Source organism: Megalops cyprinoides, chromosome 10 (genome assembly GCF_013368585.1).
Source record: "Megalops cyprinoides isolate fMegCyp1 chromosome 10, fMegCyp1.pri, whole genome shotgun sequence".
NCBI classification, from domain to species: domain Eukaryota; kingdom Metazoa; phylum Chordata; class Actinopteri; order Elopiformes; family Megalopidae; genus Megalops; species Megalops cyprinoides.
The window spans coordinates 18,772,030-18,877,867 of NC_050592.1; the positions used below are offsets into that span (position 1 = coordinate 18,772,030).

General features: G+C 41.4%; 3 protein-coding genes across 5 annotated transcripts; all 3 read left to right on the forward strand.

Moving 5' to 3' along the window:
• Positions 1 to 7,382: 7,382 nt before the first annotated feature.
• LOC118784606 (fatty acid-binding protein, adipocyte-like) lies at positions 7,383 to 9,119 on the forward strand. The gene is made up of 4 exons (XM_036538927.1): positions 7,383 to 7,461; positions 8,101 to 8,276; positions 8,369 to 8,470; positions 8,955 to 9,119. Exons 1-4 carry the CDS (start codon positions 7,389 to 7,391, stop codon positions 9,006 to 9,008), a joined length of 405 nt encoding a protein of 134 aa, XP_036394820.1. The 5' UTR covers positions 7,383 to 7,388; the 3' UTR covers positions 9,009 to 9,119.
• An 11,208-nt stretch (positions 9,120 to 20,327) lies between these two features.
• Positions 20,328 to 25,695, forward strand: fam8a1b (family with sequence similarity 8 member A1b). The gene is made up of 5 exons (XM_036538742.1): positions 20,328 to 20,826; positions 21,255 to 21,375; positions 22,308 to 22,431; positions 23,629 to 23,768; positions 24,425 to 25,695. The coding sequence occupies exons 1-5, from the start codon at positions 20,328 to 20,330 to the stop codon at positions 24,567 to 24,569; spliced, it is 1,029 nt and encodes a 342-aa protein (XP_036394635.1). The 3' UTR covers positions 24,570 to 25,695.
• Positions 25,696 to 37,944: 12,249 nt separating this feature from the next.
• Positions 37,945 to 103,774, forward strand: LOC118784855 (ataxin-1-like). 3 transcript variants are annotated; one of them, XM_036539304.1, is made up of 5 exons: positions 37,945 to 38,035; positions 46,662 to 46,752; positions 75,291 to 75,393; positions 97,533 to 99,631; positions 100,395 to 103,774. In XM_036539304.1, the coding sequence occupies exons 4-5, from the start codon at positions 97,832 to 97,834 to the stop codon at positions 100,959 to 100,961; spliced, it is 2,367 nt and encodes a 788-aa protein (XP_036395197.1). In that variant the 5' UTR covers positions 37,945 to 38,035; positions 46,662 to 46,752; positions 75,291 to 75,393; positions 97,533 to 97,831; the 3' UTR covers positions 100,962 to 103,774. The 3 variants fall into 3 exon arrangements, with proteins under 3 accessions (XP_036395197.1, XP_036395199.1, XP_036395198.1); XM_036539306.1 differs by lacking the exons at positions 37,945 to 38,035; positions 46,662 to 46,752; positions 75,291 to 75,393 and adding an exon at positions 91,245 to 91,539 and having other exon boundaries at positions 97,426 to 99,631; XM_036539305.1 differs by lacking the exons at positions 37,945 to 38,035; positions 46,662 to 46,752; positions 75,291 to 75,393 and adding an exon at positions 91,245 to 91,539.
• The last annotated feature ends 2,064 nt before the right edge of the window (positions 103,775 to 105,838 follow it).

A 105,838-nucleotide genomic window follows, 5' to 3' on the forward strand; every position in this document is an offset into this window, starting at 1 on the left:
ATGACATTTTCCACCTCCGGTGAGCAGTACCTAATAGATGGAAGGTAACGTCAGCTTCATGCAAACAATGGCACGAGAATGAAGAAGGGAGTCGGGATTGAAGAAAGTAGGTGGAGAAAATGGAGCGAAGCGAAAAATATGAAGTCTCCTCCATTTTTCACCCCTGATTCCTACAAAGGCAATCGGGGTTGCGTTTGAATGGAGCTGCTTATAAAACGTGCAGAAGTAAATTATGCATGCACTGTATGGGAAACAAATTATTGAAAGCGTACCATATGTTTACAGTGAAGATAGATTTAGCTGGTTTAGGTGCTTGACCCATTATTCTACACCTAATTCTACACCTTATTCTTTCTGCTTTATCATGTCAACCATCGATCAGAAGTTATGTGAAATGTGAAACGAAATACACAAGTGGTTAATATGTGTTCACTGTGTGGCCTATTATATGATAACAGGTGTGGACAATGTATTAGTTTAAGCTGTAGTCCTCTGGGCCACTCAGAACATGTTATAGTCCATACATTTTATAGCATTACATTACATTACACTATATACATTATATTCATTTAGCAGACGGTATTATCCAGAATGAGCACAAGAGAACAGAAGTGTATCCATTCAAGTTAAATAAGGATAACAACCCTCCCAGACCAGTTAGTGTGAGCACATCACTGTTCAAGCACTACCACAGGTTAACTTGTGCAAATCTGAATGTAGACAACCTCAAAGTCAAGGGGAGCCAAGTACATACACTACCATACATCACACAGTCACTAGATCACAGTATCCATAGCCTTAAAGACATTAAAATTGAAATGGGAAGACACGAAACAGAGTGAATCTGGCAGAGTGGAACTGCAGAGCAGATTTTTCTAGACTGAATCTGGAACGATTATCTTCTGCAGACCTGACAGAACTGAAAAAGATACAAGATACCTACAGTGCCTTTAGCCGCATAGCTGTCAGCCCTGGGAATGAGTATGCTGCACAAAAGAAATATTGTGTAAGAAAAGAATACTTAAATAAACAATATTAATTTGTAACTGAGCAATAGAAATTAATCATATTGTGGTTAAAATGAAGAAAATCCAGCGGTCCTTTGTTTATTCTTAGGTTTAGGTGTGTTCTAATTTGTGTGGCTATACCTTTATTACTGAAAGCAGCTGCTTCAACTTACAGCTGAGGCTGGGGGTCAGTGGTTTCCATGAGAGAGTTTCTGAGCATACTCACAGCAGGCTGCGTGGGGCTATGGGGCTTGGTAGGGCATGAGTAATGTCTCCTCCCCCACTCCAGAGGCTCTAAGGGATTTCAGTGGTGTAGTGATTTAAACAAGGTTTAAACACCTGCTAAGGTCATTACAAATGGCCCATGGATTATACCAATGTGTCTCTACACAATCACATATAGAGAGAGATTATTGGAGGGGGTGCATACATATGGTGTTTGCATACATTTGTTTGGGTTACATAACCTGTAGTTTGGAAATGTGGGATCAGACAAAGGGAAATATGCACACCTTCATCTGATAGATGCAGGCGCTTCAGTTTAGGTGTAACTCTGAATAGGGCTCCCAGGCCTGCTGAATCTGTGCTTATGGTCTGTGGCAGTACGAAACCATGCACTCAGGTCCATACATACTTGCAAGTCAAGACGTATACCCTCTTACTTTTTCCACATTTGAAAGTATTAATGATCACAGGCAGATAAATAATGGAGCACAGTATTAATATGCAGTTTTACCATAGAGCTGTGCTGAAAGTAGACTGCCCAGTATGAGGGGACTATATCGAAGCAAATTTTTAATAATTAATCACAATTTCTGTCAATGAAAGTAATTAAACATTCACTGGAAGTAGTTAAACCTCCTCAACATGATGCTTCAATGTTTTTCTACTAAAAAATAAAATAAAAAAAGAATGACTCGCTGCTAAATGTTTGATCAGCCAACAGACCCAGCTGAGAATTTCTGCACATTTCTCTGCAAGAGATCTCTTGATGTCTCTATCTCAGAGCCCAACAAAAGCACATGGTTTCACTTTGTTCACAGTGGCAGTGTTCCTCAAAGTGTTGGCCATTGGTCCCTCACCTTCTTAAACATTAACAGACACAGTGTCCATAAGCTACCTGTCAAAATGCATTGTTCCCAGTTTTTCTTTTTTTCTTTTTCTTGTCAACCCACTGCAGAGAATCACCCTATGTGGATTTCTCTGTGCCTCAGGGGAAGAGGACAGTGGTACCATCAGCAGCAATGGTCCAGCCTGACCCATTACTCCTCCCCATGTCATAGTATGGCACAGCGGCTTCACTGCCTCAGTGGCACCAGGAGGAAATGAGATGAAACACGTGAGTTTGGCTCGCTAGCGTCACTAAATCCACCCTCAGGGCTCAAACCCAAGGGTGTGTGAAAAAGAGAATACCTTCCATGAAGAGGCGTGTGTTTCTCATTTTCATACAGGTGAAGAAATACCTGTTAGTTACTGGCTCAGATATTTTTTTTAGAAGAGGAGGTAAGAGGGAAAGAGAACAAATAGCTTTGAAGAAGAAACCTCTGTTTTTGGGTTCCCAGTGCTTGCTACAAATGAGACCACACAGGTGACAGAGCAGATGCACTGTTCCTGCCAATTAAGGTTATGGCCTTGAAGCCTACATGTAACCATTGCAGATGAGCTATTAGTGATATAAATGACTCCTGATTCCCCTCCATCTGACACAGACCTCTAAATAATCTACTGCCTTCACTGCCTGTCCTCGTCTTTGATTGCAGACACTTGAAGTACATCTCCATTATGAACTATTACAGAACCAGTTAACCACCAGTTCTTAATTTCCTTTGTTTGTTCTGTCATCAAGTAATGCAAATTATTCAATCAGACTTCCAAATCAAGAACAAAAACACATTGGACATTTACCTCGACAGGTTGCTAAGATGTGACACGAAAGTTGCAGTTACCCTCAGAGGCAATTGCATCAATCTCTACTTTACCACACAGTGCACACTGTTGAGCTTGTCACTACGATCATTTGCAGTCAGTTGTTGTCTTGCCGTCAAGTCTTGCCCAGAAAAAGGAAATGATGTTCATCCCAAGGCATTGCATGGACAACTCATTGTCTTTCCCCATTTCACTGTATACCAAAAGACGTCACAAGTTAATGGATTGATTCCCATCTTCACTGTTCCATTACTTCACACCTAGTCAGGAGACTGGAATCAGGGCACAGGGGTCAAGGGGGGTGAGTGAGGCCAATTCACCCAGTTGAATGATTGATGGTTTACTATCAATCATGATTACTAAAAACATTCTCCAGACACTATCACACACACTGCCAAATGGGCCTGGATTTTGTTGCCTACAATTTGAAATAATCTAGAGCTGCAGATCAACCATAAATGATGAAGATATAACTAGATAGAAAATAGCAGATAAGCTGCTACACTATTAGCACTGTATGACACTCCTCTACTAAATACCTTGCTGGTGCACTTCCCTTACAAGCCATGTATCAGGGCTCACAATATGGTTAAGCAAGGCCAAACAATCAAAAGCAGCAGGCAATTTGCCTGTCTAATCAGTGCTCATTTGCCTGAGGGTCATTTGTGTGCCTCCTGTTGGTAAAACAATGTATGAATAAATAGTACACACATGGGTTTAAACAATGCTATAGCTAATTTCACATGTTCAGAATAAAACATAATTATTACTTTTTATTTGTTTTTTGTGGTAAATAATAAATTCAGAAAAGGTAAGTGCATAGGTCTACTTCAAATATTTCAGGTCCACAATCAATAGCAACCGGAAAACCAAACTAACAGGTTTAACAGCTAAAAGTGGGTGATTTTATAGCACCAGGATTGTTGTTTTTTGTTGGTCATTTCTTAATTATCAAAGAGCCAACAGGAAGTCCGTGGTATGCTGCAATTAGCTTGCAAGCTGCTGGTAAAATAGAATTTTATTTAAGGGAGTACAATAGTACAGTGATGGCTTCAGCTCTCTGTCGCCATCCTGTGGCATTGTTGGTTGCCTCTCTATGGTGTTTCGCATTTAACAAAGTACAATGTGCTACTGCATTGCATTGTACTGCATTGTACAATGCTACTGCATATGAAGTATTTACAAAACTGCATCCTGTACACCTAAAGCCCAATCCCTCAGTGAAAAGCTAGTCAACTAAAACAAAATTTAAATTAAATTAGAGTTGATAATCCCAAATCATTGCAGAGGAGGAGTTATTGCTATGTACGCCTTGTTTTCCACTGTAAACAATGAAATCATTAACATGCACAAAGCAAGTTATTTTTTCCTGATTCTTTAAGATGTCTTTAAATGTTTCTGCATGGTTTGTGTGTCTCTGTTCACCCTAAGGAAAATGGCTTACGCCATTCAAGGTTCAGGTAGTACACTTAGAACATGGTTCAAAATGCTCAGTTGTGCATGCAAATACTTGACACATATTGTAAAAAGCAATATCAAATACCATATTAATTTTTTTATAAAGTCCTACTTTAAGGAGGTTAACTCATGGAGATCTCTAAATCTGATACATGCAGCCATTTAATTGACCTATTTATGAATATATTAATATGCATTAAATGTTACATTTGATTAGTGGTCAAAAACAGTGCACATCTGTTTTAAACAAAAATCTTCATCTTTACCTCACAATCTGTAGTGAAATGCCACACTAACAGAGCAAGGTCCAATACAAACATCAACATATATTAACCACAAATGAATTACAGGCCAGTTCAATTATCAGTTCATACAGTGTAGTTTTGTCTCCTGAAATGCAAAATAATTGTTAATGATAACTAGGTTTAAGAGAGTGATCAGAAGATATTTATGCAAGTGTGCGAGTATGTGCGTGCATCTATGTGTGGGCTGGGCAAGTGCAAGGTGTTTCAGGTGACTACTATTGAACAGAACTAGAGCTTCTGGTTGTAGGTGAAGGGGATCTCTCTTTCTCTCCTAGTCAGCAATTTAACAAAAAATAGGTGAGAGGTTAGAGAGTAAAGACTGCCCTTGTGAATCTCTGGGAGTAAACAGCAAAGAGAACACAGGTCCATTCCATCACACCATGTGTGTTCAAAATGTTTCTTATCTATGCAAACTTGGCTTTTGGCACAGAAGTGCCTGTTTTATTCAAGCAGTCTGGTTCTGCTTTTAAGCCTGCACTTGTGCTGAGAAGTGATAACACCTTAATTACCTCTCTAGCTACAATTATTGGACAAAAAAGCAGCTTGGTGGATCTAGCATTACCCCAGGCCACTTTGTGAGAATAAAGACAAACACTGGGAAGCTAACATACAAACCCTGCTATGTTCACATACTGAAGGAAACATTACTAAAAACATCTGCATTGGACTTTTTACCAATAACTGTAAGATGATTTTTCTGATTTACAATTATGCTGAATTTGTGAGCAAGAATATGCCTGTTGAAGATATGCAGGTAGTGCCTAAAAAGGTGGAAACACCAATATGAATCCTCTAAATAGGAGGCTGGGCCACCACATGCTGCTAAAACAGCTTGTATTATCCATTGCATAGAATCTACCGTCTGGAATTCTGCAGGAGGGCTGTGGCACCATTCTTCCATGCAAATGTCAATCAGCGCATTCCTTGTTGATGGAGGGTGAAAATGCTGTCTCAGACATCATTCCAGGATCTCCTATAGATGCTCCGTTGGGTTCAGATCTAATGAGTAAGAAGGCTGTGCCATATGGATAACATCAGTCATGCTGGTCAAATCATTCAGAGACCACACATTCTCTAGGCACATTGTAATCCTGGAACCATTCACTGGTAGAACTAAATACTCAGGCCTGTAGGCTTCTTTAGGAATGTACTACCACACATGCAGTTGTCTGTTTGTCCAGAACATGGTGCATGATGAACAATCTGATCATATCACATTTCGTCACTGCTCAGAACAGCATCACGTACTACATCACGTACTACATCTTAGCACCAGCACTGTCACAAACATGCACTGCCAGATGCAATGGTCTAGCGTAGTGGTTTGTGCGCTGCTGCTCAACAATGGTCTCCTGCTTTGCAGAGTTTCTCAACAGACTGTTCTTGATGAAACCGCCTGCTTAGCTTTGCACCTCGAACTGATTCATGGACATCACAACCCAGGTGCATGTGCTTCCAGCCACCTTTACCCTCTGTTGTCTTTCTCTCAGAGCTCCATGCCAACATCACTTTACTGATGAAACATCAGTAAGTGGAGCTGTTTTCATCACTGAAGCTCCTGCCAAACATGGACCAACAAAGTCTCTGAGGTCTTGTGTTTTAACTGTGCTAGCTATAATTATGGGCAACACTCCATGGATATTTGTGCACAACCTTGAGCATGCGGAGTAATTGCCTAATTAACATAAAAAACACACGTGTGTGGAAGCACCTGCTTTCAGTATACATTGTGTCCCTCATTTAACCAAGTGTTTCCACTTTTGGCCACTGCCTGTGGCTATAGTTGGACTGCTTATGCGGTATTAATTTTTATATCCTGTCTCCGTTTGGGGGAGCCACTGACACAGTCACGACAAATCAAATTTCATTGGAACAACATTATACGGACATGGGGCAGAATATTAAGAAAGGATTTAAGGCTACTCTTGAAGTTAGATCGACTTAACAGCCTATTTCAAGTATTAGATCGTTTGCCAGTAGGTATTACTGAAGGAACATACTTCTTGCTTAAATTTTTATGTCAAAACATTTTGCTAGATTTATCTCTGATTTTCCGAGTCCAAGCTTTAAAGTCATATAGTCATGGCTATAAATCAGAGAAAAATACATTTTATTTTCAAACAAAAACTTCTGCACGGGTGCTGCCCGTTAGGTCAGGCTTTCAGATACAGCTATAATCAAAAAAGGGACATAAACCTGCAAGGTATTCAGAGTCTCCAGCATTTTCTTTCTGTAAATTTCATGTAAACCGATAAGTACAGCGTCTCTGAGAATGCATGCTGAAAACCCTTTATCTCCAGAGCATGACGGAGCACCGAAAATGCATGCTGAAAACCCTTTATCTCCAGAGCATGACTGAGCACGGTCATTATTAACGGTTTCATCAATCACTGCAGTAACTGCCACTACCCCCAACCTCCCTACCCGCCTCAGTGCTGAGTTTTTGTCTACTGTTCTGCGTTAATTTAACATCTCGCCTTTTCCTCTGCCAGCCTTCCGCTCCAATGGAATCACTCGCTTTTGACGTTGGATCTCATGACTGGTCTGCGAGGAGAAGCACGTGCGGGAGGAGCTTCTTTAAATATGGGAAAGAGCAGTGGCCAGTTTCTTGCGAGACTGTGTGCTGGTGTTAATTGGAGTGGCACAGAGAGGCGCGGTTCGTTTGATTGTAAACCAAAATTAAACCGTCAAAATGGTTGAGGCATTTCTAGGAACGTGGAAAATGACCGCTAGTGAAAATTTCGATGACTACATGAGGGCTTTGGGTGAGATGAAAATTGTGGATTTTAGCTTTGCTAGAAAAGCTGTTCACCTCAGTTTTGCTGGCACCATTAATCTAGTTAAATTAGCTACCACTTTATCCAACCTGTAGGTAATAAATAGCGTGCTAATGGTGTGCAGCTAATGTTTTACGACTTCTGGACAAAGTTGTCTTCATAGCTGACAAGTATGATCATTTTAATCATCTAGTTGACTAACCAGCGAACGAGTTTTCTCGATAAGGTTAAGATGATTGTGCTATTTATCTTGTTTTCGGGTAGTTGGCTGCTATACTCAGTATTTGCATGTTGGTAACGTTTGCCATCAGTCAAAATCAGATTGTTCTGACATTGTCAACTGCGCGCGTTTGCTTCCTTGCTGAAAGGCTAGTGAATAGTAACATTAACTAGCTAGCAAGGCGATTGTATTGCTTGCTAGTTAAATTACTGTAGTTCACTAGCTAGTCAGCACTAGCTAGCGACACAAGGGCTCCCCTTCGATCACTAATATTGTCTGACCAATTAACATGGTTAAGTTAGCTAGCCAAATTAGAACGACGCTGATGGATCTGATTGCTGCTGACTTGATAAGTTGACAATATCCAGATGGGTAGATAGTATAACGTCTTGTTTTGGGCATTGCAGGTGTGGGTTTTGCCACTCGGCAGATGGGCAATATGGCTAAACCAAGCCTGGTGATCAGCGTGGACGACCAGGGAGTGATCTCTATGAAATCGCAAAGCACGTTCAAAACCACCGAAATCAAATTCAAACTGAACGAGGAATTCGATGAAACCACGGCGGACGACAGAAAAACCAAGGTGGGTGTCTGATCTCATGGTTGTCTTTCCTGCGGTAAACCTTGAATGCTGAAACGATTTTGACGTAACTACTGTTTGTATCCACTTTCCAGACCGTGATTACCGTGGAAAACGGCAAGCTTATCCAAAAACAGAGATGGGATGGTAAAAGCACAACACTAGAGAGGAGTGTGGAGGATGGAAAGTTGACAGCGGTAAGAAACTGATACAAATTTTGGGCGGAGGACCCCAAACCTCATTCAGTCCCATTAAACTCGTCGTATATAATGGTTTTAAAAATATAATGGTTTAGCCAGATCCTTAAATTGTTAAAATGTTATGTTAGGTAGCGAATAGTAACACCGATTTTCGTAAAGGTATACTCAGGTTCCCAGTGATGACATGAGAAGCCAGGTGGGAGGAAAAAAAACTACCAGTGTAATGTACCGCAGTCTAGCTTATGGCAACTACCATTTCTTTGAGTGACATTTTCTGTTGTGTGACAGATTTCGTAGTATTACTGCTAGCATTTTACTTGGTTCTAATGTGTAACAAATAATGCAAAATATTTAAAGTTCAGTTGAGTGTTAATGAACACCATTGCAATATTGCCACACTTGTTTAGTGTTTAGCCAGTACATTGTGGTTTGTGACAAAGATGTACTTAAGTCACTCACTTTTTTCCCCTCCCCCTTGCAGAGATGCATTATGGGTGAAGTTGTGGCTGTGAGGACATATACGAAGGAAGCTTAAAGAACTTCGGCCCCCATGGAGGCTGCATTTGAAGACAGGCAAAAATGCTGTTATGTTTTTGTTCTGTAACACCCAAACCAAACTTGTGACATGCACTGTATTTTGACAGCTTATGCATTCAGTATGAGCTGCTGTGGTGCTCTGAATAAAAAAAAAAAAAAAAAAAAAATCAATGTTGATTTGACTTGTGTGTAATGCAGGATAGTACTGTACATATTACGTGTATTGGGAATGGAAGCCATTTCCTATCAATTCTGATCATTAATGTCTACCACAGTTTGCTGTCAGTAATCCGTGATGGGATAGAAATGAGGCCACTTGAATTGAGTCTTGTGCTAGAGCCCCATATCTTTTCTCTAGATGTAACCCAGAAACAGGTAATGCTGTTTCTTTGAACTGACTGTAGTGTGCTGGAACAGTGTTTTTTTTTTTTTTTTTTTTTGGTTCCTTCAAACAAGTTGATCATTGGTAGCACATTGCAGCTTAAACTCAGTTTAGGGATCATGATGGTTCATTTTCCAATTACTGTAAAGACAAGCCTACAGAACTAGTGGAGTGCACGAAGATCCCTGTAGATGCTTGCTGTTAATACCAATTTAAGACCAGCAAGAGTAATGTCACTAGGATATTTGGTAGTCATTGGAAAGGGTTGTATGTTTGGCTTCAATTCATATACTTGTAATCCTATAAAGGTTAACCTGATTTGTTTTATCAAGTGAAATGTATCACCCTTTGTATGGGAATGGAGTGGTGTGTGAAGCTCAGCAACTATATTTGTCAATGTGTAATTAGAATTATGCTAATCATTTTGTGGAGGGAGGGGTGTCAAGCTTTTAGTCAGGAAATATGGTCTTAAAGTTATGTGAACTTTGATTTCTGCAAGAATTTTAGTCTACGTCTGGCTTTTGCCCCCCCAAGCAAATGTACAGTTCTGACCCAGATGTAACTTTCATATATGTACCCAAAATCAAATGCTGCCCCATCATTTGCACCGTTTTAACCTTGAAGTTTAGAGAATGTTTGGTTTACAAACATTAGTTGAACGCAACTACTGGATTAAATGCACGATTTCAGGTCAACCAGTTGGCAGCACTGCTGTGCGATATCAAGTGTGTTCTGTTTGCCCTTGTGTCACCTGCCTTTGGCATGGGAGTTTCACATTCAAGCCTGCTGCGCCCAATGCCAATGCCAGCCTTATGCACGTTTGTAAACCTTGACCTAAAGGGTAGCTGAATGCAACATTTTCATGCTCTTAGAATCCAGACATGTATCTAGGCTCATGTTTGAGAGATAGTGGCTATGTAATGAATATGGCATGCACAGCTGTTGAATTTAAACAGTTCTGCAGACAGGAAAGCATGTTCCGTGGAATGCGATTTGAGCACATAGATTCAATTTGGAACTTATACAAAACTCTCCCACAGATATGTCATGGAACACCATGTCTGCTTGTAAACATATTTCATTTCTGAAGCTTTATATAGTCATGGGAAATTCACAATTTACGCACTGGACTGTCATTTCAGCCTCTGCTGCATTTTTCCAAAATTCACGTGGAAGAAAACAAGGCTTTTCTTTCAAAATGAATTCAGCTGCATATGTATGTGACTTTCATGCTTTTCATATCTTGCATGGTTTTTATAACATTTTCCTATGTTGAAATACAGGCAATTCACAACCCCATAATGACATTGTGGTTCTTCTAATTGAACGCCAATTAATTTTTAATGATTTTGTAGAGGTATTCAGGTTGTATTTAATTATTTGAAAGGTGTCCACTTCATTACACAACTTTGTAAAACAACAAACTGTTCAAGGTCAGACAGCATATGTATTTCTCATGTCCTCCATATTTTAAAAGACATGGGAATTGCAGTCTTAGGTCAAAAGGTTATTGCAGACCCTATCCCAGAGAGACCATTTCTGAGACATGAACAGAATCGGACACTTACAGTCACTAACTATGAAAACAGCTGGATCTGAGACAGGTGGAATTGTTGGCCAAGTTCTGCGGCGATAACATCCTGTCACAGAGCACAATTCACTTGTAAGGAAGTATTCAGGTCAACAGCAACGCAAATATACTTGCACAAATGTCTGCATTGAGAGGGTTTATTTCAGATACATCTTTCAGACATGCACTTTCATTAGAAAATATTTTTTGCAAAGATATTCTAGAAAATACGGCAACTGCTGTGACAATTCACAATGGGGCAATTTATTCCACGTTGGATCAAGTTCAGGACATTTACTTTTTGTGTGCTACATGGAAAGAGGGAGAGTCCGTGCTTTCAAAAGGATAGGAAAAAAGGCTTTTCAAACAGCAGGGGGTTCCAAAGAATCCTTCGCACTGGTTTAATAACCAGGAAACTACAAAGCAAGAAAAACAATTGTTAGACAAATATCAAAACAATTGTCTTTAGGGTGGAAAGGGTAAGTCAAGTAACTGTCGTAAAATCAATAAAATCCACATTAAATTATTAGTGATTAAATACAGGGACATACAAGCATCTCTCTATTCCCTGTAAAAACATACAGGGAATAGAGAGATGCTTGTATTTTTCCTGTTCATGTTTCCACTCAGCATATATCAATGAATGTGTCTGCCTGTTGTAAGCGTAATATCTTAAATATCTTTAACAAATGCTACATTTTACATGTCATGGTCTTTAACTTTTAATCATATGGGAACCCATGCAGTCCTTAATTCCCCATAATCTGTTTTTCATGTGTAGTTACACACCCTACAGGATGCTGGGGTTTGTACCAAAATATATACACCAGGGTGCTTGTTGATTTTGTCAATGCTGGAGTAGTTGTTTTTCTCTGGACAGATTATCAGAACTTGAATGAGATCACATCCTTTGTGTGACTTGGGAACATCTGGAAATCTCCACTTACCGTTAAGTGGAACGTCCCTGCCCTTCTATTGTCCTTTATGACACAATTACAAGCTCCATTGTGTGTTCGCCTGGTCCTATCTAAAGTCAAAGACAAGGCCAAGGTGAGTTAAAATAGTTCCCATGTTAAAGTTTATCAAGATCATACCGCATAAGGCTCAAATTCAATCAACTTCAGTGCTCTTTGTTCTTACCATTAAGTGACCAGTTTAAGCAATTGTGTATTTATTGTCAAACTGAAATTATATGTTTATTGACAAAGGAAATACTTGCTTTAAGGGCTGGAAGTAATAGAATACCTTCACACAGTCTTATAGTCTTCGCAGTTTGGGGGACCTGGGAGTGTGGTCATATTGCCACTGTACACAGAATATATCTGTCACTCAAAGTTAAGGACAAAACACCACAGCAGCTAGGTTGTGTTTGAAAAGCTTCTCAAAATGTTACACTTGGTAAAACCAAAACCTGAGTAATGTTGCACTTCGTAAAATGAGGTTATAATATCGCTGGCTCCCGCTCTCACCTGAGCACCTGAAACACTTCCCCCCTATCTCCTACTAAACTATATTAAAAAAAAGTGCAATGGTTTGGCTGTAAGAGTTTAACATAATGGTTTGGTTGTAATGGTTTAACACACTTGCTAGCTATACCTGCTAGTTGGTATCTCACCTTTGGAACTTTGTCATGCAATACTTCTAATATCATTGACTTTGTATGGCTTTCGCTTGTGTTGTATTGTATCTCACTTGTAAGTCGCTTTGGATGAAAAGCGTCTGCCAAAAGAATAAATGCAATGTAAATGTCATGTCGTACCTCATCATAAGGGTGGTCTTGAAACACATATGACCACACAGCTTTATCCATGGGATAACTTCAGGAAAACAAGGTCAGGTTGTAATTTTTGAACTGTGCTACATTCCTGGAAAAGTAACAGCCAGAAGCATGCTTTCCTTAACCACTTTTACTGTGATCAAAACACTCCTGCTTCAGTTTCATTTCTCGTGGAAGATATCATTGGCAAGACTGTTGGGCTGTGGGAACTGAGTCAAGCGTTTATTAACCCTGTTATGCACAAGCTTAAACATACATGCCTCTGTATGGCAAGACAATACCACCACAGCCTGGTCAGGGCATTCCACTGTGGATGGATACTGTACAACTTATGTATGTTTGATGAATGCGAGTGCAAGGCCTTCTGTAAACGATTCCCTCCAATAAAAAAGAATCAAACCACGTTACTGTGCTAAGCAGATTTGTGTCCTAAAAAAACCACACATGCACAAAAGAGTGCTTTTACAAGTCCTCACCTCTCCCCTCCTCTGGCAACAATAAAATCATGTGATTACTAATCCCCATCAGAGCTGTGAACAGAAAGGCCTAAAACCCCTTGGATTAAAAATGGTTTGGCTGCCAGGTGGGAACTGTCTAAGATGGACAACAAGCACCCTTTGACCATTTCTGTGAGGTTTCTTCATCAAAAAATACAAATTCTCTCCCTTGTGACTTTAACCTTGACACAAGCATAACTGCATGTATTAATGTTCGGTTTTGAAGCTTTATGTTGAATTCCACTGAAAACAATACCAACATAAACTGTTCCCTTTCCAGTATATAGGACATCCTTGCCTGGATGCTTTTAAATTTTATTGGATAAATAGCCATTAAATATAAAATTTGGAAGTGTTTTGCAATGCAAAGCATAAGAAATATTAAGTGTTTTGCACAGTACTATTCCTTGTTTACTTTTTGTTTATTTTTAACACTTGGATTGCATGATCAAATATGTGTGTATTATTTTGTGAGTGTAAGTGTTATTGATTTTTTACATCACTGTCAAAATGGTTTCTATTTATATTTGTATGGTGTCTATACTATCCAGGCTTCTATGGGGAACCTTGAAACGGCAAGAGCCATCAAAAGCAGCAGTGCAGTGTTCAGGCAACTGGAGTTTCAAACAGAAGCTTGTTCAAATGCCTGGTCAGGCTCTGGTGTTTTTTCCCTTCATCTTAATGATAAATCCCCAATTATTCAGCAATATGTTGTGCTTTTGCCATGGGCATTGGTTCAGTTCTTAATACCCAGGTCTTAATATCCTCTGCATGGGCTGATAGTACACATATTGATTAGATGAATGCACCTATATAATACGAAGATTAGTCGATTTGGGCAGTATCTGATTTGAACTGATGCCCATGAAGTCCAGCTGAGCACACGGTTAACACTGGTTTTGTAAAATCAATTTGTAAAATTTGATAAGCAGACATAAAATGAAACAACCCATGTCAGTTCATAAGAAAGAAAAAGGTCCCAATCTTGTATGTGAACATGTTTGATCATCTTTACAGCTGGCTATTTTTTCAGGATCTAATGTGTCTGTGCTTGAAACTGTATGAACATTATATCAAATATGAAAACTGAACTGAAGGACCCTGCATCTAAGTCTTGTGCAGGATGGGAATGTTTAATGCAGCCTGATGCCGAGCGGAGAAAGGAAAGTTTTGTTGCACAATTAAGACAGTGTAGGAGTTGGAATCCAAGGCATTCAGCTAGTCTGTTCTGGATAACACAATCGTTTATGTGCCGGATCCATGCTTCTGTGCTAGAACACAGGCTCATCCTGCTGAAAGGACATTCACTTGCTGACACATCAACTTATGCACTGCTTAGGAGCTTAATACAGGATATGAATATCATAGCATTATTCACAACAAAAACAATTCCCATCTCACTATCCCTTTCAGACAATGGACTGATGACTTGATTCGTCAGGGAGGCATGGCTGTTAGCAAAGTTGATTCTCACGGAAAACCTGCAATCATAGAACCTCAAGCAGCAACAAAAATACAAATGACATTTTGGTGAAAAAGTGCTAGAACATGCTATTACATTTAATTTGCAGCAAATGCTAAATATATTCAATTAATTAATAAGTGACAAAAGGAGATTCCACTGCAAATGGGGAAGTTCATATTGACCCTGCACTAAGTCCCTGCACTAACTTAGAGTATCTGGAAATAAATTCAGCTGGATTATTGTTTCTCAGAAGTACTCACAGATGACAAAACACAAAATTTATCTTGAGAAGACAACCACAGTTATTTTGCTGGTGACAGGCCAGATAAAAAAGGAAGTCATCAGCCGTATGTTGACCCTTATTCAATTTTCTCATTAGATAAAACTGTTTTTCCAGTGATAAACAAATAGTTGGCCTCCATGTCAAGAAAAATCTGGAGCAAAATGATACCATTGTTCAACAGACACCTTTAACCGGAGAGGATTACATGCCTCCTCTGTTTACAGACAGCGTTTATTCAAGTTAGTTACCTTTCTCAAGGGTACATGAACAGTGGGATTCAAACATGCAACATCTTACAAATTCAGTTGACTCACCACAATGCCTTAGTGGGAAAATATAGAATCAAAAGTGTTGACTATGGTGAAAAAAGATCAATGGTTTTTGCTTCTCCACCCTCAAAGAATGCATGAATCAGAGTCTCAGATTTGCAGACTGTAGTGGTGCCCGCAATGAGATTAATTTTCTGACAATGGTCCAAAAGCCTTGTTTAACAGGTATTTTAACTGTCTCACTGTTGTGAAATGGCATGGCATATTTTGGCAGGTGCAAATCAGGTGGAGATAAGAGGGTTGGAGGGTAATGCACATCTGTTATCTCCTGTATCTTCTTGACGCCTTGGTACCATCACTCATTGACAATAAGACGTAAGTAAGATGTATTCAGTCAACTGAATGGTGGTTCAGTAGAATATGCAGACAGCAACAAAAGGTGAGCTGAAATCAAAACAGCAGAGCAGACTTTCAAAGTCTACATGCAACAGGTAATCTCACCGGAAAATACATTGGGAAGTGTATGTGTTCATCACAAAATGCAACTCATTTACATGGAGCATCATATGCTTAACAGAAACAGGCTGGCTGGGTACTCTGGGATTCTTGCATACCAAGATGATGGTGTGAACAGTTGTTAGCCAATCAGGATGTAACCCCATTACCCCTGATTTCTCCCCTGAGACCGTGGCTCTAAATCGCCATGACAATACACAGCTGTGAGTAAAACAAACAAACAGACGTGACCGCGGGGTCAAGTGTTTTAGCCGACTCTCTGCCTCTTTCACATGAGTGGCTGTGGCTGGAAAGCAGAGGGAACCTCAGCGTCTGATGTCCAGCAAAATAAAAGCATAAAAATCTATATGCAACAGTGCAGGAGTGAGAACAAACAAAACTTTACGCTGTTTACTTAGCCAACGCCCTTACCCAGGGCAACCGATAGAGCACACATTCATACAGCTGGAGGCTTACTGAAACAACTCAGCTTCAGCATCTCATCTCGCTCTCAAGGCTACAACAATTCCCTACCTGGGTTTTGAGATGTCAACCACTTGGTTACAAGTCCTGTCTCCAAACCAGAAGAGAACACTGCCACCATCATGCCCTAGGTAACATGCCTGTGGCCATAAACCCAGGTCACATAATCGATTTAATTAGGACCTTTTCCACACACACACACAGACCCAAATCCTCCCAGAGATTTACAGGTTTTAGTGACCGGATATGTTCTTGGAAAGGAAAGGAACTACTGCTAAAAATCCTGCAAGGCGAATGGTGAACGAGGTCACAGATCTCCACAAAGTATAATCTAAGGATTTTAACTAAGCTGCCAACTTTAAGTAATTTAAAAATGACCAGAATTCTACTACATATCAGGGCTGCTGAGAAGTGTGATTTTTCTTTTTGTTAATGAGTAAAAAAAACCTACTGTACCTTAAAAAAGCCAAATAGACAATAATATCAGTCTTGTTCTCTATCAGTTTATAAATCTGGATTCCTAAGTAAGATATAGGCTAAATTTCTATGTGATGTTTATTTTTTACACAGAGTCATGATTTTAAACAAAATCATTAGACGTCACTCCTTTCAGCCACATATTTCACGTGCAGGGTGTGGGGAAACATGCAGCACTATAGTGGAATGGGTTAATATCACAGAAGAGGCACTCACTGTAGTGGAATGGGTTAATATCGCAGAAGAGGCACTCACTATAGTGGCTGACAGTGCAGAAGGTCTTACCTTTAGGTTCTCTGGCATGGTGACCCACAAAGGATTTGGCTGAGAGACGGGGACCATGCTGGCACTCATCTGAAAAGCCATGCTGGAGGTTTCCACATTTTTTCCTCTTTTTTTTTGAAGGATGTTCAGAGGCACTAATGATATTAGACTGGTTTTAATGAGTTTTTCGGATCTCAGCATGAACTCCACCATGCTGTGAAAGAACAGAAAGGAGCCTGCCTTTGGCCTGCTTCAGCTTTGTATTCGGTAAAGAATTTTTAAATGAACTGGGAAAGATCCTGACAAAGGTTAGACCCAGCAAGAACAGAGCCCTATACAGAGCTGAGTGTATTTCTCATCAACTTTTTGTTTTCCATGCTTAGTTTTATTGGGGTAACTCCATGAGAATATCCTCCTGTCACGCATTTTTCCATGCAAATATGTGTCTGTTCCTCTGAGCACATTGCTTTTGGGGGTATCAAAGAAGCAATTGTTACATTCTCAGAAACTGACTTCCAACAGAAATTTCCATCAGGCTGTGTCCAAACCCTAAGGCTATTGGAGGCACTATAACCATAGCCTTGGTAACAGGCTACTATTAGAAAGACAAACCATTGCATGTTCATTGACACCTAGTACAAATCCTATCACAGAGAATCATAACAGGCAGCAGTTTTGATTAATTAAAGTTGCATTTAAAAATGCATCTCATGTGGATTTTCTACAGGTCCTTACCAATGGCAACGCTACTGCCAGCACAGGCCTGCATTACTACAATGAATCATGAGGTCTCTTAAACATTATTCCACGTGTCAATTTTTTAAACTAGATTGCCTAGTTATACTTATCAGTGATAAGTATGCCCATAGAGAGCACAATAATAGAATAAAATGACTCCATTTGCCACGAATGTGCTAGTTAGATTTTTTAATCCCCATTTCTATAAAACAGAAGACCTTTCATGACCAGGCATTTTAAGGACTCAGAATAAGGGCTCTGTGATGAAGTGGGACACAAGACACAAGAAGCACAGATGTGAAGGGGAACAGATGCTTTAAGTATCTGCAAGGACTACAACATGTACACTCTTTTCTTTTATTGGAATTAATTATTTTTGCTGATGCGCAAAGTGACAAGAGATCCTGCCTTCATGTACTGACCCTGGAGCAGTTTGAAATTTTGGCTGTATCTGAAGGAAACAGCCCTACAAATGACTATATTCCAACCTCACTCATTCAGTGAGGCACTCCCACGAAAGAAATGATTTTTATACCACTAGAGGGTGGTGGGTTAACACTACCTGCTGAGTTCTTGTTTAGCTGATAGTTACGGCTTGGACTACTTTTGAGTAAACAAAAGACATGAGGCATTAATTAGCAGCTGGCATTCCTGTCTTGCTCTTTATGAATTTACAATTAGTAGCACAATTTCTGAAGCAATGCAGATGAATATTCCCTTTGATTCTCATGGTAAAGCATCTGTATTATCTCAGTGAATGTTTTCATTTAAAGGAATGACAGTGGAATTTGGGACTATCCCAGTCTCCCATTATACATTATCATGTTTATCCAAGCATATAACAGTTAAATGAAGAACAACAATTAAATTGCATCACATAGTTGTACATCTTTTATTGCAATATTGCACTGCTGCTACAGTACTGCATGGCAATGTAATGCATAAATCCAATATTTTCAATAATCACACAATGTGCATGATCAGGTCTTCAAACCTTATGTCATCTTTTCTCATTCTCATTGCCTTTGGAAATAACAGACATTCATCCATTTTGTGTGAAATAAAAAGGCAAAATATATTACCAAAAACAATCAAACACCTAGCTCGCCAAATATGTTTCCATTTTAAATACTGACAAGGCAAACTTTTGCACGCAAATATGCAATCACCATGTAACTTACCTCCGGGAGCAGAGTTTAGGAAGTTGAAGCTCTTTGTGATAAATGAGAACTACATTTGTTTACATTGGGCTTGTCATATTTTTTCCTTGACTCTCAAAGCTCCAGGGCAGGGAACAAAAAGTATTACATGCAATAATGTAGCCTGCAACAACAGCAGTGGCCTCAAAGTAAAAGTGTAACAGTAGCTGAGGTTTCTTCTTCTTCTTCTTTTCTTAAGGCATGCTATGCAGTAAATCCTTGCTCTTGGTCATTCAAGAATATTATGAGGCACTTTGAACCAATTTTCCTTCCCATTTTCTATATGGAACAAACCTTGAGGACTCCAAATAAATGACAAATGACAATGTATGCAGTTTAATGGGTCAGACGTTTCTGGCAAATCATCCCCTAGCATATTAATAAGAGGAAATGTACACGCAAAGCCTCATATTTAAATGAAAGAAAATGGGTCACTCACCTATCGATGGGTCACTCGAGTGAATTTAACTTGAATTAGCGTTCGCACTGTCGATGAGAGAGACACTGCTGCCCCCTTGTGTTTAATCTACAGAAGTGCACAACTTTTTGAATGAGCGCCGAGAACTTGCGATACAGGGTCTTAAGTCTGGGTGTCGATGTAGATAGTGCGAGACTCTGCGAGTAAGATGATCATGATTATAAATAGTTACAACAAAACTCCTCCTATTCCACAAAATGTTGTACATTTTGTATGCTCAACAATGGAGCTGTAGAGAGCACGGATCTTCCTATGTCATTGTAGCATTTTGTCATCTACAGATTTTAGAATAAAAATTATACAGATGTGTCCAAAATTCCCAAAACTTCCATTTACACTTAAACGGAACAGTGATTTTGCTATTCAACAATTTTTCGAATTTAGACTGAAAAGTCTAGTCGTAAATAGGCGTAAAACGACATTTACTTTGTACCTGATAGCCAATTTATAGATTTAAAAATTCAAAATAGAACTCTAGATCGGTCTGGCGTAATTAATGTTATATTTATTCTGCATTAGAAACAATTTTTTACTAGTTACTAGTAAGTAACTCGCAGCGTATGTTTCCACGTCTTCCAAGTGTTTCACTAATGTTGGTTAGACAAGAAAACGCAGTGGGAGAAATCCGCCGCACAACATCGCTTGGCCCGCGCAGCATTGATCCCCGCTAACACCAGCCATCAAGGAAATGCGTCACGAACTTTTGGTCCATACTATCATTTGAGAAAAAGGTGAAAGCTATATTTAGAATAAGAATAAATGTAGAATTGTTTTGTATTGTGCATTTATATAACAATGTTATGACAATATATGACATATAACAATAGCATATACCATTAATTATGAACACGTGGATCGTGGTTTTGAGGGCTGTTTAGATTAAGATAGTGAGTCGCCCCGGTTTTTTCCTGGTATTTCAAGCGCTGGAGAAACACTAAACATGGCTGAGTCGGAGGAGGGAAGAGGTATTAACGTTAAGGGAAAGATCTTTTGCAATAACAAGGTGGGGCAACGTTGTGGGCTGAATGTTGCAGCAGCTTATCTACGAAACGGTAAAGAGGACTCCGTGAACAGAGAAGATCCAGCTGAAAACATGTCGACCACGGAGTACTGCGCAAAACTGCAGGAGTGGATGTGGCAGTACTACTGCGGATATGTGAACTGGCAGAGCTGGATGGCAATGTCTACGTCTCCGTTCCCTCCTTGCTACCCGCCACAGACGGGGAACGAAGCTCCGACTGTGCCTCTCTGGGGAACAGGCCAGCTGCCTTCGGATGTCCGTAATTGGTACAATCAGTTTAACTTCGCCGCTCCGCCGTATTTCGCTGCCGCCCCCCCAGCAGGTGCTCAAACGGGGGAAGTGACGGCTGGGACCACTCCCGTGTCCACCGAACGGCCCGCACCACAGCAGCAGCAAAATGGAAACGTACAGCAAGCAGGTAGCTATTTCATATAAATAACTCTCGAATAACAAGCCTCATAGCCATAATACGTTTGGATGCAAGTCCTGTAGGAACCGTACAGGAACCACAGTTTGCCGTCGGGGTCCGGTTGTTTATCTTACCCCTTTAACGTCAAATTTAGGTATTTACCTTGCTAACCCATGGCTGCTTTTCTAGTGTATGCAGCCACAGGTCTCTTTACTAGATCAATATGTTATAATGTGTTTAGAAACAAAGGCACTAATACAGTGATTAGAATAACACCTGTGAAATGGCTTTTAAAGTCTCAACATCTCTTGAAAAATAGTGTCACGTGAATCAGTTTTATTTGTATATATAATTTATGATAGGCTCATAGTTTCAAGCGTTACTGTGTACTTGTCGCACCGTAGTGAGTCTGCTAAACACTTCTCTGCTCTTTTTAGGTCGGGAGTACACAATTCCCTCTCCTCTTCAGAGATTCTTGGCGGAAATGCTGGATTTCTTCATCCTTTTCTTCATAAAAGCAACCATAATTCTCAGCATTATGCACTTGAGTGGGATGAAGTGAGTTTCTCGAATTTTAAGGATAGCTGCCCAAGACTAAGATGCATAAGAATGTGTTGCCTGCTCTCTCATATTCATTATGCACCTTTTGGTCTGTTCTCTCAAAATCAAACCTAAATCATGAGCTAAAATGTCAGTGTTACTGAGATCATTCCTGTTAAATGTCCAGTATAAAACATGTTTATGTGTATCATGACACATACCATATCTGTCTCATTCCATGGTACTCTTTCTGTTTTTTGTTGCAGTTAACAGGAAACATTACACAAATTAGATGTTTTTTTTTCTTCGAGATGCACAGTGTTACTGAATGTTTATTTTTACCTGGGTTCTGGCAGTCCCTAATTGGTCATGATACCCAGCACTAAAAAGGAAGTAACAGATGTATATCAGGACTGCTTGATATCCACTTACAGCTCATGAGGCAGATCTGACATATTACACAATCTGTGGGTGTCAGTCTGAAGCTTGATATTTGGTACAAGTTTCAGCAAGATTAGTGGTAAAACTGTTGCAAACCTGGAAGGCAAATTAAAAGGGCTAATCCATGCTAACATTGTAATGTGTGTGCATGGCATTGGTCAAAGGAGGTCATTGTATGTGTCCATATTTTATATTTTTCACGAACATGTTCTCAGATATCAATATTTCATAGGCGGGCTACTCTGAACAAACTGCAGAGGAAAAGTCCTTTATAGTAGTTAAACAGTAAAGTGTCATTGAAAAATTAAAGAAATTTAACCAAATTAAAGAAGTTTTCTTAATAACTAACAGAATTCTTGCTCACTAGTTTGTTGTCATTAAGTGTGTAGTCTAGTAGTGTCAGTGTGCTGATATTGTGAACAAACAGGCTTTGATTGGGAATACTGAGACTTTTTTTATATGTGAGAGGCTTGCTCAAGTCAGTATCGGCTACAATCTTGTGCTCTTAGGGATATTTCCAAATTTGCCATGCATTTCATCGTGGAGGAGATAGACGAGGACACTTCTATGGAGGAACTGCAGAAAATGATGCTGGTGGCTCTGGTCTATAGGATACTGGTCTGCTTCTATGAGGTGAGTCTCTTGGAGAACAACTTTACCCATAGGTGCTTTTCTTCCAAATTTGTCTCATTGAAATTAAGCCCCCTCAGTACCTTTGACAGCAGTGGATAATGGATTTTGCTGTTATTTGATGCCATTATCTCGGGAGGGGACCTTTACTCGTAGCATTTGAAGACACTTAAGTTTAAAGACCACCTGTATCTACGCCTGGTGTAACATGTCCCAGATGCAGCTCCTTTGTCTGTGCTGGTTTCGGACATTACTTTCCCTGGAATTATGTACATGAGACTCCAGCTTCTCTCCCTGCTAATCGTGGTAGCGTTATGCTCGAAAGGGACTGTCTTCAGTGGTCTGTGCACGGAATTCGACAACAAAACAATTTGCAGCAATTGCAGTGGCAGCGATTATAAACACCACTTCTGTCAGCGGTGGGGTCAATTCCATTTCAAGTCAATCAGTCCAGGGAATGAACTGAAATCCAATTCATAAAATGAATTATTGTCTCAGGGTGATTCCATGGACGCATTTCCTTCATCACAACTAATAAAGTCTGGCGTACACACAGCCGATGCAAACGGCGCCAGTTAGGACACAGGATTTTATTTTTCCTCTTGCAGCGGGGGGAGTGACCTTTCGGGATGATGCAAGTCATCGTAAATTGTTTTTGGCAGCAGGACACTTTTGCACATAGTCTCAACACAGCCACAGTGCGTCCTTGTCCATCTCCAGAGGAGGTTTGGCAGATTTGGTTATGATCAGATATAAGTGCAACTTTTGTGCACTGACATCTGCCAAACAACTTCAGTTCTGGCCACAGATCTGTTCAGAGATGCATTTTAGTGCCAGATGTTGACAGGATCACTTTATTCCAGTAAGTCTGACAGTTGTTATCGGACTGATTACAAAGGACATGTTGCATATTTGTAAAACTGCTGCATATATATACATAGAATATGTTGGTTTAACAGTTAAATAGCACAAAGATTAAACATTACATTGGAATATGTATTTGCTAAGCTGTTTCCCTTATTTGGGGGGCTTGTGCAACCTAGGCCTGAATGTTTTATGTATCTGTTTACATTGTTTTTTTTATGCATATCAATATACATATTTGTTATAGGGTTAAGTACTTTGCTGAAGGACACAAAAGCCAATCTTCATCTGAGACTTGAACATACTGATTACAAGAGCTGTGTTCTTTTGTGTCAGATTATCTGTATCTGGGGGGCTGGGGGAGCCACTCCAGGGAAGTTCCTCCTTGGACTCCGGGTCGTCACATGCGACACCTCGGTCCTGGTGCGTCCCAACCGGGTCCTGGTGGTACCTGCATCCAATGTCACTCTCTCTGCGTGAGTGCAGCGCCCGTAACATCAGATCTGTTTGAACTACAGCATGCTCTGTCAGGAGCTACGGAACAGTCAGTGAGCCTGCTCTGAGCCAGAAATGTCCCATTAGAAGCTTTTATTCTTTTGGTCATGTTTTTCCTGCTAGTATTTTCATTGCTCACTATTATCTGAAAAACATTTGGTATTTGTATGCAGTCCTGAATATAAATCAGTCCCACTCCTGTGTAACTAGAAAGAGGGGAGGAGGGTATGTTACAGTATTCAGATGAATGTAATGTAGAACTATAATGTAGGACTATATATGTACCCATTGCTTTGATTGCTTATATTGCTCATGATAAATTATGCTCTAAAATTGAATAACTAATCCAAGCAGCAGAACCCTGAGGTGATAGAGATGGATAAACAGCTAGAACACTGACACAGGCCATAGAGCTTAGCTTGTACTCAGAGCAAGTGCCTCAGTCACTGAGCTACTCAGTAAGTAGTCCAGCAATATTTGTTTGTGCTGTTTCTAAAAACAATATTGTTTAGAAATAATTTTTAGAAATATGCTATCAAACATTAAGTATGCCACCAACTTTGCATGTTTATTTCTTTTACTTTTACTTGACCTTCTCTGCCAATACAACATGATGTGTTTCTCCCTCTGACTCCAGATCGACGGTCCGAGCTCTCAATAAGAACTTCTCCATCGCCTTTTTCTTCCCGGCCTTCATCACCCTCCTCTTCTTCCAGCACAACAGAACCGTCTACGACATTGTGGCTGGCACCATCGTGGTCAAGCGCAACCGAGCCAGATGAGTGCACCAGGGAGAACAGAGTTTCATCTCAGGCCTGGGGGGTGGGAACTGTGGACCTTGCAGTCCCTCAGGAGCATTGGGCAGCCAGGGCGTGGGGATAGGACCAGCAGGACCCAGGTATTGCTGCATATCTGCTGCAAACCGGGTGGGGAAAAAGAGTTTCACTGGAGACCATTTATCGCTAGAAAGACCAAGTACACTGTGTTTCTTTCTGGTCATGCTAGTGGAGTTCTGGTCATTGTTTAAATTGTTGAACCTACGGAATACTGATGATGGAACTTTCGGTTTAACAATAGCAGGGACAGAACTCTTGGTGTAAAATTTAGAGTGTCAAACATCTTGCTTACTAGATAGAGTCTTAGGTTTCTCTGTGAGAGGAAGGTGGAGTTCCCCTTATGCCTGAGTTTGCAGTTAATCGTCCACTTCCCTTAATAAGTCTCCTGAACAACTTTTTTTTTCTCCCCAGAATTTCAGTGTCATTCATTTGAATGGCGATTTATGATATATTAACATGTTTTAATAAATCTGAAATAAAGCTGATATGAACTCCAGCTCTTTATTTCAGAGGTAGCCTCTGTGCTGGGTAGGTTTCTTCATAAACACACTTTGTACTAAAACAATGTGTGACTGTGCAAGGAAACGTGAATAACAGGGCTGCACAAGGTTAGAGACAGATAAGAGAAGTGGTTCCATTTTGCCTGATGGCCCATTTTACAAAGCCTGACTGACAGTTCATAAATCTCGGATGCAATCTCACAGAGCTTCTCAAGCAACTCTTCCGCTGTTCTCAAAGGTCTGTCTTTCCTCGTAACAGTAGACAGACCGCTGTTTTAAGTCCCAAGTGGTGAGCTCTGCGATACTTCTTACAATAAGATGAAATGACTCTAAGTCTCACTCTCAGTGTTCTTGTAGAGCACAGGAATGGCTTTCTTCGCCGCTTGAAGTCTGCAGACTCTGCTCATTACAGCCTCTTGTCACTTGGTGTTACTCAACATTTTCTAAACATACCTGGTTGGGGGTTGCTCTTCACTCTGGTTGCTTAGCAATACTTGACCGTTGAACCTCATGTGGACTCAGACTTTATCAGATTTCAGGCCTATGGTTTTGTTGTTTCAGTACTCCAGGAAGAAAAACACTAGCAAGGAGGGGAGGGCCACAAGCTGTGGATTTATCTGGAGGGTTTTGATTTTACTACCTGCGGCAGCAGAAGCGATGTGCCTCAGACAGCTGAAAACTTGTAATGGGAGGGACTTCATGCCCCCAAATAGATGGAGCTACCATGTACTCTGACGACTTTATTTTAAGCTATCATAGTGTTTGCTATGGAGAGTTAATTCTTTATTATTATTTGTTTGTGATCGATGTTCTAGTTCCAACCATTACAGAATTAATGAAGCCTCACTTTCAGAGCACCACTGAAACCTTGGACCATAATATCCCAATTATAATTTGACATCTGCTTCCATTTTATATAAAACCTTTTTTTTTTAAGTTCATTTTGAAGTTATAGTCCCTAGGCCTTATGTCTTTAATTCTTATTATTGGTTCAGCTGTAATGAAATGTACATATTTTCTAATAGTCAAGTAACAAGATAAAGGTTTATAAAACAATTCTGATATACACATGACATGATTGTTCCTATCTCTGCATGCTGGCATTTTATCATTTGTAATTGGTACTTTTAATTATACCCTTACGGGCATGTGTAGGACATTTCTGGGCATGTTGAACGTACTGATTCCCCCACACAAGTGTGCATGAGTTTATTAAAGTTGTGGCAAGGTTCACCCCTCTGTGTGGGTGACATCAGTCTGGTTCACTTGTCTATCAAGCCAAAAGTGAAATCAAAGCTATAGCTGTTTCTTCCTGCATAAGCTGTGCTAACTAAAAAAAAAAGTTCCATGCCACCATGAATTGTATATTTTACTATACACCTGCTATGTAATGAGTGTTGAAAATGGAATATATTTGACTGTACAGGGTTTTCAATGTCATAATATGAAGAGCATATCCATGAAGGAAAACTATTTATACAACAGAGTTCAAAATATTGTCACTTGCTACGGTAATATATTGCTGTACTTCTCTTTTGTCTTGCATAAATATAGTATTTATGCCAGTTCTTTATTTAAATGTACAACTTTTCTGTTTTTTTTTTTGATTATTATGAATTTCAAGGCTCTTTGGTAGCTCATCTTTTAAAAATGGGGTAATTTACAGAACAATTTGTAGCATATAACAGATAACATTTTTTGAAAGCATAAAGGCTCTTACAGTACCTAAGGTAAAAAGTTGCCACCCTAAAGTCCTTGAGGAATAAAAGTCCTTGTGTTTTTGTAACCTTGTAGAGACATATAGGTTAAAATGCAAGTATATTTAATGGTAATATAGAAATGCTTAAAACGAGAAGTGCAATGTTCAATCTTACAGTATTATCATATTTTTTAAAGTTTAAACTTGTGAGTTTGCTTCCCAGATTTTTGGCAGCGCATGCAGAGTCCACTTGCCCTGAACATAATCACTTTTCCTGAGGGTCCAACCCAAATGCGCTCACTTGAGAATGGAATGCTGGTCTTTATTTGATGTCTCTACATTTTATCTGATATTCTTTGTGAAAGAAATCTGTTGTTGGAGGTGTGGTTGTGCTAATGTGATGTTGCTCATTCTATATGTTATGTTAATATCTTCCCCTTGAACAAAGTCAAGGCTACTTTCTCTGTGAATTAGTTGTTCCATTCATTCTTCTAACGCCGTAAGGAACAAACAGCTGTTGATTTGTAATTCTGAATACCAGTCTATATTAATTTGTTTAAGGGCTCAAATGAATGAAAATATCTTGCAGAAACACCTTTACTTATATCTTGTGAACAAGCATCCTTCCAACAGCCCATATCTGTAACAAAGTACTAACAGCAGATGGGTGCTCAGAAATGTCAAATCCATATCAGTATTCAGCAAACAGCTTAGTCAGACCCACTTAATTAAAAGTTTAGCTGGAACGAAAACTAGCATGTATGGTTTGCCCCGAGAACCAGGGTTGGATGATAAATGAAACAATTAAGAGCATAACTGCTGACCTGCACTGTATTTGTAGGACCAGTGAATTCAGATTGAATCAGACACCACTGACTTAACCCCCCACTTCAACTGGAGAGATTGATTATAATCTGCCAAGGCACATACTGTATTTACATAAATAACTATATGGCTTTGACATGAGCTAATGCTATTTAAGTGTAAATGTAAATAAGGTTATTTTGATGTTTGATAACTGCAAAAGCCCTAGCTTCCACATTTTCTTAAATTTCTAATGTCTTATTTTTTGAAATGTTAAACTGCACTGTTGTTTTCCAGATTTAAAATTGAATAAACACAGTTCAGGATCGAATGATATGTTGTTTTCTTTGTGGCGTGAGCTAATGTGAGTGAATTACACAATATTTTGTAGCTTGTGCTCTTAATTTCCTGCAAACTGGTTTTTAAACGTTTGATGCACTGACAATAACATATACACAAAGAAACGTGGCACAGGAGGAAAAAATTAAAATTCTGTTACATTTCAAATGGAAGAAAAACAACTAACTTTCTTCAGCAATAGAATCAATTGTTTGCTCCCATGAATTTTTCAGTTCTGTTTGAATTCCAAAAAAACATTGGTAGTTCTCCACTTGGGGGCAGTGTCAGGACAGGAGTAAAGAGCAACCAATCCTAAAGTTTGCTCATTTTACAGTTTATCACTGGAATTGATACTATAATTTATGAATGAAAGATTAAAATTTAATCCAAGTTCCAGAGTTTCATCAGCAATGTTTTTATCATTGTAGTCATCAGGTACTGTATTCAGATACTGGCCCATTTGTAATGTACATGTGATTATGCAGGTTGCCAGGAGACAACCTCAATTACAGCAATTCTTCATGCATCAAATAAACTGACAAAACATCATGCATTCTGTATTAGATGGGCTTTCAGCTTAGCATAGGTAATCACTTGTTATATGTAAAGGGTCTATACAGCCCTGTGGTCATATAAACTAATGTATTATTAACAGACTAATTGTTAGCAATCCCAGTGACTGCCAGTCCAAAAAGAATTCCTTAAATAGCACAATTTTAAAATGTGATTTCTGTTGTTTACTGCTCATGGTAGAGAAAATTGGCTGCAGAATTTGAGACTGTGCTGCATTTTGTAATACTAGCAGGTGGTATACAGTTGCATTACTAACAGTTGGATTGAGGTGAGTGGAAATGAGCATGTCTTGGCCAGGTGTATTTGTGAAGGCAAAGAGCTTCTGATCCAAGTCATTTTGCAACTTGCTGTGTCAAATGCCCAGGAATCACCAGGAGAGGGCAGAGATAGTCTGTCAGGTAAAATAAATAGGCACAAAAAAAATCATGTCCAGAAATTTAATTTGTCTTGTGGTGAAAGCAACAGAAGCGGAGCCTTATGAGAAAAAAATGATCTGTCTTTTGTTTTATCTCCTCACTTTTCTGTGACCTGATTCTATGTCTGTTTCATGCGCTGTGCTGCAGCGCTCTGACCAAAAATGCTCAGAGCGTGGGCTGCAGGGAGGAGGAGTTGGTGTCTGTGTACACGTTTGAATGTCTGGCTTGGCGGGTTCATTTGTTCGAGCTTGTCTATCGGCCTTCTGAACTGTCCAGCCTGCCCTGTGAGGATGCCACCTCCTCACAGCTATGCTGTTCATTTTAATGGGCACTGTGCTTTGAGGCTGTCTGGGTGGTTGTTACTGACAAAACATTCCCCTCTCAGCTTAGAAGGTGTGTGTGTGTGTGTGTGTGTGTGTGTGTGTGTGTGTGTGTGTGTGTGCGCGTGCACGTGCACGCGTGCGTGCGAGTGAGAGAAATAGACAGAAACAAGGAGACAGAGAAAACAGAATAATGAACACAATAATTAAGAGTCTGAACTGAAAGAAAGCAAATGAGGACTTTTTCTGCCTTAACAGAAATATCAACACCTAAATACCAGTTGTAATCCAGGTAATTGAATTGTAATTGAAGCAGTATCCCTAAGACAGTGAAGTGCGTGGTCCTCCTACAGAAACAGATTTTGCCAGAATGACAAAACCCTGTATAAATCCTGCATATGTAAAGGTATGTAAAGACATCCTACAAGTACAAAGGAAGACTTCAAGAAGTGGATGAATGGCCAATATGCATCACAAATTGAAATGGGTAATTACAAACATTAAAAAACAGCAAACCCCCACCCAATGGCAATGAAAGGTCCTACAATGTTCAGCAAAAGTCCCTGCTAGTTGGCTTGCTGCACTGATCACAATGGCTCAATTCCTTTAGTCATGTTCTTTTACACCTTGATGCCCCCAGTGGACTGGGTCTGTCATATTGTAAATTATTTACAGTAGCAAGTACTACATATTATTATTATTGGTTCATATTTGTTAAATACATGCTTTAGCAACAGGAACTGCTGTGCCAATGAATTGAACTGAAGTGAATTGTTGCTACATGACATGCAGCAATTGGAGCAACACCAATTAAATCACAGAATAAAATCATTTATCCTTGTGCACTCCAGAAGCTGCTCCTGATTGGCTGTCTCTGTAAACTGTTTCAGAGATTCATCCACCAATCAGAGATAAGCACCAGAAGCATTTCACAAACATCTGAAGTAGTGGTAGTGTGGAATGTGTTCCCTTGGCATGCCCTGTCATCTGCAATGTCTAGTACTATCAGTGAAGCAGAGGAAAGTGAATGCTAGGCACTTCAGTGATGGATGAGCTGTTTGTGCATATAGCAACAGCCTGAATAGAACTCCACACTCTTTAATGTCTGTCACTGGGGAAGGAGGTAGTGGAGAGGGTCCTCTTCAGTTCAGAAGGGATATTAGACACAGTCTGATTGGTTGCCTAAAGCACAAACATATTGGTAGGAGCCCCCGTAGATCCAATTAGATATCAATTCTGTGAATTCTCTATTAGACACAGCCTGTTGAGAGGGAAGCCAGAGATTCGATATTAGATAGAAGGCAGGATTAAATCAAAACTTAGATACAGAGCAATAAGAAGCATTAAACAAAGCAGTATTTTTTCCAGACAAATTGGAAATTGGAATTTTTATTTATTTATTTTTTTTGCTAAGCTTATGTTTTTGAGTCAATGGTTGTTTACTCTTAAAGAGGGTAGTTTGGTAGAGGGTCGTGCGTCACTGCAGGCTCTGGGACAGGACTAGAAATAAAAGCTCCCATTATACTGCCAAGTGCACACACAGAGTCAGTCTGGGTCTGTGCTACTAATTTACAAGGCACCTGTTTCCACTGTGAGAGCAGGAAAGATTTATGTCACAATGGTATGCTCAGGGAATTTATTCTCCTTGTTTTTTAGTGCCTCCTCTATCACAACAGCCTAGACCAGAGTTTTAAGATAGTCACATCACTGTTCACCCACCGAAGAGTCTCTCCAGATCAAGTACAGTATGTCTCTGGCAACTCTCGACATAGACACCATTAGCTTGCAGGCTAATGAGCATGTTTTTTTGTAAATGTCAGACAACATAAAGATCAAAGGCTAAAGCTGGGCAAAACTAGTCAATCTAGGGTCAGGGTTGTGGGGCTTCATCTGGTATGAACAAAGTGATGATGTGTAGTTGCTTATCAAATCTACAGTTGAAAGTTATATCCAAAAACTTCAGCTTGGGACTCTCTCTCGCACTGCTGCCATCCCTGCTCTGTTGGATGTGGCACCTGGACAGCTCAGTCTCTTCTGTTCTGAGGGGTCGTTATACAGATACGTACTGTATGGCACAACCTCTGGCTACTCAGATCTCCAAATCATTCACAGACATGGGTTTATTAAAGCTAGACTATGCTATGCCATGGTCCAGTCCCCAACTAGAGGGGACCTACAGTGTCATTGCGCGCAGACACACCTTTTAGAGAGAAAAGACCTAAATACATTCAGTCCCATTATGACCCAATATTTAACTTAAAAACTTCACTGCATGCACAGTTCATTTGCTGTACAGTAGAGGGGAAAATGACACTTGGGTCCAGATGTGGAGCAATATCAAGGCTGCTTGCCTTTCTGCAGCAGGCCTGCAGCTGATGTGCACAGTTTCGTCCAAATGAGCTGATTTCTAAACTAAATCCATTGCAGCACTGCAAATGCTGAGCAGTAACTGTGTTGCTTCTGCAGCTAATGTGATTTGGTCTTAGGACCACACTATTTGTGCCTTAAATTCAGGGGAGAGGATTCACATTTACAAATAATTTACAATGATGTTCCACTAGGGAGCACCATTATGTTCAATTAAGGTTACATGCAGAAAGTGAAGATGAGCCTTTCTGAGCAGAGCCAACTGGGAGAGGGTATTGCGATTTCTTCACCAACACCATTAAACAGTCCAAAACTCTTGCAATTAAGTTCTCCATTCTCAATAACATAACCACATTGATCATCAATGGAATCTCATTTTTGGCCAGCTATAGAGCTGTCTCAGGGAACATAGTACTGAAGGGTTTATTTCCAGAATTCAGTTAATGATAATAACAGATAACGTGTGTGGAGTGGAGCAGTTAATCTGTCTAAAGTCTGATATCTAAAACCATGGGGTGCTATCCACTGTGTCCCTTAAGAATAGTACGTAGACAATCTTGGTATCTTGGTTTGTTTTAGCGGGGGTATTTATTTGCTTTAGTGCACTGCTTCATCTTACATGATTTATGGTGCTCTCACATCGCGCAATTTCAGCAAGCCATTGAAACAGCAGGTCCAACATCCTGACCAAGGCTGTACTTCACATGAAATATGGCTATGGACAAACCTGCTGCACTTGAGCGTACCTGAGCTTGTGCCTGAAATTAGAGAAACCCTTGGGAAGCTGCCGCTCTCTGCTTGACAACGCACTGCTTGACTTGACTGAACCTGTTACAGTCTGTCATGCGTTTGTGCATTTTGCTAGCCACCCATGCAAGCAAGAACGCATTAATATGAAGGGGGAAGAGACCCACATGAATATTTTACTGACATTAGTGATGATAAAATGTGAAGTAGTGCTCGATTCGCTCTGAGTCCTTCCACATGGCTTTGTTAGTTATTCACAGCTCTCCACTAGTGTTTTAATATTAATATGTCCTGTTGAAGTAGGCTATAACCTGAAAAGGTAACTTATTGAATATTAATATGCTTCAAGTTACTGCCTCTTCAAACTATGGTCATGTCCCATTTAATGTCCTGTTCAGACTGCTTTCAAAACGCATGAGATCACCAGAGTCTTGTGTCAATAGTAACACTAAAAAGTCTCATGCAAACTGCTCATGTACGCATGTGTATACACATTCTATGACCGTGGGGTCCGCTTAAGTGCTCTTACAGCATTACCTGTGTCATTTATAATTTAGCTAGCTTCTTCTTGACCCTCTTTTGAAATGATTGCACTGTACAAACTTCTATGGAGTCATTCATTTAAAGAAGTGAACTATTTCACCTGGATGCCTTCCCTCAGCCTCAGTAAATAATTGAACAGGGTTCATGCCTCTACAGTTGTGCCATATTCCTGACAAAGTTTAAGGCTAATTGGGAGTATCACAACTAATACCAACCCTTGATGATTGTTAGATGTCATCATCATTGCAATTTTGCTTTGGTGACTAAAAGCTTTCCAAAAAAGAACATGCTTGACCCATTGAACTGAGGGGAAGTCTAAAGATGTGTGCTTGGTACAAAGAGATAAAAATACAGCGCATTGTAATTATAGTACAGAATATAAGGAACACATTATCAATGTAAAGAAAAATGTAAGGTAAGATCCTTGCTCAAAGATGCGATATTGCAATGGCAACACCCTACTCAGGATTTAAACCCACACTCTACTGATTACAATTTTACTTCCAAACCTCAAGGCAACACTTGTCATGGATGAGTGCACAGTGCCCTCTGTGTGAACTGGATACTATTATTAAGTGTAGAGTGAGTGTGTGATGGGAACAGACAGAGACAGACACAGCATAAAGTGTTTTTGGAAATATCACAGTTAGCCCAGTTTCTGGCTGCCATATTTATAGGATCAGGTGGATGAACATGACAGAAAAGAAAAGTCAGAGAAAGTGAAAAAAAAAAGAATGGCTGGTAACACAGACACCTATGGATATAATGTTCCAATATTCTGGTGTCTGCACCTACAGCAGGAAGGAAAGGGAAAATTTGTGTTTATTATTTTATGGAGCAATACGAGGTGTTCACCACAATGATGAAGGAAGAAGAAGTAATGTTCCTCTAACTACTTCTCTAAACCAACACATCCAAGCTGGGACAGATAACATTGTGAAATGAATGGTCACATGACATGCAACTTCTTATCATCTGCAGACAATTTTCCTTCCCTGCTCTGCCTTTCTCAACATCCCTCCACACACACACGTGCACTCACGCACACGCGCATGTACACTCGCACACACATATTACCTCTACCCAGATAACTGGTTACACTAAGCACTGCAGAAGCACATGTAATTAGCTTGAGTTAAATGAGTTAAACAAGCTTATTTGTCTCCACAACAGAATGAGAGGGAAAATAACACCTTTACTTAACACTTGGTTAGAAAAGTGGTAGCAGGGCTCTTTTTAGGCACAGACTGAGAGAATTAAAGCAACTGTGTTTGTAGAGGCATCTTTACACTGTACAGTGCAAGGCTTTGATACCTTGACTTTCACACAAAAACCTCTGTTCTAGGCAGTAATAAGCAGAACATTGATTTGACATGGCCCATCAGTGGTGTATGCCCAGCACTGATGTGCGCGCCGAATGCTGCAGGCCTGCAGGGTTTAAATGAGGACATGTCTTGCAGAGAGAAGGATCTGACATTTATTCTGATGCATTCATTAGACATGCTCAATTGTGACTGAGCCAATCACATGCTCTGTCACAGTCACAGAGCCAATCGGTGCTCCGTCACAGTCACTGAGCTGTCTCGAGCTGCTTCGGCTGTGAAAAGGAATATTATGTGATTGAGTCGTAATCATAAGAACAAGCGGCTGAATCACACATTACTGAGAGGGATCAAAGCAAAGCCCTTCTGTCAATTACTCTTATGTGGGCAAAACTATGGTTTTGGCAGGTTGGATGGGGTTAGGTCCACATTGCCTGGACAGGTGAATGTTTTGTTCATCAGAGCAGGCAAGAGAAGCAAATGTATCCTGTTTCTGCCAGGATGCAATGATCCAACAGATTTTATAGCATTCCCAAACAATCAGATGTTAAAAATCATGTGGACATGAATTAAATTTATGGAAAATTGCAAAGTTAACTACAGAATGTTTTTCTTTACTTTTATGATAGAAAAAAATAACGCTTTGTTTCTTTCTGATCACTGAGAATACAAGTTAATGTGAAATAATTTCCTGGTCGTTCAAGCTCTTGGTAAAAGTGTGTGTGTGTGTGGGGATTAGCACATTGGTGTAAGTAGTGGGATATACACTACTCCCACTTGGGGGTAAGATGTGCCAACTATGATGTAACACAGACTGACTGGGGCCCTGGCCAAAACTACTAAATTGGCAGAAGGGCAGCAGTGTTCCCAGGTGAAGATGAGGGCAGTGTGTCAGTCTCAGTAGGCAGGCTGATGTTTCCAGGATTAAGTTTGGTGGTGGAACATTAAGACCTTACTAAAGTGTCTGGACCATTCTGCCAGGTGGTAATATTGCCTGCCTGTGGTATGACTCCCAGCAAGGCCATCTCCAGACTCCTCCGCACTGGAGTCCTGCTTGTTTTGCATGGGACAGCAGTTACTTTCCATTTTATGGAACTGTGCCGTATTAAGATTTGGAAATCATGCCAGGATGTTTTACAAATGCTGCATATTCAGTTTGATTTCTACCCTCTGAGTAGGTGTAAACGGGGAAATCTTGTGCCAAGATCAGACTAAGCTCCTCTGGATTAATGTTGATCTCTCTGTGGAAGTCATTAATTAAGTCATATGCTTTAAGGCTTGTAACATAATGTGTGCATTTTATATATCAGGTATCATCCTTCTTTTTAGATGCTCTGTCTGACAAGTATTAACAGATTACAATTAGAAACCAAACCATGTCTATACCTAACCTTATTATAAACGGCTGGCATAGCAAATAAAATAGAAAATAAAACATTGTATTAAAAAATCCTTGAAACTATATATGTAACAGAACTGCGTCCCTATCCTGACAGATAAAGATTATCCTTTTATAGATGTTATGAAGGCATCATGTGACTACAAATCTTCACTGACAATTCAGTCAATCAATCAATAAATCAATCCATTTTTATTTGGTACTGTGCCATTTACAGTTTATTTGTTTTAGTGCCATTTGCTGTTACATCGTTGCAAAATGTTTCCAAGAGCACTATTTCCTTAGAGGGTGAAAAAAGAAAACCCTAAGCTTAGTCTACGTGTGAAAAACTGAAAAGTGCACAAAAGACATTATTCATCAGTCACAGAAACAAAATGGTCTGCTAAAAAAATGACTGATATCAAAATGAAGCCAAATTACACTGAACATTTTGGTCTAGACAGGAAGAAATTTCAATGATTTTTGGATGAGACTATTTTTCTGCAAGGTCACATTTTAAGTAGGTAGTATGTTTTTCTCCAATGTTTACATTTTAGCCACACACTATTTTTTTTTTTATTTTAGCAATTTACCACTGTCACCAGCAGGGGGACTGAGTGCTCACATGTGCCTGACTAAGCCGGGCCTTTCCAGATGTGCTGAAAAATTGCAGCCAGACAACAAATGTAATGCATGTATCAGCCATATCCATTTTACCATTGATTTAAGCTCACATTTAACTAACTATAAGGGTGAAATTTGTCTTTGCCTAATTTCTGCACTAAGGTCCCATTATTTTGGAAGGTAAAACCCTGATGTGTCATTTATGGGCTCTCCGTGTATGCAAACTGTCAGTTTGGATATCCTCTTCAACAGTGTGTGCATCCTATAGGTACTAGGTCACATCAGACTTGTCTGGCTATATTTCAGGTCTTAACTGTATATTTTTTGGAATTTTTGTACATTTTATGTATTTGTGTATTAGTTGAAGCATTTATGCACCAACAGGTTTCCATTGACTTGTTGCACTGTTCTGACTACTGTTACAACTTTTGCCAATGATGCCAGGTTGGTTTGAGCAATACAATACAGTACAATGAAAAAACTTCATATCCATAAATATTACTCTACCTCTGTCCACAGGGCCAGCGTTATGGGGGTGCTTAGGGGTGCATTGCAGCCCCAGATGCACCCTCATTTGTCTCCTTATTTCCCCTTATATTTTTTAAGATATTTTTTTCTCCATTTCCTGGCTGCAATCCTATTCAATGCTCTATTAAAAAAACAACAGCAGTACTGCTGATCCTCATCATGGACAATACCACATAAACAACAGCACTTCAGATACCATGAAAACTGTATATAAAAGAAAGGAAAGATTAGGGATGTTCCCTGGTGCCCTGTCCACTCTGTCTCTCTCAAGATGGCAATCTAATCATCCTCAGTTTATGTAGCTAAATAAAGCCTTGCCTCTCCACCCAACAAAATTACGCATGATGAACTCTCTGGTGTAAAATGGCATTGTATGGTTGGCAGATGAGGTGAGTTTAATGCCCCTAAATGGATGGCCTACTTGGAAAGGTGCCTCAGTCTTTTCAATTGGCTATCTCAGTCCCCAGGTCTAAATCCAGTCAAACATGTGTGATTTGAACACAAGAAAGAGGTTAAAATGCAAACCAAAAGATCTGAAGGACCTAGAACAATTATGCCAGAGCAATGATTAAAAATTCCCCTGAAGCGTCAGCATATGATAAAACAGTATAGGAAGTGTCTCATCAATGCGGTCCATGCCAGAGGAAGATTTACAAAGTACTAACTACAGGGTGTGAGTGAATACATGTAATCCTTATGTTTTTTGGCAAAACAAAATGTGTGATCAAGATGATGATTTTGTATCTGCAGTATTATTAATATTAAAGCATAACATGTTTGAACCTTTTAAGCAAAAAATTCAAATGTGCACATGATTTCTGTTATGTTTTTGTCCCTAATCAGGATCAGGGATATGAATATGGAGGACACTATGCATACACATTTCACATATCTCGACTCTGCCTAGTGCGGAGTGACTGTTTCTTCTTTCGGAAGTATGAATTGTCTATACTATTTTTAACATAAGCATTGGACGGTTATGTATGCACTATGTACTACAAGAAAGTCTGTCAATAATGATGATATCATGCTATTTTAAAATACGTATCTGTTGGTGTCCTTGCGAGAGAGAGAGAGAGAGAGAGAGAGAGAGAGAGAGAGAGAGAGAGAGAGAGAGAGCGAGCGAGCGGGAGGGAGCCTTTACCGCAGACATCACTCTCGTAGTAGAGGGGAGACGAGTCCAACGTCACTGCTGGAAAAAGCCCTGGCAACAAGAATTCGCACTGCTTTCCCGGTTCCATTACGCCGTGCAGTAAGTGCTATTATTCTAAACTGATAGTTGTACTGTGTTTGCAGCTGCGCTACGTGCGCAGTTCTTTTACCTAGAAGTAAGAAAAATGGCTCTCTGGAAGGAGGAAGGAACATTTGCCGGTGTTAAAATTAATCTGAAAATGTTTACTTTTAGCCACTAAAACAAGACATTATTAATTCTGAAGTGCAAATGAGTCTTGGACAGTCTGATAGGCTACTTGTCATTTCGTACCAAAAACGTGGTGCTAAGTGAACTGCCAAACTAAAGAACGGGTGGTGTGGAGATTTGTAGCCGAAAAGGGAGCCCACTGAGCCGGTGCTATCGTAGGACAGGCTGGCTATGTACTTCGATGCTGCGCCACACCACCTCCTCTAGTGGTTTTACATCGTATTACACAAGATAGAGTACTTCCTTGTAATCGTGGTTTTTATAGTACATGTAGTACACTGCCACTACTACAACTACTTCTACTACTACTACTTGCAGAACGGTTCGTGATTTCCTCAGGACTTCAGCTGGCATTCTGTAGTTTAGACATGCGCTGCATAAACATTGTTAATGAGTAATGTCGGAATTTTGTTGTGACGTGAGAACATGATTCTGTTTCTAAATTGTTATAAAGAGGCAATTCCACCAATAACTTACAGAAAAGTAAAGCAGCAGGCAGTTTTAGCCAAGCACCATATTTTAAAACGGACAATATGTTGACATAAGTAGCCTATTGCACATTTCACCGTATCTGGCTGTTGAAAATGACACATTCGGAATATCAGTGAGTGAATAAGGACACTTTTCTGAACGGGTAGAGATGGCTCGAGTAACCATGATGTCATAGCTCTTGGTTATATAATCGGCTGTAGAGCTCATAGTAACCTATTATACAATATGCAGCAGTAGCCTATTTTGCATTTTGTTTACGGTCAGGAAAACTGCGTGACAACTGAAAATCCAGTCCTTCCTTAAAGTTAATAGCTAAGCCTTCTTAATGCACATAATTGTGCGTTGTGCGCGAAAACAATACGTGTATATTTTAGCTCATCATATACATTGGAAGCGAATAATCATGAAATTATGCAGACAACTTTTATGTATATTTTTCATCCAATTCAGGTTCATTTGTTCAGTCTGAAGGGAACGAGCAGACAAGGTTGATCTGGGCGCAGCTTGATGGGCTGCCAGGGGATCAACGCTGCCTTTGCAGCAGATTCCTGTCAGCGCTCTTTCTGCCGTGATCAATCGGGCAGTTAGGCTGGACCATAGGTTGCTGTAACACACTGTACTGATCTTTAAAGTGTCTTTGTCTCGGGAAAATCCATTCACTGCTGTTGTAGGCAGTATGTGCTCCGGTTGTAGGGAGATTGCGTTGAACAACATTAGTCTCCACTATAGACATTGTCATATTTCATATTTAATTAAGCGTCTGAAGGCTTATTGCGTTAAAATAATACTATTAACTACACAAGTGATTTATACTGTTGATATGCGGAAGCTTGCTACTGTTACTGCTGGGTAATAAACTAATTGTCATCGTTTTCTAACTACTCGATTCATTTTTCTCATTTTTTTTTGTGAATACAAAACGCTGATTGCTGTTCCTTTTTCCATTTACATTGATGCGTTCTGATGTAGTCTCATGAAATTATACAAATACACCAAAATGAGTAACAATGTAGTATTATTATTGTTTTTTTTTATTTAAACTTGTTTAATGTGTAGTCAAAATGGAATTTCTATTGTGAAGGAAGAGCTAACGCAGGCAGACCAACAAATGTTTTAATTTTAAATACTGTTATGTATGTACAATAAACAAAATATAAAACAACTATATGTATTTTTATTATTTGCTCTGTGGACTTGTTCTTTATCAGTTTGCATACCCTACATTCCTCAGAGACAAATTTTATTTTACAGTTGGCAATGCCGTCAGAAACTCTGATAAAATCGGCATATTTAAAAATAGCTCAAAATGGGGTTTGACAGGTGCTGGGTAGGCCGCATAAACTTCTTGGCTTAAAAGAAAGTAAAAGAACGTGGTAGACGCCTCCACCTCTGGCTCGAGAAAGCACATTCGTAGATCTGAAAGAGCCGTGCCAGCACCTGGGCAGCGTTACAGAAGAGACCGTTTATCACCAGGGGGACTTGGTACTCTGCGTTCCTTCTCTTCCTTCTGGCGTATGCATGCTTCTGTATGCACTCATGTTTGTGTACGCATGCTTTAAGAGGTGGGTGCAGCTACTCACCAACTGCTGAAGGGACAGATTATTTTAAAATGCGTGTAAGGTAGTAATGTAATCAATACAATTCAGGGAAAGTGTTTGGGTGAACATACCAAATGATTATAAATAAGGGTAGAAGGGGACATTGACTAACTGTTTGTTTTTGCCATGTCTAAGGAAACCTTTCCCCATGGCATTCATTCCCCCACTTTCCCTGCTTTTCCCCAGAAAATATAAAATTAACAGAAACCTACTTTAGTGTGCTTGAGTGTGCTTTCGTAGTCCTTAACCACCAATCAAAGTTAAAGAGAAAGCCTCTTTCTCTCATATTTCTGCAGTCTAGGGGATATTTATCCTGAAGATACAACATACAATATTTCTCAGTGCAATCAAATAAAAGATGAAGTGCTTAATGTCCATGAGTTACATTTTATTTCAGTGTATAAATATCAGTATCTAAATAATTTTACAATTATTATGAAATTGCACTGTGTGTGCTGAGAGAGATGGGGATGAATAAAAATGAGCAGCACTGTCTGAAATACTTTGCTCCTCTCCCTCTTTCATATATTTTTTTTTTATCTTTTAGCCATCCTTTCATTGAGATGATCTCAGTCTGTTTCTGCTGTTCTGAATTCGAGGGGGCCATTTTAGCTTCATTTCAGGATGAAACTGAGATGAAAAAGATTCTTCCACTTCATTTTTTTCTGGGCTAGTGTGAGTGGATTCTGAAGTGTGCATAGTTTTCTTTCAGCTCTTGGTTTGTGTAGAAGAACTTAATTAAAACTCTTATCTTGTGGCCCTTAGTGAAATTGTTAGCTTCGGTGCTAGATATAGTACCTGTTATCATGTCCCTCAGCTCACTGCAATGACCTCTAACTCACATACCATACAGCTTTTATACTATGTCCATTCTGACTGTACTGTGTATACTAGGGCTTCTTAACCCACGATCCTGGGGGAGCATTGTGTACGCTGAATATTCATTCCATTTGAATGAGAATTTTGTTGTTGTTTTCTGTTAATTGAACACCAATCTGAGTTTGACATTGCTTGACAGGCATTTGCTGTTTTTTTTTTTGTTTTGTTTTGAATTTGTTGTGTTGTTGGGATAGTGTTTATTATGAAATAAATTCACAGCTAAAAGCTATTTTTGTTACTGGTTCACTAGTGATTCTTTAACAAATTAGTAATATGGGTAATTAATCATTTAATAAGATTTTTATTCATTCAATTATCTGTTTAGGGGCTAGAATCCATCCTAATTAATGAAACAAAAGCTCTCACATACAATATGGCTTTATCAGGTCAGAAAAATGCTAGTTTATAGTATTTACTCATTTACAGGAAACAGTTTGCCATTGGTTGCTCACAATTTTAACAGACTGATCAGTGTCCATAATTTAAGTCTTGATTAATACTCATCTAAGAACTGGCTGTGCTGTGAGGATATGCATTTTCTTTTCTCAATGAGTTTTATGTGATTGTATTTATTGAAAGGGAACCAGAGTTGTGAAGCACCCCATTGCATTTCACTGTGTTTTGTAGTTATTCTTCTTTTTTGTCTGCCCTTTTGCTAAAATTGCTGTAAAATTGCTGTTTGATTATTTACATTTGATTCTGATTATACATGAGTAGGAGGGGAGTGGGTTGTATCTGATTAGCCACTATAGGTCCCTGGCAGCTATATTAGGCTTGACAAAAGTTCAAAAATTTGTTAAAAAAAAGCTGCCTCTCCAACATTAGATTTTCTACTACTTTTATTATTAACACGTTAGCTAATCCTCTGATGAGGTGCTGGACCTGAAACATGGTATGTCTGGTCATTTCTACAGATGGAATGTAATATGTGAATTTGTAGTTTGTATGTTATCACTGCCACAAATAAATTAATTTGAATGTGTGTAATATGCAAATGAGCACATTTTAATCACAATTTGTGCAATTGATTTCAAAATTGAAACAGACATATTGTTCCTGACAATGAAATAGTGCACTGAGTTTAAACAATAACAGATGAAAATAATGGCTACTGTAGTGAAGGGCGAGAGCAGTCACCCCACCTGGCCTCGAACCCAGGTCTACAGGGTACCAACCATGCGACTTTGACCGCAACACAATCACATATATGCACTTTACACAGACAAACACAAACTCTCTGTTGCCCTGTCTCAATCTCTCTCTCTTTCCCTGTTACAAATGCACGCGCACACACACACACACACACACACACACACACACACACACACACACACACACACACACACACACACACACACACACACAAGAGACAGTCAAACTCTGTGTCTTACTCCCAGGTGATAAGCTGTAAACAGACAAGCTCAGACAACACTACAGAATCCTTACCACTCCAAATTCATAAATTTACCTGGGATTTTTTAGGCATGTTATCCCACCAGGCTCCAGCAGATAGAGCCGTGTCAATATGTCATGCTGGATTTTATGTGAATAGGAGCTAATAGGTGAATAGGACCCAATTTACGTGAATATGACCCAGAATAAGAATATGCCTGTCCTGCCAGTTGTGCCTGCAGCTATATGTGTATTATAGACTGAAATGTGTAGGACTGTGATACCTTATTTGCTTGGTCTGTCTTAACAGATTACTTGGCAAAAAAAGTATAGCGATAACATTAAAAGGAAACATGTCAACTTATGTCATAGTTCATTAACACAAAACTGTTTAAGGCGATCAGCTGTTGATCAGTAAGATGCCAAGTGACTGTGAAAGTGAACCCTTCTGCCTGCCTGTCTGCTCAGTGGAATCACAGGAGCCGCCCACACCTCTTACAGCAGCAGCTTGGTTTTCCCTTGGAAGTCTCAGATCTAAATATTACCCAGGCTGAGCCTTGTGTGCTTTCAGTTATTTGGTGAGAGAAGGAGACGAGAGCTTGATGCTGACCTGAGTTCAGTGTGTAGAATCGATAAGTCCTCAGTGACACAGCACAGGCTGAGAACAGCTGAGCTGAACTGTACCAGAGCAACAAATGAATGAATGATCTTATGCTTCGCTGCTTGGGTAGTACAACATACTAAGCTAATAAGCAAACACTGCATCAATAAGACAAGTAGGTAACAGGCTGGGGCTGTGGTCCTCACCATCATTTATTGTCACTTATTGGTGACATTGGTTGCATCATTTATTGTCATTTATTGTCCGAATTTATAATCATGTATAATTATCATATATTCAGCCTCATCAGAACATGGAGGGCAAAATGTTATTGATGATCGCGTGACCTAGCTACAGTAAGTATGACAAATGCACCTCTTTAAACTGAACAAAAAACCTATTAAACTTCATGATATCAATGATCAAGTGGTGGGAATTTAATTGAGCCTATTTAGACCATATTTTATGGGCACAACAGACCCCTCTGTGTGGGCATGTTTATGAGGACCATTGGGTTAGGGCTTAGTTAGTTAGCTTACTGTGTATACTCCCTCCCTATCCTCCATGATGTTTTTTAAACTAAATGAAAGGAAAAACTTGAACTTCTTCATAATCCAGTTATAATTCCTTCCAGATTTTTGAGCAGAGGAAGACAGGTGACCGAGTGTGACCAACAGACGTATATGAAAGCTGTTATGAAATGATTATTATGGAATTATATTTTGAAGAGTACCTGAAAACATAATAACGCACAGCGGGAAGCCACTTCGGTGTCTGACTGTGGGAAAACTGAAAGTCACTGCTCGCATCATGGAAATCCTGTTGAAGTATTGCATAGTAAAACAAAATCAATGAATGCTTGGCAGGCTTGAAAGCTGGTCATTGGAGAGTAATAACAACATGCCCCTTTGTCATTGAAAGGGTAAATTATTTTTCATTGTGATAACAATACCAGATAATTTTTTTTTATTAGTTTTTAGGACAACTATCATTCCCCCATTTAGAGGACCTCAATTCAGCATGACAATATCCAGTGTGACCATTTGTAGTAAACATACTAACACACTAAGGCCCGTTTATTCTTTATGATTGGACTGTGGCTTGTTCTGTCACATGCAATGTCTCCAAGATTGAACCATGACAATCTCATTTATGACAAAGTAGACCAAATCGAAACAGAACAACCCTTACCCGCCTGAGAATTAAGTACTCCATACTATATAACTGTCTGCTGGGCAGGCCAGGGTCAACATGCTCAGACTCCAATTCTTATGGGTCAACAATTCTTATGGGTGATTCAGAGCACTTGCGGGTTTGGGTAAGAGTCTAAATCATTGTGACCTCCGGATAGTTCCAGGAGCCCTCTGAAATGTAAGTGTAAAACACCAGTGTCAGGTTTCTCCAGGAGGGTCTTTTAAGGGCATTGGTAATGTGTTTGTTTGAATGCAGGGAGAGACAGATCTGAAATCAGAGGGTGTGTCTTGTGTACTGGAGCTTGCATCAGCGTGGAGGCAGCATGCAGGGCCTAATGCACTTCTTTCCTGTGGGGAAATCAACTTTACAGCTGAGAAAATATCGGGCTGCTCTTGTGGAATTTATATGACCTCCCTTTGGGCCTCTGAGCTTGCCGAGTCCTTTATTGAGAAGATTTTCTGTGTTCTACAAACATCCAAACAAACGTGTAAACAGTGCAGACACGCCTCACCCCAATGCCTAATGTAAGCCTGTGAGCCAAGGCCTCAGACCTTTGATCATTATTCGAAACTGTCTCTGCCAAAGGGATTTTGGGAAATACAGTCATGATAATCATGATAACTGAGGAGGAGCAGCAATCGAAGTGTACCAAATATTGGTATGGATAGGGATTATTGTTTTCGTTGATTATTGTTGAAAATCAGTGCAAACACACTCAAATTGTAAAATTGTGTATCAGCCCAGATCTTGAGCCAGGTGCTTACAAGCTATGATAGCTGTGACTGAATATGTAGATGCTGGGATTCCATTTCTTCCTGAGCCACATTCTGATCAAGCTGAATTTATGAGAAGTAATATCCATAGTCAAATGAAAGATAACCATATGGAATTGTAACACTGTTGTTTCCGACAAGCTGATAAAAAACAATAAGCGCATATGTGCAACATGGCATACAGTAAATATTAAGGTGGGATTACATATTGGATAGATGCAGAAGATGAGGAGTGTATTGAAATAATGTGAGAATAAACGGAAATGTTTTGTTCGTCCTGGAGTCACTGAAAAGCCTCAAGCTACCAAGGAAATATATATTTATGTATATATATATATATATATATATATATATGTATTTACACACACACACTTACAGAACAATTGGAAGTGATTTTAGCAAGGACAAAGTTTTAGCAAGGAAAGCTGAACTGTATGGTAAGCTGTATTTGTTGGCCTCTACATGAACTAGATTAAGGTTGTCCATGGCAAGATTTTACCTCACAACTACAGTAACAATGTAGTGCTGTGAAATTTAATAGTAAATAAGTAGACTACAATAGAAAAAAAGTAGAATTTCTCTGGTCAGAAATGAGGGCCGTTCATTTTTAGTATTCCTTTCTGTTGACATTTTCAAGCATTACAACAGATGAACAGTAAGTCGAGCACATTCATATGCACACCTGACATGCAGTCTGTATCACCTGTGCTAGTGTATAGTAGCAGCTTAGAGGTCATATGTATACTGTGCAGCACATCTTGGGGAAAGGCTTTGGATGGATGAGGGATGTTAATAGTCTTTCTGTGAGGCAAATTAAGAATCTGTCTCGATGTCATTTGAGCTGGCTAGTAAAAAATCTGCTCCAAATAATGTCACAATGGGCTTTTCAGATGCTGCAGGTGATTAGCACATATGTCACTAAATGTGCAGAGTTTGATGGTGGCAGCAATTCAGTTGAATGGCCTACATTTGGTCATTAAAATTATGTATTAATTGATTTAATACATACCAGATAAAAGGTTTTTTGATTAATTATGGTGGGTATTTAATGACATACTTGGCAACTAGACCTGACATCTTTAGGTAAAGAAACAAAGAACCAAAAGCCCAGGTTTTAATTATCTTGTTGCATAACATCTGTTTTTAAAACCTTTTGTGTGCATTGTGTTTTGTCATTTTTTCATGTGCAGAGGAATTGCTTATTTTACATTTTCATAGCAGTTTTTTCCAGCCATAGCCGCTGTGGCAGGAACAGTAGTTGAAACAAAACCTGTGACCCTAAACCAGGCACTGCACTATAATTCTGACTCACAAATAAAAAAGTATATGTTTCCAAGGGGCCTGGTTTCCACACTCTTTAGCAGTGTTCAACGCTTAGTGGCTCAGAGATGTGTATGTGTAAAAACTAAAAGATATTATGACTGCCACAGTACACTGTCCCAACCTGATGCTAGACAACTCAGGTCATTGACCAAAGTAATATCTTATTGAGCCTGAAATTCATGCTGTAACAAATCTTGTGTCTTCAGTGTTGGGTCACCACATGAAGAGAGAGCGGCCAGTGTAGACATCTCAAGTTGGCGTTGCCCCTGACAAGAACAGCACTGTTGTCATCTGCAGGTAAAAATTCCATTCATTCTGTTCAGATAACTGATGGAGAAGTGGACCACCCCTTGATATTTGGTTGACATTTGGATATGCTTCAGCAACCGATTGCTTCATTGAAACAATGATAGTAACACGTTAAATTCTATGATCTTCATATCTGTGAAAGGTATGAGAGATATGAAGGCTTGGCCAGAGAAGCTTCGTTTTGACATTACATTTCAGCATATGAACTTGCAGTAAATTTAGATTCTTTCAGAGGGTACTGTTTTGTCAGTAAGAATTTGATATGTGCCATTGACTAAGCTCAGAGAAAACAAACTTAAAGAGAATCCACTCACTGTGAGCATGTCATGCAGGCTCATACAAATGTTAAGGCAAATGAATCAAGCAGCAAGTGGTGCCGGTGAAGATGGAGGAGATGCTCCATTAGAATCAATGTACTGCTTTTCAGCTTGTTTACCTGGCAGTATTCTCTGCCTTGATATTTACTGGTGCATGTGGAAGTGTCGTAGCCACCAGAGAGCTTAATGGGGCTGGGAATATCTGGTGTGTATCTGTAAAATTGTTCTGTTTTTGTTAGAAGGAACATTACTGTATAATAATGTACTATGTAGATGCTTTTTATATAACATACTATTGAGTTGTATAATTGGATATTTATTAAAGCAAAAGATATGACAGCTGGGCTGCACATGGTATTCGAACTTGTAGCCTCTGTGGTTATACATCCTGACTCCTTATCACTCTGCCACCCTGCAATGTCTATGAAAAGCTGAAATGTTTGGTTTTATGAGACACTAGTGACAAGGAGCAGGATGAACCCAAATGCAGAGATGACTCGAGACACAGGAGATCTGTTACCTTTACTGAAGACTCACGAAATACAAAGAGGCTTTGGAAAGAGTACATAGACACACAGACACACATACACACACACAGACACACACACACACACACAGACACACAGACTTACAGAGACAGATGGACAGCCACAGACGCGCGCAGGCAAACACACACGCACATGCACACATAAACACACACACACACACAAAGGGCAGGGCTTAAATAACAGAGAGCACAGGTGTACACAATAGCCAATAGAGGTGAAATAATCAACACAGATGAATGTCAAGAACACAATGGAAAACACAGGACATTATGTGGCCATCTGGTGGCCGACCAAGGAAGCAGCAGCTGCATTCCTGATGACACTAATATAGAACAGCTCCACAGAGGAAGCTGTCTGTTGTAAGCATTTTAATATATCCATCAAGAGTCAAGCACTAAAATTGTTGCTGAGTGAGATTTTATCTTTTATCTACATTGTGTACATGGGAAGAAGGGTTCTCTGTGTCTGCTTCAGCATTATCATCATAGTTTGTGAACCAACCATCTTATGCCCAGATCACTCACAGAGCTGCATATGACTTGGGAGGGTTTGGTAGCTTCCTTGGGTGATATTGCACTACTTTGCTACATTGCTCTCCAGAGCCTTGTGTTCTATTACAGTTCAGTGTACCATAAAAGGAGGTCCTGCATTTGTGTTAGGCAGCAGTCAAACTTGTTAGTAAATCCCTGAACCCACTCATAGGTAGGTATATGTACAACACTGTATGGATTCTGCCACATTCACAAAGGAAATCATACTGGAGTTTACTATTTTGGAGGGACAGCATTACATTGTGTGGGGAAACTAGAGGGAAGATGCATTGTCTGTGATTCTACATCCAGAAATACCTTTCCTCTTTAGCCTTAATACAATAAAGGGAGCCTGTCCTCTCCACCGTATTCATCCACCCATGTCAGCATTGGAAAGCACAATAGAGTATGTTACTGTAGCTAGGTGTAGTGGTGTATCTTACTTATTTGTTCTAGTACAAAGTCTGATGGACAGCCTGCTTCAACAAATATATGCTTAATTGTTTTAGTGAATACTTCAAGGGCCTAAAATGATTGACTGAAAGTTAAAGATCAATAAAGAATAACAAACATAACTAAATCTAGGATTTGATGTACTAGAAATACGACTGGAGCAATTCAGGTTGATCACTTTGCTCAAAAGTGCAATGACACTGCCCCACACAGGAACTGAATCTGCAAGGTTCAGTTTCTGAGGTTACAAGTCAAGCTCCTAACGACTGTAAATACACTATATGGCCAAATGTATGTGGAATGTATGCAGTGATATTGGAGAAGTATCAAAGAAGTAAATTATTTAACATGTTATGATGTCTGACCTTACAGTATATTCAGCTGTATTTGAATATGTTTTACAGGATAGCTTATATGAAAAGAGAATAACAGGAAAGGTGAGCAATCATTTTCTCCCATAGTAGTCTGGAAGTCTTGTCTACTGACCCTAACACAGCACCCTGGTTCAACTCTGAACTCATGGTAGGACTGTAGTGATGGGACACCAGATTCAGCCTGAAGGGACCATGCCTGTCTCAGAGCTGCTGTGCATTGTTGCTGGGCTTTAGGCCATAAGACAGCACTTGGAATAACATGTTCTGGGGGCTCCCCTGGAAGGGAGAGGGGGTGAGGCTGGCATTGCAATCTGTGGGCCTGATGTCAGATTTTGGACCAGCTGTCCATTGTGGGAGTCTGGTCCAGTTCTTGGTGATATTGTCTTGGTATAAAAGAAAAGAGGGAAACATGGCCACATTCTCCTGCCACACTGAGGTCAAATAGACTGTTCACTTCCTACCAACAAAGTGTGATCATAGAAGAGTTCACACCTAAATCTAGGATTTTGTGTAAGTGACATGCATCACATACATACATTTACAATGCAAAGACTAGTTCTGAAGAGGAGTATCCACCTTCAGTTTTCGATGTGGAAACCTAAAGAGACAGGCTAGGTTGGTAGGTATACTACTAAGGTGTGTAAATCACAATACTTTATTTGCTCAGCAGATGCACTAAACCAGAGCAATGCACACAGTGAGCATTTTACACATTGTCCTGTTTCTTTGTACTGATAGAAGCATTACTGAAATATTTCAGGTTGGCTCAAGAGAACCGCATCACGTGGGAATTGAATCTGCAACTTTTAGGTTACAAGCCTTAACCAGAGAAAGAAAGCATGATGTCCTAAAACATCATGTGTGTAGTATGTCCAGAAAAGGGAGAATGCCAGTGCTTCACAGCCAGGCAGTAGTGCTTATAAGAGGTTTGGGTTATATGTTAACAGTGACTTCATTAGGCCTTCATAAACCACTTTGTGAATATCACTTCTGAGTATGACAGTTACTCTGTCCCCTGAAATGTCTTTAGATCTGATGAAAAATCACTAAGTGCTAACACTCAGCGTAGTGCTTTTTTTTTCTTACCTGGCATGTTGTTTGCCCTCCGACTGTAGCTCTGCAGTCCGTGACTGCTAACTCACACAATGGGGGCACTACACCAAAAGGCCTATTTGTATTAGTTCACAGAGTTCATCTAATTAGTGCAATCTGATTATAGAAGTGGTGGGCCTCATGTGAACTGCAAGCAAAGGGTACCGGTGCCATTTTAATGAGTTCAGTCATGCCATTGCTGACCTTCAGAAACTGCCAGTATTGCGTTGCTGGTGCTGTGCATTTTGCACATTATTGCAGCAATAATGGCCTGTTATCATTCATGTGAAATTGGCAATTCTTTTATCAGGTTGTTTGTCACATATAGGGTTTAAACTGTGGAGCTTTTTTATTTTGTGAAATTAATTAACCATAATTTAATAAAAAATACTATGTTTCACTTGCTGACTATGAACATGTTTTGCTCCTATTTTATTTCTAACCTTTTGTCTTTTATTTGGCCTCAGGAAGCTGTATTGGTTTTTTTTTTCCCCCTTTTGAAAAGCTGAGAATGTTGGCATTGTGTGTACTAGGAGTACTTCAGGAAGGGTTCTGTAAATAGTGCTGAACTGCTTTTGAGAGGTGGAGGTGAAAGGGAGGGAGGTTGGATGTGGAATGTGTAACATTGTCAGTCAAATAGCAGGACAAGCAATCTTTTTTTGCTGAAACCTATCCTGCTCCCAGCTCTTTATGAATGGACAGGGTAGGGCAGGCGTTATGTGCTGTAATGTGGTGTATGCTGTGCAAGCTGGCAGTGTGTAGGCCTATTGCTTGTGTTTCTTTTTTTTTTTTTTGATTTCCATGCAGCCATGGGCATAATTTACCCCACGCGCAATTATAAAGCAGTAGCAATCGGCGACGTGGAGCATTGCAGTGCACGTCTGGAGATTCCAGACACAGCAGCTGTGGGAAGCAGAAACTTGGCTCCACACCAAGCTCAGCACCAAGAGTCCTCCAAGACTCCTGGAATACTTGTCAGTAATTTAATGTAATCTCTAAAAAAGGCACTTTATCTTCAAACCCAAAGGGAGGCATCCCACCTGACATAACTGTCTCTTCCCCTGAATGTATTTTTCTCTTCTCTCTCACTGCTTTTTCTACTTTCTCCCTTACTTTCTTGCATGATCTCTCTATCTCTTTATCTGTCTATCAGTCTGTGTCTCTCACATACTGTACCTGCTTTTGCCTTTCCATAACTTTCCTGCTCTGTCTTGCTCTCTCTCTCCCTTTCTGTCTGTACTCTCCCCATCCCTCTTGCTTATTCTATCTTCCTGTGGCTACATGGCCACTAACTACTTTATGATGATTCAATTAACTCTACCAGGCATGATGAATTTATTAAAATATGTCCTGGTTCTAATTATAAAAGCATGCAGGAGTATTGACTGGGGAGGTTACTGCAATTACTTAGACCCTTCACTGAGAGATTGAACAGCCCCAAGTGCTTTTACACAAGGGTATTCTTAATACTGTAGCCACAGCTTGTAGTATGTGCAGTTTTATAATGAGAATTTGAAATAAGTCAACAGATTGACCATAATATCCCTTTATAAAAGTCTAGAAAATAATAATTTTCCTAAGGAGACCAACTGTTGGCCTTGAACAGATTTAGGTGAAGCTGAAGATGTGCTGTGTCTCTGGAATAAGCAATGGGAGTATATCACAGAATGCGCTGAAGGAATCCCGATCAGAAAGAACATCAAGATGCCAAGCTAATTTAAAGTCAGCGTGCCTCTCTTGGCAGGAGCAGAGCTATATATATTGATATATGCATGTAAATGACTATGAATCCTACACTTGTGTGTTTTGCAGTTAGAGCTGCTCTAACAGAAAAGTCATTTTATTGATCTGTATAGTCTGGACTCATTTTACTCCCATTAGTTTTCATGGTGCTCCTCGAATTCAGGTCTAACTCTACACATTTAACTTTGGTCATTTATTTTTTACCTGGATCCTGCAGGTAAAAATGGCTACATTAGAAAGGCTACATTAAAGAAACATATTCACTCACTACAATGCCAGTGTATTGGTATGGCATCTTGAAATTGATTGAGCATGTTTTTGTTCCTATGAGGGGTATGAATAAATTTATGGACACTATATATTCTTGAATCATTCTAAGTTATTTCTTCCCTGTTATACAATGAATGATATATGTACACTGTGGCATCTACGAATCAAACTTAATTGCAGACTTGGTAGTTATGAAATAGCAACAGTAATACTTTCATTGCACAGTGTGTCAAGCTGCATTATGTGTGGGTTTACAGGACTTTTGGTGGTCTAGGAAGTAGCAAAGGAGCAGCGGGCTATCGACTTTGACACCCATTATTTCAGTGTTTGTGTTTCTCTCATGATGTTAACAACCTGGTGTCAGCGATGAGTCTGGAGGCTGTATGCATGCACTCTCCCTGCTAATAGCAGTGATAAGAAGCTGATGTTAGACTTAAGCTTGATCGTTACATCCGCCGTGTTATCAAACCCACGTGTTGAAAACGATATCGGCAGCATTCTGCATTCAGCAGACTTGAAATGATTCTACATTTAAAGGGCAGGTATGTGTAATTTTTCTGTGAGGGCTCCCTCTTGCAGGTCATCTGTTGTGCTTTGAAGTTACAATAATAACAGTGATACTACTACTAATAGTAATAATATGAGTAACATAAATACTGTTACTTATCTTTCAAATTTCAGGCTAAACGTATTGACTTGTACTTGTGCAATGCTTACATTCATAAACACTTGTGTTTTCCTCTAAGTAGTGTGTAACTAGCATACGCTTGTAATTACCGGTGTCCAGGGCTTTTCATGCCGCAGGTGCTTTACAGTGACAGCATGGTATGGGGTGAGGTGCATAGACTTCTGTTTGCTGTCATGAATGGAGAGTAGGGGTGGGGAAGAAGCAGTGTTAGTAAGGAGGCTGACAGGGGAGTGAGGTCACTCACAGGCTGGTGTAAATGTGTTTAAAATAGGCAGGGAGTTCACGGGACGCAGACGGATTGGCCTCTGTCACGCAGATGGCAGAGGTGCGTGGTGTTGACAGGCAGGTAGGCCCTGATGTAATGGGGTTTGTGGAAGAGAACCGGATCTCTCGCTCTCTGTGATGAAACTGGAGGCACTGACTGAAAGCAGAGATCCCTCGGGGGAAAAGCAAAACCCTGGGAAAATGTTATGTAATGTCCTAAGTCTCTTAAGTCTATGTACACACACACACATTGTGTTTACTCTACACACACTCAGGCATGCACACACACACACACACACACATACACACACACACACACACACACAAACACATGCACAGACACATTTATTTAACTAATCATATCTTCTAACAAAAGACATTTGTGTGAAAATGTAGGTCTATGTTTAGTAGAGGTTTCATGGGTTCATTTGATTTGGCTGGTATTTTTTAAACAGTAGGTTTGCAGGAATGCTACAGGGAGGCTATGTCACATTGTTTATTTACATGGTGTCACCCCTGTCTAACATAACTTGTGCTGAAGATATTATCCAGATACATCCAGAGCAATTTGGTTTAATGTTATTTTTGGGCGCAACAGCAATGTTTCCTCTTAGTTTCAAACTTGCAGTCTTCTGCACTTCCACAACTTCTCTTCAACACAGGCAAAGTCAAGACTGATGTGCCATTTTGCAACATTTTGCCACTTTTGTCAATTTTACAGGTACTGGCCATACTAATGTTAGGTGGAGAAGGTGTCAGAGAATGGCGGGCTAAGGTGTGTTCTGAATAGGTGGGGTTTTTAGTCTGTGACAGATAATGGACAGCTATCCTGCAGTTCTGACAGTGGTGGGGAGCTCATTCCAGCACTTGAGGAGCAGAGAGAGATTCTGGAAGATGATGTGATGTACTAATGGATTTGGTGTCATGTCCCCCGTCTACATGCAAGTTATTGACATGGGCAGGGCTGGTGAAATTCTCTGCCTACGGTAGTAGAAAAAGGCAGTCTGCTGTTGACACATTTGGAGTACGCTGGTCAAGTTGCTTTCATTTAGAGTAATACATTATTTGTTGGTGTGGCAGCCTGCCTTAGCCTCTGGCTGGTGAGATATCTCACTGTAGATGCTGCCCCTATCTATCTGAGAAAGACAGGCCTCTTGGCCTCACTGTTGCATTCCACAGAGAGCTTGTCTGAAATTGTCGATCACGTCTGATAATTTGAATATCCTCTTGGCTGGATGACGTCAGGGCTCCCTCTATGTGCGGTTTTTGGCTAGGGCCTCTCTTTGTACAAGATGGTTACTAGGTGATTGACTATTATCTTTCTCACAGTTACCATGGCAACGATCCACCTGTTAATTGTTCTTCCCTTTAATTTTACCTTAAGAGAGACTATTGAAGAAGAGAACAAGGCTATTCAGCCTGTCTTTGCTTGTTTGCCTCTTGTAAAAGTGATCTTGATATAATTTTCTTTTTTTTCTCCTGAACAAGGAGCACTTTGGGTTTTGGATTGATTTGTCATTTTTGACATATTAAAGTGGCACTTTTTAGACAGGAAGATCGGCAATTTATCTTTTTTTTATCTTTTTATGTCTGTTTTTCCTAAGAGAGGGAAACAGAAAAAGGAGAGGGAAAACAGAGAAAGAGCAGGGACAGAAAAGTTTCAGCTATACAGCCGTGCTATGATAGATGGTATTTATCAAGTTCAACTTTCAAGTTTCAGATTTCAAGTTTATTGTCATACACTTGATAACAATGCAACTTCATTACTGGTAATGAAATTCTTAGCCTCAGAGCCAACTCAGCTTTACATAATAAATAAAATAAGTTAAATAAGTAACATAGTATTACGTAATAAATAAAATAAGTAATAAGTAAGATAGTATAAAATAAGTAAGATAGTGAATGTAAACAATGTAACCATTTAATCAACAGTGCAGTGCAATATTGATGATGAAGTTAAAGTGACTAGCGGTAAACAATGTAAATGGTGTAAACATTAGTCTCCTTAAAGTGGCCAATTGTGTGAGGTAAGGGTCCATTCACTGTGGTGAGTGTATGCCATGTGTATGGTGTGTGTGCAAGTGTTAGTGTCAGCAGTTCAGAAGCCTGATGGCTTTTGGGTAAAAACTGTCTCTGAACCTGCTGGTTCAGGTCGGGATGCTGCTGTACCGCCTGCAAGACGGCAGGAGCGTGAAAAGTCTGTGGCTGGGATGGCTGGGGTCAGAGAGGATCCACTGTGCCTTCCTCCTGCAGTGCTGGCTGTAGAGGTCCTGGATGGCTGGCAGCTCAGTCCTGGTGATGCGTTGTGCTAATCTGACCACCCTCTGCAGAGCTTTGCAAGGGCGGTGCAGCTGCTGTACCAGGCCGTGATGCTGCCAGTCAGGATACTCTCGATGGTACACCTTTAGAAGTTGGTGAGTATCCTGGAGTCCATGCCGAACCTCTTCAGCTGCCGGAGGAAGAAGAGCCGCTGCCTCGCTGCCTTCATGACCACACCTGTGTGGTGTGACCAGCTCAGATCCTCGCTGATGTTAATCCCCAGGAATCTGAAGCAGCCGACCCTCTCCACTGCTGTTCCCTCGATGTGGATGGGGGCACACCCCGCTCCCTGCAGCCTCCTGTAGTCCACGATCAGCTCCTTGGTCTTGCTGACATTGAGCAATAGGTCAGGGCTCTCACCACTGCTCTATAGGCAGAGTCGTCTCCGTCTGTGATGCAGCCGATGCTGGCGGTGTCTTCAGCAAACTTTATCACAGTGTTGGAGCTGTGTGTGGCCGTGCAGTCACGGGTGAACAGGGAGAACCGCAGGGGGCTGAGCACACATCCCCGGGGGGCACCGGTGCTGAGTGTCAGTGTGGAGGAGGTGGCGTTGCCGATCCGCACCACCTGTGGTCTGCCCGTCAGGAAGTCCAGGATCCAGCTGCACAGGGAGGGACTGATGCACAGGTCTCGGAGCTTCATGATGAGTCTGGAGGGTACCATGGTGTTCAAGTACTTACACGCATGCTTAAACATTCAGGACCCCATCCTGTGAGCCTTAAATGTGACTCTCATTCAATCAGTGATGTGGTCTGCCTTTCTACCAACCAGAGCTTTTTGTCAGTGTGAAAGTACAACACTACGGAAAAATGGCCTTTTCCATTGATATCTCTTTAATCATGTAGCTGGTCTGGAAGCACTGTAGAAAAACTTGTGAGCATATTGATGGTGATGATTTCCTTCACTCATTGCGTATGGTTCTGCAGCACGCTATTTGATCAAACATTCATGCATCAGACTTAAACAGGTTACATACAGGGTACTGTAAATAATTAGATAGCTTCCTATGGTAGATATACCTAAGATCAATTAAAATGACTTAATCCATCCTTGGTCTGTCCTTTATTCAGTTTATTCAGTCATGCAATGTGTACTTTTTAGAATGGCTTAAAGTAATTCAATGATGTATTTGTAGAATGTGGAGTACATGTAGAGGTTATTGATGACAGTTCTATATGCTCTTTGTTGCTATTACAACTATTACCCAAAACACCCTTCTTGATCCTTGGTGTGCATGTGTAACAGATCCAGTATTAATATGCAGAGTTACTTTAAATATGATTGCAACCTCTTATCAGTGGTAGTTTTGTTGCTATAATAAGTGACTATTAATATCTATTTAGTGTTACAAGTATGGAAGCCATTACATTGCATTGTCGTTTTTTAACTTAGATATTGAAATATGGATGTTAAAGTCAGACATGAGCTTGGTGAGGGGTGCAGCAAGTCAGTCCATTGGTGCAATTCATCTGTTAGACCGTGTTTCATGTAAGAACAAAGCATATCCCTATATAACCCTTTGTACCTATGCTAGTAGTATAGTATACAATAGTATGCTAGAAGTAATATGTATGCATAATGACCTGTCGCTGGCTTACAATGTGTTATCACAAGCCGTAAATGCTTAACATTACTTAATATACCCAGCTTCTTCCTCCATAATGCATGGAATGTGTCTCTGTTAATCTTACTCGGTGCTTACAAACACCAGCATGGTTTATTCATTCTCTGTATTGGACTGTTTGGAGATAAACTTCAGAAGTCTGAAATCAAATTTAACAGGTGTCAGAGTTTATCCTTTCTTTGGAAAAATCAAATGGAGATATATGGCATCATAAAATGAGCCTTGTCCACAAATGTGTACAAAACAACCCTGATGTATGCAGGCTTCAAACTGTGAAATATGCCTTTCTTCCATTACAAGCCTTCAGTTAGTGCGTTTGAGTGTGCTTGTACTGTATGTTTGTGTAAGTGTGTGTGTGTGTGTGTGTGTGTGTGTATGTATATGGGTGAGTTTTGCTCTATAAACCTCTGAAGTGTGCCATTGTGCAAGAGTTTGTCTGATTATACCCCAGGCATGTTTCTGTGGCTGTTTCATATGCAGATCAGAACTGTGTATCTTCTCTGCCCTTGAGCAAACAACACTCCTGCTGGAGAAGTGGCATTGGGAGTGAAGCAAGAGTTGCTGGCCCTTAGCTGCACAGGAGATGTGGCGATCTTTGCAGGTTGAACGTGAGTGGGCGTGAAACCACAGCACATCCATTTCCACACGGCGTGAAGTGGAGTGACACATGTTGTTGAGATCATCTGTATCTGTGTGTGTAATCCCCCCCATATAAAACAAACAGAGAACGGTGTGCGTGTTCCTTTAAACAAGACGCTGTCTCTGGCAGCCACACTGAGAAGCTATTTATAACCTCATCGCCGAGGTTTTCCATTTGCCTGTAAGCCACCCAATCACACACACCCCCCCCCCCCCACATTTAAATACTGCATTCTCCTCTCACAGGGATCCTCCTGCTGTGTATGTGTGTATGTCTCAGTGTGTCTTTACTACCCTTACTCCTACTCTTAGCAGAGTGTTGATTGCGTTATGCGTTTTCAGGTACCATGCGCAAGACTGTGGGTGTGTGTGTGTGTGAGCGCGCGCCAGTGGAGAAGCCATGATCACTCACGGCTCCTGCAGCACACAGACATATTACTCTGGCAGTGCCTGTCCTCTGTCTATGCCGTGTGTGTGTTTGTGATTGTGTCATGTATGGTGTGTGAAAGTGTGTTTTGAGTCACAAGCACAGGTATTGTGATCGCTGCTGTTTTCCTGATTCTGCTGTTATTGGTCTTCGACACTTGGTTGTGTAATATTCATGTTCCTCCTGCTGATATTTGCATCGAGCTACACAATGACAAATATCCCAGGTTGTTCTCCTGTGTGTACAATGCAGTTTTATGATGTAATGCCAGGGTCAGATTTTTACTGTTATTCAGTTATTTGGCAGGTAATTCAGAGTGTTTTACAAGGCATGTCATTTAACATTTACTGTCATCTAGGGCAATTCACAGTGCAATTCTGCAAAGTCTGTGACACATGTACAGAGCAGGATTTCTTCTTTTCAGCAAGTTAAACAGCAGGTACCACTCCTGGGAACCATGTCTCTGAGGTCAAGACTCCAGGGCTCTACCTGCTAGACCATATGGTTTGCTTATATCTTTGCACAATGTTAAACCTGTTTTACAGTTGTTAATTAACAAGAGAAAATCATTCTGTTTAGTGTAATCTATAATCCAGTTAACATTGATGATGTCCCCAATCATGTGCTTAACATCAGTGCTACGTAAAGCACAGTGCCAATTTATAATGGGAGAGGTGGCCAGTTGCCTTTTGGTTTGCTGTCATCCATACTCAGATATCAGAGATCAGATATATATATATATTTTTTTTTGTTTTAGGGAGAAAAAAATAAAAAATCCAAGATGAGCTCATAGCCTTCTTCTGTAGTGAACCCTATCTTCTGTTTTGTTTAAGAGATCTCTCTCATTCCTTCTCTTTCTCCTCCTCTCTATCTCTCCCTGTCTTTTTCCCCTCTCTCTCTCTCCCGCTGTGAGGAATTTGCGTGGGTGATGTGAAAGGAATGGGAGTATTTCAGCATTGCCCTTCTGACCAGGACCAGACCAAACCACAGCGAATGAGTCATGGCTCTCATCGGCAAGGGAGTTTCCTATTCCAACATCACTTATCTATCTCAGAGTTCTATTCACGCATTTGTATTCAAAATTAATGGTATTACTGTCCTAGTCATGTCTCCACTTTATGTTATGTGGGAGCCCAGATCAGATTAAATAATAAACAGCCAACAAGAGTGTCTTACATAAATCACATTACATATTTTAACATGGTATGATCTTTTAAAATCTTTCTCATATTCCAGTCATGCAGTTTCTTAAACTCCACCAAGAGTTATGAATGATAGCTTTTATTGATATTTGTTGCACGAAGCATAATGTTAACTGTGCTCTGTTCACTGTTTATTGGAAAAAAGCAGATCATTTTCCTTTCCGTCATACATCTTGATTAGTAAACGTTTTGTTAATGTTATCGACACCAGCGGTCTGCAGAGGACCACAAGTCTAAATGGACACTGAGCAGGCCTCGCTGCCCATGCTCAGAGCACTAAAAAACACATCGCTGCCAACTCGCCGTCTGACACTTTATTAATAACAATAATCATCCCCATAAACAGAGGAATCTGCATTCCAGAACATTTGCTGGCTGCAGCCGTCAGATAATCTAGCTGGAACCAATATTTCTGGAATAGTGCAAAGGTTACAGGCCTGAGCTCGTGTTACTCTTGCTGCCATGACTTTTGCTACTACTACAATAAAATCCCAGTACTGGTAAATGCCTTTTTATTTGAAGAATAAATTAAAGTTACAGTGAAGGCTGTTGTCTTTATTACTGGTTAATGTAACTTAAACTCTGTCCAGGTCTGTCTGGTCCCCGAGTCTAAATGGTCACTGTGACATCTCACACAACATACATTCCCTGTACAATCTGTACAATCTTAATTTCAATCTTAATTTACAATCTTAATTTCAGTACTTTACATTGCTTAATTGTTATTGTGTTATTCATATATTGCTGCTTTTTAGAAATTAAGATGTGATTTCTCAGCTGTTTTGTATGTCTGTAGTATTTCCCCTCTCATGGTTCTGTAGTGACTGTTCAGTAGTGATTGGTGAGAGCCAGAGTCAGAGTCTGATGAAGTCCCCACTGATTATGCCCCCTCTCTCCCTCTCTCTCACACACATGTCACATTGCTTATTTGCTTAGCAGAAGCCCTCATTTATGGCAACTGCACAGTTTTCATTGAACATATCCTTGATTGCAGCTAGATACATTTACGAAAGTGTGTGGTTTTACCACTTTGTACGTGTAAGCACACGCTCACACACACACACACACACACACACACACAGAGACACTTACATAAATGCAGACTGCTATGCGCACACAGCATACTCACATACTCACACAGGTACAGACTCACATGTGCATAGCCAAATGCACTCACAGACACAAACCTGGTGATGTCACCAGGATGCAGCAGTTGTCACTGAGCTCCGTGTGTGTGGCCTGCCTCCCCTCCTCTGTGGCCACTCCTCCATTACGAACTCTCCAAATAATTTTGGGAGTGATATCCTTCAAATCTGCCTCACTGTAATAACAGAGAAATTTCCATGATACTGCAGGTGATGAGAGCAAGGTTGAGGTCCAAGAGATGCCCATGTTCCAGTGTCTGTCTGATGTTCTGGCAATGTCTATGTGATTCAAGAGTTTCTTACCTGTTCAACATTCTTTTGATCAGTGTATTACTGTATTGCAGTGAAAGATGGTGTAGCCTAATCAGAAGCACCATTATGTGTGTACATAAGTACATTGATATATAATTTTTTTAAGCACCTCTGTATGATTGCATGAAATATAGTTGTTGGTGGGGCTGTGGGGCAGCAGGGGGGACTCTATTCAGTGGTTGTGGAATACAGCTTGTAACCTCAGGGTTGTGTGTTCAAGTTCAGGATGGATCATTGTAGCTGTACCCTTGAACAAGTTACTCAACCAGAATTTCCCCATTAGACTGGGGTGTTTGATAAGCAAAGAAATAATATGATAATATTAAGTAACAGATGATTCAGTGTGATTCAAAAGAGACTTTCAGACATAATTTATTTGTCTGATACAGTTGGAAGATGTTTTTTGTTCGAAAACACATTCCTCACTTTATTCGGGAGTCTCAGTGATGGTGCTTCTGTTTTGTTGAATGCCAGCCTTGCCTGTGCTTGCGTGAGTCACGGCGTATGGATGTAACGGGTCCCTGTTTTTCCTGTTGTCACAGTGACCCATTTGCCCCTGTTGCTGTCATCCTGTGCACACTTTGCCCTGACACGGAACACGTGGGTCCCTGCAGGCTCGCATTGGGAAGGGTCATGTGAGCGGAGGGTTGAACCCTGCTGGGTGGGTGGGGGGGTGGGGGGCTGACTGTGTTTCTGTGGGGACGGGAGCATCTCGCTGCTCAAGGAGGGGTTGAGGTCCAGGTCTGTTTCTACCAGCACAAAAGATGGTCTCATAGAAGGGTCTGTCTCATTGTCTCTCATCAGTCTCTCTCTATTTTCCACTGTCTTTCCTTTCCTCCTTTCCTCCTCCCCCAAGTCTGTTTGTCCTTCTTGATTTTCTTCTCTCTTGCCTGTCTCTATTTCTCTCTAAGATCAAAAGGGTCTCTTCCATTTTTAGAATAATTTTTAATTTCTGTGTATTGTTTGCAGTAGTATCACGTTCTTGTGCTGTTGTTTTATCATTACTCCATTTTGTTTGCTATGTACACGCTTTGACAACACAAATATATACCATGTCAATAAAGCAGGGTAAGCAGGAGAGCATGAGATCAGGAGAGGCAGAGAGTAAGAGTTGAGCCTCTTTAATCTTGGCCGGTGGAGTGGAATGAGCAGTGGCTCGGGGGGTTATACGTGAGGAGTTGTACTGGATAAATAAGACATCAGAGTGGGGCACTGAATAGAGAGGTGCAGTGTGTGAAAGAGTTGGGCGGGTGTGCTTGCTCTCTGTGCAGTGCTATAGAGCGGCCTCTTATACGTGCTCAGCCTTCCACACATCCTGCTTGGGGGGAAGGGGGCTCTTTCATTCTCACCATCATCAAGGGTCATCTCCTGCTGCTGGGGCTCCCTATATGAAAATGAAATATGTATTGAGAAATATGTTGTTCAGCCCAAAAACATATAGAAAATACATTTAAAATATACAGCTTGGGCTTGAGCTTGGGCTTTTTATTGAAAAGGGGGAAGGGTGTTCATTAAGAATCATTCATGGAATTATCTCTGGTTTTAACTTGTCAGAGGCATCAGTCCAAAACAGAGTGACAAGTGGATACTTTATGGGTCGCCAGCTCTGCAGGCTGTGAGATCTGCAGCAACATCTTTTGGACGCAGTAGTCAGCAAACACCCGCCTAATTACAAATGTTTGTATATTGTCTGAGCCACCTCTGTTATCTTTGTGTCATGTGACTGATTTTCATCATCGTACAAAATACTATGAAAGCTGCTCCGAGCAGTTGGTCCTATTCGAGGTTTGTTAATGAGGAAATGACGATTTAGGAAGTTTTAGGAAGAAATTTAAACAAGTCATGTGCTATTTTTCTTATTGATTTTTACATGCTTTGTGATCTAATGCAAATTTCTTAACAACAACCCTAAAAACCTTTGAGTAATGTATTATGTGAGTGGTGGGTTGATACTCACACTGTTTGTCATTGCATTGAATTAGCCATGTAACAAAATATTCCAACGAGAGAAATCCTTTCAGCCTTGCACTTTTTTCCAAAGGAGCTCAAAAAAAGACAGTGTTTTTGGGAAAGGAATGTATCCTAAGCACGCACACACAAAAGACCTCACCAAGAGGGACAGTAAATTGATACTGTTCAGCACAGAAGCAAGAACTTGTCAAAAATGATCTGGGAGATGACAAATGATTGCTAGGACAAAGGTATCCACAGTACAGAACAAGGTGCTTTTGGCACAGCTGAAGTATAGGAATATTAATATTTTGACACAGTATGACATACTGCTTCATCAGAGTAAGATAGGTAGTTGTCAACTAGATCCTTGTTGATTTCTGAAGCAGAGTGCAAAACCTGTAGTATGTACATATGTTATACAGCTTTTTTGTAAAGATGTAGAATGCACATACAGTATGTTACACAGCGATAAAATGTTGAGTTTGTCAACATTACAAACTTAGTTCCAGATTGCATTGTGCCTTGTCCTGACTTTGAGCAATTAATTCATGACCTCCTGAAAATAATGCAAAATGTTAAGCAAAAAATGAAATAAGTGATATTCCCTTGAATCAATTTTTATAAAGAATTATAATAGAGATTATAATAGAGCTGTTTAAATATCAGCCTGAACTATTACTGTCTACTGTTTGTGGGCTGAGAAGGTCAGTGGTTTTTGGCTTCAGAGTGATAACTGGATGCATGTAGATCTTAATACAGGATGTAGAAGCTCATACAGGAAGACACTGTAGAAGAATAATATAACCACAGGAAGATAGTGTAAACACACCATTTTAAGTAACTACACTTACGTAACACACTCCTCATCTCTTTATTGGTACAGTCCACACAGTGTGCAGTGTGTGTGTGTGTGTGTGTGTGTGTGTGTGTGCGTGTGTGTGTGTGTGTGTGTTTGCATGTGTGTTTGCATGTGCATACACATGTCATTTTGTGTTCGTGCTTGTGTGTCTGTAGAGACAATGGTGTCAGTACATGGGTACAGAGTGCAGCAGACATTGGTGATGTAACTGTCCTGTGGTAGTAATGATGTCATCAGTAGCCTCTCCTTCTCCTTGACTTTGATTGGTCCTGGCTGATAGGCACGCTCAGTCGGAGGGAAGCTGGGGGAACAGGTGACTGAATAGCCAGGGCTGCTGGTTGCCGTGGGAAACTGGGAAAGGGGTGGAGGGAAAGCAGGCCCTCAGGTCCCTGAGGACAGCATTAGGAGGATTATGGCACTGTGTAAAGTGACTCATGAGTCTGAGGGTCTGAATCAATACTCATTATACCCCCACACCCCACATTGAGACACACACAAAGACAGCACTTGCCAGGAAACAGAAGTTTTCAACAGCAGCTTGTGAAATCCTGTCATAAAAGCAGTAAAAAACACTGTGCTCTAATATGAATCTTCTCTCGTCTCTGAAGCTATGGAAACACAAGCAATGTGACCCTCCCTACAGCAGAGTGCATAATTACGTTTTCTGCCATTCCGTAGCCCAACAGAGATGAAGTGAACAAATGTGCTCCATGCGTGTCTGTCTTGATACATGGAGTTTTCACCAAATGTCCAAGAAAAGAGTAGCTAGACATTCCGTTGCTCAGTCAACCACACCCTGTTAAACTGTTTGTCTCAACCTGCACAAAAAGCCAAATGAACTTGGGCTCAAGAAAGGCAGAGGAATACTGCTTGTGAGTGAATTGTGATTAAAACACACTGCTGTGCTTTTTAGCTACAGGGCTACTGTGTAGTCTCCACTTCAGACCTTCGTCTGATTAGCAGCGCCTCCTTGTGGTCTTAAAGTGACATCCCTGCAGCATATATGGTTTTACCCCTCCTCATACATCTTTCCATTAAGCATTACGTAAAACATGGGTTGTGTAACTGGGTACAGTATGTCACAGTGTTTGCATTCCAGAAACTTACTTGACTGCATTTTTGGAGAGGAAATGAGCATAGAAAGGTCTATGGTAGAGGAGACTGAATGATTTGTGATTGTCGGATTCTGCAGGTTTCTTTTGATGGGGGACAGCTGTTAGTCACCACTCTAATTATCTGGCCCATTCTCCACTCTTTGAGTAAGCACATTCTCCCCCTCTCGCCATGTCCCCTGCCTCCATGTTTGAGAAAACATTGGGGAGAAATCCAGCTGAATGAAGCAAATTAAAATAACAGGCTGCAATGCACAGTTTTAGGTAGAGTAGTGAAGCTGAATATGCATTTGCTGAACTTTCTCGGGATCTTTGGTTTAATAACACAGTCGGTGTAACGTACCTTTTTGTTCAGCCCAAAGGATGTTCTTGCTCTACATCATCACCCAGCTTTTGTCTTCCATCCGCTGAGATCTCCAGCAGCATTTTGTAAGACAGATGATAGGTGATCTGACCATAGATTTGCATTGCTCCTTTGATATATACTGCAGAGAGATAGCCAGTGAGTAAGAGAGAAGCTGAGTCCAGAGTCACCTCAGCCAGCTGGTCTTGAGATTAAACCTTTTGAACCACATATAGCTTCTTACTGGCTGCATTAGACTCTAAAGAGTAAAGAGAATTGTAAAACAAATACAAAACTACACCGCTTATTCAGACACAAACACAGAAACACAGCATCAATTTCAGTACTGATGAACCCTAAAGAGACAGCATAGCATGGAAGATTACATGACCATGGGAACTGCTAGAAACAGAAAAACTTACAAAGTTCAGACTCAGTGAATACAGTCTGGTCAATGTGCCGAGCTGATATAGGCAGGTCTGTGTGCACACAGAAGATGAGGTTCATACTTAAGGTGATGTAGAGACAGGCAATACAAGTACTGTATGTGCTTGTCTGGCCACAAATGAAATTAATTTACGATTAAAAACTGATTCACATGGATATGACATGAGAGAAAGGCCTGTTGACCTTTAAGGATGGCCGATTTAAACACTTTTGGACACCAAAGAGGGACAAGGCTAAATGGTCGCTGTAAGGCAGGTAATGTGGAGACAGAGGTGCAGTCCTTATTAAATTGAGAAAAAGGACTGAAAGTAAGGAATTATTATTTTAATAAACTACAGTGGTCAACAGAAGCACGTATCCAGAGTGACTTACAAAGCTTACATACCATTTATATATACAGCCGAATTATACCTCCACCAATTAAAAGAAATGACAGAGCAAAACAAAGGATCGGTCATACTGGCAGAGGGACACACAGCAGCACTGGCTGCTCGATGTGTGGCAGCTTGCCATAGCCTGAGGGACACAGTGAGTAAGCAACTAGGGCAACGCAGATGCATTACCTATCATTGCTGCTAGTATGGTTCTTGCATTTTTGGTAGCGCTGTAGCTGTGCAGTTGTAGAATGTGTTTATACCTTATGTGCTTTAACAGTGCAATGCCAGTAATAATGTCTATAATGTGAGTAAAGCTGATTCTGAATTTTACAGGGAGAGGGAGAGAGGGAGGGAGAGAGAGAGAGCGAGAGAGAGAGAGAGAGAGAAAGAGAGAGAGAGAGAGATAAAGAGTGAGGTACATGCCTTTCTCACAGAGCTTGAGTGTGTCAGAAATTGATCTCTCTCATGGTTTGGTAAAAACTGTGGGTAAGGCAGCTTTAATGAAGGCAGAGGTCTCCCCGGGTGTGTGATGTCATAATGTTTGGCCTGCAGCGATCATCCTGTGCAGTTCAGAGCTCTGGCTACAGTATCGTCTGTATGCTTTACTGAGCAAAGTCCCCACTCCCCCAGTCCTTGCCATAGATACGATGGAGTCCTTTTTGTTTGTTCAGTAAAGGCCAACAGTGCTGCCAGCTTGTTCCTGTGTATTGACGGTCTGAAGGTCCTTGTTAAAGAAGTCCTCACTATATATTCATAATGCATACAGGGTACTGGTATAGTTTCTTCTAAGTTCCAGAGGTGTTCTTTCATGGAGAGAAAGTTACTATGCATGCAGACTACCATTGTGGGGAGACAGAACAAGTAGAACTTGTGTCACAAACAGGAATGTAGAAGGCAAAATTCTGGAAAAGAATGCATTTTCACATCTCTACCTTTATTATGTGTTTACTAGGAAATGGTTTGTCATAGAGTAAAAATCCATTCAGGCTCATTACTCAAGACAACATGACTGATGATATTCAATGTCAGGAGACTACATGGAATTTTTTAATCTGTCTCTGTTGAGATGATTGAGTGCTCAGGATCCATGGCGAGTACCTTGGGATAAGCATCTGTTGCGCAGTATGCCAGACCAAATATTCTGGGCCACGGCCAAGAGGAATCAGCTGCTCTATATTTGTGAAGCCAGAGTCAAAGAGACAGCAACTAACACACACACACACACACACACACTCACACTCGCATCAACAAAACAACACACACAGGTATACCTCCCATTCAAGCACACACATACACACAATGAAACACACAGACACACTCACCTATTTTTTAGATAGATTGTCTGAAAATGTGAATTTGAATTACAATACAGTAATTTAAGAATCTTTTAATTTACTTTTAGTGATAAAGTAATCATTTCAAACTGAGTTCATAACTATATCCAGAACTATAATTATGATTATTATACAGTGTAGCACATTTGTTATGGTGTCTGGCATACCACTCAGTGGTTGTGCATTATTGTCCTGTGTAATGTGCTTGGACTCCTTTATACCAAGTGATCTATATGTGCTTGAAAATGATTGCATATTCCTTTTAGGTGTGTAAATGTTTTCAATTAGCATTCAGCATGCTTCTGTCTTTTCAGTTAAAAATCAACTAACATTTGAAAACTTTTTATAGAAATTAATCACCAGTTAGACTTTGAGGCAGTGCATCTTTAGTGCAGTATTAATTACTGCAGGCGGAGTTCATATCAGAGTAAACATACATTTAATAATTCACAGAGGTTATGCTGTAATATGATATGTAGTCATAGGCTATATGTAACATCCTTCAGATTTAGACCCTTAGATGAAGTAATTGACATTGCTTTTTTGTTGACATTGGTCTTTTGATTGTGCAATGCTGCATGAAGAGGAAACCAGATTCCGTTAAGTAAAAAAAAAAGGAAAGGGAAATCTGTCGTTGTGAGACATGGTGTTTTCTGCCCCAGAGAACTCCTTGGGACTAACTCTGTGGCTGTGGCAGGTGTCCTAAGTGATGAGGACTGTGTGTGTGTGTGTGTGTGTGTGTGTGTATGTGTGTTTGCATGTGTTTGCATATGTCTGTATATTTTAAACGTATATATGTTTTGGCCTGAACAACATAGTGCGTGTGTGTGTGTGTGTGTGTGTGTGTGTGTGTGTTAGGGTTAGGTGTGTGTTCCTGTGTGTATATAAGCTTATGCATGTATGTGTTTGTGCTTGTATGTGTGTGCTTGTGTGTGTGTGTGTGTGTGTGTGAGTGTGCTGATGTGTGTATATACAGGTGTGTGTTCCTGTGTGTATATGAGCATAAGTGTGTTTGCATGTGTGCTGATGCATGTTCCTGTGTGTATATTAGCATACACATGCAAGCGTGTGCATCTGTATGTAGATCTCTACATGATGACGCATGTGTCATCTGCTCGAAAGTAGTCATCTACTCGCCAGTGTTTTTGTCAGCGTGTGTCCAGATGGGAGGAAGCCCCAGCAGCACCTGTGCTGCACCTGCAGGCCCCTCCCACATTGTCAGGCCTGTGATATAACCAGGTCGTCTCCGGGTCTCACTGCTCGGTGAAGCCCCACCCTGCTGAGCCCTTACCAGAGAGCCCACGTAAAACGGCCCTTGTGCAGCCCCTTGAGTTTTCACTGCTGTGTGTGCTTGTGATCTGAAGAAGGGGGGGTGATAGATGCTAGCAGCCATACTGCCCCTGTAGTATTATCATCCTCCACTGCTGTAGCTAAGTGTGGCTGGGCTTGTTGAGGACTTGGATGGAAGCCGTCCTGGGAAAACTAGGTTGCTGCGGGCGTTTTGGTTGAGGGTGAACAGGGGACCCCTCTGGATCAGGTAAGAAGCAATTGCCCACTGTAACGATGGAAACGTTGTGCTGTGGCAGGTTCTGCCCTTTTCGATTTGACTTTAATCTTACATAACTTTCATCACCCCATGATGATCATTGTTAAGCTCCCACCCCCATGAGGAAAAGTGAACAGCATCACCATATAGTAGCAATGATTCTTGTCCTGTTTCGCCGCTTTTTTGTTTCTTAACAGAATAAAGCCAAGCCCTTGCACAATGCAAACTGTTGCGCTGACGTTAGTGAAGAAATAGAAAGGATCGGACTCTTCATTCTCTCTCTGGTGAGGAGACAGGCGCAAACGTCACCGAGAGGTCGCTGCTTTCACAGACGGTTGCATGTCTGTGTGTACCGCATAAAAACCGGTCGCCTGTCTGTTGCCTGCTGCGTGTGTGCGGGGGGGGGACGCTGTTGTGATGTTTAAAATAGAACGCCACTTGTTTGTTCACGCTCTCCCTGGCTCTGATCCACTGAAGATAACGCCGCAGCATATGTTCTTTCTCCAAGACGAACATGCCGAGTTTTGCGGGCGGAAAAAAAAGCAATAATATTCTACATTAATTTCAAGTACCTTTCATCTGTGAAGAAAGCACAACCGAGGCAGTGTGTTCAAAAGGCTCCGTCCTTCAATTGATCATCTAATTGATCGAGTTGTGTTTTTGTCATGCCAGTTAGCTTTCTCACATGAATTAGCTTGTATCATACCGGTTAACTTGTTTATCATATAAACTGACTCTCATGTCAGTTAGCCTGTAACATAAGACTTGTCTTTTTCACATAAATTAGTGTGTCTTTATCAAGATTAATCTGCATTTTCCATGTGAGCCATCTTGTTTTCATTCCAGTTAACTTGTTAAACATATGTGTTTGCTTGTCTGTTTCATATTAGGTTGTATTTACTATGTGAATCAGCTTGCATGTAGTATATTATATAGTAAGTTATTTTGTGTTTTTCATATGATTTAGCATGTTCTTTTCTTGAGTTAGCTTGGAGGCAGTAATTACTGCCACAGCAGTAGGTGTGAGGAGTTGTTTTTAATTAAGAAGAGGTTAATAATGTGACTGTTCTCTCAAGAGAAGATGAAAAGGTAGAGGAGATGCGGAAGAATACAGATGGTACTGAACATTTCCATTTCACACTTTAAAACCTGACTGTGGCTCTCAGATATGCCTGATGACCCTATACAATTTATAACGTTTGTAATATCCCGCAATGCACAGCTATAATTATTTTTCAGTTATCATAAGAAGCACACATTTTTATCAGAAGTACACAATTATGATTTACAGCTGTTGTCATATATTTGAAGAATCCTTTTTCCCAGTCTGCACTGCTTCGGCAAGAGTTCTTTTCCCTCACATAGGTTTGCTGTGTGATTGCATTGCATAAAGGTTTTCCAAACTGAGTTTAAAAAACTCTATTTCTATCTATTTCGGTGACATACTGAGGTCATACTGGGAGCACTGAGGTCAAAGTAGTACTCAGAAGGCAGTCTTTGTAAATTTGTGCAACTCCTATTCAGTCACACAGGAAATGTTTTGTATGTCCTTCAAAATGTCAGGATTCCATGAGGGATTTCAGAGTCCACCTCCGGTGTATGACTGTGCCACCTCACGTGTGTGTATGTTCATGTGTGTGTGTGTGTTCATGTGTGTGTGTGTGTGTGTTCGTGTGTGTGTGTGTGTGTGTGTGTGTGTGTGTGTGTTTGTGTATGTGTGTGAACGCATGCAAGTGTGTTTTCCAGGGAGGAAACCACTCCCTGTAGGCTGGCTAAAGTTAATGGTCAGCTTAGTCATCAGCTGCAGTGTGTGTGTATGTTGGGGGGAGGGCAGTGGGGTCCACAGAGAACTGAGAAGGAAGATCATTTTAATAGCTTTCCACCAAGCAAACCAAAGAAATTTTTATTGTGTTCTTTCTTAAAATACCGAAAGGCATACACATATCAGTTATAAATCTATGTATGTGGCAGAAATAATAAAGCGCCATAAAGAAGGGATTGTGAAAAAGGTATCTTTTCAACCTTCAACTGTCCATACAGGTAACCTTTCACATCTTCACTATGACCTGACATAGACCCTTGTGGTTGACATATTTTTATCAGGTTACTCTGTGGTACATAAATTCCTCTCTGGGGGAATTACAACACTTGTTGTTTTTAACCTTAATTCAGAGGTTTTTCTTTCTTTCACACTTCACATCAATCCATGCTTATCTATACACCAGATGTTCAGATGAAAGTGACATCCCTGTTAAACAGCAATCTTAGCAATTCGTAATGTTCTTGGATTTTTTCCCCCTGTGTAAAAACAAGTGAATGCTAGAGAACTGTGTGATTCCACAATGACCCTCTGTAGCTTCCAGTTGAACAACTCACTCTGAAATGAGCAACATTACACTATCTGGTAAGTAGTGTTTAGCACAATGACTTTATATTTGTACTCTTAAAGTTTCCATAATTAAAGAGAGGTAATCCACACACCAAACACACAATAATTGGACAAAAACAAATCAAAATGAGGTGCCAAAATCGCAGAGTGTAAATGTAATCCCAACAGGAGCACATGCCTTTTTCCTCTGGATTCCATTCTGTTTACATGACATGAGCTCCCGTTGGCCAGACTTGGAATAGAGGCAGCCAATTATTATGAAAGCTGTGTGGCTGCCTGGATACAAAAATATTGGTTGAAAATAGCGTTTCTCACAGACCATGTACCACTGGCTTGATTCAGAAGCTTTTTTTTTTTTTTACACCATCAGAAATGTGTACGTTTTAACATCTTTCCCTTATAGCGGTGTTTTAAAGTGGCCTCTAGCAAGTGAATGATCCCTGAAACCCACAGAGTTTGTTGGTTTTAGTTCCACTTGACCTCTCGATTAATTCAAATGAACACTAATCTGCTTTACCGATTTGATTTAGGGGCACTAATTGACAAAATTAAATCTGGGCCTCACCTTGTTTTTTGTTGTTGTTTTGTTGCACAAATACTGCTCTGACAATATGCTTCCTTCATAGAGCCCTTGCAGCAGATAGCTGTCAAATCCAGATGTGTATTCAGTTAACAGCTCAGTCTGGCATAATTAATTGAAAGGTCATTTGGAAGGAAAGGCAGTGTGTACAGGGCACTGGCTGGGAAAATAAAGAACTCTGTCAACAGAATAGACTGTGTGACTATAAGCTATGATTTTGGCATGCAACACGTGTGTGTGTGTGTGTGTGTGTGTGTGTGTATTTATATATATACACATGCAGCCATGCACTTGTTTGTGCTATAAGAAAGATTTCACTTTGAAATAGTGATTTTTTTTTTTGCCAGTGGGATTTATGGGAAAAATTAGCAATCCATTCAAAGTTTTGTGTATTCATTGCTATGGATGTCGGTTGCTAGGTTACCAGAGATCCATGGGAAAATTCAGCCCTGGTTTCTGGAAAATTCAATGAACACACAACCCCATTTTGAAGTCACTGTATGGTCATGAGTATCCACCTCTCGCAATCACCATTACTTGTGGCTAGTATTATTCACACAGTGCACATATTTTTTTGTGTGTGGAGGTTTATAATATTTAAATAAAAGAAACCTAATTTTGATAAAACCTAATTTTGAAATATTTTTGTAAACTTGGTCTTATTATTAATTTTTGTGTGTGAATAACATATGTATTAAGGATCGGCAGTGATCTGAGATTGGTAATTGTGTAAAAGAGCCTCAGGGTAAAAGAGTCTTCAGCCTTGAATTACTAATTTTAGATTGGTGTTTGGTCTGGGATTAGTAATTGTGCGAAAAGCCTTAGATTGCTCATCTTCTGAATCTGCTTCTGTGCACAAGTGAGATAGCATCTTTATTCTTAGATTTGAAATACATTTTATTGATCTCTTCTGAATTATTTCGTCATTATTTGGCTACGGAACCTATGTATTGTACAACTACTTTGCATGAATGAATGCATGTGAGATCTAGAACATTCACTTCCAAACACACATTTAAATTGCTGCACATTTTCATGAAGATATTGTGATCATAATTGTGATCACTGAATATTATTGAATCTAATTTTCTCTGCAGGGATGCATGATGGAATAGTGATGATGGGAGACTCTTCTTTCATTTTTTTAGGTTTCTAGTCATACAGGGTATTGGCCTGTATTTATACATATATATTTGTCAAGAAGATGGTGTGCTCAGAAGAGTTGATGATAAAAAAAATGATCTCAGAGGTGTTAATAGAAGAATGAATACACTGCTGAACACTAGAACCTTTCAACTATCTATGTGAAACACAACTCATCATCTTCAGAAAAAATAGATCACATTTAACAATACGTTTTTTAATCTGGAGAGTCAAACATTGCTGATTTGGTCTGTAGTGTAGCTCATTTTATGGCCTTATTAGCATTATTGTCCCAAAGCCAGCTAAAAAACAAGTAGAGGCAGAGGCAGACAGTCTCTGAGATGAAACAACAGTTTGAAGGTTAGGGAACCTAACTTTAAAATCCCATTGTTGGACATTGCTGATATATCTTAAAGTAATGTGGTGATGTGAATTTCTTCAGTAAATACCCAGCTGTGGTACAGACTGTAGCACAGTCTGTATGAATATGATGATGAAATCATGTCATTATTTTCTTTAACTACGATAAAGCTGACAAATGGCAACAGTTCATTAATACCTCCCTAAATTCCTGTGTGCTCAAGATGCATTTTATTTGATATCTATTTTTTTTTTTTTGTGCTGTTCTTTTCCTGTTTTTGTGATGTTTAGCTGTTGGTATGATGCACTTCAGCAAATTAGTCTTTTTATTCAGCAATGAAGATGGTATGGGCCTAAATAATAGAGTTTCCTACCTAGTCAGAACCCAGGGGGTCTGGATTCAAGTGGTTGTTCAGCACCAGGGTAGAGCCTGGATCAAGCATTCATGTAACACTTCTTTTCAAACTTGGTCTGGTCAAGGACAAGCAAAGCATGCTGGGTAGGCTTGGGAAAAAGTCATAAAGGTCTCAGCTAGTGTTGCAATATTTCCCCACAGTAGCCTCCTTCTCTGCTCTCTTCCTCCTGCCTTTTTAAGACTCAGTTATGGATTTATTTCCCATAAGGCACCTGGTAATCCTGGAACACAGCGTGTTTTCTCTCGCCTGGTCTCTCTAAAATCCCTCCTGCCATGCCATCACTCCTCTGCTGTTGTCTGTGGGGCTGCCTGCACAAAGGGACCGCACAAAAGCCACTTACTGCAGAGTTGCGCTGGGAACACGGTTGCAGGTGGGTGCTTTGGAGGCCAGAGTAAAAGGACCACTTATCCCTGGTTTGTCCTGGAGAAATCATGCCGAGAAATTAGCGGCAGTTTACTATGAGTGGCCTTACCGCCAGCTGGAGCTCTACGTCAGACTGAAGTAATTCAAAACTCCATTGAGAAAAAGATGATTTTCTGCAGAAAGCGATTTGATCACTTAAAACACACTAAGAGTCATGTATCAAAACTAGCGTGCTGATAGATGTATGGTTTGCACAAGGGATTAGTTTTATTGTTTAGAAGTTAAGTAAAAAACTAGGTAATGGAAACAAAGCTATAATAGAGGGCCACTGTATATTCTGCACCTGCAACTGAATCTGATGCACCTTTGCTGATCAAAGAGTGTAAGAAACAGCAAATGAAAATGCACATTTTGAACAGGACTGGCCCCTTGTATGTGCAATATACTGATGGATTATGGTGAATCTGTGGAATCTGAAGTTTTATGGCAGAGATACTGACTGTGTATTTCTGGCTGACAGATGATATATTTTAAGAACTCAGAGAGGGAGGGGGAGAAAATTAAAACCAGCTAACAAAATCACTGGGATGGTTGCTATTTTCTTTCCAGCCCTGCTTTCAATAAGATCTTGTTTTTCTTATGCTAGTAGTATGGCACCATTAGCAGGCTTATTGCTTGTTAGCTTTAAATGTCATAATTCATTCTATTGTGTCATGTCATATAGATACAGGAAAGACAGATACAGAAAAACACATGTAACAGCATGAAAATACTGCTTTATATTCAAATTAACAGGGGTAATATATTTGCAAAGATATTCAGTGATGAATAAAGTACCAATGTCTGTATAATAACCTCTGTCAAACAATTATGTACACGTGAAAACCTGATTTCATTCATATTTGCAGATTATTGCTGTCTGGAGGTATCCCTGTCACCAAGGATTTGTTACTTGTCATACCTACTTCTCTCCCACATCTACAGTATATTGAGATTGGCAGATGGAGAATCTTTCCATTACAATTACTGTCAGTTACGTCTTGGGTCACAGTGAGGCTAACAGTGTATTTTAATATGTAGTCCACACAGACAAATAAACACACACATACTAATACACACTTGCATATACATACACACATACACACACACATGCATACATAAACAGTCAGCTATCATCTCTGTCATCATTGCTTTGTGTAATTATAGAGAAATCTTTGCAGAAACACACACACACACACACTCCTTGATGTTCCTCGGGGAGGTGTGTGTGTGTGTGTGTGTGTGTGTGTGTGCGTGGTTGTGTGGACACATACATGCACTGCTTCACCCATTGACTAACTTCTCTCTTTCCTTTCAGAGTTTGCCTGGTTCTGAATGTGACAACTCTGGGCCCATCCTGCTAAGGCTACTCCACCTACTCACACAAGGGGGACCATTACCAGAGGAGCAGAGTGAATGTGGTAGGGCTTCATTCTCCTCAGCTGCTAGGAACACCTGACAGGGCTACCAATGATATGGATAGATCCTGCCCCTGTGTACTCGGCCACTAGCAATTCGAGCTTTTTTTGCACATAATGGTTGGAGCTGGGATTATGGTTTAGCAAGCTGATCCTGGATCGATTGGTGTGAGCAGAGCTTTTCCTTTGTAATACCAACAGATCCCTACGCAGGTATTACCCAAAGCTTATGACAGGGTTTTTTATTTGTGCACAAATCTGGAGTATGGTAGCTGAGAGGTTGGAGTGGTGCCTTGATTTCTGATTCCTTGGTCTCTTGTTGAAATACCTCAGGGAATGAACAGTGCGTATAGGCTGGAGTGAGGGAAGGCCTGTAAAGAAAGGAGCAGAACTGTGGGAAACAACAGAAATATCTGGCTTTTTGACCTTTTCTTCACGAAATTGACCTCACAAAAGCTCACATTTGAAGCAATTTATTTTTCGTTGCTGTTACATTGCGGATCAGTCTTAAATTGTTTATTTTTTGTATTGACTTTCTATTATTATAATTGCCATTATTTTTCTTAGCAGATGCCCAGGGTGCCATATATAGCTTTACTTTTCACATACTGTATAATCCAATCAGATATTCAATGAAGCTGTTTAAGTCATCCACCTTGTTCAAGGGCACAATAGCGATACCTCTCCTTGGAACCAAACCTTTAACCTTTGGATTACATGCTCAGCTCATTACCTGCTATGCCACACTGTCTGCCATATAATTTTTTTCTCATCTTGTACACCATGCTATTTATGTCCATGCTCTTGCAGTATTGTTCCTGGTCCTTTCCCAACAATGTTGTGCTATTGGCGCAGTCTCGTTTTGAAGTGATTGGCCTTTGACTCTAGATTACAATTGGGCCTCACTAAGTTCATTTGCTCTGAGGTTGCTCTGCTTTAGTCCTGAATAGAGGGAAGGAGAAGTCTGAATCTGCCTAGAAACGGCTTTGGTGTTTAGGAAACAAGCACAACCACACTCTCTGCTGTCTCATGCAGACTGTCTTCAGAACGATCGACAAGCCTCCTCTATCCCCACAGTAAACAAAGGGGAGATCTGTCTGAGTTCAGGAAGAACATCGACCTCTTTAATGATCTTGTTTGTGTGGGAAAAACAGTGCAGTGTTTCAGAAGTCATTAATGTGGTTATTTCTGCCTGTTTCCCCTTTGTCACATGCTCTGGAGACAGTGCATAGATTTGAGTTGCCGTGTCCAAGCTGAAATTGCTTGAAGAGCACCTAGGCCGGTTCTACTATGTGACAGAATAAAACTGTAGGATGTGATTGGTTGGATGTCGGAATCATTTATTAACCTGTATCATGTTGCCAGGTTGCCATGATACAGGTTGCCAAAAAAGAATGCCAAAAGCATACTTTGGGGTTTATTTCAAAATACATGTTGTAGCAGAAGAGTCATGTCTGTATTAATCTGCACAGTGCAAGTGTCTGAAGATTTAAACTGGGAAGCAGTGTATGCACAGTTCTGCCCCCTGCTGTTTATGCATGGTTCTAACGTCAGGGTTGCACAAGGTGTAGCACAAAAAGTGGTTACCTTGTTTTCTAGCAGATGGGACAGACTTGCTCACTGAAGTGCTTTGAGTTTGTGGAGTCTAACTGCGCTTGACACAAAGCCAAATGTGAGACTGAATATCTGCTGCACAATATTAATTCTAACCTTCACATAAGGTGCTGCTAGCATTCTGAAAACTCACTTCTGACTCATTTCTTATGACAGATGAACACCATATTAGTCAAGCACAGCAAGATATGTGACAGCTCTTACTGCAGCTTTTAACCAAGAGGTGGCAGGCTCAAATCCTAGGATGCTGCTGTATTCCGATATAGCATCATCACATACTTAATTTGCTTTATTAGCTTTCTGGTTGTATACTTGCATAAAATGTAAAATGCCATCACTATCTAAGTCACTATGGGTGAGGGCATGAGGGTTTTAAGCAAATAATTAAAAAACCAGGGGCATGGGGTGGTGTTTCACATTTTTCCAAAGGCATGCATGTTCACCATTTCTCATCATTTCACCAAGTCTCAGTACAGTGAGACTTTTATTCAGTTTTTCACATGGAGCTTTCTTGTCTCCCTGCATTTCTGGATAATGCAATAAAACTCAGCATTCAACTGATGGATTTGTTTCTCAATGATACATCTTCTCCTGCAAGCTTTCAAAATATCTTCAGTCATTTTGACACTTACTGAAGTTTGCTTTGTATACAGCTACACTTATATATGTGGTTCTGTATAGTTTGAGGTTGTGTTGTTCTATGGGTAATTCTCTCAGACACAACCTATATCACTTGAGCTGTTTTCTGCTCAGGGAGCTGCTCTGATAGTCCATCTTCAAAAATAATCAGTCAAAACACAGCATCCTCAGTTGACTATGGGCGTTGCAAACTTGCAAGCTTATCTTTAAGTGTGATATGTATGATAGAGATATATCATGTCTGACATCAGTTCAGACAGTCCTCAGGATAACAACTGTAGAAACCAGTTGAAGCTGGCAAAGTGGAACTTAGTGGAAATAAAAACTTTGATGATTATGACCTATATTGATGAACTATTTTGTTTTTATTAACAAAAAAGAAATACACACATATTTGGGTATCCTATGCCTGTGAAAACATTTGGAAGGATACTGATACGCAAAAAAAGGAGACCTTTTAATTTCTGGATGGATAGGTGTAAAGCAAACAAGGCTAAGTTTACTAGGTTAAGTAAAAAATGTATAGTATGTGAGTTTATTTTTGGTTCTTTATTGTTTTTGGTCCTTTTAGGCTGTTTCCAAAACTCTTTGGGTTACTGGTGCCCCTCAGTGATTATTACACTACAGGGCTGCAGAGTTGCCTGATTATGGAGTCGAAGCTTGTAGTTTCTTGATGCTTTGAGCCAAATTTCTCAGCAATAACCTGTCTAGAATTGGTAATTAATATAGTGCAGGTTTCAACTTTCCTGCTATTTTTTACTGGGATCAAGTGAAGGAGTGTGTGTGTCACCTAGGTGATACCTCTGCCCCCCTCTCATCTCATTCAGCCTGTACACTAGACTGAGCTCTGAGGATGACAAGTGTGATGATGGTCCTTGTGCAGTGCTCAGCTGAAAGTCGCCACCCTGGGGCATAGAGATGCTTGACCTTATCCTTGTGAGGCTGTGTTCTTATAGGGCCAGTTATACCAGACTGTACTGTGGTGGTAGTGTTTCTACAACAGTTAACGCCTACTTTGACATATGTGTGTGTGTGTGTGTGTGTGTGTGTGTGTGTGTGTGTGTGTGTGTGTGTGTGTGTGTGTGTATGTGTGTGTGTGTGAGTGTGTGTGCGTGTGTGTGCGTGTGTGTATGTGTGCATGTGTGGGCATACATGCATTCATGCGTGCGCGTGTGTGTGTGTGTGTGTGTGTGTGTGTGTGTGGGTGTGCATGCATTCGTGCCTGTGTCTGTGTGTGTTTGCACATGGGTGAAATACACAGTTGTAGAAAACAGAACACATTTACACATTGGGAAAATGTAAATGTAAAGCCTTTAGCTCCAGCGTAGTTCCCCCAGACATTCATATTACCTTGGAAAATGCCATGAAAAGGTTATCAGATGATGTGTCTCTAGCTCAACATTTTAAGACCCAGTCTAAAAGCTGATAGCACAAGCATATTTCCAGTCCTATCACATTCACAAAGACACTGGTTTCTGAAGCAAAGAATCATGCTGTCATTGTGTGGAAAAAAGTGAAAGGAAATAGATTGTATTCTCATTTGTAGTTTGCCAGCTGGCAAGAAAAATACCTTTAGATCGCATAAATCTATGAGCTTATGTTGATTATAATCAGAGGGGCGTTGGAGTACTGCCCTTCCAACGCCTCAAAACAGTGCAGTGTGATAATTTTATGATGTAAAATTTCAGCTGTCTTTAGATTAATTTTTCATCAAATGACAGCAACTGCTGGCCAGTGTCCCTTTGCATATGGTAAATAATTTGCTATGCAGTAGGTTAGTATATCTCCACTTTAACTTAGAGCAAAGGAAGGCGTTTATTGGCTGTAACTCTCCAACTTGGTTGCAGCTCTACAGTGAAAAATTGTGCTATTACACTACATTACAGGCATTTAGCAGATGCTCTTATCCAGAGCAACTTACATCGGTTGCAGTTTTCACAGTGTAATCCATTTATAAAGCTGGTTATTTACTGAGGCAATTGTGGGCTAAGTACCTTGCCCAAGGGTACAGCAGCAGCACCCCAGTGGGGAATTGAGCTAGCAACCTTTCAGTTACGCGTCCTGCTCCTTAACCACTATGCTACATTGCTGCCCATGCACAAATGGTTACCTCTTGATTGGTGCTGTACACTATCCTCATTTCCAGTAAACTGCAACCTTTCAGGAATGGAATTTTTCATGCCTCTTTTAGTCTTTTGAAAGAATGAATTCCTACAATAAGACCTCTGATCTTGTCACGTCTCGTAACATGCGACAAGTCAACAAATAAATGCTGAAATACAAGTTGCATTGCTGCACTTTAAGAAAAAAAGAATAAGAAGAAAAATAAGCATCAAACGAAATGTTCCAGACATTCAATTATTTTGGTCATTTGCATCAAAGGCTATTTCAGACTTGAAATAGACTAGTTGTCGTAGCCCTAAGCAGTGCTGACAAGCCTTATGTGATTGCATTAAGTGTGGCAGTGTAGAACAGTCTGTGTGGCTGCACAAGCTGAAGGAGATGTAACTCTCCCTATCGGCTGTGGTCACGGCAGGTCTATCATACCCATCATTCTCTGCTCTGACATCTTGACTTTTTTGTTGCCACTGTTGTCCTTGGTTGTCCTTTGTTTGAGGACAGGCATGTTTAATACTGAAATGTTTTGGGGAAAAAGTCCAGAGAGGCCAGCTCAGTAATTACAGGGAGCACTGGCGATATATTAACAGAAATTCCTGCTCATGATGAAAGCAGCGATGCCTTTACAAGAACAATGACGTTTTTTGAAGGCTAAAAATACTACACGTTGTTGTGTCATTGAAAAATCCAATGTTCTGTCTGACTAATGCTGATACATGCACTTGTGTGTATGTGTGGGTGTGCAGCAAATGAACATTTGAACAGGCTGCTTCACAGGCGCTGGCTGACAGGTAATCAAGGGTCACCTGCGATACGTATTTGCGGCCCTCCCCTTAGCTGCAGCGCCACCCTCCCCAGAGTCACAGCATCGCGGAGCACACATCTCTCTTACCGGGGGCTGAGAGACCACGGTGTGGCCCCGTTGCCATGGCAGCCGGCGCTTTCGAATTCTCAGCACATACTCGGAGAGCGCGCTGCTCCTTCAGATATTTTTCCTGAGCCACAACACGGGTGGAGTGGCGCTCTTTGGAGACTGGAGAAGGTTATTTACTTTGCCGTAAACCTCTCTCTTACTAATCCCTTGTACTGCTACAGTAACTCTTAACCAGTGCACTGCGTTGCGACATAAGACTGGCCTCATCCGTGCACTTAGTGAGTAGTAGCAGGTTGTTGTTGTTGGCTTTGTTTTCTGTCTCTGCTCTTAATGAGGCAGGACTGCATGACCGAGTGGGAGCCATGTTAAAATAATTAGGAGTAGTGATTGACACCTGAGAGAGGGATACGGCAGGTCGGTCGGGGCAGGTGTTAAATATTCAGTGAAATGTGACACCCGACCTCTGGGGTGTCTGCCTTCGTGTAGGTCAGCACACAGAATCAAAACCCCGAGCCCATGCAGGAAGACTCTTTCAGACTTGGCTGCGTGCAAGAGCACCGGCAGCAGCAGTCTGGCCTGGTCTTTCGGAGTGACTCCACAGAGTTCATGAAAAAAGAAAACACACTTGAATGATTCTTTGCCAAAAATAACTGAGGGAGTGAAAGGCTCAGAGGTGAGCGTCTCAGTAGAGCGAGAGCTTCTGTGATGTCACTGGTTGAAGCTGATCCATGGATATGTAAGTAGGAGCAAAGTCCAAACCTCCCAGAATGCACGGCCTTGCCTGTCTTTTGTCTGAGGAGAAATGGTATTAAGTCAGTATCGGTTACAGAGCTCTGTAGATTTCAGTGGCATTATGCTCTCTTTTTTCAGGAAAGTTACAATACCGTGGAATGTACCGTGGAAAGATGTTTGTGTGGTGTTATAGTGATGTTTCATTAAAAGGTTTTACTGCAGTAGATCGAGTGTCTGTAAATCACAGAGACAAGTCTCTATGTTTTTGATAAAAGAGCCCAGGCTTGCTCCATAGCCTCAATTCAATCTTTTAGTTCTTGCCATAATGCTGTAAATCTCGAGTTTTCTAACCTTATTCTTCAGGTGAAATATAAGGGAAAAGGTGATAGTGGGCTGTCACTGGTGACAGGTTTTCAGCTCTTAGCCTGTCGCCTTGGAAGCTGTTGCATTCTGTGTCAGAGATCATGTTTGTACTCTGCAGCATGCTTGTTATTTTCTGTGCTGTCTGAGCCTTTCATTTACAGTGGATAATTTATCACAGGAATTGTAGGCAAGGAGGGAAAAGAAATCATGACTTTGTGTTTGGTGAAGGGGGGTATCTACATGACAGCTTGCTTATTTAATAAGTGTTTTTAATACACTCAAAATGCCAAATAGAACCTGCCTAGCAGCAATTTGGGACTGCTTGAGATTATGATACTTTAATTCAGTTTTGATTCAGATCCAGATCAAGACAACTATTGAATGGTGAGCTGTTTGTAAATAACAGAAAGTATTATAAAAAGTTTTTCACCAGATTTTTAATGTCTCTGCAGTAGGTTTGTGGGGCTGCAGTGCAATTGCTGCTCTTTTTTGTAGCAATAATGGAAACTAGTTGAAAAAGCAAACAAATCTTTCTCCTTAGCTTTGGACATTGAAGACTCAGGTCCTCAAAATGTGTTTCAGCAATTGAGTAGAGGGCAGTCTGACAAACACACTACATTACTAGGTAATGCAAAGAACCTGTTCTCATTCAGCTGCAAAAACTGAAGGCAATCTTCAATAATTCTTTTGGAGTTACATTTCATTTATTTTACATTTTACCACTCTCCATTTTTACCTCCAATCTAAAGCACTTCGAGCTGTTGAATACTTATGTAAGCATATAGTCTTACTCATTTAGTAGGTTAGGTCTTGCAGGAACCAGAAACATGGGAATGGACTCTAGATTCTGCACATTAAAATGTAAAAACAGCATGAAATGTGAATATGCAATATCAGAAAACTTGCTGGAGGGGGAAAGTTTTCAATGTTATTCATATATTTTTCATATATTTTTTCAGAAATATGCATGCACATTTCAGAAAATATGCTATTCAAAAACCAAAAATAATATTATTTATATAAATAAATTATTTATATAAATAATATTATTAAATAATACTATAATAATAAAAAATAATATTTTTAAATTGTTTAATTATTTTTAAGTGTTTAAAAGGGAGCTTTCCAACAACTAAAACAAGGCACTGTAGAAACTATCAATACAGATAACACATGATTTACAAAAGAAATCATAAAGTCATATTCACAGTGAAGATAGATATGAGCATTATTATTTCACAGCTTCAGAAGGTAGACACAGATGTGGTATTTTACTATTCCTGTTGCAGTTGCAGGTGCAAAAATGTCCTCATAATTTGCATTACACATGTCCTATGTGCCTGTAGGTTAGTAGGTATATGTATATTGTATGTACTTGTGAAAGTGAAAACTGAAATTTCCTATACCTTGTTGATTTCTGTAAATTGTAACAGAAAACTGTGGTCCCACCTGCAGTCCAATGACAGAGAAACTATTTTTTCCACTAAGTGTTCATATTTACAGCACCAATAAGATTTTAAAGTACACTAAAGTAAATTGATAAGTTAAATATACAACGCACTACAGCAGCAGTCAGTTGCAATAAACAGCATACCAAAGGAAAAAATGGTTGGAAACCTGCATAAAAGAGGAAGTACAGTGGCTGAACATATTTTGGATTTAATTGATTACAGGTGTTGATGTTTTATTGTAAGAATAAAACCATATAAAGTAGGTTATGTTTGCAATCACTGCCCTAGATAAGAGTGTCTGCAAAATAAACTTCAGAATCTGCTCTCTCTGCATGAGATGAGTTTTCCCCATTCTCAGCTAAAATAACCCACTTCGACTGACAACACAGTTCAGCTGAGTTCTCTGTCACAGGATCCCTGATGGATGACAACTGAAATGGAAAAAAAACCCTCTACTTTAGAGACACACAGCCGATTTTTTTAGGTTTGAGGTAAGAACGCACTCAGGAGTATTCTCACCTGTGCGTGCTTCATAGCTCTGTAGCTTACGAACTGTACTTGAAATTCACATGTTCTCTCCACTCTTTGTGGTATCACTGGCTACCTCCATTGGCAAGATGTGCTGTCATTAACAGGACATGGTCAGTATGTGATTAATCTGTCCTGCATAGCAATTTACCAGGGGGTTGCAGGTTTGACTTCAGTGTCCCCTCTGTCTTTGTTACATTTAATATATCTACCTGGATAGTGAACCACCCTGAAGAGTGGCATATTCTAAGAAAATGAGTCATAGAACAGAATAGATCTTAATGTGTACTTGATGGGAGTTTGTTTTGTAGAGGCACATGTGTAGGTGGAGGCACATAATTGACATTATAATGATCCTTCACACAGCGCACCAGAAAATGCATGCCCGTGACACTTGGGCTTTAGAAATGTTATAAATGCTGATCTTGTTGACCTTGCATAGAATTTCTATTCTCCATGTACTTACAATTTCTAAGTACATACAGCTAGCGCAGGGAGAATTGTACTAACCTGTGGTAAGTGTACAGAAACTGTATGGAGTATTAGAAACTGTATGCCGTGAGGAATGAAAGAGGTCTTTCTCACAGAGAGAGTCATAGTGTACCAGCACCTTGAGGGAAGGCCAGTGTGCTCGGAGTGCAATGTGGGTGTCTCACTTCTTAAAGTTCATGGTGCTTGGATAGCAATATTGACTGCCCTTTGCTGAGCCTTACCTGCGATAATACAAAAATGATACTGTATGTTGCATATCACTTTATAATGCTAGTGTTATATTACTTGTAGTAGCCATAGCACCATTTCCTGATACAAGTCTTACGCACCAGTGGCAATGACACAGTGCTACAGGATCAGTTTACAGTACATCTGTCCCTTGTAGCACCTGTACCAGTGTGGGTGTGTGTGACCCAGCAGACAGTATATGGACATCAGTTAAATATAGTCTGACTGGAACAGCACTCATCCATTCAGCGCCCTGGAGAGGGAGGCTTTAACAGTGAGAGGAGCAGCAGTGGGCCTAAATGAGGGAGCTGTGTGCAGTTACTTTTGATTGCAGAGTTCCAATGTGGCTTAGCCTTCCTCAGCCACTTACATAATGACCCCCCAAAACGGGCTCTGAATGTATCCTCTGACTGCTGTTTTTGCACGCGTCATTGATGGAAGACCTCAGAGCTCTCAGTTAAAGCCGTCCTCCCAACATCCTCAGCACCTCTGGAAACGAGCTGTGTGCCACGGGAGCAGTGCACCATTCCGAGTAGCGATGTGGGCGGTGCAGAGCAGCTTGTCTCAGCCCTGCTCCTGAGGGCCCACTGTGTGTGTGTGAAGCCAGCCTGCCGTATACACTGTGCTCTGCTTACTGTCACTTCTGGTGCTCCTTAAGTCACCCTGGATAAGGGCGTCAGCCACATAGCAAAATGAATTGCGGTAATAGTCGGCAGTCATCTTTATTTCCAACGTAAGGCTGTAATGCGGCTCCCCATCTTGTGCTGTTTTTTTTATCTCTTTCCAGCAAATTCTCACAGACTTAAATTCAGCTTTCAAAGTCTTCTGTCATGTTGTTGCTGGGTAGCCACTCTGGAGTCTGCCCTGTGGGTTCCACTCCAGTGCTTGAGGGGAAGTATCTGTCTGATCCTGTCACCATGCCATTCCCACTGTCTGCTTCACTGACGCTTGTTTGATGCTGGAGATTTATCTGATGTGTTGAAGGATTACTGTAGTCAGTGCCTTGTTTGGCAGGGAGAGTAAAAGAGTGACGACACCTTCCTTTTCTGGCTCTTCTGTGTCATGACTGCATTTCCAGTAGGCCCGGTTGTTTGTTTTGGGTCCCGCTCTTGTTTTTTTTTTTGTTTTTTTTTTGAGAAACACTGCCCTGCACAAAGAAAAATGTGCTGTTTAGTCCACTGTCTAGTAACAGCAGATTCAGCTGGGATCCTTTGCTCCTCCCTGTGAGAGGGGTGCAGCCTCCCGCTGATATCCTCTGACCCAGTGAGGTCACACAATGACCAGTCCTCCATCCTGCATCCCTGGGGATTGGGGTGCAGGAAAACCTATGCCAAACACTCAGTCTCTCACTGTACATGTGAGTATTTATACAGCACTCGCTGCCGTGTGTGTCTCTGCATGTCTGGACATGTTCCCTTCTGTGTGAAGAGTATAAAACGGTAGCTCAGCTCTCTCCACACACAGAGATTAAGGTGAAGCAAAGATAGTTCAAGAGCCTCTTAGGACTAGACACATTGAGGAAGAATCACTGCCCAGAGGACACCATTTATGTACGAGTATCATTGGCGTTGACTGGGGAGGGTAAGGTGCACCTGTTCTGGTTCCAGCGGGTATACTGTGTCATTTGTTGAACTCTACATGTGGTAACTGTGATGTAAGTAGGAAATGCAGTCCAGCTATTGGGTCTTTAAGAGTTTCAACTCGATCTATTTGAGACCTTTAGTGAGTATTTTTCAGTTGAGAAAGGACATGCTCTGCTCTTCAAATGGATCATTCACAGCAACACAGACAGGCCTCACCAGCAGAGCCATGCAGAGCGTTCATGCTTGCTGAATGTGTTCAGGGCCTTTATTGTCCCAGACCTAGAAAGGACTTATTTCATCTTCATCACAGTGGGCACATGTGTTTGTGCTCTCAGTGAAGGTAGCATGAAAACTCCTGGGCAGACAGAAGGAGAGCAACAGAGAGGCAAGGAGACAGACACAGAGAAAACTGATGGAGCGAGGGAGGAAGAGAGTGAGGGGTAGAAGGAGAAATTCAGCTGTAGGGTTGTAGGCGATATGTCCTGAAAGCCCAGACTTGTGACAGGGAAGGTATTTCTTGTGTTTCTCACTGTTCGGAGCAGAGCTGAAGATGTGCGTGGGCAAGCTCAGATACAGCATATATATTTAGACCTGCAGGCGCTTTCATCTGTCTCCTTGGCGACTCATTAGATGTCTTGCTTTGAACAGTGAAATAATGTAGAAACAAAGAAAAAAACAATAATAAAAGAAGTATCCTCCAATTAAAATAAAGGAATTATTAGGCATTGTCCCCTTGGTTTAAGGCAGGGGTGGGGATCAGCGTGGGATTCAGGGTAATGTAATAATGTAATGTAATGTAATACAATGTTTTGTACAGGATTATGGGTTAGGTCTTTTTTGACTGAATTTGCTTGATTACTGCTTAAACTGATAAATGGATACATTACCAATATAAATAGTTATCTTAGTGATTTAAGATAAGTGATTAAGTTGTTACTGATGCAAATTTTTACCTTCCAAATGGTAATCTTACCAATAGAATATATTATCTCACTGATATAAATGGTTTTCTTAAATGAACTAAGCTGTTTCAGTGGGAGGTGAAGGTAGATTTAAGAAGATTATTTGCATATTTTCCTTGAGAAAAATATGTGTCTGTGTGTGTGTGTTTCTGTACCAAGTGTTGTTTTATGTATGTGTTTGTGTGAATGTATACACACGCATATGTGGGTGTGTGTGTATATGTGTCTGCATGAATGTGTGTTTGCATTCCTGAGTGTGTGTAGAGTAAACACAATGTGTGTGTATATAGACTTAGCAGACTTAGAACATTACACAGGCATCTGTGTGTGCATCTGCATGTGCTTGTGGCTGCTTCTCAGTGCTGGACTCCGGAGTGAGTGTGATTGATTCAGGCTGTGTCTCTCAGAATGCTCTCAGGCTCTCTCTCATAATCAGGTTGCCTTCATATAAAGGAGTAGTACTAGCAGTGAACTCAGTGACCTCATAGTGCACTCCAACGGAGGGGTGGGGAGGACGTTATTCAGGATGTTTCCCTTCACCACATCAATGTTCCTTTACAAATTCCTCTGTTGTTTTATTTATTGTGTCTGTTGTTAAATAATGGAACGGCGCCCTCCAAGGAGCTCCCTGTAGATGGTTAAAACAATGACTGGCCTACATGCTGCATCCCGGTCCGCACCACAAAGGCAAGTGGAATCTGGTGCAGTAAACTGAGGGGGGGGAGGAAGTGTGTATGTGTGTGTGTGTGTGTGTGTGTGTGTGTGTGTGTGTTGGGGGGGGGGGGGGGGGGGTGATCTGCTCCCTTTGGCTTCAGAGCACTGGGCCCCACTGAGATCCATCATGTGACCCGCTTCATTTCTCATGCAGTTCGCCTCACGCCTCTCCTCTCACACGCTGCTGGTTCCGGTCAGGCTCGCGGCCCATCCAGACTGGACAGTCGCTGTGCACTTGTTATTAACCCTCGTTAGGGTTTTCTGCTGTGGCCTCCCTCAGTACTGTCTCATCTTCCACATACTTAAAGCAAATGCGGTGGAAAAAAAAGTGAAATCCTTCTGGTGGGAGTGGGGCAGAAACACGGAGATTGTTACTAACATCACCATCAATGGTGCTGCACACAGGTTTGGTTGTTTCTTTTTTGAGAGGGTTTGAAATGCGTCCACAGAGATCAGCACATGCTTGTGCATAATAATTGTTATGATACTGATCATGGTAATGATGAGTGGTAGTGATGATGATATTAGTAATAGTACTGCCACCGATGGCTTGTTTTGCTGTACATGTGTATGTAGAGGGCTGTTGTTGAGAAGACATATTAAACATTGTTTTTGTAGGTTTGAGCAATACAGTCACCTTTCATTGCTACTGCTATGACCCATCTGTATACAGACAAGTTTTCTTATGCTATGTGTGAGGTAGAGAGTTATCACTCTGGATGTGAGGGTAGTAGTCATAGCAATCTGAAAAAAACATTTAATATTTCAGCTATATGATTTATACTGTATGAAACAAGACTGTAATCAAAATTGCATCATGCTGAGTGATTAAACTTCTTAGTTGTTTTCAGAACTAAGTTAGCTAGTCAGTAATTTTTAAATTATTACTATTAACAGTCACATTAAGTAGCTCATCAGTTGTATGTATGGTCAAGAGTAGCAACATTTGTACAAACAACAGAGATGGCCATATGAGACTTACATTTTACAATGCCGTGTTTTAAACTGTAAAATCTGATGTTTATTACCCCTTTACTACCTGTTCAGTATCTGTTTGCTGAAGAGGAGCTTTTTCCACCACAACTGTAAGAGTCTGAGATAAAGCACTCCTCACTGCAGAATTCAAGCAAGAATTAATTCAAATTTGTACTTTCAGTCTGAAAACTATAGTAAAAGAACACTTTAGAGAAAGTAGGTCAGTTAGACAAACACTATAGCTCGCATTATCACGGATGGCAAATTGTCAGCATTCAGATGTAGTGTGCGTTGCCCTCTAGAGGCTGATGTGTTAACTTGTGCAAGAGCTTAGAGAGATGCGTCTAGACACAGAGAATATGCAAGGCTGGGGCACAGTGCTCATGCCACAGGCTTTTGCTTGCACCATTTTTGTAAAAGTCATTACTGCATTTACAGTACATTAAGATCATGTGGCTAAAATCAAGTCCGTATAATCAACTGAAGTGCTCTGTCTCTCATGACATGCGTAATAGGTGTCTTGTCATGAAAGCTGTCTATTCCCCTGTGTGCCACCACTTGCCTTAATTCCTTTAGAACTATTACTTTGAAACTGAAAATATCACACTGTCACGGTGTTTCAAAACAGTTGGGCAATATTTGAAATTATTTGTTTCCTTGAAGCATTTTACCACAGCACTCCACATGTTGATCACTTTTGAGATTACTATTAATAGGGCTACAATACACTATCCTACTAAAAAAATCAGTAGAGAAACAAATTCAACATGTCCAGATGCCGAGAGAGGTGTTGTGAATACCCATATCAGGAGAAAGGCCATAAGTGATTTTCAATTAGTCTACTGCATTTGTCAGCACGTAAAGTCTGCCATTTCTTCCACAACACAAGCGCAAAAGGTGGTACAAGTGCACTGGTATTTGCAGTACACTAAGGTACACAACGCCTGCTTCAGGCAGTGCAAATATATGCTGCAACATAAGGATAACATATGCAGCATATGGTGGTTGTTCATTTTATTGTACTTTTATGACTTTATGAATTACTTGCCCGTGACATACAGCTAAAGCTGTGCTATGAGCAAAGTCAGCTTCTGTTTTCAAAGGAACCTACCTGACTGCAACCATACATGTTCTGAGAAGCACAAGTGGCTCTCTTCTTTTTTTTCTTTTTGATATCACCTCTTTGAGCACCTGATATGTTCTCTCCTTATTTTTGGTAGGATTTGTTTTTTTACAATATGTCCTTTTACAATATGTATTTATATACAGAAACAATAACAGCATTCAGTTCACCATCCATCCTGCAGACAAAACATAATTTAGATAATTTAAATTAATAAATTTTTATTCCAATTTATACTGATTTCTAAATACAGACACAATCAATGGTCCCAGATCAGCTACATAATTTTTGGTTCTGAGTGAATGATTGATGAATGAATGATTATACTTATAGTGAAGTGTTTAAAAATCACTCTGAAAGAGATCCCATGGCAGCTATTGTTATTGTTCAAGGTCATTTTTATAGTTATTATTTGTCTGCGTTAATTTGAGTGTGAGCAATTTTAGATGTTTTTTTTTTATCCTTGTAGTTATGGATATCATTTTTGTGCTTGGTAAGACCAAGACTGCACAGGCCAAGAGACCTGTTCACTTGTCTGTGAGAATGAAAATGGCAAGAACAGCTGACTGGCAGTGTGCGCCCTTCAAGGCAGACAACACAGACAATACAGATGGTGTGTAGAGCCGGGGTACGTGCGTGTGCATATGATTGTGCTTCTGCTCAAGTGTATGTGTGTACGTGTATGTGTGCATGTGTGCGTGTGTGTGTGCTGGTGTGTCTAACCAGCATGCGCTCCCCTCCTTGGGTGAATTCGGATCTCAGCGTGGGTGCAGGGAGTCTGATAGGAGAAGGCTTTGCGTAAATTGGTGGGTGTTTAAGGGAGCCGTGTGTGGATAAAGAGGCAGGTTGCTGGGGGGAGAGCTGTGTTAGGCAGGCTGACAGGCAGGGTGGTTATCTACTCCTGCCCCGCCTGCTGGGTGTGATAGATCCCAGAGGGTTGCTGCTGGTGGTGGTAATGTGTGTGTGTGGGGTTATTTTAGGACAGGCTCCACAGAGCTCTTCCTCACTGCACCATCTAGTGTGCCAGCGCTCACAATATATGGGGGGAGAAAAAGATGGGGGTAAATCTTTCCCAGCGGAGAAAAACAAACCCTACTACATGCATGAGCAGAGAGAAAAGCCTTGCCTGTCATGTCCCTAGAGGATTTTATCCCGTGTGTGTGTGTGTGTGTGCATCTTTGTGTGCAGCTCTCTTGCAAGCTCTCTCGCTCTCTAATTCACCCTCCCCTTTTTTCATTCGCTCTCTCTCTCTCTCTGCCTTTCTCTCTCTCTCTCACACACTCCCTCCCTTTCTCGCTCTCCCTCGCTCTCTTGCGCTCTCTCTCCTTGTGAGCGTGGTCTGGGCACGCTGCCAAGCGGAGTGTGTGTTTTTTGAATGAATACCTGATGAAGCTGATGAAGTGCGGTGTGGGCGGAGCTCCGGGAGGGGAGTACTGTGCAGAGCGCTGGCAGTCGAGTGGCCTTGCATAACACACGCTGGTGCGCTACACACGCAGGGCTTCATGTGAGCCAGAAGCAAAGGGGGGACTTCCTTATCGCCGGCCCATTGGAACAGCGTAAGCAGAGGGGCAGTGGGGGAGAGCAGATCCCAGAACCAGGAAAAGAGGGTGGATTTCCATTTCTAAATTTGGTCTAAAGAAAATTATCCGCACCGAGAGGAAAGAAGGCAAAGCTTTTTCTCAGGGACACGGAAGGCGCAGAGACCCAAGGAGGCTTTTAACATGCAATGCAAGCAGGGAGTCCTGAGAGAATGGTAAGCCTTTCCCAAACACGCCAGCACCAGGAAATGTTTTGTGTTGTTGTTGCTCTGCTGTGTTTTTCATGTAGTGTTTTCCATCCACTACCCCAAAGCACACGCTCGTTTTATGTCCCCTGGGGGCTGGAGCATCTACCGTCTTTTAACAAGGCTGGGGACTCCCGGAGAGAACACAATAAAAAAAAAAAAACGCAAGTCATGCAGCCTTGCTGCGGGTACTCTGTGTCCTCTCTCTCACTCTCCCTCTCTATCGCTCGCTGTCTCTTTCACGCGCTCATTCTTTCTCGTTTTTTCTCTCTCTCTCCCTTGCTGTTTCTCTCTCTCTCTTTTTTCTCGGCATTGTGGACTCTTTTAGAGAACAGTGATGCCGGAGTCTGTAGTCATTGTGAGGGCAGAGACAGTGGTGTTTGTGCAGGCTGTCTGGACAAGAACCTGGACCCGCCTCTTAAAGGGCCAGACGCTCCCTCTGAAGCACTGAGAGGACCAGATGCAAGCCTCTCTGGTTAAAATTAGAAGGCAGATAGTGTATCGTGCTGGGGAATTAGGCCTTTGTGGACGAGGAGTGTACAGGGGTATTAAGGCCGCTCTGCTCTGGCTGGTTTGTGTGAGGATTTCTTTGAAAGGGGGTTGTCTCATTCGCTAGCAGCGCTGTAATCTGGGGATTTATGGGTTGATAGTAAATTTTATAACCTTATGACAGCTTTCTGTCAGAGTTATCACATCTACATATTGATCTTGTTTTTTGAGATTTTGCTGTTGTGAGATTTGCTGCATTTGGTTTCTAGTTTTCTCCAAAGAATGGAGAATTGCAGGAGGGACTGGAGGAGAGCACTTTAAACATGCAGCAGACTGTGGGAACCGTGCAGTCCACAGTAATGGGGGTAATCTCCTGACTCCCTGACATCCCACCTGGATTATACAGGGGAGATAGGAGACACAGCAGGGCCCTGTCCCCATTCATATAGCACACTGTAAATGGTCCATTCATTGGCCTTCTTTAGGAAATTAATTAAAAAATAAAATAGAAAAACTTGGTCATGAAAACTCAATTCATATTCCATTGGATGTAAATAAATAATATAGTTATTGAAGTTCTGAATCCTATTCTGTAAAGGAAATTGCCCTCACACACATGTATGCGTATACCATATATTACACACATGCACATGCATATCACACAGACATCATGTAGAATTCATATATCATGTACATACATCCGCAGCGGTCATACTCAAAACAGGTAAATTAAAAGGCTGATGAAATGTGTTTCACCTGCAGTGATTCATGTGTGCATTGTGTGTGCATTTGTTTGTGTGTTCTTGTGTGCATATTGCGTGTGTGTGTTTGGATCTAACACTTGCACGGACACAGACTCCTCACACAAACACGCACAGACAGGCAGAATATCCGACATACGTAAGAATGGCATGCAAACACACAGTACCACGATAATCTCACAGAGGGCACGTGTTTATTTGTGTTATTTGAGGTATTACTATTGCTACTACTGCCGCTACTGTTGCTACTGCTTCACTGCTACTATTAATACTACTACTAGTAATATTGACACTGTACTTCAGTGGTAAACATGTTGTGCAGATTCTGGCGGTACAGGCTTGGTGGCTGGAAACTGGCAGGAGTAGTTTAAGGTTGTGTGCCTTATAACAGCACATATTCCTGTCATGGCCGTGTTTCTCACTACAGTGCTGTATTTCAAGAACAATTTAGTGTCTGTGCGGCTACTTGCCTAGCCCTCGAATGCATTTTTGTTGGTTGGGATAAGAGTGTCTGCCGAATGACTAAGTATGAATGTAGTCGTACTGCTGTAGGACCGTGCAGGGCGCATGCAGTGTTGATTGTGTGCTGTGTCAGGTCTGTGTTGTAGTTGTGGAAAAAGAGAGCGGAGGGGGATTGAGTTGGTGTGGCTCGAGGATTTCTCCCTGTTGCGTGTGGGTGCTTGGGTGTGTGTGTGTGTGTGTGTGTTGCAGGGTGTTCCCAGAGTCTGCTGCTGCTGCAGGCATTGCCCAATGTGGGTCACTCTATCTCTCTCTCTCTGCCTGTCGCTTTCTCCCTCTCTCTCTCTCTCTCTCTCTCTCTCTCTCTCTCTCTCTCTCTCTCTCTCTTGTCTGGTTGAGTCAGTGCCCCACCTTTGTTCCTGTGGTTTAATCCGTCAGGATGAGCGATTAGTGAGGGAAAGCTTAGGCTCTGCTGTATCCTGAGATGGGGCAGGCACAGGGGGCGGGGCACAAATTCCGTCTGTGTGCGTGTGTGTGGGTGTGCCATGATTTTTCCTTGGCTCTACTGTAGTGAAGTACAACCAACACATTAGCATGTGATGATCCAGTGTTCTCAAGTAACACGCTTTGAGAGACATGCAATTACCCATACACAGAGTAATATCCAGCACCAAACTCGTCGTAATCTACAGAGTGCAGGCCTGTATTTCAGAAAGAATTATCTTGGAACCTTTGCCGTAAATAAATTGTCTGTAACTTTTACCTACGTTAAGTTTAATTGTGGGAATGCCTGCTTTTGTTGTCAGACTTTATTGTTAAAGTTCGTGTAGCTTTAATCTTGACAGTAAAAGCCTATCATTTTTAAAATAGTTTTTGTTGTTATCAGATTGACCTGTTGTTCATAGTACTTACTAAGACTGCAGACGCATGTATTTGTTTAACCTTGATCCAAACTTTGAATTGTGCCTTTTTGGCAGCAGCTGAACAACCCTCATTCACTCTCTAACTGTCTGACCAAATGACTGACTGACTGACTGACCGACCCCTTTATTTTGACAAAGTACAAAATAAGGGAGCCATCAAAGTCCTACCCCCTGAATAGAGCCTGAATAGATTCTTGCTTGTGACATCAATTACATTATTATTTAACCCAGGTCATAGCTGGGGAGCCTCTCATTGTAATGTTGTGTTAAGGATTCCCAGACTAGTCTACACTTGCTTAGCCATGCTTGTTGGCATGGCACCTCTTGTTTAAGGTTTAGAGTTATATTATGGCTGCTACGTCTACATTAAACTTCATAGACTGACACCTAATAACATCCCAGGTGTGGAAAGTAATATAGGAAGACATTGATGGCGCTGTGTCTGGCCCTAGAGTTCATACAGTGTGCCTTTCTTCACCGTTGACCGTGGTGGTGGTGGTCATGAAAAAGTAAAATGTTGTACTCTGAACAAGGATTCTACGGGCCTGATTCAAGTAGTCAGAAATACTTTCATGAATTTGATGGATTAAACTTTAAATGGATGCAACAAAGAATGCATTCAAATTTAGGTATTGTGATTGGAACAGCCAATGCTGGCTGTAAAGATTAATGCTATATTCTGTTATTCATGTCTGCCAGCTTGTTATAAAAAAACCTAATTGAAAGAGCTCATCTAACCAAATACTGTAATGAGTAATGATTGTTTCTTTCTTCTCACTGAAAGCGTCCTTTGTGTAGAATTCATGTCGTTGTGTCTGCGAATGTTAACGATAACTCTGGAGACTGCCTCCAGCTAATTAGCATGCTCCGATGACTGTGAGCACTGCAGACTGAACTCTGAATGAACGAGAGGGGGAGAGAGAGCGAAAGAGAGGGGAGAAGAAGAGATAGAAAGCGAGAGAGAGTCACACACATACAAGCGGAGCCCCCATCTGCTGCCGTTGGCTTGTTGACACAGTACTTCTCAGTTACCCAGTGTCTAACTGTGTAATTTTCATTTACAATGGCGATGACCTACAGTGTGAAGCAGAAATAAATAACTCATCTCAGCGCTCATTGAAGCTGGCCTTGAGGCCGCCATCACACTGGCCCATGGTGTTCAAGCCCCATTTCCTCCTGCAAACACAAGAATGGTGCTGGTTTCTGCAGCTTTGAACAGCCACTGTAGCACAGCGTAGACACACGGGAGAAGCAGCTTTATTTGCAGGGTCTGCCTTTTGGTGTCATTGTTCCTGTTAATGTTCCGAGGGCTTACACACAGGCATAAATGCAGTGTCAGGCTGTCAGGGAGGTTAATTTTGTAGCTCCGCTCTGCTATCCAGCCCTCGTGATTATGTAACACGCAGGTAGTGGTTCTCACAGCAGAAACAAGCTCGTCTGCATTTTTCTGCAAGAGACATTTTCCCCCGAGTCATGGCCAGCTGTAGAGCCAAACTTTCACAGTGCTGCAAAGTGGAAGAACCACATGAAAACAGGAGCCTGTCTATGGCCCTGCCCCAGCGTGAGCCCCACAGCCCTCCCTGCTGTGGAACAGAGAGGAGATAAGACCCAAGGCAGATAAGGGCCCCATAACTTGCCCCAGAGCCGTATCACTTTTTAACACCGAGCTGAGTTAGGTCTTTCTGACGCTGTGACACATTTTTAAAACATCCATCTATTTATAAATGCAAAATAACGCTCCCACATATGTGGGATAGAGCAGACCTGCTCTCTGAATACACCATAGTGGTATTTACCAAACAAGCAACAGCACGGCACAACAGTTATCCGAACTGGGAGTTTATTGAGGCGAAGACTTCCTGCACAGTGCTATTGCTGCGCTGTACTTCTTTACTGACTCCCTCGGGATTTTGGTCTGTCACCTCACAGAGGTGCAATGTGGTTGGCACGTCTCATTCTAGAACTTCCATTGTTTTACCCAAACCCTGCCCGGAACGTGTGATAGAGTAATGTGAAATATCCGAGTGCATGCCTCACTCCTGAATCAGCTTAGAGTAGCTCAAGGTCCACAGCTTTTCCACAAGCACTTCAGCGCGTGCATTTTCTATGCTCGTAAGTCATGTCAGAATTTTCGGCTTAGTGACTGGGAGACAGGGAGGGAAGTGGGTTATGCTAAAACAGTGTAGGCTGCCAAGCAGTCATTAGGTCATGTTGCAAACATCTTACACACATTCAGCAATTACAATGTATTTATGTACGCAGTAGTCTATGTCTTCTTTTATGGATTACAAGATTGCTACAAAATTATGTAACTGAAAGCAAGGAAGTAAAATATTTAGTGAAATAACTCTATGTGGAATCCGAAGCCTAATCAGCAAGTACAAAGAATATACATGTTCAGATATAGTGTGATATACATGCATATATGTATGACAAGCAATGAATTTATTTCAGAAATGGCAGAAGGTTCAGGGGTTGTCCAGCCATCAATAGAATGAAGGTCATGGCTGACTTCAGGATTGTGCAAGAAATATTCTGTTAAGAGTATGGGAACAGGACTGCAGAGCTGAAAACAGTGGTAGCTTCCTTATGCATTAGGTTATAAACTTGCAAAAAGTCAAAGATTATTTAAATTGTTTAAAGCTTTTATTCACCTTTGTTAAAAATTATTTAAGACACCCTTATATATACTGTAGCAGCTGACATATACATTCCTACACACAGCTGGATATTCACTGAATCTATTTAAGTTGAGTACCAGGTTCAAGGGTCCAAAAGTTATGCCACAACTGGGAACCATTTTAAGACCAGTTTCCTAGTCACCACACTAGCCTGCAGTGCTCCTGAGGACCATGGCATAATGCTCCGTCTGGGATAGCACCTCTCGTCCATGTTACATTGCCTGTGTAGAATGAGCGTAGAGCTGAGAACAGATCTGATGGTGCATTATTAATGAAGCTAATGCTGAGAGGCCACAGTGTGCTGTCCCTCTCTCCCTCCCGCTCTGTTTCTCACAAGCGTGCATGCGCGCACACACACACACACACACACACACACACACACACACACACACACACACACACACACACACACAAAAGAGGTCTCCTCTCAAACTCTTAAGTGCTATGCTTACAACCATAAGTAATGAATGCTTGTTGTACCATTGACCTTATGAAAACAGCAAAAAGCAGTCCTGTTAAACTGTACCCCTCCTTCGTCTGCAGGTCTGATGTCACATGACTGAGATGATTTGGACCACCCCTCTTCTTGTCTCCTGTTGTCACCTTTGTTGGGAGCAGTGGCATATGTGTGTGTGTCCTTTGCTCCACAGATTTTTGCTGCAGCTGAGGGCGCCTGTACTCAAAGGGAGATGATTCCTCATGAAGTCTGCGGCTCACCCTCTGACATCAGACGAGACTCCCCAGGCTTTAGACTGAGACCCGCACCAGTCAGACGCTGAGGACAGAGGACTGAGCAGCGAGCAAGTTCACCTTGAGAGTGAACAGGCAGGAGAACCACCTTACAGAGATAACGGCAACCAGAGAGAGAGAGGGAGAGAGACAGAGGAAGAAAAAAAAAACAAGGGAGAGAACGAAAGAGGGGAGGATTGTCTGCAAAGAAAAAAGCAACATGAAGTCCAATCAGGAGCGAAGTAATGAGTGTCTGCCTCCGAAGAAGCGTGAGATTCTGGCGCTGGAGGAGAAGGCTGTGGTGGTGGCGTCTGCCAGTGAGAGCCAGAGAGGGGAGAATCTGGCGTGGCTTGCCAGTGTGGCCAGCGGGCAGAGCTCTGGGCAGCACATCAGTAGCGACAACAACAATCCCCCGCACAAGCCCCTCTCCTCAACAGCTGAATACCCTTCCTCTTCCTCCTCCTCCTCTTCTTCTCTGCCCAGAGTGGCAATGTCAGGGTCAGCACTGACACCTCTCCCTGCGGTCTACTCTTCGCCCCTCTCCCAGCCTGCCGGGACCATCCAATACACCCAGTTGCCACCCAATGTGCAGTTCATCAGCCCTGCCTATGGTGGGCCCTACACTGGCTACATCTCGTCTCAGCTCATCTCCCCCACGGCCACCTCCGCCCCCACCCCCGCACAGCGCCCCCGCCTGGAAGCCTATGGTGCCGCTGTAGTTTCGCCGGCCCCCAAAGGGGACCAGCGTCACCTGCTGGGCACCCCTCCGCCGCCCCCTTCTGCCCATCCTGCCGGCCAGTACGTCCAGATGGCTGGCTCTCCGCTGAGCGTGACGGCTGGGACAGTATCTTCGCCCGGTACCCACCTGCCCCTGCACCCCACAGTCCTCCCCCACACCCTGACCCTTGCCCCCTCACAAGTGGTTGTCCAGTACACTGATGGACTGGCAACCAAGAAAGAGGAGGGGCGGACGAGAGAGCTGCTGAATGGGGAGGTGGACAAGGGGCGGCGCTATGGGCTGCTGCTCGAAGCTAACCTGGTCAAGCAGAGCGGGGCAGCCAAGGTGGGGTCCGGCCAGCCGCAGCAGCACTACGAGGCTCGGCACGTGGTGATCCCCGCTGACTACGCGCAGGAAACCTCAGGACTTCAAACCTCTCTTATGCTGGTGCCCAACAGCCATGCTAACAGCAGCGGCATGGAGACAGACACTGGCCTCGACAAGCCCCCATCCTCCACAGCCCATGGCGAGAGGGCAGGGCTGGGCCTGGACAAGCCTGTCCCCAACAGGGCCTCGTCCTTCACCTTCCCCTCCTCCTCCTCGTCTTCTTCTGAGACGCTGAAGACACCAGTTACCACGCTATCCCCCCACACTGTTATACAGACCACTCCCAGTGCCACTGAGCAGATCTCCATGGGCGTCCCTGCCGCCAGCTTCTACCCTGCCTCCCAGCCACCCATCATCGGCTACATCGCGAGTGGTGGGCAGCAGCAGCAGCAGACCGTCAGTTACCACGCCACCCTGCCCCAGCACCTGCTCATTCCGAGCGGCCAGCCCCTGCTCATTCCGGTCAGTGGTGGCGGGGGTGGGGGGGAGCAGGAACCCCCCCACCCCATGGCCACCGCCCCCCAGCAGCTCGCGACGGCCGCCCCTCACGCCTATGTCGCCACGCCACTCCCCAAGTGTGAGCTGGTGGGGGTGGGTGAGCAGCAGGCCTCGAGCCCCTTCCCCGCCGCGCCCATTGCCCCCGGCAACCTGGTGCAGGCGCAGCTCCAGCTGCCCGCGCCCGCAGCCCCCACCCCCGCGCCCTCACTGCCCCCCTACTTCATGAAGGGCTCCATCATCCAGCTGGCGGACGGGGAGCTGAAACGTGTGGAGGACCTGAGGACTGAGGACTTCATCCAGAGCGCCGAGATCAGCGGCGAGCTGAAGATCGACTCCAGCACCGTGGAGCGCATTGACGGCAGCCCCGCGCCCAACTCTGCCATCATCCAGTTCGCCGTTGGGGAGCACAGAGTGCAGGTGAGCCAACCATTCTGGTGAGGAAGCTGTGGGCTCGCCGCCATTGAGTAAGAGTCACCAAAACTTTACAGCGCTATAGAGCTTTAGAAGATAGTTATGACGAAGCAATGAGTTTATACCCCAGTCCACATGGAAGAGCAGTCTGGCAAAGAGGAATAAGTGAGCTATAGAATGAAAGCCGATATACAGATACCGACTAGCTAGCTTATTTCAGCGGAATACAGTCTCTTTCAAAAGCACAGTTCCTTGTGACATTGTGGACATACAGCATTGAGTCTTAGCTTGCATGTCCACAGTTGGTTTCATTTTTTTAGAGATACCATAGATGTTATGAGCCCCATCAAATCAGAACCCTATCAGAGTCCTTTTTGTGTTTCACACAATCTTTGTGTTGGAAGATGTTGATCTGTGTGAAGGCTCTGAGGTTGCAGACAATGCACAAACCAGTTTGAAACCAGTCCAGTCATCTTCAAGAAATTATTAGCAATGAGATTTGTAATTTAGTTACAGGCTTGTTTCTCTGCATCGCTTCGGTTGTCAGTGTGGTTCCACCTTTGCAAACATGAACAGGCAGCTGAGAAAATTATAAAAGGATTGATCTTCCTTGTCAATAAAAGGATCTAGGACTTCACAGGTCTGAAGACCTAATCGAAGTTCTCATAACAGACTCATGTACTTGAATTGAGATGAATGTGTGCCAGCTTCCTGTGTGATGTGGTCCCCTTATCCCCCTGACCCCCTGCTTTTCTCTCACCCTCCTCAGGTGAGCGTGGAGGTGCTGGTGGAGTACCCCTTCTTTGTTTTTGGGCAGGGCTGGTCTTCCTGCTGCCCAGACAGGACCACCCAGCTGTTTGAGCTCTCGTGCGCCAAGCTGTCAGTGGGTGACGTCTGCATTTCCCTCACCCTCAAGAACCTGAAGAATGGCTCTCTGAGGAAGAGCCAATCTCAGGCGCCCGGGATAGGGGCCAGCCCCGCCCTCCTGCTCAAGCCCCCCAAGACAGAAGGGTCGCACAGGGACAGGGGGGGCCACCACAGGGAGCAGGAAAACGGCATAGGGCAGTGGGTGGGAGGGGCAGGAGGCGGGGCAGGAGGTCCCGTCTCTGAAAACGGGGAACTGAAGTCTGGGGAAAAGACCCGATTGGTCTTGCCCCCCAAGACGGAGTCCGGAGGCGCTGACCGACCTGCAGGCCGCAAGAGGAGGTGGTCAGCCCCGGAAGGACGACAAGCGGAGAAGTCAGATGAGGGGCCCTCCCCGACCCTGCCCAAAACCACATTTATCTCTCAGGAGGTTAAGATCTGCATCGAAGGCAGGTCAAACATAGGCAAGTGAAGGTTCACAAGACTTTTAACCAATGGGGAAAGAAAGCAAACCTGATTCAGTTACCTTCATGATGTTTCTATTTCTTTTTTTGTTTTCCTTATCCAGATTACTGTACTGTAGGCTAAACTGACCCAATACATTTTATCATTTTTATTTTAGGTCCGTGTAGTACGTACACGTAAAGTTTTGCTGTTGTTATCATTCGATATTGCACAGTCAAATTGAAAAAGTTATTTTTCCCACAACTCTCAGTCAAGTGGGTTTGGAGGACAGCTATATTTCAAGCATATATACATTCGCATAGGGTTTGAGCAATTCTTGAATCTATTGTTCAGCTGGTGTCCTGTTGAAATCCTTGTCATGCGATTCCGGTCCCCTCAAAAGGATGACATGGGGACGGTAAGTGTAGCACGTCCTTCCGGGTCGCGGGAGAACGCGGGACGTAGGCAGCCACACGTTCCAGTAGAGAGCGTCACTGAGAGATGACAGTAGAGATTGTGTAATGTTACCGGCGTGGTCACACATTGGGCTCGGCCGGGTGACCCTTGCTCACACGAAGCGCGGGACATTCCCCGGCCCCTTGCGGTGTGACCGCGCGGCTACTGCCCCACAGGCAGCAGGCGGGGGGCAGAGACAGCAGCCGTGCTCTGAGGCCACGGAGCCCTGAGCATCAGCACTTTACCTATCGCATCGGGCAGGGTGGTGGAATCACTCCCACTGACGCCCCCCCCCCCCCTTCTCCCAGGCCACGGGGCCGTTTCCGTGGCAGCGGGGCTGCGGGTGGGAGTGACATGATGCCACCCCCTCATGCATTCTATCGCATTGTTTTTTTCTTTTACAGTTTGTGCGTTATTATTTTCTTTGTTGATTTTTTTAGTCTTATAGATAGCAATTACCTATTTATGGGGCCCCGTTTCACATTTACTGTGTAGAGAGACAGTCATTGCCTCTGGTACTGCTTGTGTCTCAAAGAGGTGTCATCGCCGACTGAGGGGTGTGCACTCTCACTCTGACCCATTAGTTGCAGACTGCAGGCAGTGATGGGAGAGTAAGGCTTCATTAATCCCATAATGGGTGGAGCCATCATTCGCTGTCAGTGTTTGACTTGTAGGAATAATTCAAGAGACTTTACTTTCCATGGCAAGACGCTATGATAGTTCAGTTAAGTGAGTCACTGTATCACTTCGCCCCATTTTGGAAAATTGGGAAGCCTCACTCTCCCATCATTCATTGCAGGAGTGCACTACCATTGCACCAGATTCATTAGAATGGCAAGACTTACTTCATTGTGGGTGGCACACAAAGGCATAAAGTTAAGGAGCAACTGTGGGTAGCTCTGTGAGAAATAATCAGTGCTTACCCTAACAATTGTTATTGACACATATATCCAGTTGGAGCTGGAGCAAAGTTTTATTTGGAAAAGTCAATAAATGTTTGAAATTGAACTACAGGGAAATTGATCAGTCAGGGCTCATTTACCAAGGTCTGGCATGTCCAACCATACATTTTCCCTGGATTTTATGCTCTGAAAGAACCAACCTTGGTAGCATCTTTGATGGTCTCAGAATCCACTACACTCTGATGTGTGTCTGTGTCACTGCAGGCAGCCCCAAAGATGGAATCGAAAGATTAATTAAAGGGAAGCAGTTCTGATCTTAGAGTGGAGAATCTGTGCACACCACTATATTTACATTATCTTTGATATGAAACTGAGGCTCTACCTGCAAGAGGATACCGTCATATTTTACCATTCAAAGCACATTTCATTATATATATCCACATTATGTGGCTGTGAACGTTCAACCCAAGGCACAGATTTTCTACATTTCCAGATTTCTCCTAGACTGTTGTTGTTGAAATTACAGATGGCAAAACATATGAATTGTTTTACACTGCCACTCACTGGCAGAGAGATGTGTCTCTCTGTAGCACAAGGGTTTTGTTGTTTGTCCCCCACTCCAACGGCTGGACATTTCGTAGACTCCTTCCCTCAGAGAGTTCGAAGATTAAAGGAGGAACAAAGCAATTCCTTTGGTTTAGAAACTTGCCTTTAGGGCCAGACCCGTAAGTCTGCTCCTACACACCTCAATGGCAGACATATTTAAAAAGTTTGTGGAATCTCTGTTTTCTGTGCAGACTGTTCTCTCTTCGTCTTTGCCAGCAGCCCAAGAGTGGGACGTGTAATCATAGTATGCTGGTAGGGAGGGACATGAAAAAGCAAGAATGCTGAAGTGTCAAATATATTCTGATGGTGTAGGATTTATCTCCTGCGATTGGTCCAGAAACTGAATTTCTGGGGGGTGCATGAGCCGTGGAATTTGGACCAACTATGTGAGATACACAAGACGTTCATTATATCCCAGTTGTAAATGAGAGAGAGCCCTTGAGTGACACCGCCCTATTAACAGTTTCCCATACTTCCAGACAATCAATCCAGTCAGATGATGTCACCTAGCAGCAGTGGTCATCCCTGGGGATGATTAGGGTTTTTTTTCCTTGATTTTTTACAAATATGCTACAACACAGTGGGGTGTGCTTTTATCTCTAGTAATACCACTCTTTTCATGTTGGTAGTGAGTGTTGCTTCTTATTTTGCCTGCCTTTTTGAACATGTTGTTGTAATCTTTTCAGTGTCTTTGGGATACCTGACAGGAAGGCATACTGTTATGATTATCCTCACTTGGATGTGCAGTAGGTAGTGATTGGGTGGGTACTGAACTGAGTGCACACACTGGGTTTGTGATCATGACCACAGGGAGGAATGAGAATTAAGCACAGTTGTCATTCCTAAATACCTAGCACCACCTTAACCTCTTATCACAGAGAAGACAAAGCAAAAGCAGGTGGCTGTCTATCAGCACCTGCATGCTGACAGATTATTATTATTATTATTATTGTTATTATTATTAGCTCATGTTGTTATTACTAATCAGTTAATTTCCCTTTTCCTGTCTCAATATTCAGTAAGTACTGTATGTCAGTTCTCAGAGTGTGAGAGAGAATACCATGGAAGCTGCTTGGATTGATGGCTGCTGTTTGCTGAAAGGATGGTGGAGGAGTTGTCTGTGCTTTAAATGGGATGAAGGTGACAGATGCAGGACACAGTTGACTGCTTGGAGCCACATTCATCACAAAGAGGGGGTGCTTTTGAGCACACACATGGGTGTGGTCATTACCGTTAGCAGAACTTTTAGTTCTGGCTTTAGACTGGCTTTTGTAGTGATTGTGGCTGTGAGGAAGATCCAATTGTCAGTAAAGCCTTAGGGTTGATTTGGGAACTATGTGAGAAGGCAAGTTTCTGAGATGGAAACCTCAAGATTGATTCAAATTGGTCTTTTATTGGCGTTCAAGGTTCTGACCACAAAATCTGAGGAATGACTGTCATCTACATGTATGTATTTTCATAGGTATGTATGTATGTATGTTTGTATGTATATATGTGTATGTGTGCAGACTTACACCTACACATATGTATTTATGATGCATGCATGATTTGGGCATGCATATTGGTTTCTGCAGTATGCATGCACACATGCATGTGGAAGTGTACACACTCATACACACACTTTTTCCACACAACACTGAAATGACCTACCTGTGTTGGAGTGTTTTCAGTGTTATGTACTGTAGTGTGTGCATATATGTGTAGTATACTCACACTCTGTACATAAGTGACATGATCCAGTGTTTTTTGTTTAACGTTATACTTAAAGGATTTTGCAATTTGCACAGCTGGAGAGTTAGAATTTTTGTTTGTTTTTTTTTTCACTGCTTTTGGGTGCAAGGGAAGCTGGAAATCCATTTACTGAAATGTAGCAATGACCAGTACTTAACAATGCCAAGCCCCACATGCAGGCCCAGCGCATGGACTTTCTCTCCTCTTAGTGCCCCAGAGTATACTTTACTTGCTGTTGGTGTGAAATTTTTACTTGTGTTAAGCAGGAATCAGAAGAGGCACTCATGTATACATGTCTGGCTCTCTGATTGGGCTGTGAGGTCTGTCGGTCAAGCGAGAGGCTTGTTTGCTTGTGGTAGGAGGGCCATGTTGGCAGTAATACAAGGGATGGGTATTGTTGAGTATGCAGATGCATATTTATAAATGTTTTATTTTTGTAATGAAACAGGGTTTATTAACATAACATGCCGGTGCATTTTTGTTCATTTTGCCCTTGAGAGATTGATGTGAGGGGGATGGGGGAGGCTCTGATATGATTGAGCAGTTCTCTTCCACTCTGTAAGAGTGAGAAGTGAAGAGCATCAGATCAGTTTTTTTTTTAAAATGTTGGTCCTGTAAAGCTGTAGCCTGAGCTGAGCTGAGATCAGATCGTAAAGGTCAGAACGTAAACCATGTTAGTTCTCAGCAGCAGAATCAGCAACCTTGCTGTTAGCATGTGACACATTCAGGGAACACTTAACTGAGAGGATTGCGGGGTTTTATTTGTTTAGGGTTTTATTCATTTGAGGAAAGGAAAGCGTTGTCAATGGCGACCTGCAGCGTCAGACATCGATTTCAGCAGCAGAGTGAGAAATACACAGGGACTCTTGTTCTCTTCCTCAGCGAACTCATTGAAAACAAAGAGCCTCCCTCATTTGAAACCTTTCATCAGACAGAAACATAGACAGTGTTCAGGTTTTCACCTGTTTAGTTTGATTATTTTAGTTGATTTCCAGTTGCAAGGCCTACCGTTAGAAACTTCAGGGAGATTAAAAAAAAAAAACACAACACAAATATGCAGTGACAGCCTCACTTAAGATACTGTTGTAACGGGGCATGCAGCTCTCCCCCCACACAAGCTGCCCCAAGTACCACTTCTTAACCAGCTTCTGGTCATGGTAACCGTGTGTAACCAGCCTGATTTACTTTGACCCAGGACACTCACTAACAG

Coding starts and splice junctions, on each gene's coding strand:
- LOC118784606 (XM_036538927.1), top strand. CDS start 7,389: ATGGTTGAGGCATTTCTAGGAACGTGGAAAATGACCGCTAGTGAAAAT. Junction 7,462..8,100: donor TGACTACATGAGGGCTTTGG/GTGAGATGAAAA, acceptor TGGGCATTGCAG/GTGTGGGTTTTGCCACTCGG. Junction 8,471..8,954: donor AGGATGGAAAGTTGACAGCG/GTAAGAAACTGA, acceptor TCCCCCTTGCAG/AGATGCATTATGGGTGAAGT.
- fam8a1b (XM_036538742.1), top strand. CDS start 20,328: ATGGCTGAGTCGGAGGAGGGAAGAGGTATTAACGTTAAGGGAAAGATC. Junction 21,376..22,307: donor ATGCACTTGAGTGGGATGAA/GTGAGTTTCTCG, acceptor TTGTGCTCTTAG/GGATATTTCCAAATTTGCCA. Junction 22,432..23,628: donor TACTGGTCTGCTTCTATGAG/GTGAGTCTCTTG, acceptor CTTTTGTGTCAG/ATTATCTGTATCTGGGGGGC.
- LOC118784855 (XM_036539304.1), top strand. CDS start 97,832: ATGAAGTCCAATCAGGAGCGAAGTAATGAGTGTCTGCCTCCGAAGAAG. Junction 99,632..100,394: donor TTGGGGAGCACAGAGTGCAG/GTGAGCCAACCA, acceptor CACCCTCCTCAG/GTGAGCGTGGAGGTGCTGGT.